At 44.2% G+C, this 141,217-nt stretch overlaps 9 protein-coding genes across 21 annotated transcripts; 4 read left to right on the top strand and 5 right to left on the bottom strand.

The window, feature by feature from the left end:
* Positions 1–44,865: 44,865 nt before the first annotated feature.
* Positions 44,866–50,541, bottom strand: mettl4 (methyltransferase 4, N6-adenosine). The gene is made up of 8 exons (XM_047024061.1): positions 50,083–50,541; positions 49,846–49,911; positions 49,388–49,748; positions 49,193–49,262; positions 48,893–49,067; positions 48,669–48,775; positions 48,472–48,563; positions 44,866–45,576 (listed from the first exon to the last, which is right to left on the bottom strand). The coding sequence occupies exons 1-8, from the start codon at positions 50,332–50,334 to the stop codon at positions 45,293–45,295; spliced, it is 1,407 nt and encodes a 468-aa protein (XP_046880017.1). The 5' UTR covers positions 50,335–50,541; the 3' UTR covers positions 44,866–45,292.
* Positions 50,542–50,595: 54 nt separating this feature from the next.
* On the top strand, positions 50,596–67,266 carry smchd1 (structural maintenance of chromosomes flexible hinge domain containing 1). The gene is made up of 47 exons (XM_047023391.1): positions 50,596–51,044; positions 51,273–51,348; positions 51,529–51,687; positions 51,798–51,880; positions 52,031–52,164; positions 52,296–52,410; positions 52,513–52,632; positions 52,709–52,875; positions 52,992–53,085; positions 53,212–53,425; positions 53,566–53,680; positions 53,785–53,968; positions 54,072–54,269; positions 54,407–54,520; positions 54,606–54,712; positions 54,853–54,935; positions 55,163–55,276; positions 55,369–55,446; positions 55,585–55,704; positions 55,829–55,973; positions 56,162–56,261; positions 56,358–56,430; positions 56,930–57,069; positions 58,455–58,589; positions 58,743–58,973; positions 59,099–59,247; positions 59,447–59,532; positions 59,757–59,875; positions 60,078–60,239; positions 60,488–60,616; positions 60,736–60,815; positions 60,956–61,113; positions 61,415–61,533; positions 61,907–61,968; positions 62,085–62,172; positions 62,378–62,509; positions 62,791–62,940; positions 63,432–63,564; positions 63,671–63,790; positions 63,885–63,970; positions 64,190–64,312; positions 64,503–64,684; positions 64,782–64,891; positions 65,743–65,813; positions 65,989–66,163; positions 66,385–66,543; positions 66,627–67,266. Exons 1-47 carry the CDS (start codon positions 50,874–50,876, stop codon positions 66,743–66,745), a joined length of 5,982 nt encoding a protein of 1,993 aa, XP_046879347.1. The 5' UTR covers positions 50,596–50,873; the 3' UTR covers positions 66,746–67,266.
* Positions 67,267–69,208: 1,942 nt separating this feature from the next.
* Positions 69,209–76,587, top strand: emilin2b (elastin microfibril interfacer 2b). Its single transcript, XM_047024184.1, has 7 exons — positions 69,209–69,308; positions 69,523–70,437; positions 70,630–71,412; positions 75,211–75,444; positions 75,581–75,634; positions 75,863–75,979; positions 76,250–76,587. The coding sequence occupies exons 1-7, from the start codon at positions 69,209–69,211 to the stop codon at positions 76,585–76,587; spliced, it is 2,541 nt and encodes an 846-aa protein (XP_046880140.1).
* Positions 76,588–76,603: 16 nt separating this feature from the next.
* Positions 76,604–90,230, bottom strand: LOC124469891 (phosphatidate phosphatase LPIN2-like). The gene is made up of 20 exons (XM_047023392.1): positions 90,148–90,230; positions 86,117–86,317; positions 85,040–85,135; positions 84,578–84,879; positions 84,178–84,279; positions 83,696–83,819; positions 82,946–83,528; positions 82,372–82,471; positions 81,989–82,176; positions 81,451–81,544; positions 81,252–81,321; positions 81,055–81,138; positions 80,521–80,594; positions 79,849–79,996; positions 79,534–79,682; positions 79,233–79,319; positions 78,930–79,082; positions 78,705–78,819; positions 78,505–78,608; positions 76,604–78,390 (listed from the first exon to the last, which is right to left on the bottom strand). Exons 2-20 carry the CDS (start codon positions 86,306–86,308, stop codon positions 78,249–78,251), a joined length of 2,907 nt encoding a protein of 968 aa, XP_046879348.1. The 5' UTR covers positions 86,309–86,317; positions 90,148–90,230; the 3' UTR covers positions 76,604–78,248.
* A 319-nt stretch (positions 90,231–90,549) lies between these two features.
* myom1b (myomesin 1b) lies at positions 90,550–115,846 on the bottom strand. 13 transcript variants are annotated; one of them, XM_047023483.1, is made up of 42 exons: positions 115,567–115,846; positions 114,896–115,108; positions 112,714–112,848; positions 112,407–112,581; positions 111,351–111,508; positions 111,033–111,125; positions 110,172–110,260; positions 109,858–109,899; positions 109,656–109,679; positions 108,393–108,554; positions 107,475–107,636; positions 105,822–105,963; positions 105,425–105,624; positions 105,153–105,206; positions 104,833–104,957; positions 104,461–104,644; positions 104,092–104,266; positions 103,655–103,776; positions 101,582–102,103; positions 100,180–100,376; positions 99,935–100,061; positions 99,600–99,784; positions 99,254–99,368; positions 98,986–99,142; positions 98,793–98,899; positions 98,580–98,624; positions 98,191–98,327; positions 97,704–97,848; positions 97,314–97,373; positions 97,120–97,187; positions 96,875–96,988; positions 96,008–96,070; positions 95,697–95,784; positions 95,572–95,610; positions 95,313–95,418; positions 95,004–95,167; positions 94,858–94,894; positions 94,703–94,725; positions 94,554–94,609; positions 94,089–94,304; positions 91,473–91,614; positions 90,550–91,247 (listed from the first exon to the last, which is right to left on the bottom strand). In XM_047023483.1, the coding sequence occupies exons 2-42, from the start codon at positions 115,036–115,038 to the stop codon at positions 90,907–90,909; spliced, it is 5,439 nt and encodes a 1,812-aa protein (XP_046879439.1). In that variant the 5' UTR covers positions 115,039–115,108; positions 115,567–115,846; the 3' UTR covers positions 90,550–90,906. The 13 variants fall into 13 exon arrangements, with proteins under 13 accessions (XP_046879439.1, XP_046879440.1, XP_046879443.1 ...); XM_047023490.1 differs by having other exon boundaries at positions 90,552–91,247; positions 102,086–102,103; positions 115,567–115,845; XM_047023484.1 differs by lacking the exon at positions 109,656–109,679.
* A 2,042-nt stretch (positions 115,847–117,888) lies between these two features.
* On the top strand, positions 117,889–120,595 carry myl12.1 (myosin, light chain 12, genome duplicate 1). Its single transcript, XM_047024065.1, has 4 exons — positions 117,889–117,985; positions 119,126–119,335; positions 119,753–119,914; positions 120,129–120,595. The coding sequence occupies exons 2-4, from the start codon at positions 119,152–119,154 to the stop codon at positions 120,299–120,301; spliced, it is 519 nt and encodes a 172-aa protein (XP_046880021.1). The 5' UTR covers positions 117,889–117,985; positions 119,126–119,151; the 3' UTR covers positions 120,302–120,595.
* A 500-nt stretch (positions 120,596–121,095) lies between these two features.
* On the top strand, positions 121,096–124,565 carry fastkd3 (FAST kinase domains 3). The gene is made up of 7 exons (XM_047024004.1): positions 121,096–121,169; positions 121,691–123,184; positions 123,307–123,392; positions 123,481–123,655; positions 123,741–123,810; positions 123,919–124,033; positions 124,345–124,565. The coding sequence occupies exons 2-7, from the start codon at positions 121,723–121,725 to the stop codon at positions 124,441–124,443; spliced, it is 2,007 nt and encodes a 668-aa protein (XP_046879960.1). The 5' UTR covers positions 121,096–121,169; positions 121,691–121,722; the 3' UTR covers positions 124,444–124,565.
* An 89-nt stretch (positions 124,566–124,654) lies between these two features.
* chmp5b (charged multivesicular body protein 5b) lies at positions 124,655–127,189 on the bottom strand. The gene is made up of 8 exons (XM_047024005.1): positions 127,018–127,189; positions 126,338–126,442; positions 126,116–126,162; positions 125,884–125,977; positions 125,691–125,762; positions 125,375–125,483; positions 125,097–125,212; positions 124,655–124,984 (listed from the first exon to the last, which is right to left on the bottom strand). The coding sequence occupies exons 1-8, from the start codon at positions 127,084–127,086 to the stop codon at positions 124,934–124,936; spliced, it is 663 nt and encodes a 220-aa protein (XP_046879961.1). The 5' UTR covers positions 127,087–127,189; the 3' UTR covers positions 124,655–124,933.
* A 3,065-nt stretch (positions 127,190–130,254) lies between these two features.
* LOC124470146 (delta-type opioid receptor-like) lies at positions 130,255–133,551 on the bottom strand. Its single transcript, XM_047023901.1, has 3 exons — positions 133,237–133,551; positions 131,652–132,004; positions 130,255–131,016 (listed from the first exon to the last, which is right to left on the bottom strand). Exons 1-3 carry the CDS (start codon positions 133,470–133,472, stop codon positions 130,493–130,495), a joined length of 1,113 nt encoding a protein of 370 aa, XP_046879857.1. The 5' UTR covers positions 133,473–133,551; the 3' UTR covers positions 130,255–130,492.
* Between the last annotated feature and the right edge of the window lie 7,666 nt (positions 133,552–141,217).

Genomic DNA, 141,217 nt, shown 5'->3' with positions numbered 1-141,217 from the left:
CAGCTTTCTGGAGGGGAATCCACATGAAGCCCTTTCATCAGTGCCTCCCTCAGGACACTGTCTGACTGCTACAACAACGCAGGGCACAGGCTTGTTGAAGCACTAAGAGGTTGCATACAGGAGGGTTTATGTTTGTGTTTGGGGATGTCTTTGTGTGTGTGTATGGGGGGGATTCAGGATGTGTGGGTGTCTACAGGGGAGTGGGATATCTGTGTGTGTGTGTGCTTATTTGTGTATGTGTGCAGGTTAGAGAGGCTACTGTTGTTTGCGTGTGTGTGTGTGCCATGGGGTAGGGGCTTAGGAAACCCCTGCACTTCAAACACACAGTGTAACAGGCTGTGGGCTGAAGTGTGTGGGATGTGTGCATCCAAACCTTGTCATGTGGTCTCGAAGGCTGGGTAGAAAAGGTGCAAGTCAGTTTTCCTCAGCAGACCATATATCTGACCAATTAGCGTCTCCCTGGCAGAGGTGCATGATGTTAGGGTCAGGGTCAAGAGTCAAGGGTCAGGGTACATGTATCTGGTTTGAAACTGAAACTCTGTACTCATTACCCAGCTGTCAGCTGACCCCTGATGTCACCTTATCCTATAATTAAAGATATGTGTCAGCTGAAACACAAACACACTCACATACACAGGTCATAGAGCTATACAGAATGAAATGGTCAAATATGGAACATTGTTACTCACATCCCATAGACCAACATCCCCAGTTGACTCTGGAAAGTTCTCAGCTTGGTTACAAAGGTGACAGAAATACACTTACATTGTAAGTAACTGTTTACTGTCTATTTGACTTTATTAAACAAGTTTACCTTTCGCAGGCAACATCGTACTTTAAAACACAGGGCTGGAAGCTGTGGGCCTGCTCAGAGGAGGCACACTTTGATAACTTAGCAATAAAAAGAAGTATGACTATTTACAAACTTGAACAAGTCAAGTCATTAATCATGGTTCGACTCACATCAATATGCATATGATAATAAATCAAGATAATTGTCAGGTTCAAACCTTTAAAAGAAGGTTGTGGGTGTACAGTGCCTGTCTACACCCTATCTGTAACAAAGAGAAGTGCAGATGAGGCACAGATAAATCACACAGCGATTGATTTATCGCCGTGCAGAATACACCCATCTTAGGAACGAGTGTCAGAGAGTGATGTAACACCCCACCCATTCTACACCGCCCCCTCACCCCTCCAGAGCAGAAGATGTTCACTCCTCATTCATTCCTATCCATATGTATTATTGTATCATGCATGTTATCTACTTTAATTAGTAACAAAGAACCAGTGTTTTTCAATAGAGCAGAAGGGGAGTCCATGGATTCAGAACCGCCCCTGTTCAATGCAGGACCCAGAGTCACATCATGAGTGCTTCACTTACCTACCCCTCCGCCCCTTTGCCCCTCACCGACCACCATCTCTTAAGGGAAGGCACTGTAAATTAAACCGAGCCCCTGCCTCTCTTGGGAGCGGTAACCGTGACAATGGACCTGTTTCGGCGGCGATGGTGTCAACCGGCCACTGTGGGTTGGATTGAACCAGATCATTCCCTGTCTAACACTACCTACCTGCACGCACTGGCCTATCTGAGGCAGCGAGAATTAGAACAGCTCAGAGATCTGTCATCATATGGGGTGGGGTGGGGGGGTGTGGGAGCCAAGGGTGTTGTTCCCTTGATGGTCCTTGTTCTCCTGTACGTCAATCTATGTCCAGACGGGACACGTGACATCACTCACGGCAAGAGAGAAACCCACATGATGGGTAGCCGGCCAGGGGCTGTCTCTGCAGAGAATACTGGCTTGCCAGTGAGAAATCCATGACCGCCTTGCCATTACTTACTTTACCGGTACAAGCAAGTTTGATTAAATATTTACGTTAAAGGAGAGATGCCAGGGGCGAGGCTGTAGCAAACATCGCCTGTTTCTCCTTCACCCGACCAGACCTAAGGGTAGAGGGTCATCTCTGAGACAGAGAGAAACCAACGACAGATATGATTCTGAATGGAGAGAACCAAGTGTGAAAAGCTCTGAAGGCTGGCTAATCACCTCACTCTAATGTGAACGTCTCCCGTCTCTCCCAATGTTCTCAATGAAGTCTGAAACAATGAAGTTTGGACAAAAACTCCTCTCCGCGAGAAGGTTCGGCAAACATGGAAAGTGAAATTTGAGACCTGAACAAATTGAGCTTCATTTTTTCATTTGAATATTGGAACATTCATTGTCCATGCTTGCCATTCCTTGGCGGAGAGCGGGCGGTAAGTAGTAGTTCCAGCGGGGAAGGGAGAATCCATCAGAGAACAAGAGTGGGTGGACAGGGACATGACTGGTCATACCAACAGGCTGGTCTCCTGTATCGGGTGTCTGCTGGGGATCAGGATATCTAGTTCATCAGCATTCAATAAATGGATGTGTGGGTGTCCTGGTTCTGGCTGATGGCATTCTTAGCCAGAGACACTGATCCATAAACATGGATGGCATCTGAGTTTAGACCTAAGAGAGGATTCCCGTGCCGCTGTTTGGATGACACACAGATAAAACAGATCCCGTTCCTAAGCTTCTTTACAGTGTTTGGTTGTTTATTCTAGGAGGGTCATCATCACTGTGCCTCACAAAGCGTGACGTTTCCTGTGGTGACCCCTTGCCTCCCCCTCCGTCCCCCCGTCTCCCAAGGTAACAGGATGCAGGGCAGTGGGAGAGCACGACGGTGGAGACGTGATTAAAGCGGATCAGAATGGCAGGGTGTGGTGTTCGGGCTCCTCCGTCAGAGACATCAAACAGCCAGGTGCCCTCGTCAGGTACATAGCCAGCCAGCAGGCAGGGGAGATGGGGAGGAAGAGAGAGAAGTGACTCAGTCTCTCCTCACACCCTCCCTCCCTCTTTTTGTCTCTCTACGGAGGTCCTTCCACAATGACCTCTGGGCTTGGGGGTAGGTTTCTCTCTTCCACTGTGTGGGTGTGTGTATGAGAGAGAGAGCGGGAGCGAGAGAGTGAGAGAGAGAGAGAGAGAGAGAGAGAGAGAGAGAGAGAGAGAGAGAGAGAGAGAGAGAGAGAGAGAGAGAGAGGGACATGGATGAATGAATGTGTAAATGAATTAAACTTGACTTCTCTCACTACGGTGAAAAACTAATTTCCACCTATTTCACACCCCGCATACCTGTTTTTTTTTTATTCATTAACTCTTGTTGAGAAGAGAGATTAAATAAACACTGTTCCATGGCGAAGAGTGAGTTTCAGACTTGCTTTTCCACCATTTAATATCCTCTCATGTTGCACTATAAGAATCAAATGAGAAATGTTTGGGTACACCAATGATTTCTTGACTGTTTTATCTAGTCTTGCCTTCCACACTTCTTAGTGGTTGACTTAATCTCCTGTGTGGTCCAGAGAGACCGATGCTCCATCAATTAGCAAATGGAACGTGCCCCAGTATACAGAAAGAACCACATAAGAAGCAGATGCACAAAAGAGAAGGGTGATAGAGAGGGATAGATACAGAAATAGAGTGAGAAAAAAACCGATGTGACAAGAAAAGCGAGGTGACGAGTGAAAGAAAGGGACAGAGTTGTGTGCGTGTGTGAGAGAGAGAGACCAACAGAGAGAGGTAGAGAGTGAAAGGGATAGAGAGAGGGAGACAGTGAGAGAAGAGTGAAAAAGAAAGAAATAAAGAAAGAAAGAGAGGGGGAGGGGGAGAAAGAGAGAGAAGGAGGGAGGGAGAGACAAAGAAGAAAGGAGATAATAAGAACACTATGGAGAAAAAGAAGGAGAGAGGTAGGGAGAGAGGAAGGGAGAGAGAGAGAGGGGGGGGGGGGATCAGGAGGCAACTCATTATTCATTCACACATTTAAACCTGAGCAGATTGTGTTCAGCGAGAGGGGTCAAGGAAACTCATTTTCAGACAGTGAGGGAGCACTGCCTCTTTGTCCGCCATCCAATAAGGTGTGTGTGTGCCTGTGTACCTGTGTGGGTGCTCGTGTGTGTGTGCCTGTCATCATATTCAAGTGGGACTGTGTGTGTGCTAGGTGTGTGTGCTATCTCGTGCAGGCGCGCATGTGTGAACTTGTGTTAGTATGAGCAACTCTCTGACCAACCAGAGAGTGCGACGGCAGACCTGTCCGTCTGCTGTGAAACATCTGCTCACGCGGCTGAGTTTTGGAGGTGACGAAGACCGCAGCGGTCATATGTGTCGACCCGGTCCAGTGACACCCCACCGCCGACGCCACTGCCTACTGGCACGGTTAAACCCAAACTCAGATCTGTAGCAAGCTGCTGTTGGATCTGCATCACAGTGTCCTACAGTTGGGTTCAGAGTGTGTGTTTGGCTGGGTGCCAGAAGAACTGATGTAGGGCGAGGTGGGTCATGTCACACTGTGAAGGCACTGAGACACAGATCGTGCAGCTTCCGTGTCACACAGCTCAGGCAGTCAGACAATGTTTACTCTCACGCCCATCTAGGCAGAAAAAAACCCACAAGATCCTAAACTGATGCTCTATTACCGGGCAGAAATGAGCTCATTTTCAGCAAAGTCAACTTGACATCATGCTCTGATTCACTCAGCCCTAGCTCTACAGGTCAGAACAAAAACCAGGCAACAAATCAAGCTGTTGAGTCAGAGATTCATGGATTCTTCAGAGACACATCTTCTCCTCCCAGTTTAGTTTGACTGACACTTTCTCCACACTGAGGCAGGGCCTTCAGACAGGGTTTGGTTGTCTGCTCTTAGACTTACTTGTCATATGTGGACACTCACTATAAATTGTTGACCTTGAAAGTAAAAGAGTAATCTCAATTCTGGATTAGGATGGTAGACAGAAAAACATTGGTTTGCGATTCCAGAGCCTCTCTTGGAGAAAGACAAGGCACCTGAGGATTACAGATTCAGAGATTCAAGTGTTTCTCTGCTTGCAGAATCATGTACCATGATTCCAGGAGGTTGAGATACACAGAGTTAGAGGGTGGCGAATCCAGATTGTGAGGACAATAGACTGGTCACAGGTGGAGTCTGGCTTATGCAGTAGGAGAAACCAGGAGAGTTGGTCAGCCCTGCGTTAAGATCAGCTTGTTTAGAGGCGCGGCCAATGGAACATGTGTCGAATGCCTCGTCTGGCTTTGAAGAATGGCCTCGGCTTGTCTCTGATCTGCCGCCCCCAGCTGAGCCCTTGAGTCATTCTGGGAGGGTTGAGGGGAGGGTGAGGGCAAGGTCTCAGACACATGCTGCCCAGTGAAGTCAGGCAGTGCCCCTATCCTTCTCCTCATTATCTTCTCTCTGGGTGTTAGAGAGGAGGTGTGTGTGTGTGTGTTTCTCTCCGTGTGTCAGTTCATGTGTGTGTCTGTGCATGCATGTGTGTTTGTGTAACCCAACACTCCCCAAGGGACAGGGAACAGATGGGACCCTATCTCTCTTCACACAAATCACTGCCACTGAAGATCCCCCCCCCCCCCCCAGTGCCTCTGACTGCCTCTAAATGACAGCACTGTTCACTGTTAAGGAGGGAGGCCTGGGAGAGGAGAGGACTGCTCTGCTGCTGCGGCCATCACATGCTCACTCACGGATACAGAGAGAGCCTGTCAGAGACGCTGAATCAGCAGCAGACACAGAACTGGCCATAGGGGAGGAAAGGAGGAGCAGAAGAGGGGAGGAAAATAAACTTGAGAGGAGAGGAAACAAGAGAGCTTATGGATGGGATTTGTCATCAACTGCTAGAGACTGGATTTATACTAAGTAACAAAGTAATTTGGCAAAAGTGTGAACATCACAATGTAAACCATTAGAGTAATTAGCAGAAAAAATACATTGTTTCTGCCGCAAATGATTCATTATGAGATTCTTTAGTATTTTATTGGCCCAGCCACCTGTTCCAGGACCAGGAATCATGGGAAATGTAGGCACACACATGGGAGGTAATTAGAGGGCTGCCACCTGCAACACCACTCCTCTCTGTTCTTCTCCTCTCCTTTCTCCACTCTTTTCCTTTCCTCACCTCCCTTCTCTTCTTTCCTTCTCTCCTTCCATATATAGACAGTCCTAGTTAGTCTTTAGAGAGCTTGCCCGTGTGAAAAAATACTCAAATTAATCTACAATGGTAATCTGACACTAATTAGTATTTTGGGCCAAAGCCCCTCAGATGTCCACAGAGACAAGACTATTGATTCCCTGACTACATAATTGTACTCGTTAGAGCCAGGAAACAAAAACAGATCAGAACACAGCAATTGCATTTTAATGAACAGCCATTAGCAGGACTCACATGCCAACTTGATAAACCATACTCCCTGGGGAGGGTGTGGGTGTGGGTGTGGGTCGCTTACCTAGGGTCATGGATTAACCTCTTGATGGGACGTCATCACGTAATTTACGACTCTCCCCCCAAAACAGAGTTCCAATCATTGCCTTGCTTGCGTCATGGAGTGAACATGAAGCTTTTTGAGAGAGCAGGGAGTCATTTAGGGGAGTTGTGTGCAATGTAGGGACACAGATGTGAGTGTGTGCGTGTTTATAAATACATTTCCAGGGGGGGGGGTGACTTCCTCTTAGAAGACTCCTTGGAGAACATTATGGTCTGTAGGGCCCAGTTGCCACCTATGCTGGACAGTCTCAATCTGACAACAATGAAATCTAACCAACTATAGTTGAGTCAAGTTAAGTCAACAAAAGTGACTATTACAGGTATACTACAAACTACAGACTACGTCAACAAACCACTATGGCGTGGGTAGTTGAGCTGGGAGAATCTTTTCCCGCAGCTTCTGAATCCATATTCAATCTAACACTGATAAGCTACAGGCTGTAGAACATCTCGGACTAATATTCTGAGACACGCATTGGATGCTGAACATTCCCATGCTGATTAAAAGCATAAATTACTAATCCCAGCGCTGGTGTTGAGACTGCTGGTGGTGACCAAACAGAACCGGTTGCCAGGTGTGTTGCTGAGACAGTGCAGCAGAGTGTCGCTGAGCGTCAGATTCGGCTTCCGCTAGTAAGCCGTCTTTGATGAAATCAGATGCTGACATGTACACTCACATAAGAAACAGATGCTGACATGTACACTCACATAAGAAACAGATGCTGCTGTATCGGCCCGCCATCCGCTGTGAGAGCGCAGGGGGATCTCTCTCTCTCTCTCTCTCTCGCTTTCGCTCTCGCTCTCGCTCTCTCTCTCTCTCTCTCTCTCTCTCTCTCTCTCTCTCTCTCTCTCTCTCTCTCTCTCTCTCTCTCTCTCTCTCTCTCTCTCTCTCTCTCTTTCTCACCCGCTCACTCTCTTACTTAAGCCTCACTCACCCACTCAGTGTACTTATTGTTGACTCGTGCTAAAATGGGAATAGGTAGCAATCATCCCACAAGGGCCTGTAGCGTGAAGATAACCCTGACGGGTCTCTGAAGGCTCCTGGGAGCAGCAAACATGTGACAAGGCAAAGACTGCATACAACCAGCGTGCAGACCCACTGTCGACTAAAACTTACTTTCACTGTTGATGAAATGGTCTAAAAGGTATCTTTGTGCATTTTATTGTTAAGGGCTGGTTGTTATATGTTATATGTATGTCAGTACACTAATGATTGTTTTTTCTTTATTTAGAAAAATCTAAGGGGGAAATGTGCGTCAAGAAAACCTGTGTCAAGAAAAATACATCAAATGCATTCAACTCAACATGCTGTACACATGAAAACGACACACGCACACCGACGCACCTGTAGAAGGTGCATCAGTTAGCAGGCTTGGGAGAGTCAGATATCTGTTTAAAGATGGCATGCTGGCGTTCCGTTCCGTCTCTATGTCTGGAGACACAGACTGGAGCTTCCTGTGGTTCTCCAGCTGGACATTTGCTGGTCTAGACGGAGAACAAAATCCTCCCTTGACTGACAAGACAACAGATGGCCATGATGCGCTGTTGCTAGGCAACCACTAATCAAACACCCCCGGCACGCCACTGTGAGAAAAAAAAAGAAGAAGAAATTAAGAAAAAATTCTTCCTTTCATATTAGTGAGTTAAATTCTGGAAATTTGGTTAAAATTCACTCAAGCTGCTAGTGGCATGGTGTGGAAGAATAATAGACGACCTCTGAAACTGAGTCATGGACAGGTGTAGAGACAGGAGTTGTGGTGATGGCAGATGGTGTTAGCACGAGCTGGCGGTTCTCCATCCGGTGTTCAGTAAATGACCCCTAGGTCACCTCTTTCATCAAGGGTGTGAGAGAAGTGACATCATCCCAAAGATGAAGGATCTTTCATATTTTGTGATATTGTAACCCTTGCCGTCAACTGTATCAGGATGCACGGATATGCCTCGGGTGTAAGGCGGACACAGACACACCAGATCCTCTGGAGGACCAATCGAATCAGAGGTGAGAGGCGGGAAACCTGGGCGACACAAACAAATCGACCTGCAGGAACCACTGCTGGAGGGGCGAGGGAGTTGTTAATTAACACTCTATATTTAGACTGCTCTCACACAAAGTCATCATGGGTAGCCTACACAGCGTATCCACAACAAAAAACGACAGATCATACCTGAGTTGAAGCTCAGGCTATTTGTGAAATGTCAATGTGTCTCGGTAAATCCAAGAGGATGCTCAGTAAAAAAGGTAAGAAAGAAAAAGAGAAAGAGAGAGAGAGAGAGAGAGAGAAAGAATAACACTGTGACACTAGTATACTAGTATATAGATATGTAGATAGTAAATATGTCTGTGGCAAGACCAGGAAGGAAGCCCTGGTAGTCACCCTCCCTCCCTACCTCCCCCTCCCCAGGTAAAGCCTCTGATTCTCTGCAGCTGCACCCCGGGGTGCTGCTGATGAATAGTAGGCTTCCCTTCTTATTCCACCCTGCTTGAATCACGCGTTCCATGGTTGATCTGGCTGAGGTCACTACCACCATCCACAGTCCACATCCACTTGGGAGCCCACACTCCACCCCCCTCTCTCTCAGCCCTCTCTCCCCATCCCTCCCCTCCCTCTCTCGACCCCCCCAGGTGTAAGAGTGTAGGAACGGCCGATCACCCGGGTGTTGTTGGCAGGGAACCAGGAGATAAAAGGCTTTATTGAGATGAATGGACCAGTGGAGAAACACATAAAGAGTGGCGCAGCAAAAGACCAGGAGACTGGAAAGACAATCCCAGAAATGCTATTCTAAAGGGAACTAATAAATCCCTGATAATCTCAATGAGGTCTGTTGTGCTTCACTATATGTGACTACAAAGGTTAACAGTGATTCATTTTCTCACTGCTTGTTTATGATTTTCATTGGTGTTAACTCTAAAGCATATGGGTCTCTGTGCACGCGTGTGCTTGCATCTGTGTGTGGGCCTGGGTACTTTCTAGTATGTGTGCTTGTATGTTTTTTTGTGTTTGTGTTTGCGTGTGTGTGCGTACCTCGAGACCAGCCCTGGCAACATCACACACCGTGGCTGACGTGCTTGTTTACACCTCCGCCCACCAGACGCTGCCACATGGGGAATAAGCAAACAGAAAGACAGAAAAAGTGCTCAAGAGTGCAGAATCTGCAATTAAACAGCATCACCCACAGTAACGAGACAGAGGGAAAGAAGTCAACATTTAAAAAGAGAAATACCGAGAAAGACTAATTATTGTAGTTTTAATTAGATTTAAACACCAAGATTACAGACAAATAGCGTTTCTCTTGAGATATGCCTCAGTTGAACTGAAGCCATCTGATGAATGATTAAAAGCAAATGTCAATATTGCAGGAGGTGAAGCATGTTTAATTCTTCATTCACCCTGCGGATGTAGATATTGTCTGTAGACAAAGCAACAATGTAATATCTCATGTAGGAGAGGAGCCCATAGTTGGCTTATTCCATCTAAATGTTTTCCCATTAAACTATGGTAGCTTGGCTCATCCCAGTATGTTGCTTTCCACAGTAATCAGTTACCCAGTCAACTAGTACCTACAAGAAGTTGTTCACTATTGTTCACATATCAAAGCAACTGATTATAATGAAACTGTTACTAACTTATCTTAACTGGGACGAGTTACAGTGTAATGATGTTAGTATTGCTGCCAGAGACAACATCTCACGCACGCCATTTCCATCAGAGGAAGTCCAACAGTCTTTTCCATTTAATGAAACCCTTCATTTCTCATTTGTTACACACCGTGCCCTCAACAAATGACCCCCTCCTCAGTATCAAAATTCCACACTCTCTTCAAAGCACATCCAACGGCAGATTGCTTTAAGCTTGTGGACAATCAATGGATTTTGGCATGCATTGATTTGCAAGCTCTCTCTCTCTCTTATTCCTGGACGTGCTCATACATGCAAACAGCAGGATTATACATTGGAGACAAGCCGTCATGAGAGAGCACCATGAGGGGATGCTGAGGGGCTTAGGGGAAATAGTCATGTCAAATGAGAAGAGCCCAGTGTTACCAACCTACTCATACTCTGTCATCCACATATTCACTGTGTTTGTATGAAAAAGTGTGGGCTAGTGTAGGTGGGTATGTGTTCGTTTGTGTGTGTGGGGGGTGGGGGGGGATTGGGGGGGGTTGGGGGGGCAGGTACTGAGGGAGTGAGAGCGTGATAGAGAAATCGGAAGAGTAGCCTTAAATCTTTGCGTTTGCGTTCCAAACCTCTGAAACATTTAAGGCATTTAGAATTCTACACAGTTAAATCCAGAACATCAAGGAGTGTGACCTGCTTCTCCTTAGCCTCCTCAAAGAGGCTACCTTCCTCATGAATGCAGCACAGGTGCAGGTTAGTTAGCTAGGCACTTCTGTATCTCAAAGCGGGTGTCCCAGAGCTGGGACATAAGTGGGTCATTTAGGATGCGTCTTTATTTATGAGTCTGAAGAGTTTCCCAGAGTTTCATTTTTATCCGCAGTAGGACGCATTACCATCTCTTTGAATCCAACACCTAGATGGTGCCGGAAATGAAGAAGCAGTACAAAGAGCTTCACACTGGAGCCATTAAAGTTTAACTGAGAGGATAAGCAAGAACAAATACAAAAACAACTCAGGGCTGAGTCACATACCCTGGTGTCCTCCCTGAAGTGGGGGGGGACGGACATAAAACAAAGCTAAATAAACAGCAACAAAGCACTCTGCATAGCCTTGTCCGAAGTTTAAAGAGGTAAGTCTAACCAGACATGATTGTTACTGGTTGAAAAAGGTTTTAGCAAATAGATGACCATAGTAATGCTATAGGATTATCGGCTATCAATGTAGAAAAGACTGAATCATGAATTTACCTGGTAGCCTGCTTTTTTAGCTGCTTTTTTAGCTCTACTACTGAGTCCAGACTGTACACTGATTCCAGGGTGCTCCTGGAGCTCCCTCCACCTTCATATTTCTAACTCTCCTACGGGGCCAGTAATCAATGGCCTGTCTGGCCGGCTTCACTGTCACTCTTCTTCTCATTAGTCCACTGCACCGTGGGAGCAAACCCACGTCTAGACTTTCTGATTGATAAACACAGCTCACTTCAGTTTGTGCAAGAGAAATTCATAGAAATGTAATTATATCTCCCACTTGCAAATATGGGGGAATTTAAAATGGATAAATAGAGGAGAAGATGACGAAGTGTTGTAAGATCGATGGTGCTGCGGCTGATTGTTTACCAGCTCAAGTCTTAAGCTAATAGTTTCTGTGAGGAACGGTCAAAACGGTCAGCGTTTTAACCCTAGCTGAGCAGTTCCCAGTGAAAAAGACTTCCGACACACAGATCAATTACACAACGATAAGGTGTTCCCTAGGTCCTACATCTCAGAGAAATCCTCTGAAACTAGTTTTCAGAAAATGATAAAGGGATCTGAAGAATTTGGTGTTTTATGGTGTGGGCCTACAGATTAATCACATAACCCACTGTTGGGAACTGTGCCCCTTGCTATTCAGACAAAAATATCAATATGCATCATGATTAGCTGGTTCAAATGATGACACAAACAACATGAAAGGAAATGAAAGGATAAAGACGTCACCAGCACCTTCTAAACAAACTCCACTAATCCTACTGTGCAGGAAAAGTAAGGATCAATACCCGACTACAGACTAGCGGGACGTCAATTCAGAGAAAAAGCAAGACAGAGAAACAGTGTTTACAAAGGGGCTTGTGTGTGTGTGTGTGGTGGTGGTGAGGGGTGGGGGTGAGGATGCTAACTATACCCACACCCTGTGGCGTTTCCACAAAAGCAAAGTTGGTAACATTATTTTGTATTATGCTAATTTGGTCCTCCATTTTAATGCTTGATTCAGTGGTCACACCAAAGAAAGGGAAACCGATAGAATATGTTAATTAAAGCGAAATGGTCTTTTAGTTATCGCTTTTCTTTTATCCCCTTTGAAATGCCAGAGGATTCAAAGGGGATAAACAATCACGCAATTTATTTTAATGGAGCTGTGTTACAGTCGGAACCAGTGAAACTTTACAGGTGAGACTCGTCAGAAATTTTGATAGCTGACTTCTTTCTGTTGTATTTCTAAATTCTAGGTATTGTCGGTTATGGTTTCTGGATATGGTAGGTCTTTGCACAATATAAACAATGCAATAAGTCTATTTGGGAGAAGAAAAAAAACATAATATGCAGATGGAGGAAAAGGCTCCAAGCTCCATTACAAGGATCTGTTCCTGTTCACTGATCCTGTGATTGGCAGAGGATTCTCCATTCCCTCTTGTCTGATATCAAGGCAGAGTAGAGCTAGTGTGCTGTCTGCCCTTTGCCCTGGTGGTCCTTTAACCATAAACACATTTGGAAGATAAATACACATGGACAAACACACACACATACACACATGCAATCTCAGGCTAATTAAAAGCTAGATCAGTACTAACGTTCATTATGTTGTATTGTATATCCACAAAATGTTTACCAAAATCATTACATTGATCAATGTGGTACAATTGTTTATGATTGTCCCCATGTTATTAGGACATTCCAATTTCCTGTTTGAAAATAAGATAAATGTGTGGTGTGTAAGTGTGTGTGTCAGTTTGTGCATCCGTGTGTTTGTGTCTTAATACAACAATGCTGCAAAATTAGTTTGCCAATAACTCATTCCTGACATTTAAACCGGCTTGCATTATTAATGTATAATAAAACTGCATTACTTTCATATGCAACTGAAAATGTAACTTTTGCAATTGTATTTATTAAAAAGAAACAATGCATACTAAATTATTTATATCTCATCGTTTCCTCATTGTCAGGCTATGTTTGGGTCACTCAAAGAAGACTGGAATCTAATCACTTCAATTCTTGAAACTCGGTACCAAAACAATCTACCATGGAAATATCTAATCGCACTTTCCTATATGGGTGCATTTTAATTGTGGATATTGAGCGGGGACAAGGGTTAGGTAACATTGTCATTATGAGAATATTCCCCTGTGACAGGGAGAGAAATGTAAATGCCGCCTCAGCCAGCCATTGCTTAACCTTTTAAGGTTCATTATACCCCAAATAAAACTCCTACTCTTCCAGCAAATGTCTCGCATAAAAATATTTAAGGCTCTACCATTCAGTGTCAAATGACCCTGTAGGCAGTCTCCCTGAGAAGCCATGTTCACAGCCACAGTGGGAGAGATAGCAGGGGAGGTTGCTGCTGTGATGTCGGACATAGCATAGCATTATAGGCAAGTGAACTTACAACCTAAAGTTTTCTTATGTCCCGGCCTGTAGGTGTACTATCACTGAGGAAAAAACACTGAACACCAAACTTCCTCTAAGAGCTAGACTGGTTAAGCCCTCAGATTGAATCCAGGCAAGGTATGAATGAGCACACAATGTTCTGAAAGGCTGCACTGATCAGCTTTTAAAGGGTAATTTAACAAATGATCTGATGTTCCACATACTGGCGCCCACCAGTGCTCACACACGTCTCAAAGGTAACATCAGTCTGACCATGACAACATTTTACCGATGCATCCCAAAACCAAAAAAATACACTTTATTGAATTACATTGTCCCTTTATAGCAATAATAATAATAAAAGTTCGGGAGATTGATTTTGCATGTCTGCCTTGTGGGAAGCACGCAAAATCTCGACCATGACATTGGAACAAGTACTTTGTACAGGCTGTAAAGTGGATACAGGGTTTAGAAAGCTGATCCGGGATGAGTATTCAGGTAGGGTAAATGGACCACTATGAGCCTCATTTGTTTCCCACTGGCTGATCAGGCCTCAGTTGACAGATGGGAGTTTCCAGTTAAGGATGAAGGAAAGCTGGACAGAAAAAGGGCTTGTGGCAGCCATGATGTGACTCTTAAACTGAAGCACCAGCTCTGAGATCCAAGAGAAGCCATATCAGTGAGGGGAGGTGGGGTATCTGAAAAATCAGTGAGGGGTGCCCCCCAACCCCTCAGCCACCATCTCCAGTAGTGTCATAGTAGAGGACGCCTTCCCACGATTGAGTCACTCCAGTCTGACGGCTGTGGGTCACGAGACAGATGTGGAAAGGCCTGATTTGAGCTTTAGTTAACATAAAAGGTTTCAACTGGCTACCATATACTCTGAATGAGAACTCATTGCTAGTGACTGAACCACTGACGTATCACAGATATTTATTCAAACAGACATTTAAATAAGCTAAATTGAAGTGCATGCTATAACCTATGCCATTATGAGATTGCATTTAGGGTTTAATGACAAAACCAGTGACAGCAGGGGTATCGGAGCCACTGTTAATAAAATCAATGTCTATCATCCAGTTAGCAGTGTAGGCGTAGGTTGTGTTCACCTATCTGTCTGTGACATTTCACCATAGTGGATGGGTGGGGGGGGGGGGGGGGGGGGCAGTGTGGGGGTAGGGGTGGGGGGGGGGGCGATCTCAGGTATACCAATGCCCGGTATACCTGAGATTTTAATAGAGTGAGCAAATTTTACAAGGCTGGAACCTGGATGGCTATAACATTCGATCAAGACACTCTGGGTCAAAACAGCCAATCATCTGAGGTGACAGGGCACTGTCTTTTGGACACTGAGTATGGAAAGTGGGGAATGCTGTTATCCTCCAGAGAGTGTTTGTTAATCAGCTCTAATGATAGGGGAGCGTGAGGATAACTGAGGAACAGCTTTAACAGAGTTAATTCTTTGCAATCGGTATTCATCAGAGGGATGCATGTCCTCTTAAAGGCTCCTTGATCTTATATTGACAGGGAGTAGAACCACACACTCGCATACTTAACGAATCAACCTTAAAAACTTGCTGAAATAACTGCTCTTATTCAAGGCGGGAGAAAACGACATTAGCATGGTGACGCAGGTTCTCTTTTTTGCTGTCATGCCACAAGGCCTTGGAATGGTTATGGAAGGACTATACCGTACAAAGCAATGTGTGTTGCACCATTGTGTGTTGCACCATGTCAGTGCAGGAGTGTGGCTGTATCTCTGAGTCCATCTCTCTCTCCCTTCAGCCTAACTAGTTCTCTGTAATATGAAATAACCTCGTTGCTTATATCCTTGAACCAAGTACCTTGTGATTCTGCTGATATTCTCTGAGATAGCTAGGATAAAGACTGCCAACTAGCCTTGGCATGCAAGAAATGTTTTCATCTTGTTGAAAAGTAATGAGTGGTTTCTATGGAAACCCATCAATACTTAGGAACAGTGCAAGGTTGGATGACACTCTAAGACCTCCCCCCTCCCAATACTAGAGACTCACTGTGTAATTGGTTGAAAGTGTGACAAGCAGTAACAAGTGTGCTGGTGATCAAAACTTACTCAAATTATTCATTGCCATCACTCTCTCTGGGATTTGGTGGTTTTCATTGCCTTGTCAACACAGAAAACACTCAGGCTGGGTAGTCAAGCAAAATAAATAACTCCACACTGAACTGAACCCACCCTATCTGGGTGGGTTTAATTAAGCAATTAATACACATTATTTTAATTCATCAATTGTTCATATTAATTTTCAACATGGCAATAACTTTTCTACTAAAATCCAATCCCCTTGATTTGTTTTATTTAGTAAGAAAAGGGATCATGTTCTTCATCAGTCCAGTGACACACAATGGCATAGGGGCAGGAGAAGAGGGGGCTGAGTTGAGGCCTGTTACCTGAGGCCAAGTAAAAGGACACCCACCTGCAGCTGTAGAGGTTTGTGAGAAGTTACTCCAGCTGACCTAAACTATGGATCCAATGCCATGCCTGTAAACAAGGCACAGGCAGGGAGTCTTATAGGCTGTTACCAGACTAAAGAGACCGTCGCTGACAAGGTCCCGACCTGTCGATATTTATCGATGGTCTCACTGTCGGTATTTTTGAAAAGGGTATTGTATGGCTTGAGCTGCCCACACTAAAATGAGTGGACATCAACTTTAGAGGGGACTGGCGATAGCCTCCGCTGCTTAAAGGGCATTCTCTATTTATCTCACCTTGGGGGAAATACCGACGGCTTTTCATTCAGTTTGTGTGAGTGAGCGGAGGCATTTCAGAAGATGATGTCTGAGCCACATCAGCAGATCATTATGCACTGATAAACACCTGATCGTTCCTCAACTTTGCAAAAGGGACAAGTTAATCAAATTACACATTTATTTTCGCAAACTAATCAAAACATGTTTTATCATCTGATGCATCATGTGCCACAATAGGCTATACCTGATGGGTTAATTAATCAAAAAATTAGGTCTCAGTTTGAACAAACGGAAGATAACGGTAGGCTACAGCTGTCTCCTTGAAAGACATTAATGATTAGGCTTCATGATGTATATCAAATAAATTTAAACCTTGATCCATTCTTGAGTTTGTAGCCTAATGTAATGAATTTGGTGTTGTTTTGTCTGTTTCTGGACCCTGAGTTTGTGAATGAAGTTTGATTTAACAGCAATCGAATTAGCCTTTTAAAAATAAATATCTCGTAGGTATACGAAACTCGACAAAGAGCGATTCTCATTAATGGTCCAGTTGCTATGGTCCTCCATCCATCCTAGCCCCGCAATTGGAAGTTTAGTGACACAAAGCCTAACGGGAGAACAGGTTGGACTATCAATGGAGAGACCGAACAGAGTCTTTGCTGATTTGTATTTTTGGCGCTTAGTCTACTTGTGAATGTCAATGAGCTCCTTATTGACGCATTCTTCACACAGCTGTTGATAAAAGTACACTTGTTAGAACGTGTGTGTAAGGGACTGCTTATATAATTCTGATTTGTTTGCTGCGTCCAGAGGCAGCAATCTAACTCCAAAGTTCAGAGAACCAAATGCATATTTAATTCCCACCATTACTATTCCTATCCTGTTTGCACCAGTGAGACCTTTATACCCAGCAAGACACAGCTGCTTGCCATTACATCTTCTTGCTTTAAAACAAACTAAAAAAGCTAGGGGGGTTTGGGGGGTTGTTCACCTGGAGGCTTGGAGGAAGAAGAACATAAATATATTCAACGATTCCCAATAACGCAGCCGTGATATGTTTTGCAGTATTACTCTTTTTAATGCTCTCAATAAATGTAGCCTCTTCGCCTTCTGGAACATTGAGATGTGAGCAATGAGTCCAGCAGTCGATTCTTTAACAACGAAATAATGGCCAGAGATGATGGCTGTGATTTTCATTACGACAAATGAAATGTAGACACAACTACCACAATACTGGCCCAGATGAGATAAAGACAGGTTCTCTCGACCCCCCCCCCCCCCCCCCCCCCCCCCCGACACACACACACACATATTCATCCATTCAGTCAAGACCCACAGGCCTGTATTGATTTTCCTAGTGAAGAATGTTCTGCATTACTGAATGCTCTTTAGGCTTCATTCATCAAATGGCGAAAGTGGGCAGACTTAGCAACTAAACCACAATGTGTATATGTCATGATGTGTGTCTCGTGTGTATGTGTGGCACCTCATATCTGTATGAGGACAGCTCCATGATTCTTTCTATGTCTTTGGAACAGAGAGCCTGTAGTCCTGTTTCTCTTTTATCGTGTATCACTAGAACAGAAAACAAGAGTGAAGGGGTTTATCTGTTAAATCTGTCTCAGTCTGGGGGCATTTAGTGCACTCAAATAATTGCTTTGTTAGTAATTGTTAATGACATAAGTGCATGAGCTCATCTATGAAGTCATTAGAATCGGCAAACAGGGACAAGGTATCATAATTCTTACAACTGTTAAAAGATGCCAGGGTGTAAAATGGTGTTTGCTGTATTGTTATCTCAATCTATCTCAATTAGCAACTGTGAAGCAGAGCCTATTCCATGATTTTCTGGAGGCTTAATTGCATTTCAGACTGATTACTTAATTACCTCATTCTTATTGTTCTTAAGGTGTCGCAGCAGCAGAGAGTATTAGCTCTGAAGCAGAAGATTGTAGGCACAGACGGAGGCCTTCTGTTTCTATACATCTCTCTTCCATGAAGATCCACTAGTGCAGTGCCCATGATGTCCGGGGCTGTGATACAGCTGATGATTAAGATGTCAATGAGGACATCTTAATCTGGAATTGTAGGTAGATGTAAATCTTAGTTCCCTGGGGTCTGCTCAAGCGATGTGTGTCAGTCAGTACAAGACTCTTAACATTAATGATTGCACGTGCCTGCTCACTCACACGTGCACACAAGTACAATCACTCATACATGCACGCAGGACCAAGGCAGACAGACGCACACACACACATACACACACTGTGCTTGAGCAACATTATAATTCCATAAGCTCGATAACAGTGACAAAGTCACGAAAACTCAAGACCCAAAATTCAAGCTGAGTCTAGTGATTGCAGTTGACTTTTACTCTGTGTCCATTTCCAAACAGACGTGACACTTGCCAGTGTTAGCGTCTGGGCTGAGGCTCCAGCAGAGCAGATGGATTGACAGTCCTGTCGACCCCTTGTGCCCGTTAATCTTGTTCAACACTCACTTGTCAGTGACACGTTTGTGGGACAAGATGTCTGCCTACATGCTAAATGAGTTCTGGGTGACCGAAGCAGGCCGCCTATAGCTCGGCCGGGGGGGGGGGGGGGGGGGGGGGGGGGGGGGGGGGGGGGGGGGGGGGGGGATCAGGTGCTGCTTTGTGACTCACACTGCTCTCCAGGAGGGAGGGGCGTTGATAATGACAAGGGCTGGATAATTAGCTCATGTTCATTCATTACCTTCATTAAATTGAAGAGCCAGACACATGCTCACTGTTTAAATAAAGGATGTCAGTCATCCTAGGGCAGTCACGGTGATTAAAGTTTGACTGGTTATGTTACAGCCCTTACAACACGGCTGAGGCTTCACTTTGATCTGAGAACTGTGTATGTGTGGGTTTGTGTGTGTCTATTTAAGAATCTTTAAAGATTCTTGCTAGGACCAGTAATTAGGAGCTAGTTAGATTTAGGATTACAGTTCAGGTTAGGTTTTTGGGTAGAGATTAAGGTTATTGTTAGGGTTAGTCTAGGCTGCGGTTAGCTACAGGGTTAGTGGGTTAGGGAAAACAGTTTTCTGATCGGGACTGAATTGTGAGTCCCCACAAGAATATAATAAAACAAACGTGTGTCTGTAATTTGGGAGGGAAGGGGGTGATGGCAAATAAAGTATTTGACATGACCCTGTATTGTCAACACAAATGCTACAATTAATAGAGATAATCTGTTTGAATGAAAAAGAACAACCGCCAGTAAAAGCACGCCAATATTTATTTAGCACACTTCCCACTATCTTAAACCTCTGCCATCAAACCCTGAGAGTCTCCTGAGTCACCCTTCTATGAGCCTTCGTGTTCCACTGCCGTTAATCAGCCAATCATTGTCAGTCATTGGCACGAGCGCGTCAGCCTGTACGATGCCCAGACAGCGTGACTCCCAGCCTCCCTGTGTATCTCCTCCACATACAGAAAATTAGAGTGCTCATTACTAGCCGGCAATTCACCACTCTACTGTCTGACACCTTTGGTTCTTTTGTGCGGCAGGGTGGATATGTGCCTTGGGCCCCTTTATCTGAAGCTTTATCTGAGGCTCGATGCTGGGAACACTGGCAGAGGTCTGTCTTCCCTGATGCAGGCTGGGATGTTCACCACAGCTGCCAGTGTGTCTGCAGGTTGCAGACGTGGTGTGAGACAAGTGAAGCTCCACTCTTTTCAGCATGTGTCAGAAGTTAACAGGCTTAACGAAACGCACACGCCTTTCCGCAAGGCTTGTTAAGGGAAGTCGATACGACAAGTAGATATCAGAGCGAGTGGGGTAATCTGCACACACTTAGGTTGGACTGTATCTCCTTACAATGTCTGTCAATACAAATGCCTCCATCACCTGTGGTGGCCAACTACAGAGCTATTTCAATACTCATTTTCATGGAACATGAAGATAGTACCTCATAAAAACGTACACTGGTGACAAAAAAAAAATCGACACTTATCCATCTATGTAGAACACAATCATTACAGTATATATTACAGTATACAGATATGTTTGGCCATTGTGAACAACACAACAGTGTCGGTGAGGGGGGGGGGGCAAAGCCCGACTGTGAGGAATGCTTGAGCATTGCCTAATGATCCAGGTCACAGCTGTGCCAGGGGCCTCAAGGCTGGGCTTGTTGTCAGCCTGAAAAGGGCCTGATTGGTGCTAGGCTTATCTAGTGGCTTGAGAAGCCAGCAGGGAGGGCCACAGGAGGCTAATTGGTCTTTGGCATTTACCACATTGTCAGTGGAGGTGGATGAACACATTTCCCTGTGTGGTTCCTCTTCTGGGCTAACGTATGAGGACAGAGCAGGCCAGAGACCTGGAGAGAGATGCTAGTGTGAGCTGAGTTTGAGCTGTGGTTTATCTAGGAAGCTTGTTTCAGTTAAAGTAAAGCTTGGTCTTACTTCTTAGTTCTGGTCTAATCAGCTTGCATCACAAGATGTAGCACTAAGAACCTAGAACAAGTGCAAAAGCATTATGCTTTCTGACCTCTTTACAAAATTGTCCTAATGCAGATAATCACTTTTTTTTTTTACAGGCAAAGAGAGCACTGTGAACCCATCATGGATGATGGAAGCTAATTCTAACAAATTGACAAAATTGAAAGCACATGCACTGACACCTCATACAGAGTTACGTAATAAAATACACCAATTGGAGCACTAATATGAAGCCATTCGAAAAGGGCCTTATGATTCACAGACCACACATTCCCCAGCCGACTCGAACCATCAGTTAAGAATCGCGTGAACACAAAACAAATTAACCAAGGAACATGGCATCCTATTTCTTACTTTGTTATGGCAGCAAGAACACAAAAAACACAGGTTATATTTAATTCATGAGATGGCATAGCACAAAGTAAAATTCTAACTAACAGCCTACATGTGTGTTGCGTTATTTCACAAAGCCTCAGATCTATGGACAGCAAGCCTAGTCTTTGAGTCAGCTTTTCACCAAGTTTAAAAGACTACAAAAACCGTCTCCTCTCGGCAACCCTGCTGTGCCTCTGGAATCTCACTGGTGACTCATTTTTTTACCCTGTAATTGCCCTCGCTGACAACATAGCTGACAGAAACGTACACATGGCAACAACTCTGTGTATAAATATAACCTTTTTTGCTTTTATTTTTGTTCAGACTAACATGATTTAAGACTCAGTCTTAAATCAGTGTGATGTAAATTAATCAGCCGTCGATTTGTAGTTGGAGTGCGTTTTTCTCCTTTGTAACTGTCTACATTGTTTTCACATCTCACACTCCAGCTCCCCAAAGCCATCTGATACACAGCTTTCCTTTGGACGATTCTCTCCTCTGTAGGAATGAGAAGAGGAAGGATGGGGTATTTTTTTGCCATAGCGGTGGGCAGAGAAAGCATCATGATTCTCATTAGTCTCTATGGATGGGTGTGATAGCATATTCCTGCCCTCTGCAGCCAGACAAAAACAGATAGGGCCCAATGGATGCATTTTAAAGCATTTACCTGATGAGTCTCCAACCTCATTTCTCAGACATTTACAGTTTCCTTTCAAACATTCACTTTCAGTTGAAGATGGCCTGTCAAAAAATATTTACCTCATCTCAACATAACCTCATTTGCCAAACAAACATTATTCAATACTCCAATGACGCATATCCACAAAATCCTATTTAGATTCAGGATATCACTCAAGGGACAATGCTCTCTCAGTGTTCTAAACAATTGGCATTTGTTGGATCTGCCAAAAGTACATTGGATTTACAACCTCTGACGTATTGCGCATCTAGTGACGCAATGTGTGTCGTAGTTATTATCAAAGGTAGCAGAAGGCCAGCTGTAACTCTGAGCACGGGTCCAGTCCCCAGGGCATGGTGTCCTAATGATCCTCTCAGGTCCCAGTCTCATATCAAACACTTCCTGCCACACAGAAACATGCACGTATGTACACTTACACACACAAACACAAATGTTTACTCATTGTTGTCAAAATGTTGTGTCCCAGGGGAAAGATGATTGTTGCAGCAATACATTCACAGAACCCGTTTACAGAATCTATAACCCCGTAGGAATGTTGCATTGAACATGTACCATTGTGAATAACTCTGCTATTGCACATACTTTCAGACTTATTCCACTTGCTCTTAACTAACTGAATCCTTTTTTCACTGCTTCTGCGTCCATCTTTTATAAGTCGATGAGAAGTGTTGGTAGCCATAGAAACAGGAGTTTTGTGTTTATCCTTGTGTCCAGGGCGCATGGCTTGAAGACCCTTGAAACATATTTGTATTTCATTCAGGCAATGCTTTAGTGTCCCACAGGACCCCTGTCTCATCTTCAGTAATATAATACTCATCCCACCCTATTGATTGAGTTTCAATTACTATGAGGACTATAGGACTTTCCAGCTACAGATAACACACCCTTACTAGAATCTACATGTATATCCTGCCATCATAAAAACTACTTTTCTTTTCTTTGTCAACAGGAATTTGTCTTGTTACATTAGCAATATTACAATGTCCACACCCCTCACTAAGAGGTAGAAAGAGAAGTGGTTGTACGTTGGACGTGAAACAGATTGTGACCCGCCAAACTCTGTGACACTGCAGAGTGCACCAAACCACCAAAGACCCCTTACAGGAAAGCTCAGTTGAACTGATATCCCTGAGTGGGACACAGTACACTAAGAATTGGATGATATTATGCTTTCAAACAGATGGGGCACTGAGAGTTCTACAGAAGGCTCCGGTCCACTGTTCCACAAGAAAAAACTGTTATAGAATCAAGCCATCAATATATAATGTGGTGCCGTTTTGTTTGTGTCGAGGTTGTGAGTAAGAATATCAGGTGTGGCCCAGATTTAGCCTGTCCCAGCAGGCGCTATTACCTGCTTTGTGCAGAAATGGTCTCCCACAGCAGATGTTAAACTGATTTCCACTGGGTGTACATGTGTGTAAAACAGCAGATTTTAAGGCGTCCTCTATAGGTTGGTCTAATGTGGCATTCAAGGGTTGTGCTGGTGCAAAGACGAGACTATGCACCGTTACCTTTAGTGTGAGTTCATGTCAATATAGTGTAAGTGTAGGGCAGGCAGGATAGTTTGGCTGCTCAAAAACTGTGATTGTCTTGTCTGAAATGGAGATGAAGGGGGAATCAACAACAAAAGATTTCAGACAAGACTCTTACCAAGGAAACAAACTCAAAGGATCTGTGCATTTGAGGTGGAATTTGAGAATTCTCCTTCCCAGATCAGGGTTGGCACCTGTGTTTTCTACAGCCTTCCTGCTGAAATAAAACCTACAGCCCTGCTGACCTGTGTCAGTTCTCAGATTCCCATCTCATAATATGAGACATCTTCATTTTATATCCTTATGTTCTTGTCTTACACATGCACCTTTGTCTCCTCGGTACTCTACAACTTTTAACCCTGCTTTTATCCTGTAGTCATAATGACCCAACATCATTTTCAAACTTAAAAAAAAGGATTGAAAACATTGATCTAAGTGAGTTTATTCCTAAATTTAGGGATTTCCTTTATACGTGTATTCTACACTTTGTGCTGTAACATTGTGTCAAATTTACCATTTGTATTCAAATGTTTAGTTGAGTTATTAGGTAAATTGGAACCCTGGTCATAGTGACCCATAGGTATTAGTTGATAGTATAACTTACTGTAACACAATACAGGAGGAGGATTAATAGGAAGATGATACTAAAATGATTTTTCAAAACCCTAACCAAGAGACAGTTAAAAAGTAATTGTGTTTATTAAGTTAATTGGACAATGCAGAAGTGTTGAGGGAGGACATTGTTATTCAGTGATTGAAGTATTCTTGTGTAGTATGTGTCTCATACTGGTAGATATACAATGTTGATAAGTTATTTGAGCATTTGTAAACAGTGGGGGAGGAAGTAGAAGAAAAATACAGAAGGGAACCACCCAGTAGACATTCGACAGCAAGGCCCTATAATGAGTTAAATTTGAAGCCTAGACAGCCTCTCTATAGGATAGATGGCTCCTCGTTTTAGGACCCAGAAATGTGACACTGGCACTCAAACAGGCTCAAATGGTGATTAATGGCAACTGCTGGGCAAAAATCAGCTGGAATGAGTCACACAGAACCGTGCCTGGGCCTGCCCAAGACTGAGACTGAGACAAATTTGGGCTCTATTGTATTAGTGATGCAAGTCAGTCCTTGTCTCTCTACACAGTTGGAACTTTTAAACTGGTCTATTTAGGACTCAGCTCACGCATGTCATTTACAGGGAAATACATGGAAGAATAGATGGGTCATGGTCTTTCCAGAGGGTTCTGGGAAAACGGATGAGATGACAAGATTGGATTAATGGACACAATGTAAAGCAGGGAGGAAAAAGTATGTGCTTTGAAACACAGTCACACATATCCCTGCCTGACATGATGCACACCAGAGCAGTTGATACCGGTTTTAGTGGTTCTAAAACTATATTGGGAGCTGGTTAGTAATTAATTAGTGTGTTCAATATTCTAAATGGACCTTCATGAATCATTATTGAGACACATGCAGCTGTGATGTTCAAAGGCAGCTCCCTCAAGCACTTTTCCCCTTTTCTATGAATTCTAACTGTTTAAAGAAACATTACAGTTGGTCAAAAGCATACTCGGAGGAATACAAATGAACAAGGATTGGACTGCTATATAGAACCATGTATAAATGTTTGGTACGGTTTAATTTACGATATGGTACAGTATGTTACTGTTCAATATGGTATCGTATAGGACATATAGGAATCTTAAATTTAAATATGTGTGTAGTGTGGTATGGGATGGTACTGTACGGTATGGTATATGGTATGGTACATTATGGTACACTTTGTTTTGTCACGTTACATTATAGTTTGGTATAGTATAGTATGATTATGGTATGTTACGTTTGATATGGTACAGTATGGCATAATAAGAATATGAATGCTTTAAAAACACCACCTTCACCGATACACAGTGACTAGTCAGTGTAGCCTAGTACCTTCCGGAAAACATTTTTTACGGAAACGTAGCAGAAGACATGACATCCCGCCAGAGAGTTAGAAGACACTCGTTCATAAATTAATATTAATCTGCTTAGGGAGGAGAAACCATGGTCAAACAGACAGTAAGTAGGGAAATCCTTTCATTATTTAAATTGTCATTAAATATTTATGTATTTCTTCACATTTGTGCTTCACAAGGTGTGGTGCAGGTTTAGCAAGGTGCTAGGTGGTGGGGGTGGTGTGTGTGTGTGTGTGGGTGGGGGGGTATATGACAGTGTCTCTGACATTCTACTGCACAGAATAATTAGTTTTATAAGTGCTTAGAATATGTGAAAGTGGTGTTACACAACATGAAACTCACAGACTAAAAGGTAAATTATTGCTGTAACAAGTAATCGTATGCAACATTTCTGGTGATAGGCCTGAATCTGCGGGCTTCTGAATTGCTAAATTGTGGTTTTACAACAAATTGAACTCTCGAGTCAAGTCAAACTCAAGACTGGAGAGACAGCAGTGGTAGTATCGATCCTAAACAGATTGAACAGCTTTTGATATCATGGTTCTCCCTTGTAGAGTCCAGGCTGTAACCCTGGGCAGCAGGGGACATTTCTCACTAGAAACCTAAGTAGCCACAGCCAACACTAAATTACAGAGAGAACCTCCACCAATTACTACGCATTGGAGAAACAAATCTCATTTGACACTATAACACCCCTGCATTAAATTAGACAATAATGAGCAAGTGCTCATTTTCAAAACATGGAGGGATGACTAGGAGAGAGAAAAAAAACTCTTGCTGTACAATGCATCAGGGCTAGTAATGGAGGCTTTTATCTCAATCACATTTGAACAAGACAAGTAAAAAGGTTCCAAGACTATCAGGCCAGAGTGTCTGCATTCCTCATTTGTGTCTTCATGCCAGGAAAGAGGGGATAAGAGAGAGGAGAGAGAGAGAGAGAGAAAGAGAGAGAGAGAGTGATAAAAAAAACAATTTAACACATTTTCCTCATAGGCCTACCTACTCATGTGTCATTGCTGATGAATTATTTATCTGGCTCCACTGACCCCCTGACCCTCTCCAAAAAGCTGAATATAATGGTGTTGAATAATAGCCATTTGTCTACAGGGTACTTACATCATCATTATAGGCCAGTTAAGCTAACACCAGGAAACAATATACAGATCATTAGTGTTTGTCGAGAAATAGCGCTAATGGACAATTATTCACCCGCATAGTCACCTATGGGGACTTAAAAGTTTATACACACAATACATACGTTATACCGGGTACATTTGTTCATCCCACATGTGTTGGTTCAGACCCCAGACACGTGGTGTGGACTGCGCTTCATCAATGACTACAAAGGGAGAACGCCCAGCTCTTCCCATCAAGTTCAACACCTTCTATGCACAGTTTGAAGCAAGCAACACCATCCCGTTGGTCAGTCTTTCTGAGGGTCTCCAGTACGCACTGTAGACCTTGTTCGCGCATGACTGTGTGGCCATGTGCAGTTCCAAGTTCACCCTCAAGTTCACTTGAGGGTGAACACCACCATACTTCTTTCATTGTTTATTGCTATTTTTCTGATATATTTTCCCTATTACTGCTTAGTTGTGCATGAATCTCTCACTGCTAGTTTTTCTATTCTTTCCCCGTTTGCTAGTTTTTACCTCTGCATTTTTGCTATTTCATGCCTTTTTCTTTTCCTGTTGCCAGTGTTTTAAAATAATATTTGCAAAAACATTTTTACATGGCATATTCTAAACTTTGTTTCTGCAACCTGAATGACAGAGAAAGCCAATAAGAGGGTATACAGCATGTCTTTGAAGCCCCTGCAGCCCATATTTAGCCATGCTGCTATACAATCTATGGTATCTCTGGCCGATGGTCACAGGCGGTCCAGCCCTACAGTTCATTTTAATTAGACTGGGTGCCTCTGAGACAAATCAAGTGAGGAAAATCTCATTCAGTTTCTCTGCCTTATGTGTCATTACCAAGACATTGTCATTGTGATAGAAGGAAAATATCTCCCCTGGCAAATCTGGGTCATAACGGATAGCATTATTAAAATATCCACCACCAGGGAAGTAAAATTGTACCTCTTGGTCACACACTTGAATTCAAATAACGATGAATCTGTGATAATGAATAGTCAGAACTGAATTAGTTAGAATAGTGAGCTGTTAACTACCCTTGGCTCATGAACTCTGGAAGACAAACTTTTTTTAGCTGTTTTAAAATGTATATTTTTTGCCATCTGGGTAACGATCACCATCTGGAAGGACTTATTCAATGAAACAAGTGAATGGTTAGGCAATTAAATATTCTCCAAATAAGAACAGCAAGTCTTCAGAGGTAGATTTATCAGGTCTTAGGTTGACAGTTCCATACGACTCCTAAATGTAAGTAAAAAGTCTGACTTGTTATTGTTATGTGTCATTTTGAAATGGAGCCCAACCAGGACGTGAATATTTCACTTGGTCCTGTGTTTGGCCTGGTAGTACCTGATGAAGGCTGCCCAAACATTTAGGCAACTGGGACCTGTAGCTACCAGCAAAGAAAACAAGGTTCATTCTGCATCCCAGCACACCAATGTACTATACTAAATAAATGTCTTCTAAACTTTAACTATGAACTTGCCAACTAATTGTGGGCTTAAAATGGAATCTGTATTCAGATGTTACTGGAGCATTTATAACATCATCCAATTTCAAACTGTCAAAATATATGCCTCTTGTGTACTTGTGCAGGATGGCTATATGGATGTGAGAATTCTCTCTCATAGAAAATGTGACATTTTTATGAGGTTCTGCTTGCACCACTGGGGCACTTGACGAAGTCGTTGGGCAAAAATATGACATCATTAGAGTAGTTCCCTCCGTGGAACAGGGGATTAGGAGATGTACAGAAAGCAGGAGATGACCCCCCAGGTCCACCTCCTCCACAGGTCTGCAAACACTTATAAAAGGCTTTGCTGAATGATTTAGAGCTGTGTTCACAAGCTGCGTGTTGAATCACTGTTGTTGAGGTACTTTGTCAGGCCAATGGTACATCAATGGCACACACTGGTTTACAGCCTGACAAGGAGAATATCAACCCTGACATTTTCTTTCTGTTAGTAGGCCGGTCTTTGTGAATGTACAGGGTTTGTTGTACCTGTCTGGCGATCATTAATTTTTGATACTAGTGTCACAAAATGTTACTTGTTTTGAACGTAGAACCTTGTATAGAATTTGTTTTAAAGTATAATGCTTTAACATAAAGCATTCTGACAAGAGTCCTGAGCTAAGTCTTCTTGAGTGACTTCCAAAAGCCAGACTAAGTCAGTTGGGAGGGGGAATATGAGGGGACGAGTCACACTGATGAAGAGAGCAGTTATTTCAGGAGCAGTCACAAAGCTGTCAGCCTAGATGAACTGTGAATAGCTAAAGATAGAGGCTCTATTTTAAATATCAAAGATATTAAAGATGCATATCAAACAGGCAGAGGTGGAGATGAGAGATGATACAAATTCCATGAGGGAACCTTGTAGAAACACATTGAAGCTTATACTGTATACTGTACAACTCATGCCAGGGTATGGAATATGAGAATACTGTGCAATGGTGGTTCAATTACTTCATTGTGATTAAAAATGGTGAATTGGTTGTTGATAGACTGTTGATAGAAGTACACCCGCCAGCTGACAAGGAATTTACTCAATTACTTTAATTATTAAAGATTCTAAAACTTGTGGACAATGATAATGGTAGACCACAAGACCCCATTTACTATGGACTGCAAAATGGAAACATGCAACCATGAGGCTAGCATTGCAGCATAAGTGTGTTTGCTAAGCCATGTAGAAATGTATAACATGTCTAGATATCTAATCAAGTAAGATATGCTTAATTTATTTCACAAACCCAATTAAATGCTGTATCTATTGAGCAAACGTGGAAGAATGTATCCGGCTGAAGTCATATCCAATTATATATACAATTCATCAGATGCTAATTATGTGTCAATATACATTCACTGGTAACAAATCCCCCCCCTCCCCCAAATTGAGAAGTAATAATATGCTGTGGGCAGTCAACGAGTTGGGACACATGACAGTTGTCTGTAGATAATGCAGTGAACCTTTCAGTAAGGTACATGGAATGATCAGAAGCAAACAGCTATTTCCATTTATGTTTTGGAGGAAACCAATATAAAATCACGTAAGATGGTGTGTTGGTGTGTATGTGGATGTGCTTGTGTGCACATGCACCCACTGATATAATGCTGCAAGAGCAGAGGAAGAGATGTAACTGCTCTAATTGCTGCCCGTCGTCCTCAGAACCATGGTTCTTGTTAGCACTAGCAATTACTGGCTGAAGCCCAGCCTACACCGCGGCTAGCTGAGCCATATCCTCAAGGAAACTGAAATAACTGTCAATGTGCTTGAGGGGCAACAATCGTCCCATCATTTAAATGATGATCAAATCATGTTCATCAGACAGCTGGCCTCAGTGGATCAACTGCATTGACATGATGATATTTGGCAACGAGGATGTGCTCTTCAATAACAAGGTCCAGCTTTTTATTCCTGTCTCAACAAACACCTGCATGGTCTGTCTTGGGAGAGTGCCTTCATCCTGTTCCCACCAGTCTGTCAAAATTCAATTAATTTGTCACAGGGTTATTGAGCTGCCAGCATTCAACGTTTTAATAAAGTTGGATCATTTGATAAAGCTTTACTTTAATTGGCAGGGAGCAAGTGATAAGTCAGCTTTATTTATTTCCTGTTCTCTCCCCCTTCTGTTCTGGCCCCAGGGCACTTACTTTGATCAATGCAATAAGACAGTTGAGATTGTCCTCTGACAGGGAAACCAGAAGTTCTGAGTGACTGGACCAGCACTCTCTTTTACTCTCTCTCTCTCTCTCTCTCTCTCTCTCTCTCTCTCTCTCTCTCTCTCTCTCTCTCTCTCGTTCTCTCTCTCTCTCTCTCTCTCTCTCTCTCTCTCCCGTTCTCTCTCTCTCTCTCTCTCTCTCTCTCTCTCTTTCTCTCTCTCTCTCTCTCTCTCCATCTCTCTTTCTGATTTGAGTTAACCGCTCAGGTTTCCGTGGGGAAGGTGCAGTTGGTGCTCTACCTCAGGCCCCCTCTTCCTCTGTGGAGGCTGTCACAACCACAGACATGGCTGACATGGCCCTGCTCCATCAAAGCAGCACACCAGGTTTTCCCAGAGAGACCCAAATGTCACCTAGCATCTCCCACTAAGCCATCTCACCTCTGTGTTATATTCTGCCACAATGTTTGCCAGATAGAGGGCTCTGCAGTGTCATTTTGTGTATTAGGCTACACAGTGGATCTCATGCATGTCCATGAGAACAGGTTTAAATATATGTAACTTTTTGAATCTGTTTGGGGTTTCAATCAAGTTGGTGGATTCAAATCAGGGGATCTAGTTTTATTGTGGTGACAAGATGCATCAATCAATTGTGTTTTGTCCTAGTTTTGTCAAACATTACTTGTCAGACTTTTCAACTTATTCGGTATTGTTGACAAGATCCTTTGGCTGGGAAAATGGTACTTTGTATTCACAGTTCATATGGCACACGTATGACAAAGCTCAGCTTGCGATGCTTATAAAAACAAGCTTCCATGGCATTCTGCAACTTTGTTGAATGGCTGAGATTGTTATTAAATGCTAATCATAGAAGCAGGTGAGTAATCACTCACCATTAAAACTAAGAGACAACAGAAGATAACACCAGTGCCTGTAGTGTGAAGTACAGATATCACCAATAAGTCTCACTTCTTGTTGTGCTGTGATGTTCTCTGCAGATGAAAAGCTATTCTTATCTAGAGGTTGACAACTTGCTGAGAAGAGGCAATATATGTTGCCTTTAAGCATTATCTAATGAATATATGTATTCATTATCGATTCGCCATGGTTCAAGAGCTTCCTCTACATTTCAGTGTGGGTAGAAAAAAACCTTCCTGACCTTTATGGGATGTTACCTTTATTGTGTGTAGCAGAGCGATAGCTCATGATGAACGACAGCAAACTTGATGTCCACAAAAATAAAATGGTAAAATCTCAAGTTGTAATTTTTACATTTAGAGTAAGCCCTAGGGGAAGGGAATTGAACTTTGCAGTCACAGCTTTTTCAGAAGTTTTTCCAAACTAATATTGTGCCCAGAGTGGTTTCTCCAAGTACATGTCAAATTATTCATTCCTGTAAAGATGTACCGTAGAAAGGTAGCATTTGTAAAAGTATTTAGTTAGTCTTAACCAATAGTCTCTGACAAAGTATTTTCACATCAAACATCCCTGCTCTATTACTCTTATTAGCTTTATGTGTCTCAGTCCTTCCTGCTCAATTCAGAATAGGAAGAAGCAATGGCTTTACAAGTTATTCTCTTCTATGTTCATATCCTGTGTGCAAAGTGATTTCTGTTTGTAGTCAATATGTTTATGCGGTTGTTATAGAGCGATTTTAGCTTTCCAAAGGGAGACCCCTCCACATGTGTTACGAAACGCCTTCCATAAATAACTGTTTGGCTGTATGCAGGCACTGGCATCACCCACAGCATCTCCCCCGGGTGCAGCTATTCTGGGAGGCTCTCTCCTTCTCATCTCTGATCATTCACAACGCGCTGTGTTTAATATCAGATCTGCCAACCACGCCATCCTTCCATCCATAGGGGGTGAGGTGGGGGGGCTGTCGTCCTGGAGAAATTGCCTGCTTTCTGGTGGGTGCGGCGGAAGAGGAATTTTTAAGCAGGACAGTGCTCCCTGTTACGCAGAAAGGCTGGTAAATGTCTTTGGGGGAAATATCCGTTGGCCCTATGATCGTTTCAATGTTTCATTCACCTCTACGCACTTTTCTTTCTCACATGGAGATTTGATTGAGTGGATCTGAAAGTCGCCCTGACAGGTTAAGCAGAGACAGGACCCAGTCCCTTGCCCTGTGCTAGTTCACATTATTAGAAACATCCATTTTTAGAATCAGCTTTAAAGGCCAATAACTCAGGATGTCAGGGGTAATTTACCTGGGCAGTTCCTAATGTAGGACTTTGGGGTGGGAACACGCCCTTGAAGATACTCCAAACCAAACCATGTGGTGCCGCAGTCTGGGACGGTGAGCGAAGCCTTGTCCCATGGCTCGGCAGTTTTAGATGTATTATGCTTTGTACGGTTTATTAAATCCCTTACACGGTTTGTGTTGCATCCTGTAGGGTCTCTCCCTCTTTTGATTTCAGACGAGTCCTGTCTTTTGCAGACAGTTTATTGGATGAATGAAAATGAGTGGTGCTAATATTCTGCAGAGGATGCAACGTGATGAGATATCTGTGTTTGTGTTTGTGTCCTTGTCTTTTTCCGACACAAATCATCAGGGAGCTTCTATCACCTGGAGCTAACGTTTTTATGAGCTTCATTCATTCTTGTCGTATTATGAGTTTGTTGTGTAAAGTTGTTTCATTTCAGAGATATCTCACCTATTATAAGCAAACTATGTGAAGCCTGACTGCATCTCCATAACTGTACAACCCACAAAGAGTAGCCAGAAGAAGACAAATGTCCTATAAATGCTTTGATATTATTATCAAATGCATTACATTACCAGTGAACCCACAGCTGTAGATGTCCTTTTCAAATGACTGGTCATTGTACTGGGGGCTTGAGTGCAATAATGTTTTATGTTATTATTGTCAATCTTGATTGTTGTTGTTATTGTAACCTTATTATGACCATGCATTCATAAAAAATTGATTCCTTGGATTGGATTGGATTCCTGTTCACGGGATATAACTAAGTACAAGCACTGGCAAAACATGAATGCTGATTGTACACCTCAGTTTGTAAGGTACACAATCAGCAGTTGTCTCGTATATTAACTTACTTGTCACTGGATTTCCCAGAATTGGTCAAAAGGTCACAAAGTAACAACCATGTGAACGTGCTAATGATCTCAGAGGCTGGATCACAAGCAAGAGGCTGGAAGCCACTAATAAATGTGTCAATAAGGTAGGTCATTAATCCAGGGCTACTAATAGATCTTGACTCCTAGGTCATTAAAATAGGGCTAGTCCTGTTGGGTCTATAGGGAGCCAAACAACACCTTCTAGTTAATGGGGGGATCACCGTGGAAACCTGGGAAGGTGTGGATGAGAGTACTTCTAACATGACATCAGTGTGAAAAGGCATCCATAGGCGAGTCTGGCATAATTCAATAGAAGGGCCTTCACAGTTATGACACATAACTTTACAGTACAGTCACATGTGTACTGTAACCATGTACAGTAGGAGCCAGTCTCTCTTTTAATGTTCTGTGACCACAGCAATGACCAGAGATGGGTAGAATGGTGGTTGGGATGGATGTTTTCTATGGAGGGCAACTGTACAGCATACCTTTAGCTGTTAGTTAGTTGAAGGGGAAAGATGGATGCCCACCTTCAGTATCGTGCACTGCAAGCTTGGGCTGGATGACTCATCAGCTAGTGAGTTTGGAATCCAGAAAGTTTAGTTGTTGATATGACTAAATGTTTCTTTTTCTCTCTCTCACACTATCTGTGCTAACCTCTCAGTGAGAGGCCGGTTCCAGAATTCACTATATCACAACACAAGTTTTTTATGGTTTTATGCTTCATCAAGGATTCAACTCATTGAGCACCACCTGACATCTCAGCAAAACTGCTGTGTTCTTTATGTATTTTACGTAATGTTGTTTTTTGTTGCCTGTAGTCATTTTCCAATTTCTGCGTGGTCTGGCTTTCCACATAAACGCATATCCGGAAGCCTCCTCCAACACAAAACATCCAATCTGGTTTATCTAACCAGTTATTCAACACTGATCAATGTAAATGAGGACACCCTAAAAAAGTACTTAAACATGTGCTGTCTGTATGTGTGTTTGTCTGACAGAAATAGATAGAGAGAGAGAGAGAGAGAGAGAGAGAGAGAGAGAGAGAGAGAGAGAGAGAGAGAGAGAAAGAGAGAAAGAGAGAGAGAGAGAGAGAGAGAGAGAGAGAGAGAGAGAGAGAGAGAGAGAGAGAGAGAGAGAGAGAGAGAGAGAGAGAGAGAGAGAGAGAGAGAGAAAGAGACTGAATGGGTTGGTGTGTCCATCTCTGTTCTTGGATAAGTGTGAGACTGAACATGTCCCGACCCCAGACACATGAAAAGATGTGATAGACAAGGCTAGGAGACTCTTCCCTTGGGTGGCAAGAGTACTTTCATCTGCTGTAGAGGCAAATGCTTTTATTCAGCTGTAGCCATGTCTTCAGTTTTTTAATGACACTTTCTGGAAGTGTTCTTACAGAGGTGATACAGAACAAGATGTTTACCAGACAAAGCTATTGGCTGGAGACATTTTTTGTTTGTGGAACAATGTGACTGACAACATCACAAGCAAAGTTCTAATGTCAAACACATATGGTTAATTGAGAGGTCAATTCTATTTCCATAAACTAAAGGGGCTGACAATTTCTGCCAAGATGACAATAAGACATGTGGCCTCCACATATGTAAAGAAGCTGTTGGGGTTTAAACAGGTAGAAATGTATTATATAATTAAGTGCCATGTCATTAATTTTCTTTCTTAATGAATTATTGATAGCTTTTTTGTTCAATTAAATTAAGACTGTTCTTTAGGGGCCCTCTGAAGCATTTCAATCAATGTGTTGCCTATTTCTCTCTCTCTGGCCCTCTCCATCTCCACTCTCCCAGTCAGTCAGTTTCCTCCTCATTGAGTTTTTTCTGAGACAGGACCAGGGAGGGGAGCCCTGGAGAGTCAAGGCTGAGGAGCTGGTGTCATCCCTCTCCTGTATTTGTGACTCATCGAGCCCTGAGTGTCCCTGCCTGTCACAGACCTGTCTCTCTCCCCGGCTAGGTTGCTCTACGGAGGCAGGAAGCTTCGACTCGCCAGCCCTGGTGTCATTAACACTGAAATAGTCTCTCACAGCCAAGGAAATCCCAGTTTTCCTCTCTGGGCCTAATTGTTCTTCTTTTATATCCAAGGTCCATCCGCCCTGTCCATTACCTTGCAGCTGCTTAGCCTAGCTATGTACTCCACATTAAGTTGTTTTCGCTCATGGGATGTACTGTAACAAAGTACTTTACACTGTCTCATAGCATAACATGACAAGATGGCAAGAGCATATGGTGTAAAAAGAACACAGTACGTCACCAGCAAGTGTAACGTGTGTGAGCAGTGCCGAATTGGTCCTAAAGCTGACATGAGGGACTGATTTAGACCTGAGGTGCACTTGGTTTATGACCCTAGTCTCTGCTAGAGGGTCGAGTAATTACACACATTCCCACAAGAAACATATTTCCCCTGGCCATGTGAAGTTTAGGGTTTTATTGAAGGGAGACTAGGCCTTTTTTGGATGGATTTGTGTGCTGAGGCAGAGGGGGCTGGAGAGTGGGGACAAGAGGGTGATCAACTTGGACTGTAAGTGTAACTCATACCAAACAAAGACCAGCTTTATTGAGCCTGACAGGGCCCACAGGGCATCCAGCTCTAAGTGATGGAGACGGAACAGTGTCATTTGTGTGTTAATGTGAGGGGCGAGTGTGGTGGTGTGGATGGATGCAATTTGTGTTGCTGATCTATGATGATGGAACACAGTGAAAAACGGAACTGACCAAGATTTCACCAAGTGCCTTTAGGCTATCGGGGGTTGGAGTGGGAGAGGGAGAACACATATATTACTATTTAACTAATGAAACCGTAATTTACTGACTTGACAGCACTACCCTATTCTAGTGTGGTGATACTTTTGTCTTGTTTCTTAGTTGTTACTTAATGGGGGTTGTGTATTACAGGTGACCTGTGTTGTAACTAATAGGGCCATTAAGACATGGAAACCATTCACTCACTCCACTCACTCACTCACACACACACACACACACACACACACACACACACACACACACACACATACACACACACATACACACATACACACACACACACAAGAAATGAACAACAAAGGAATTTGACGAGACACGAGAATTTGGTGAGGTTCTGACCTGAAGAGATCAATTAAGCCCAAGTAATGAGTTAACATTTGTGAAGAGCGCTGTGAGTGAACCCTCCACCCTCCCAAGCCCAGTATCCCTTTGCTTTGGCCCGAGACACATTTGAGATGGGCCTGTTCCATCAAGACCGCTCGCCATTAAAGGTGAAACTAATTAATCTTAGTTTCACCGACAAACCAGCTCGTCTCTTCGGGAAAGAGACAGACTCCTGAGTGATTGTTCAGGAGGTTGCAGGCCACCACAGGTCTGCCTAGTGTGCCAAGCACAGACTAGTTTACTTTTATTAATACAAAAATAAAAACGAAGAAATCATTCAAAATAATGTAGCCAGCAGTCCCTCTGATGAAAATGTATCTTCACAGAATCAACTCGTTTACTTTTCATTCAGTAGCCAGGTTTTGATGTTGCACAGTCCTGTGTTGTGTTGAAGCATCCACGAGAGAGCCATTACTTATGGAGGATCAGATTTCTGTGCAGGTGACCTCACACTGCCCCATTCTTTCTCCATGTCCTTCTCTCATCAATTACAACTGTCAGTACAACATAGACAGAGCAACTACAGAAGCAAAGAATGGGGATTTGTGGGGTCAAAGCTGACAGTGACTGATGTAGATGTTGATACTTCAAACTAGTCTTAGATGTTAGGTAGACATCGACAGATGTCGAATGTTAACATGTTAAGTGAGCATTTATAAAAAAAAAAAGATATATTAATTACAGCTAAAGGACTTGGTGGGCCTTAAAAAAATATTACGTTTGAAGACTTGCTGAATAATTTAAGATTCTGATAATGAACCAGGCCTCCCTTTGAGGTTAAAACTTTTTATTAAGGGTGGGGGGGGGGGAATCAGGGAGCTTAGACCAGGTGTTGCTGCCGTGATCAGCACTGCTGGAGCTCTCTGCTCCATCCAACTTCAAAGTAAAGATACCTCACTGTGAGCCAAAACAAACACACCCGACATGACATCATAACACCTCCAGAATACCATCCCCTTGATTTCATAGGGAATGGATACATGAGAAGAATTAATGGAGGACCAAGGAAAAAATACACAGGCTTGGAGCTATTAATATATCTCATAACTATATGTATGGTGTCTGTAATCCTCAATTCCACTGATTTATATACTTCAACCAGAAGATACTTGGACACACACATGCACGGCATAAATAATGCCGCTTGTTATCCTTTGCTATCCAGGACAGATTTGAATCGAGTGCAACATTTTCCAACCACAATCCTTTAAACACATTCTCACTCTGCCAATGTATCTGCCTCTGAAGCAAAATTTACTTTTGATTCTTTCTCTTCTTTATTTGATGTCTGAGAAGTCCTTGCACTTATAACATTCCGTTGTTACTTACGCAACTCATTCATCATAAGGCTGGAATTTTCGAAGAAAACCTTGAAATTGCGTAGCCTTATTAGCTACAGGACTATGCAGTAGGCAAGAACACAGGTAATGCAATGAATGGGACACTCGTTTGATGACAATCTTCGTTGTGTAAATTCTTCCTTGAAACTTGAATCCCTTCTACGGGATCCAATCAACAAGTCCAGTCTCCTCACTGTAGCCAAGTCTGTAGTCTGATGCAGAGACGTCGGAGCCTCGCGTCCTCTGGAAAACCTCACCAAGACTGCAGCTACAGAGGCTTCTACTCCCTATTTATCAAACATGCCACCTCCCACCCCAGCTCCTGAGCACCCACGGATGTGTGCTTTAAAGGTCACAGTATAAAATGGAGATCTCTGTTCCTGTCGGTCTAGCTTGAGGGGGGCAGGGGGGGTGACACACCGCTGGGATTGTGATTGATGGAATTTCCCCTGGCTGGGGCTCCATCTGTATTATTGGCAACAATCTGCCAGAGCCACACCCTCACACACACACACACACACGTATATAAACACATGTGCATGCACACACACACTCACAGTCCAACACATGCGTACAGTAATTGAGTGGCACACAAACCGATTTAGTTTTATTCACAGTGACACACACACTCCCGCGGTGACAGTCATGGAGAGTGTATTCATTTTCTATTCATCTTTCACTACAGTAATAGCACACTGTAATTTTCTCCTGGGAAGTTGAAATAAAACCAGGGCTCTCTCCCACTGCTACTTCTATTCTAAGGATTCACTAAGTAATGTTTGTTACGCTAAGACTGGGGAACTTGTCTTGGTCCTTGGTCCTTTCACAGACAATGTGTGTGTATGTGTGTGTGTGTGTGTGTGTGTGTGTGTGTGTGTGTGTGTGTGTGTGTTTCAGGTCAGTAGAGGTGTGATGGAGGACATTACTACTGGGATCTTTTAACTTGATCCTCCAGATCAAAACTGTTATTCCTTCTTCTTTAAAACTCACAATGCTATATTCACAACACATTGCCCATTCACGTCCCACACAGAAATGTACATGGAATCGCAAAGGTTCCAAATGTTGCCCAGCCCTGCTCATCTATTACGCAACAGATTTGTTCATGACCACCACCAGGTGTCTACTGAACAGGACAGATATTCCCCTGAAACATGCTTCAAATTTTGAAGGGCATGTATCTACATAAAACTAGAATAGCTTGTTTTACTCATTGAAAAGGACACATTGTGTATAGTCCACCTTGCTTCCCAGTGCAACAGGACAGTCTAGGAGATGTAGCATGAAATACCTCAGTCCAGAAACCTTTTATAACTGGATTAAAATGGGATCCTTGAGGATTGGACGCCGGAATGGTGCCGACCTTTGCGGGGTGAACGATTGGAGGATTGGTATTCTCCTCCTGAAAACCATTCCTGCTCCTCCGCCACGCAGAGGACCTAAACGGCTGTGGATTTTCGTTTTTTTACAAAAATTCAGTTACTTTATGCAGAGCAAGGCCATCTTGGCTGACACATTTCAAATACCCAATTTAGCCCTATTGATTGTGTTAAGGGGGGGAGTGTTGTTGGTGGGTGTGTATGTTTCCTGGGCTGATGCCACAATTGACCTCAGGTGAATACCAAGCCTGATAAGTCAACGGTGGACTTTAACTGAGAGGAGAGAAGAAGTGAACAATAATGGACAGGAAACAGGAAAAATCCAAAATTGCTCTGAGTTTCTGACCCTTTTTAGAGTGACCAAGTGTCAGTGTTCATCTCAAAGTATCAATACTGTCAATAACTGTCACCATGATGTTATTGGAGAGAAGTCGATTTTTTATGATTTGCACTTGTTTTAGTTGTGTATAAGCATATACTGTACTGTAAAAATAGGGGAGTGAGCGAGAGAGAGGGGTGGATGGAGAGATAGTTTGATGAACCTATGCACTGAATTGTGTCATTGTGGTAGAAACCATGTTAAAAAAAGAGCAAAACAGAAAAGGTATCTGTACCATTTCTAAACTAAGCTCCCACAACACAACCTAGTCTTGACAATAAAAACTGACTAACATTTTATTATAGTAGCCATGACTTCATAGGTAACATTACACAACATAATTATTGAATGTATCAGTTATTATACAGTGGTGTACGAGTGCTATGGCATAGATACATTCTCCTTCCACAGAAAATAAAGGAAAAAACCCTCATCATTCAATTTATTTTCCCCACCACAGAAAAACAATGGGTAGTGTGTGAACCTATCTTTGATATTACATCAATAATAAACACTTATGTAGATGAAATACTGTCACTGCATGTTAATGCTTGTGAACATGAACATCCGGCTGATGTGTAACAGTGTACTCCTGCTTATCCTGTGTTTCTATAGCGGTGCGAACTCTCAATGCCTGTGCTGTGCACAAAGAAGTCATGTCCCTGCCCATATCTTCAGTTGTGGAAAGAGATACCTAATGCCTCTCATATCACAAAGAGCTTTATCAAAGCCTTTCCGATGAACAACCAGCACCCTGTTCTGCCCGAAAAGAAAACAGCAGAGGAGTGCCAGCTGTTATGAAGCTCCTCTCTGTTTCAACAAAGCCAAATCTCAGTAAATTCAGCTCTAAGTGATTTGACTGCCGTCACAGACCAGGAAGCTCTGGCATCATCCTCCTGTCAGTCAGACTGACAAGCAGCCTGCTCATATCCCTCCATTTGTCTTTCTGACTTTCCATTGCTATTTTGGGGGTGTCCGCTCATTTTCAGATATTGAAGCGGCGTCTCTCTCCCACCCTGACATCCCCTCATTGACTCACTGACACGCTGCTCTGCTGACAGACAGATCTGTAAACCTAGGAGAGACACGAGTCATCCTGTGAATGAATATGGCAACCTTCTCTCTGTCTGTCCATCTGACATTAGCCTCCCACTTAGTTTGAATACTGAAGGGACCGCCTGAATGACTGATGGAGTGACAGAAAAGAATCTCAGGTTTATTTAAATCGAAATCTGAAATTCAACACAATTTCCAAAGTACATATTCGTTGTCAGCCAACGTGATGTTTGGTTATTTTATAACTTTACCGGCGCCTGATTGAGGAATTGGAATTCATTCCCATGTGCTTAAAGCCAAGTGGTGAGGTGTGCAGTTTGAATAGGGATTGATTTCCTGTAAGCTCAAAGCTCAATTGGGCTCCTGCACTACTGGTGTCTGTCCTCCTTCATTGCAGGGCAATCTGGAGAGCAAATATCAGCAGCCAGCATTCCATCATCCTGGGAGAGACAATGGTGATGGTCAACTGTGATGACCTCTGACCCACCCAGTCACACTGAACTTTGGCTTCAATTTATACTTGAGACTCCATTAGAGGTTAGATGATGTATGTGGCCAATTTGAAGCACTATAACATATTCTCTTGGTAGAGAGGTTACGACATCTGAATTGATTACAATTTCATTTAACTGGGTTCTCACTTTGGGAACTTAGGGTATTTTTTTCTCTCTCACAAAGTAGTGTTTTGGTGACTTTTACATTATTTAACAACTTTATTTATTTTATATCTTTCTTCATTGTATCATATCTGTATTCAAAATTAATTCAAGCCCACTATATGGTATCCACTATATGTAAATGAGAATTGTCCTCTGGGTGACTGGTGCATGCAGATGTGAAACAAAAAAGCATCTTTAATCTGATTAAATTATCCAATTCCCAATGTATAGAAGTAAGGTCACTGAGCATCTATTCTTTATTCACTAGATCTGACATCCATGCACACACACACAAATCAATGGTTTCCAGCCAACACAATACTACATTCTAACTTACATAAGAGATCTCCCTAATAATAAACTGTCTGGGATCCATGTTCAATCTCATTTTGTAACAACTTTCAGTAGCTGTTTTCTCACCAGATGGGCTGTGTGTGTGGTCTGGTTTCAGTGGTTTTGATGTGTCAGAGAAGAAAACAGGGCAGAGTTAGTCAGAAACATCCGACAGAGAATGACGGCTCCTGGAAAATAATTATCTCTATCTCTCAAGCTCCTTTGGGAACACCAAATGCTGCCAGTTTGCAATACTGCTGTCTCTAAAACTGTTTGTGACCAGAGAACTGTATCACTGTAGCACAAATCTTTTACCCTCTGCAACATCATTTGTCATCCATTCATGTGCAAATAATGGAGGTTGCCAGTGCAGATTCTTTCAAGAAATATCACTCACAATCTGAGTAATGTACCTAAAGGTAAAACTTTTTAGTAATGTTCATCTAACATCCATGTACAAAATACAAAAGGTGAGCTATTTTGTTCTCAAACAGTGATTTTGCATTTATATTTATCTATTCCTATGCTGAATATTCTCGTGAGTCTAATCAAATGACTGTCGTTTACACTTTAAAAGGGTGACTGTTCTGTCTCTGCTCGGAGTCTGGACTGTTGAGCTCTGAATGTGCCAGACTGGAAAAGAGAGTGAAGATGTGGAGGAGGTGAAGGGTGTGTTCAGGCTCCTGCTTCATCCTTGGCTTGACAGAACACCTTCGCTCCTCCCAGTGCTGGCATCTGGAGAAAGGGCCTTAATTACCACGGTGACACCAGTGGAAGCAGTAAATTGGGAGTTTTGGAGAGATTGTCTCTTCACAGAGGATGGGGGGGGGGGGGGGGGGGGGAAGGAGTAAAGTGTAAAGTCTGCATGTGTGGAGGGAGTGTAAAGGGGAAAGAAGGTGCGGCAGGCATGATAGTGGCACAGAAGAGAAGGAGAGGAGGTAGAAGTAAGAGGAGACAGAGCACAGACTTGATCTGTGTGGTGTCAAAGTGGAGAGTGTGAAAAGAGAAGTTACTTATTGTATTCCTCTTTGACTATCGATATAACACTAGTGATATCACAACGACAATATGATGAGTCAACAAACTTGCCTGACGCAGTAGATGATTCTGTGGGTCTGGTTTTGCTTCTACGCTACGTCAGTGTGTTAAATGGTTCGTTCGCTTGAGGCCAAGATATTTGTCAAAAAGGACAGGCTTCGTGGGTGGCATCTGGAAAAAGACGATGGAGATAGGTGTTGGACTGCAGTCAAAGTATCTGACCTTCCTTTCTCTGCTATCTCTGGAATATATGGGGGAAATGGTGATGCTGTCACGTAGGCTACTTTGTAGCTTCTTTCAATAACAAACGGCCAATTACACAAACGGAGACATGTGCATGCTTGAGTGTGTGGGGGCGAATGAGGTGGAGGCTGTATGAGAAGACAAGGTTGATAAACTGCATCATGGATGGGATCCTGCACATCAGTTTCAGGTATTATCAGCCAGGAAACATCAAGTCCATTTCCATTTTCAAAATGGAGACTTTCTAAAAAGTCAAGGCTGAGGAGTGAGCGTTTCTATGGCTAGGCCAACGTTTCCGTGGGAACGCAGACAATACATTGATCTGTTTCAGTACAGAGAGAATCCTTGGTGAACATGTTGGCTTTTGTTGAGCTGAAAGTACAATTTCCCAGTAAGGAAAAAGAAAAGCATTCTATTTGGATGCGTATATTAAATCAATACCCTGTTTCAGGGAAATATTTCAACTTTAGAAAGTGGATTACTAAAGGTTGAATAGCAGCACTGGCCTTGGAAGTGACATATATAACAGTAACCTATTATAAAAGAGCTCACTTAACAATCTGAGTAGTTTAGAAGTTTTGAGTATAGCACATTGCACATTCATTTAGCTGGCACTGGTCCTCCACAAAATGTCATGATCTTCTTGATGCCCTATTCAATCTTTTGATATGAACTGAAGCTTAAGAATAACTTGGCGTGTTCTGAGAGTAACAGCGAGGCGGGGGGAGTCGGTGAAGAAGCATGGACACTATTTACAGGCTGCAGACGTGATTACTGGTGATCACTGATCATTACCCATGACAAAACATGGGAATCGGTTCAGGAAGTGAGACACTAGGAAACAGACCATTACAGATTGGAATATAATTGGTCACCATCAACACTGATTGCTGCAATGATGTGTGCCTATGACCAAACTGGTTAACTTTGAAATGAAAGAGAACTTACGGCACGCAGGTCACTAGAGTCAACAGGGTTGATGTGATTCTACCCTACCAGAGGAGGAGGCTACAGGTGGATGAGAAACTCAAATCGAGTTCAACCATTTTTATCTTATCGAAACTCGATGTATTTTTTGATAGGTTACATAAGCTTTAAAGTATCTGTTACTAATGTTTTTTAAAAGCTTAATGTTAGATTAGCAACACCCGCAACACTTCCCATACTCAGCACTGATTCAATGTGGGATTTAATTTAATATTCATTTTGCCAGCTCCATGGGAGTTTGAAGGATACAGGGTTGTTTTGAATGTGGCTACGCCCAATAACAGAATAAATCAATTACTACACACCTGGGGAGGGAGCTAATGAGAAAACCTTACCCTCCTTTAATTAGTTGGATTTTGAAAGCCCAATACAGTTGCCTCTCCTCACCCAGACAGGAATACATTACAATAAATCCAATCTCTCTTTTCTGTTTCTCAGTCATGATCTTCTCTTGCCACAAGGAAGAGTGAAAGAAGATGGAGCGAGACAGAGAGAATAGGTGTAAAGTTGAAATGAATCTGCATCAGTCTTCCTCCGAATTTCTTCCTCCTGGGTTTCTTTCTGTAGCAGCACCACCTCTCCCTTATCTAGCACAGGTGACCCCCCCCCCGCCCCCCCCTGGACCCTAGGCCCATCACAAGAGCGCATTCCCACATGAGAAAGCTGAAGTTGCCTTCAAAAGGCGTGCATGAATGGTGAGAGACAGTTTGAGGATGAGAGACTTGCTCTCTCTCTGCTTTAGAATCAACTCTGAGCAATCTGGCAGGAATGAAGCTTGGTGATCTTGTTTGAGGAGATGAGGGAGATGCCTAGGCATCCGCTGAGGTAGCAAGGGATATGAGGCAGATGCTGAACCTCTAAGGGGTCTAGGAAGTGACTAGGGCAGATAGTGAAGCACTGAGGTAGATCCTGACGGCACTGATGTAGATGATGAGGCACTTAAGTGCTGTGGATTCTGAGGTACAACAAAATGGTTTCAGAACCATGATCTTATGGCCACTGTCTTTCTGGACATAGTGAGTGTCACGTTGTTAGAATCTGACTTAAACAATTATCAGGCGGATGCATAATTGTTGGCATTTTTATTTATTGAAAACTATTGTTTAAAAAAAAAAAATCACAACGATAATATAAAGTATGTAAAAAGATTAATCTTGATTATTATCTAAACATTCAGTAGTTTTTCCTTCCATCCCATTCTTACTGCAGCAGCAAAGTCAAAACTGTTCTGTTGAGGGCAATATGACAGCTGAGATTCTGAACTCAAGGATTTTGCTCCTTACATAAAGTTGATTTGCGCACAGGAGAGATTTCACTTTCATCTCAGCTCTATATCACACCATCGGTTCTGTGATCCAGCACCAAGCAAACAAACTACGACCCAGAAAACAGAAATCACAGATCAAAAGAGGAAACAGAGATAAAGATGTTCGAGCGCTCACAGAAACTTTACAAAAACAAATTGGGACTTGGGTACAAAAAGCCCTGACAGCACAATAGTTAGTTTCTTAGACCAGTGTGGGAGGAATACGAGGAGGGGGTTTCCGTGTCTGCAGGCTGCTCTATGGATTCATCTGTGGAAGCCTCTGGAGGCTTCTCTACCGGGTATTCTGTGGAAGTCTCTGCATGCTGCTCTATGGGTTCTTCAGTCGCCTCAATGTTGAAGTAATTGACGTGCTGAAACTTGAGCACCTCGTTACCCCAGCAGGCCCAGCCCGGCAGCAAGCTGCGGGCAAACAGCTCCAGGCAGCTAGCGTCCGCTCCAACAAACGGCTTCAGCACCTCTGTTGAGGGAGAGAGAGACCAACAAGAGGAGAAGAAAGGACGGCTCAGTCAGTGAAAAGACAGATTCAGCTGGAGAATGCCTGCCTGTCTCCGAAGCTCTGATGCTTACTTTGCAATGGAAATATATATATATTTTTTTACAATACAATAATTCAAAAATGTTCTATTGTGTTCTATTGATATTTGGATTTTATCTAGAGTAGGACTGTATGTTTAAGTAGAGGAATTGGTGACTGACCTTGCATCTATAGGAACAATGGCATTCCGGGAAGCACACACCTGACAGATATGTTTCATTTCACCTCCCCCGCCACCTCTCACAGCTTTGTCTGCGCACATGCATGCTCACACGCGCCACCCCGATACTCAGCACAGCCTACGCTCCGCTGGGAGTTAATGAACACCAACCCCCCCCCCCCCCCCTCCCCCACCACCACCACCCACTCCCCCAAGACATCTATCCAAACTACACAATTCAGCACCCCACCTCCCTTCCCTCCCTTCCTCCCTCCCTCCCCCTACCTCAGCTCCCTCGTTCTACACGTCACACAGGAACTAACTGCAGGCGAAGTAAAGGCCGAACATGCCCCACTCAGCCGAACACAGACCTCTCCGGTTGCCCTCGACTGTCAAAGTTGGAGGAGTAAAAGGTCTAATTACGCTTTTTACTCACCGAGCAGGAAAGGAAAAGGTGCAAGACAAGCAGTTGGAGAGAAAATGAGAAGGCACTCAACTTGGGCACAATTAAAAGGAAGTTTTCATGGTCTTTTTCTCTGCGTGTGCTGTGCTTTCACACTCATGAGGGAGGGAGGTGACGTGCCTCTCTGTGGCTGACAATGAAAGAGCATACACCTCCGATTGGTTAACTTCACTTCTGACAACACCCCTGTACCCAATCATCTACCACCACGTTTATTGTCAGCATGGTTTTGAATGAATTGTGTCAGCATTGGTGAGTCAACGAGAAAACACACATTACTGAGTGACTGTACTGTCTGCACCTAACTTTTACATTGTGGGGTATTTTAACAAATGTAATGACGTTTCTTTTTTCAAATCACAGATCCTAGTGAATCAAGCGGGCACTGCCAATTAGCAGCTGATTATATTGTGATGCTGAAAGCATCCTTCCCTATTTCAGTCATTATGAAAGTTTTTTAGGATACCAATTAAAAAGCAAACAATGGATTTTACAGACACACATGAAAGCTCTTTTTCCAACAGTCAGGCCATCTGGCAGGAACATGTACACCGTCACGTGTGAGAAGGCTTCCCTGTTTGCTTCCTGCCCCTACCCCTTGCCCCCACACAAAAGTTGGATGTCACTGTCAGGATCACCAGTTAAGAAGGGGACCAAAAGCGATAGGGTCACAGGGTTGTGTAACCCCTCCCTGGGTGTTTGAGACAACTGTGCCAGGAGGTCAAGACTGAGGGATAGGCAGTGGAGGGGGGGAGCGGGCACCAAATCGAGATGAGCTGGCACATTTGGAATTCTAACACTGGGACTGTACAATGCAACAATCCTCTTAGAGAGAATTGATGGTTGAGATTGGAAATAACTTCACCCGCTTTGAAGACAACTTTCAAGATGTTGCATAATCCCCTCCAAAGCCAGGGAAAGGACAGCCAAATATATTTTTCATGCCTCTGGGTATACAGTTAATATCTTACATTAAAAACACATCATCCTCATGGTCATTTAGGCCTGCCAGCTCAGTGGAACTTTTCACGATCAATAAAGTTAATTCAATGCCTCTCAGTTGGAACTTCTCTTAATGTGAGGTGGCGTCTCTGGGGACTTCTCTCCGCAGGAGACGAGGACCAGCCCAGCTGACATTTTCTTTCAGCCGCCCACAACAAAGCCACACCCACCCCCACCATGGTGCCCATGGAACCTGGGGAGGAGAGAGGGGCGTGGAGGACTGCAGTGCAAGGACAGAGAAAGGGAGCACATCACCAGCAGGTTAGTTCACAGCTACCACCCCCCCACAAAAAAAAGGACTCAAAGTTCTTTGAGCTATTGCGTTTCACTCAAAGGGCATTTCGAATTAGCCAAGCCGCCCAAAAGTAAAAAGGTGTGTTTGATATCCAGGCGCCAAAGAAAAGAACTGACCTACTCGGTTGAATCCTGAGCTAAACTAGATGAAAATCAAACCCTCAGAGAGGATCTACACAACACAAAGCATCACTCTTTCACAGGGCCGCCATAATGACTTTAATTTGACAATATCCTGCCATTTTCACAGAGTGGCATCTTTTATATTTAGCTGAAAGGGCACGGACAGACCTTCTTCCTGCTCTGGCTTGCTCTCCAAGTAAATCTACGGCATAATAAAGCGCTTTCCCTTGAGAAGGAGTGTGCTGACGTCAAACCCTGCTCGTTCAAAGGCTCTCTGCATATTCATTGTTGAAGTCTTGTCACCTTTCCAACACCACTGCTGCTTACTTTTGGTTTGAGCTAAAAGTTTTCACTTGCTTCTAATCACTATAAATATCACAATGTAATGACAGAAGCCACAAAGGTGGTCAATTCCCAATTAGGCATTAGTTACCTGTCGCAGCTTCGGTAAAACGGCCATGAGGGTGTGGCAACCTGCATGACTAAATGACATGCTCTTGTAACAACGTAGTGGCTTTCTCAAACACGACTGTGAGAGAGCTGCAAAGCAGAGGTCATCTGCAACTCTCCTTCCCTCACTCCTAGTTCAATACTAAGACATTCTTCTGTCTTTATGAAGAAGTGAGACATATTTAGACAATGCTGGTTGGAGCTGGTCAACGAACCCCTTCAGGTAGTGTTATTAGTGTTGCTGTACTGCCCTCTAATGGCAGGATTTAGTTAACCCACACATTTTTTAATACTTATACAAGTTATTTGTTTTAGGGCTGTTTACCAGAGAGTGATGGCTTCTGGGAATGCAGGACGGATGGGACACTGACAATAACACGCTGGTCCTCCACGGGGATTTTGGATGTCTTTGAAGGACTGAGACACAGGGGCTCATGTGAATAATCAATGACCAATGAGAATATAAAAACACACTGATACAATGGAAGTAAAGGTATAGAGCTAAAGGATAAATGGTCTCACCTGGGGGATTCTGTGCTGTTTCCATGATATCGACCCAGAACTAGCACTTCGTAAGGCCTCTTATGCTGAGAGTCCAGGGGGAACACAAACTCACCGGACCTTGTGACCTGAAGGGCACAACACGACAAAACGATGAAAAAACACTACGACTATCGCTAATATTCACAGACACACTCGCTGACGTCATCTCCATGTTTACCATTGTCTTCCTAATATGCTTTTACCTTGACCCATAGCCATTCTGCTAGGACTTTCACTCCCCAATGTGGGTAGAGCTCTTCCCTGACGAAGCGCAGGTGGCTGGGCCTGTTGGTGACCCAGGTGACCACTAGACAGCCTGGGGAGGCTAGCGAGGGCACGGGGAGGCGTTTGAGCTGGGTGGAAGGCAGAAAGCTGTACCTATGAGCAGAGGTGGTAAATCGTAAAGATAGGGGAAATAAAAGGACATGCATCCTAAGAGAGTCACACACTCTGGATTTGCTGTTCATCCCTTCTGCGTTTTAGTGTTTGATTCTTCCGCTAACCTGCGACTTCTTTTCACAGACTTGTTTTCCCATGGCGGATCCAGAACAATTAGCTCATATGTCTGTTCACCTGCAGGAGACACGCAAGCCACACAGTCATACACAAGCCAGATGCTCTTCACCGTCTCCAGACCATTTGTAACTGCGCTGCAGTGATTTCAGCGGTGTAATCTCGACCACGTGTCATGCACTTACGGTCAACCAACGGCTGCATTCTGGTGAAATCGGAGAGTAGGAAGGAACATTGTGGGGGTATGATGTATTTCTCCCTCATAAGTGTCACCTCCATGGCACAGTCCATACGGTTCTCTGTGACCCGTGTGAACAGGTCCACCTGTGCTGCACTGTCATCCTCAGAGTCAACAAACTGTACCTGTTGAGTATCCTTGTCAGGGTCAGACACAAGAGGGAGCACTTTAGCCAAGTCACACAGTGCCGCCAGGTTGCACTCCTGAAAGGGATGGGGCCCCTGTGGGCCCATCTCTCCATTTAGGTATCCACAGGACAGACCAGCATCCACCAGGGATTTGGTTCCCTCAGCTATGAACGGTCTAACCTGTAACAATCACATACACACATTATCATGTTGGGAGTTTAAAGATGGCAGGCAACATGGGGGGGGCGTAAACATGACTGACATGAGTGTACATCACCTTGACGTGGTAAGACAGTGAGTCAATTTCCCCTTGGTTTAGATCACTGCGTTTCCGTTTTCTTTTCTGTGGGATATGCAAACCATGGCCATTAACATGTGTTGAGGACAAGACACAATATACACGAGTAGTCTACTCACATTTACACACTCCCATAGGAGGAAGTAACAGAGTATGGCAATTAATTAGTAAACTCTCTGCCTCGCTCAAAGGCACGACCGACGATGGTATCTTTACCTTTGATGGTACTCTACTCGTAGTCTCATTTTCTGCCTTGGACACATTGTCTAAGGTTTTTTGCAGATCAGTATTACCGGGGTTCATATTAAAATGACACTTTAAAATCTGAAAACATTGCTGTTTGAAACGACATTTAAAATAACGCTGTCGATCTGCTTTAGACTGCGAAATGCATCGTGCGTGTCCCTGGTCTATGAGTGAACATGCGTCCAAAAGCCACCCTTTATCATTTTCAAATACAATCGACATGTCCGCAAAAGAGCAGCAAAACCCGTACTTTTGGAGGAGTAGGCTAAACAAACTGCATGCTCGCTTAAGTTAGCTATGGCTAGGTGTGTGGCAAATCATCACAAAGCTTAATACCAGAGCCAAAATGATGCATTTTTTTAAAAATCGCTCCACTTCCTACAAGTTTAGCACGCTGTTTCTACCTTTCGTTTGAAGATTGGCCAAAATAATTCCACTGCGCATGTGCAGTAGTGAGGCCAGAATGCTTTTCCGCAGCGCGTGCGGGCTAGCGATCCACCAATCAAATTCGAAGAAGAAGAAGAAGAAAGCGCTTTGCATAAAAATTCTTAGGCTACCACAAATTGGACGCACATGGAATTTGAAGTGTTTGGTGTAGACGTCTAGTGTACAGACGCAGATATAAGAGCTCATTTCAAAATATGCTAGCTAGTTGTATTGGCATTCGTCTGCTAACATTAACTTAAGACTAGCATTGGTCATCCAGCACGACATAGCTTAACTAATACAGTACGTGGCTAGCGCCTCAAGAAGTTCAGAGAATGTCGGAGTTGGGCGTTGAGCAAAACTCAACTGATGAAAGCTTCAAGGCGGATATACCATCTAAAAGATTAGTTGTGTATGACTGTCGCATAGAGAGCAAGACATCGACAAAGAGAGTTGTAAACACAAATGGCTTGGACTTTAATGCTTTTCTACAGCATATCTCGAAGGTAAACAAACTGTCCGTTTCAAAACGACAATAATTAACCAGGCCCCAGTAGGGCTTGTGTTTTTGGAGGTAGAGATAACGCTTGACTTGCTCACGTGCATTCAGGATATCGTAGACAACAATACCTATGCCTTTACCCCGTAATGCACAGCTGACATTAATGAAAAGTAATTAACCATGTGACATATCTAGGCATCAACTAGAGCATCATATCCTAATGTTTTCACAGGAATTCGCCATCCCCACAAACGAAACATTTGTCTTGACGACAACTGATAGAGCAGGAATTAATGTTGAGAGATATGGTAAGTGTGCATACTGCCTACTGTAATTGTACAATGTGTAGATTTTTTTATTTCTGGTTCAGTCATCCAAACATACTAGATGTCATGCAATTTACACCACAGAAAGACTCAATGTAATGTGTAAATTTAGCAGATATTTTATTTTTCTTGTCAGTGTGGTTATTTTGACATCTCTTTCAGAGGAACTTCAAGATGGCAGTACACTCCACCTTTTGCAGAGAAATGATCAGGTTCTATATGTTGCAACTAAGGAACGCATCAATTTCCTGCCTCATTATGACACAATTGTCCAGAGTGGAATGTATGAGTATTATGCCAGTGAAGGTCAAAAGTCACTACGTAAGTTTCTCAAAGCAAACATGTATTCATAATCCTGTTTGTGAAAAGCTGGTGTAGTGTCTCATACACACTAGGATGTCATAAATGTTTGACTTTGTTTATTTCCTTAGCATATGCTTTTGCAGAGCTAATCGACAATTCACTGGCAGCAACATCTAGGATCACCGGAGTTAGGTCTATAGACATCCGTTTGGTTAGTCATGACTTCAGTTTTTCTCAACTTTCGATGGTCGTTCTGTGGTTTGCCTAACTCAAATATAGATGTGTTTTCAGTGTTGTATTGCTATCATTAAAAGTGATAGGTTATTATATCTCCGTAACAACAGCCTTCATTTTCCTCCAGATGTTTGATGATTCCCTAGGGAGACCAGCAGTGGTTGTTCTAGACAACGGCTGTGGTATGTCTTCCAAGCAGCTCAATAACTGGGCAGTGTACAGGCTGTCTAAGTTCACCAGGGAACACAGCAGCCTCTCCAGGTTGGTTCACTGCAAGATATATTTCATAAACCACAGCCCCAATGTATCATGGAACCACAAGGTTGTGTACCAATTGTTTGGATTACAAATTTGCATTGATCAAAATCCCCCCCCCCCCCCCCCCCCCCCAGTGATCATTCCCAGTATATCCGTCCTGAGGCTGTCCCTCGCAGTCTCAACAGTGATATATCCTACTTTGGAGTGGGAGGGAAACAAGCTGTGTTCTACATCGGACAGTCAACCAGGGTAGGTGGTAAACATGCCAGTGTAAAAATCCTGTCCCTGTTGCTTCGGATACGCGATCCATGGGGAAGTCTGTGTTGCAACTATATCTGATGTGTCTGGCAGATGATCACTAAGCCAGTGGGATGTCAAGATGTTCACGAGTTGGTCCTTTCCAAGGAGGAATTTGAAAGAAAGGAGAGAAACAAGGAAGAAATATACAGTGGTTTCATCCGAAACAGAAAGGTAAGGGAGACATCTTCATCCCACCAACAGGTCTGTTTTCATCGTTGTGGTCTAATGTCACCTGTCGGTCATTCAGGTGGGGGATTCCTCCCATGTGAAGGACGAGGAGGAGCGCTTCCTCCACGGCCTCATCGCAGAGGAGGTGGGAAAGGAGAGCTTCACAGCCGTGGTGGTGACTGGGGTCCAGCCTGAGCATATCACCCTTCTCAAGCAAGACTTCCACCTGTGGACCAGAGAGCTGGCGTGAGTTCACCCTCCCTCTGCCAGTCCTCCTTCCCTCACACAGCACCCCTATCAACCTGACAGGCTCCCATCCCTGTTACAGCTCCTGATGTATTTGTCATAAATCCCTGTTTCAGCCATCTATATCACTACTACATTCATGGCATCAATGGAAACGACATGAAATCCACCTATCGGAACTCTGATTGTGTCTCCAACATTGACATTCAGGTCAGATGGTTAACTGTTATTACTATTGCTGTTTCTTTCTTTTTTATTTCTTTCAATAATATGCTTTTTCTGTTCTTCTGACAGATGCTCGCATTTATCATTCTATATTTGTTTCCGTCCAATCAGATCTCCTTACTGGAGAAGATCCCCAAGATTCCCCGGGTGGTGAACCTCAGAGAGATCGATAACGACATGCAGACCCTCTACATCAACTCCACAGCAGACACGTTTGAGTTCAAGGCTTATGTCGAAAGCGACGGCACCGTGGAGGGCATTCTGAGATACCATCCCTTCCTTTATGATAAAGAGACCTACCCCGAAGATCCCTACGCCCTACCAGGTGAGGTCAAGGTCAAGAGGTCAAGGTCAAGAAGACTCACTGCTGATGTGTTTTGTGGAGATATTACTGTCTATGACACGGATATCAGTGAACACTAGCATGCTGAAGTCTGTTCCACTGTATCCTTCTCTTGTCATCAGCACCCATGGAGGAAGATGATGAGGACTGTGTCATCCTGAACCAGGCCCGGGGCAAAAGGCCCATATTTGAGTGCTTCTGGAATGGAAGACTTATACCATACACTACAGTATCAGAGTACGAACTGTTATGAGAAATATATTCAGGTTTTTTTGCACCCGTTTGTTTTCATTGATCAACCAATTGATAGGGTTGTCTGTGTGGCTCTGTGTGTTTTCTAGGTTTGACTGGTGTGCCCAGCCCAAGAAGGCATCGCCGGTGCCAGTGGAGTGTTACAGCCGGTTCTCCGGGGTTCTGTTCACCAACGACAGGTTCCAGGTCAGCACCAACAAGCTCACCTTCATGGACTTGGAACTGCAGCTCAAAGACAAGGAGACCTTCTTCACGCGTGTCGTCAACGGACAGGTAAACGCCTTCCTCCTACATCCTCCCAAAACAGACGCATAGAATTTTGACTTGAAATGTGTTTAATTCTTCCATGTTGTATTGATATTGATGCATGTATCAGGAGCAAAGAGTGAAGATCCAGAGAGAGTTCTCCCAGTGGCTGAAGACCTGCCACGAGAAGCTGGACAAGCAGGTGAAATTCTCCGGCTTCACGGGGATGACTGCACGCACTGACGTGGCCACTAAGAAGATGCAATATCCCTGGGCAACCTTCTCCTCCATCGAGTGGGAAGGCAAAACATACAAAGCCGGCCAATATGTGAGTACAAAACATGCGTCTTGTGTAGACAAGCTTGCACTCGAATAACAAATGTTAAGTGCACACTAGTTCATGTGGAGACCCAAAGTGTGGTGAAGTCTCATTGCTGTTTCCTCATGGCTTCTCTCCTGTTTCAGGTAAAGTCCCTGAGAACAATGCCCATCTTCTGCGGCTCTGTGGCTCAGTTCTTGCTGTTCGGAGATCACGACGGAGATGTCTACGCCACGGGGGGGCAGGTGCAGGTTATCATGGTGAGAGAGGAACATTCACATTGAGACTCTAAAGATTCTAAGAGTTACATAGTAGACTGTGAATGACTTTTATCTGTCTCCATAGGAACCTTCCAGCCTGTACGATGAGATCAAGATTATACCCATCTCCAAGCTGGACAGGAACGTGACAACTGCAGCGATTAAGAAAAGCATCGACGATGAACTGGCCAGGTGAGCTATCTTGGTGTCGATCCACATTAACCTAAGGACTTGCTGTCTCTTATTTGGTTCTTAAATCCAATGTCATCATGAAAGCTTTCTTGTTTATGCCCTGTTGTTTATGCCCCATTTCCTTGGTTACCCCTCCCCAGACTCCCAGACAAGGTGAAGGTCACGTGGCCTGAGAATAACCCCTGGGCCCAGAACGATGTGCGCCCTGCAGGGACCTTTTTAGGTACACTGGACTGCACTTTGCTCATGCTTCATACAGCTAGTTTCATTGTACAAAGCCACCATCGATATTCATATAACACTCTTGTAACCAGGCTAGACTCTTGAGGTTGAAAAGCACCCGATGAAGAGGTTGGCCCGCCCCAGCGCATTTTTGTAAAAGTGTTCCTTTTCCCCTCATTGAGTATCATCAATGTCAAACAGTGCTCACTGCATACTGTGTCATTAAAGGGCCCCTGCATGTGGATGTGCTGAACAAGAAGGGGGAGTCCATGTCACGGATGCCCTCGTCCTCTCAGAGCACCGCCAAGAAGCTTCTGATGGAGCTGAAGGTGGTCTGGCATGGTGAGTGCTCACTGCTGGACTGGGCCCAGTGTGGCACGCTGCTGAAGAGATGAAGCTTTCTGAAATGTCTCATTCCTCTTCTTCACCTGCAGGTCCTAAAGGAGATGTAGAAACCAACTCTCACATCGCCCAGCATTCTGGAAAGTGGGCATTCTGGTTCAAAACTATGGGTACTTTGTTTTGATAACTCACTCACAAGCAGAGCAATGAACATGCGGTAAAAAAAAGTAATCCCAATGTATTTTCAATATTTATTCCCGAGGCTTATTTGCAGCCATGTTTGACTCTGTCTTGTTCAAACTTTACAGAGAACCTAAACAAGCGAGGGAAGTACACGTTATACCTCAACACTGTTCTCAATGAGAGCAATGCCACGGTCTTTGGTGGGAAGCAGCTGCCAAGCCACAAACTGCATTTCTCCATCACAGGTAACACTAACTGTGATATCACAAAGTAGTGGTGAGGAACTCCTTATAAATACACCTAAGTGTATCAACGACTAATCAAGTCTCTCCCCCCTCACCTCCCTGAACGTCATCTGTTCCACCCCAGAGGGCAGTGCAGAGAGGTTTCTGCTTGGTGCAGTGACCACTCCTGTCCACATAGGGGAGCCCTTTGACCTTCCTGTGGAGGTGGTGGATGGATACGGACACCCAACTCGGCCCCCTGCAGACAGCAAACCCGTCTTGGAATGTCGGTAGGTTGTTCACTAAATGACAAGGATTATCAACAATGTCCCATTAAAGTGCTTAATTACAGCTGTTGTACTTAACCATATTGTGTATGATTAAATGATTATAGTCCTCGGCTCTACTGGTGGTGGTGAATATCCTGTGGTGCCAGATGTGTTTAGCATCTTTTCAGCTGCTAGTTGCTGTCTTTCAGTGGTCTAGTAGTGAGTTATGAAGGTACAGCTATGATCGGGACCAAATTCACCATCAAAGGTGTCACAGCCTGTGGGAAAGTGCAGAACTTTCAACGCAAGGTCAGAGATGCCTCACACTGTGTGTAGCCATATTAACCCCCTAAAGTGAATGCTCTTGAAATAATGCCTGTTTCATGTGGTGTTTTTCTCCCTCAGACATTTGATATAAAAGTGGTCTTGCCTGGGCTCCAACAGGATTCCCAGACTTTCAAAATCAGTCTTCTCCCAGGTAAGACCTGCTTTTGATCTCTCTACACTGAATGTTCAGGTTCTCTCACCCACACTCCCCAATTCCACTTGTTTATTTGGTAAACATTAAACAGGCTGTTGGCATTCTGAGTTATTGTACCCTTCAGACATAATAAACACTTGGGTGCTCCCAGCTGATATATGACAGTCACCTCAGCCTGGGGGGTCTACGAGAGGAGAAACATCCCGTCTTCCTGTCTCAGGGGGAGGGGGAGGGGGAGGGGGGGCTTACAAAAGCCTTTAGTGAAGTGTTAGTGACAGACTAGCAGATGCTGTACAGCTGGGGCTTGAACTGGCAGCTAAAAGACAACATAGGATAGGGGAAAAACTGACCGCTCAACGTGACCTAAACAGCGTTTAATCAACCGCATCTCTGAAATGTTGTTCTGCCCCGTGTACACAGGAAGTACTAACGGCTACATAATAGTGGTACTTTTGTCAGGTTTCTGCTGAACTGCGTGATTTTTACATGTCCCCAGGTATCCCACATTCCATCAGGGTTACACCAAAGGATCAGCCTATCACAGTTGAGAACGGGACACCTGTTGTCTTTGACATTGAAGTCTATGACAAATCAGGGAACGTCACTACCCACCCAAAGCTGATCGTTCGCTGCCAGGTAAAGTAGACCAGACATGTCACAGCTAGTCCAGCGCTTCCTGCACATCGCATCCATTCTGACCTACTGATTTCTCCATTTTAAACAAACAAATTAGCTTTTATTATAGAATTCCTCTATTAAAATAAAGGTTACCACCAATGTTCCCTCTAAGCTGCAGACCAGTTGAAAGACCCGCGCACTAGATTTCAGACCGCGCACAAAATAAAATCTATTTTATTATTATTTTATAAAACCAATAAATGTTAAGTTGATCGGCCAAATGCCGAAGCCCACTTCATACATTTCAATGTCACTCTAGACTACACGCAAGCTTTTAACATGACGGCCTGGTGCTCTGCTCAAGCTTTGACTGTAAGGAAAATCAGGAAATCAGTTACCTTTTACAGGTGCCCCAAAAAAGGGGCAGTTTACATTTAAACACGAATGGCTTGATGAAATCGTTCAAACGGACACAAGCGATGGTCCAGGTAGGCTGGTGAAGCTTTCTGATATATTTAGCTACGAAGAAGCTAGCGGAGTTCTCTGCAAACTTTGCTCATAGTACTGAGGTTAGCTCAGACAGATTTGGTCAGTGCAGAATTTTTTTTGAGGGAACATTGGTTACCACTTCTGAAAGCATCAGGTTCTTGTTAAGCCATTTATCATGTTGTCATACTTGGAACTTGCAGTTTAAGGGGTGTACTTCTGTCTGTGTACTTCTGTGTTACAGTCATTGGCAAACAGAAAAACATGGGACACTCAGAACATACATATTTTTCTGAGGGAAGTCATATACTAGGGAGAGGCTGTGTGACCCTCTGCCAAAGGCAGCAGTGTTTCAGACCGTGAGGATTGAGTAACTGTTGAAGTTGAGGGCTTGGCCTTGTGTCAGCTAACTTAAGGTTTTGTGGCCCCTCAGGGCCTCTGTCCATTCACCCCCCACATCAGTCAGTTCATTTTCTCATCTCATGGAATAATTAGGGCGCAGAGTCGATAAAACCAATTGGAGCATTTCTCACCAGAGGCAAGATCACACATCTGTGGACGATTGTTTTAACTTTAATCCAGGATTCATAAAACCGAGGCTTAAAACAGATGCTTACCAAACAAGATCCTGATTTATCATAAACAATTTTTTGGGTCAGACGTTTGAAACTGTTTCTGTAAAGGATTTGATGTCATTTATTATGGACAGCAGCTTCTCCAGATGCTCCTTTAAGACTGTTTCCCACCAGGCAGCCATACTGTTAGTCCAAGACTACGATCTTCTGTCACCTTTCTTTCTTCTATAATGACATAATTCAACATTCTGTTCTCAGCTGTGGATCCTCTCTACTGCCTAGTGAGATGAATACATTGCTGCATTGTCATCTGAATGGATGCCTGTGCTGTTTTTTGCCCAGTTACAAGGGGTTCCTGGCTCCACATTGGTGGCCGTAGACTGCAGTAACACTGGAGCCGGCCAGATAGTGACCAAGCCCATCACCCTGAAGGACATCAAGAAAGAGCAGATGGTCAAAGTGAAATTTGACGTGCCTGTAAGTCCCCAATGACGTCTCCTTGGTTAATCAGCCTTTTATGACACTAAAAAGTTCTGAGGTTTTTGGAAAACTTTCTTAAGCGCTCTTTGTTCATTTGGAGGGTAAAGTCAGTGTGTGTCTGTGTCTCTCCACCCGTGTCTGTCCTGTCAGAGTCAGAAGGGCGTGGTGGCCTTGCTGCGGGAGCTGAAGGTGGTCCCCAGCAAGCGTGTGTCCAGGCTGGAGGTGTACCGCCAGGAGGACGGGGAGGACACCACGGTGCTGAAGGACAAAGAGAAGGTGGACTGGGCCGTTGGGGACACCCTGGACAACCTGTGCTACAGGCTGTCTGACGAGGGGGGCAGGACAGTCACTCTGTCAGAGGAACTGGCCCTCAAGGTCAAGGTAGGGATACCGGTCCGCCTCACTAACTTCTACTGATGCAGAGTGGGTTTGGAGGAAACTGGAGTGGTTTAGGGTAGTGCCCTTTGGGCTTGGTGTTTACTCAGTTTTCTCTGCCTGTGTGACAGGTGAACTGGACGGCAGACTTGAATGTTGAGGAGCTGGTTCAGGGGAAGCTGCCCCACATCCAGGTTCCCACCCTGGTACAGGACGAGCACTACTACCAGGTCTCTTACCAGGACCTCAACTCCACTGTCGACACCTCCTTCATCATAGTGTAAGCTGATTGGTTGATTGCATGCCCGCTTGACTGACTCAATTCACTGTGAATGTATATATGCTGCTTGAAATCATGACTACATAGTTTGAAAAGGAAGCCTTGGGGAGAACAGTCTCTCAAAAATTCTTCTCACTTGAACATGCGTACACATGCCTCGGGATCAGCTGTTAGTGGATGTGTCTGCGTTGTGTTGTAGGCCCCACCCTGATGAGCCCAGGACCATGAAGGTTACCATGAGAGACAGCTCTGTGAGGATGGGCGAGGCTCTACCTGGAAATATCTGTGAGCCTGAACCCACATGCTCAGCAGCAAATCACAGAGCAGTTTACTGTCCCCTCCTCAACTGTTATATCACTAGAACTAATGTTACTTATTGTTGTCGTTGTTATTATCGTCAACTGTTGTATAACGGTGCAATTTCAGCTCAAGGATCAATAATATGTGTATTATTTTAAGTGAAGACTTGGTTAGTTGCCAGAATTGAAAGCGGTTGATTCCTCTCCCAGACTTGGAGCTGACGGACCAGTACGGGAACAAAACTCTGTCTCTGCCCCCGAACGGCCTGGACGAGGTCAGCGCAAAGGGAGAGGGTCTGGACGAGGCGTCGCTGGTGTTCACCTGGCAGGTGACAACCTTGAATCGAACACTCTTTAGACTCTCAGTATATACAGGATCGGGGTTACAGAAACCTCAGCAAAATAGACAATCTAGACTCGACCTCAGCTGTATATGATGTGTCACAAGCTTTCCAGCAATGTGGCCTGGAGTTTATACTTAGACCAGTCAAGTTGCCCCTCTTAACACTTGTTCTGCTGCACTGCGTCCAGGAGAGCCGACACGCCATGGTGGTGACGGGCTTGCGCTTCTCCCCAGGGATGCCCGGCCCCCGGGAGGTCAGCTTCAGCTGGGGGGGCTTCACGGAGCTCGTGAGGGTCAACTTGGCCGCCGGCCAGCCTGCCCAGTTCAGACTGGTGGACGGCCCTAAGGAGGTGAGTATGGAGACTCCATGAAGTGCAAAGCCTTTGGCATAACAAGGTTTAAACCAATAACCTCTAACCCACTGGTTTATACTCCTATCTGGAGCCATTTCTGAAGATGAAAATTGTAACAAACAAATGATGTCCTACTGAAATACAGTTTAAATGTACATATTTGAAAGAAGAAGAAGAAGTTGTGAGTTTCCAGTACTGCACCCCAGTCTTAACTGTCAGCCCTCTGCTGTGCTTGTTGTGCTCAGCCCCTGCAGGTGTTTAATGAGCAGAGCATCGCAAAGTCCTTCATCCTGCAAATGTGTGATGAGTGGGGGAATCCCTCCCCAGGACAGAAGGTGGTTGTAATGATGAAGTCCCCCAACAGCTCCCTGAAGGTCAGCTCCACCAACCAGACTACATGTAGACAGACTGGAAATGCTGCTGTTGCTAGGAGATATGAACCCACAACGATGACCATTTTGACCAAGGTTTATTATTTATTTATTTTTTTCAGCTAAGATTGTCTGCTGCCTCCCAGCCAGTTGACTTGGAGGGCAGAGCCACTTTCATAGTGGACAACCTGAGCGGCCCTAAGTGAGTGAACCCTCATCTTGATCCAGAGCCTCAACTATTCTACAGATTGTTCACAATTGGCAACAGAACAACTTTTCCGGACACTAACTTGCCGTTGCCCTGCTGTAGAGAAGTGTTCCATCCCCTGTGTGTTCCTCCAGGGGGGAGTACCAGCTGGAGTTCCGGGGTTCCTTCAACAGGAAGCCCATCCCTGGCCCGTCAGTCACCATCGTCATCGTCCCAAGCCCCAACAAGCCTGTCAGACTGGCCGTGGAGTACGACAGCAAGGCTGTGTTTGCTGCTGGAGGCACGCTTCCAGGTCTGCACCTCTCTCTGGGTCGCTCTCACTGTTGGAGCCTGTCCATGTCTGTGCTGCTAGCTGTTTTCATCTGTCTGTCTGTGGATCCACATGCATGTCCCTTTCCCTCTGCTGTCTCTCTTACAGGCTCTTTGTCTGTCTTCTTTTGTTTCTGCCTTTCTCTCTGTTGGTCTGCTTATCTTTGTCTGTCGGTTTCTGCTCGCGTGTGTGTGGCTCCACCTCTCCTGCGTCTGGATGCAGGCCTGTGTGTTTGTGTGACCCGTGTGTGTCAGCTGACTGACCGCCGGCTGCCCCTCTCCAGTGTTCACCGTGTCGGTGATGGCGGAGGATGACAGCCCCATGAGGAAGCTGAACCCTGCGTCTCTGTCCATGCTGATGTGGAGGGGCGGGGCTTCCGCCTCCAAACTCCCGCCTAAAGCGGTGAGTCCCACATTCATTTACATTTAGTCATTTAGCAGACGCTCTTATCCAAAGCGGCTTACAGTAAGTACGGGGACATTCTCCCCGAGGCAAGTAGGGTGAAGTGCCTTGCCCAAGGACACAACGTCATTTGGCACGGCCGGGAATTGAACCAACAACTTTCTGATTAATAGCCCGACTCCCTAACCGCTCAGCCACCTGACCCCCCTCACATGCACCACCTCACATTCAGCCCTGCATCACCTGCTGACCACAGAGACCATACTAAACTCAAAGCTTGTTTGAAGGATCAACATCAGTATGATGCAGAGTGATGGCTCTGCAAGGTCGATGTGATGTGTGTTAAAGGGATGCTTTTCTCCTCCCTCTGAAGGCCTCTCAGCTCAAGTGCAGCAAACCCATGGGGGATGAGAAGGATGACTGTTTTTACTTCAGGTACACCGAGCAATCACGTTTTTGCATTTCTATTAAAAGTGGATGTCTTTCCAAACTGATTTGTCTCTTGATTTGATTGTTGGTTGGAAATGTGTTTGTTACTTTCCACCCATTAGAGACAAAGTCATCCCGGACCATGTGGGAGATTACACGGTGCAGTTTGCCCTGTGTGTGGACATGTCCAAAGGCCTGTGGAGCCAGCAGGTGGGTCAAACCAAACCAAGCCTGGCTTGGCTGGGACCTCCACACACCCCTTAACAAGACTTGTAATGAAACACAAAAGCTTGGATGTGGTTGTCTAACGGGTCTCTCCAGCATCTTACTCAGAGGCTGTCGGCTTTGAAGGGTCATGATTTTGGTTTCAGTCCTAGAACCACACATCATTCATTGTTGTTGTTTTTTCACTTAGTATGTCATAAACGTGGTGGCTAACGAACCTTTCAAGCTGGCCCCAGACTCACAGCCACCAACCCCAGTCATCTCCAACAATGACATCATCGCCAGCCGGACCCTGGTGGAGGATATGACTCTGAGGATAATGGTGAGATGGCTTCCTCTTGGAGGGGTGGCCATGAATCACTCAATACGACCATCTAGCTAGCCCACGCCAGACAGTACATTAGACACGATGTAGACCCATGGAGTTTAAATCTGGCACTTTCAATTGTAAACATTCATCATAGAGATTGAATATCAATAGCATTGTCTCTTACCATCTTTTAGTACCGCTACTTTTGATATTACATCCATATAGGGTGTTTATAATAACAATTCAGTAAGACAATATTTAGTTAAGTGTGTGTGCGCCGCTCATCCCTGCAGGACATGTATAACAACCCGGCAGGCGCGGGGCTGCAGGGGAAGGTGGTGGTCACCATGAGGAGCTCCAGCAGCTCAGCCACTCTGCCCGTGTTTGACAGCAACAAGAAGAGCCTGCAAGTGCCCCTGTCTGAGGGCCAGGCCCGCATCACTGTGAGTCTAGCACTGTCTGAGGGCCAGGCCCGCATCACTGTGAGTCTAGCACTGTCTGAGGGTCAGGCCCGCATCACTGTGAGTCTAGCACTGTCTGAGGGCCAGGCCCGCATCACTGTGAGTCTTAGCACTGTCTGAGGGCCAGGCCCGCATCACTGAGGCTTAGCACTGTCTGAGGGCCAGGCCCGCATCACTGAGTCTTAGCACTGTCTGAGGGCCAGGCCCGTATCACTGTGAGTCTTAGCACTGTCTGAGGGCCAGGCCCGCATCACTGTGAGTCTAGCACTGTCTGAGGGCCAGGCCCGCATCACTGAGTCTTAACACTGTCTGAGGCTTCCTTCTACAGCCTTAGTCCGTACTAGGGTATAATAGGCGTATCATTTGTAATTGTTTGACCATGCTGCTGGTTTGCTTCTTGTTTTGTTAGCATAGACAACACACATTTCAATCTGTCTGAAAGTGTGCATGAAAGGATTTTCTCGTCTCGGTAGAACCTGGCGATCATGATAAACAGCCCTGGTGATGACGGACAGGAGTACACCCTGTTATTCAAACCCTCCATCTCGGGGTTCAGCTCCAAGAAGCAGCTGGCTGCCTTCGAACTGCCCTTCCGCTTCTACAACGGTGAGGAGGGGGGGCACACAGGGGGTTCTCACAGGGCTGCATCTTCACACTTCCCTTTTGACAGTTGAAGATAGCTCTGATGATCGTTTTGGCCTTCTTCCTGCAGACGTCGAGAACCAGAAGCAGATGTCGGAGCTGACCAAAAAGAAAGACCAGCTCTCCCAGACCATCGACATCTACAAGAGCTTGTTTGACACCAACAGACAGCTCGTCACTGAGCTTAACAGTAAGGCTGTTGTTCTGGTTACCTCCTGAGTTCCAATGAAAACATCATCCATCCACATGAGTTTCGAATGTGGTTGTCTCGTTTCGATTTTCAGACCAGGTCAAAGACGTCACCAACAAAGAGACCCTTCTGAAATCCCAGTTACGGAGACAAAGTCTAAACGTAGCCAAGTTATCATCTGTGAGTACATTTCATACATTGCTATTAATTTACACTTTAATCCAAAGTAACTTGCTATTAATTTACACTTTAATCCAAAGTAACTTGCATGAAGTGCATATAATAAGTGCAGCAGATCATTTAAGACTAGAAGTGCACTGTAATACAGTGTTGGCAAGCATGAACAAGGCGTAAAAAGAGGATTGGATGATGGGTCTGAATTAGCTTCCATGCACGTAGATTTCAGAGATTGACGCAGCCATCCGTGAGAGCTCGGCGGAGGCAGAGCGGGTCAGCCGGCAGCCCAGGAGAACATGCTCCATGCCTGATCCCTACAAGGGCAGCCAGGACGTCCTGGGAAAAGTAGGCTCACCAAAACCACCCCTGCTGACTACCTGCTGCTCTGCTGAATAAGGAGCCTCAGGGACTGCCTGTTAGACTACACCATTGTGCATTAGTTATCAAACCAAGATGCAGAAACTTGTTTTCTCATTTAAGAGTGAGGGGTTTGTCTGCTGGTTTCTGTGAGTGTTCATGGCAGTGATTCCTGCAGATCGCCCACCTGGCGCTGGTGGTGGATGACGATGCCGCCACGGTCATATCCTGGCATCTCCTAGGAGACATGGACTGCGTGGTCACCAAGACGACAGTTGCGGCGCGGAAGATCTACGATGACACCCAGGGGAGGCAGCAGGTCTTGCCTTTGGACACAGTTTTCTGGAGAAGCATCCAGAAGTAAATACGCATATGTGTCTCAGCAGTCCTGTGCAATGTAGTGTGGTAAATGCTGCTGAATGGGTTTGATGGGTGTGTGTGATTTCTTTCACTACAGACCCTTACCCCACCTGCGAAACGGTAAAACCAGCTTTCAACCCACTGGAAACCCTGTGTTTGCCAAAGATCTTCTCATCTTCCAAGAGAATTCTGAAAGCTGCCAGATGGGTGAGTCTCTAAGGGTCTGAAGCACACACAAGCCCCCCCTCTCCGCTCATTAACCGGGACTACTCAGACACTACATAAGTGTGGTAGGCCATGGCTCCTGAGCAGTTCCAGAGGCTTCGCTGTGTCTTGGAAGAGGGGGGGGGGGGGGGGGGGGGGGGGGGTGGACGAGACTCCACGTCAGTGTTGTAAGGTCTGTGTGTGTTTGTTGTTGTTAGAGTAGTCCCCCGCCCCTCCCCCTCTGTCCAGCTCTTTCCTGGTCCCAGTGGTGGTGAGAGAATGGGGGCTTGAGGGGAAACATTTCCAGAAGGAACCCCAGCCTCTGGGGGGGGGGGGGGTAAAAACCGTACTTTCGCTATGAAAACCAATTAGATATAATGCATCAGGGGGTAGATTTTCGCAATGTGTTCCATTTCCACTTTGTAGTTATTTTATTTGAGTTCTGACAAATGGAAGTAGAGTGATTATTTTATATATTTTTTACAATTTCGAGATTTAAGGCTGATGTCACAAAGGGATTCCTGTAAATAGACCCACACCCTGTCATCAGCAGTTGTTCTACTAACTACGAATACAACACAAAGAATATATGGCTTGGAGCTTCCACACAAAACACCCAAGAGTTCGAATGAGTTTATTTTTTGTCTGTAGAAGTAACTGTGATGTCATTTTCCTCTGGGCTGCCTTATCAGGATTGGAGTTTGATATAAAGATGAGTCACGAATAGTAAACGCTGGAAAGTGAACAAGGGCTTTTTACGTCTGGCATTGATTTAGTGAGGAAGTACACAAAACCCCTTTGTACCAGCATCCCCCCCTGCTCTTTCTCTGACGTCCCCCAACCCTCTCTCGCAGTGTTTGGCAGCCTCCTGGGAGATACCATTTTGGTGGACGACCTTGACTCTGCTAACCACTACAGGAAAGGGGTGAGTCAGGCTGGGAGTTGCATGGCCTCTATCAAACATTCTGCAGCACTACAGACTAAGTTGTGTTTCTAGTTTAAAACCGCCGTATGCCACTGTTGTTGGGGATCAGAGGATTAAATTAATCAAAACGTTCTGCGGGAGAACAGTGTTCTAAGTGTGTGTGTGTTCTGTGTAGGTGGTCCAGAGCCAGGTCCCTTGCCCCACTCTCCTGACCAGAAAGGGAGAGAGGATCCGTGCAAACGGCAAGTTTGGGGGTTTGCAGAACAAAGCCCCCCCCCTTGAACGGATGCGCTCCCAGGTGTTTGGTGCACCCCTGCCCCAGCAGTACCACACCCTCATGGGGCAGATAGGTGAGCCAGGCTGGTGAACTGGATGGTAGATTGCAGAGAGGTGACATCACACATAGCATATCTGTAATATAGAGATGATGATGAAGAAACCCTTTATTAATGTGACATCACATCCTGGAATCTACCTGGGTTGTGATTTGACGTGACTGTTTCAATGTTGCTTTACATTGATTCTCTGTTCATGGGATTGTTGTTCATGGGATTGTTTTTGTTGTCAATAGATTTGCTCCAACAGAGCAAGATGACCATGCAGAAGAGCATGCAGGTGAAGATGGAGTTTGAGAACCACTTGCAGTACCTGAAATCTCCTGAGATGGTGAAGAAGGAGGAGGAGATGGCAGAACAGGAGAAGCAGCTCAGAGACATTGAAAAGACTCTCGGTGCGTTCACAGTGTCAATCATTACATATAATTATAAACCCCATCATGGAAACTTTTTGATGTGTTTTTCTTTCTCTTCACAGCCAGCACCCCAGTGCGACCACCGCCAACTTCTGCTGTGAAGAGGAGGATAGAGGAGGTTGATGAACTGTCTGATATCATTATCAAAAGAACAAGGTCATCAAAAAGGGATTTATATTAGTAATGTTTTGTTTTTTGTTTTTTTTTGGCAGCATTGTGAGATATACACTTTTATTACACAATTATTTTTATTAAAATTCATGTAAATAGTTTGTATAGATAAAAACACAGTAAGTGTGCACAAGTCAACATTGAAACATTGTGCATTTTATTTCTTTTTTGTTATTTAAAACTGCTTCCTTACCTGTGTGTGTCACAAAATAGAGCAGCAGTCAAAATGTCCATCTGTTTGTATAAAAGTAAGAAAAAACGATATTGCTCTTTTTTCAAAATTACATGAATACTATGTTCTATATATTTTATAACCTACATTACTTATCAATGCAACCAAACTGTTTTTTATAAACTATAAAAAAAATCTGCTTTGTTAACACCTGTACATAACATGAGATGACGCAGTGATGTTCACTTTTGCAACGCCCAGCATTTTCATATGCTTTTAAGTTGATAGTAGGTTGAAAGAAAATCTCAATAAAGTACAGCGACATCTTTGTCCAGTAGACAGGCAATCCTGTTTCGTTTTTCGGAGAGCTATATCACCGGTCATCTGCGTGAATGTCTACCTGTTTATTAGCAGTTAAAGATACTGCCAGCGTGAGGAGTGATTTTTGTTTACCCCAGATGTTTTATATTAGTCACCAAATGCATTTGCCTACTTCGTACTGAAGTTTGTAACGTCCTCTGGATAGTGCTGAAGCAAATGAGTACATCTGTATAGTTGTTCTTCTTGCTACGCTGCTTGTAAGGGAGCGCATTTCTCTTTCGGAGGGTTCAAAAACTTCAACGTCACATTGCGTGGGGCGCAGGCAACCCCCTGGATAACATTTAACAGACATCTGCCGTGCGCGCTCCAAGACAGCTACTACAACTCTGAACTTCATTTCCACAATTTGGGGACCGTTTCTTAATTTTGAAGTTTTTTATTTTATACACAATGGAGAGCAAAACCTTGACACTGAAAAGAGTGATATTTTATATCACACTCACTTTGCCATTGATAAACGGAACACCATCTAGATACATGTTTCACGGCAGCGTGCATTCTGGCTCCGAACATAGGCAGAGACATAAGTAAGTACACTTTTAATCAATAAAAGTTAATTAATCTGTTTTCTGGCTAAATCAAAGTAATCCTGTAAAGTAGGCTATATGTTTTGTTCTAACATTTGGATTGCATGATAAATTATAACCCAAATAGTCCAGAATATGCCTCTTCAATGAAAACTGTTTAAATATACAATATTATTTCCTTTGTATGATCATGAAATGTCCCTTTCTCTAGAAATTGGTGTGCGTATGTTGTGCATAAGAACGTGAGCTGTTCAGTAGTCGGAGGCACTGCAAGTTACGTGCAACCAGAGTTCTCTCCGTGCCCAATGCATCAGCAGAACTGTGCGCAACAAGTGATGTAAGTTTCCCAAGAACCAGCTGTGGGTGGAGGGTGACAATTTAATAGGTATTTAGAGCAGTGGTCGGGTTTTAGCTCTATATCGTTTCGACATTTGGCTGTTCTTCCATCATGATTCACTGGGACAAAACTGAAAGGAAAATGAGCTGTAAACCACACAGATCGACGGGGAGAGGAAGTGAGCAGGAATAGTGCTTTGATAGGTGCCAAGGGCTCACCACTATCTCTCTCCTTTGATTTACGTTCACATTTGTTGATCATCTGATTATTTTGTATGCCTATTTACAACCTGTTATCTCTTGGTGATTAGATGTCTATGATGGACAACAAGTGAATGTGATTATGAGGTTTTTTGATGTTCTCAGCAGAATGAAGACTGTTGAAGTCATGAAAAGTAGGCTCATTCTACAAATACACAATTATCAGTCAAAACTTGACTGAGTCATTTAGTAATGACAACGTTACTCCATACCCTGTGTCAGACATCTCACTATTTTCCAGTGTTCCTCTTGGTCCCACATTTGGAGGCAACTGTGAGATGTGTCTTGAAGTTATTTAGAAACAATGTGTAACTGGTTGTGAATGGTGGAAAATCTAAAACTGCTTGTCTTTGAATCAAAGTTTGACTAGCTTGCCCGTCTAGGGTTTTGTTGTCATAAACATATCTTTATTGTTGGGATACCAATGTTTACACAGCTCTGCTTAGAGAACTCACTGCCCAAGCATAGTTGCGGCACAGCAAAACAATGATCACATTGAGCCAAGAACGACCATTAAAAGTAGAAGCTTGCTGGACAATAATATTGTTTATTGTGGTGTTGTGATCATTTTTGCATAAAGGCTTGATTGTCTAGTTGTTGCCTACTGTCTAATCTTTATAGACATGTGATTCAATGACAGTAATAATCTGTCTTTCTGATGCCAGTGACTTTTGCATCTATGATAAAAAAAAATTATGAGAACAGGGACATATAAAAGAGACTGGACAAACAGAGTGCCCTCTCGTCGAACATTATATTGCTTGTTCACTCTAGGTATAGGACCCTCTTCCGGCCCATGTACAAGATCGCCTATAAACTGGTGACAGAGCTTGAGTGGAGGTGCTGTCCGGGTTTCCAAGGACACGACTGCAGAGACCTAAAGGGCGTGCCATCCCGTCAGACAGAGCAGAGCCAATGGCCCCACCCCCCTCCCTCTCCTGGGAGCATCCCAGCAAAACATGGTGGGATGGACATGGTTGGCTGTTTGTTTTTGACTTCAAGTCATTTCACTGCTAATCGTGTAATGAAATGTTATCATGCAAACAAAGTGATTGACATACAGATTCCATACAGCCAACCAAACCATACCATTTGATTCCCCCCATGTAGGTCAAGAGCAATCATCAGGGGGGCAGACGGGCCAAGTGGGTGTGGGGCAGCCCGGGGGTCAGACCACTGAGGGGGGAGTTGGGGGCCAGTGGACAAGGGGACCGACCAATCAGCAGTTAGAAGAGGAGGTCCAGCGTCTTGCCCAGACGGTCCTGGATATGCAGGCTGCCATGACAACAATGTCCTCCAACCTGCGCGTGGACGTCCAAGAGGACACCAGTAAGATGCTGGTCACTCTGCTGAACAACCTGCGGCAGCCTGACAGCGCGAGGGCCGGGGAGACCCAGAGCATTAGCCTACAGGGCCTCTCACTGGAGCATGACTACACGGGCATGGACGAGGTCATGAGCAAGATCAATCAGGTCACCGACACCCTCACTGTGAAGAGCAACGCTCTGGAAGACCTCTTGGGCAGAGTCAATCAGCATGATGGACAGCTCCAGTTGCTTATGGAGGCCACCCAGGGTCATCAGGCCACACCCGCTCCTGCTCCACAAGCCAAGGATGCGTCCCTGCTGGCATACGTGGACGAGAAGTTTCGCGTCTTGAGGGATGAGTTGATGGAGGGCATGGAGATCAAGATGGCCGACCTAAAGAGCTCGTGTGACTACAAGATCATGTCTGTGCAGGAGCAGTGTGAGGGCCAAGAGACTAACTACCTCAGCCTGACTGAGCTCCTAGACTCCAAGGAGGGCGACCTTCGCAAGGAGATCCAGGACCTCAAGCTCCAGTTGCCCAGCTCAGAAATGGGAGTCGGAGTCGGATCTCCTGGGATGGAGGAGTTGAGAAGGGAGGTGGAGAAGCTCTCTGTGAACCAGATGACTCTCCGGGCCAGTGTAGAGAGAATGGAAGGGATCAGCTCTCCCCCCCGGACACCCCACCCCCTGTTGACCCGTGTAGAGGTCCTGGAGAACCGTCTGAACACGTCTGAGAGGAGCCCGGGGGGGTGCTGTCTCTCCCTCCAGCAGAAGTTGAAAAGAGAGGGGGAGGAGAGGTCTGCCGGCCTGAGGAAGAGCCTGGAGGACAGGCTAAGCTCCATGGAGGGCAGGGTCACCAACCTCTTGACGAACCAAGATAACAGCCCCTTAAATGGGGCCCGGGGGCTAGAGAATCTCGAACTGGAGGTCAGCTCTTACAAGACAAGTGTTCAGGGCCTGGAGGACAGACTCCAAGCCCTGGACCAGTTGTTTTCTAAGGAAAATCCTGCTGTCATGCTGAACATTCAGGAGGACCTCCACACCTGCAGGACAAGCCTGGATGCCATGCAGAGCAGTGTGAATGGCCAATCAGATAGCTTCAGAGCCATGGAGGAGATTGTGCAGGGCCGTCTCCTGAACCACAGTGCAGGCATCTCAGACATACAGGGTGAGCTTCATGTTCTGAGGGGACTTGTGGGGACTCTGGAGGGCTCTCTTTTGGACCTGGGATCCTCTCTCAGCCAGCAAGCCAGGGAGATCCATCGGATCAACTCCACCTGCAGCCAGGCCAGCACAAGATCACCCCAGGATTCAAGAGACCTGCTGGGGTGTGAGGAGCTGAGGGGTAGGCTGGAGGAGATGGCCAGGGAGATGAGGGCTGAGGCCGACCGCTGCAGGCAGAGCGCTGAAGGAGTAGAGAAAGAGGTGGCTGGTGTGGACAGCAGAGTGGCCAACGTTGAGAACATGTGCAGTAAGCTGGATCCCATCTCAGGAAGCCTGCAGAGGATCAAGGAGGGGTTGAACAAGCACGTGACCGGACTGTGGACCTGCATCGGCCAGCTGAACCGTACTGTGAGAGCTCAGGCCCTGGATGTAGGAGGACTGAAGGGAACCTGCCAGCACCTGCAGAACCACATCTCTGACATGGCAAGGGACCTTCACGACCTGACCAGCAGTCCTCCAGGTAACTCAGGTAAGGGTTAAACTTGAAGCTTCAATGTAAAACAACTGGTGACCAGCTTCCCTGAACTTTCCTTCAAAGTAAATGATTATTCCATAGCCAATAGTTGTAATCTATCCTCCATATGTTCCTAAAGAGTCCCCTACCATCCCTCTCTCCGCCACATCATATCACACATAAACATGATTTATCATCCACAGGAGCTCCAGTAGCAGAGTCTTGTGATCAAATAGTGTTAATAAGATTACCATCCTGGAAGCATCTGGAGACCATTTGTGGCTACAGGTTGCTTTTGTGTGTAAATTGCCCTTACTGGAATGTGTTAAATGGAGGATATGTTGCTGTGTAAGATTGAGGGGAGAGAGAAAGAGGGTTGTAGGGGGTGGGATATTTAAACTCCCTCTACTTTCTGACTCAGAGGAGGCAGGGATGATTGAACACACATGCCTGTTTTAATGGGCCCGGCGTGTGTTGAGCAATGCTTTTGCTTTCAGGGATTACTATGTTTGTGTGTGTGTGTACATAACATTTATTTGAGTATGCACAAGGGTAATATGCATTTCCACGCTCTGCAATTAATTTGGGTCTCTGTGAAAATGGGCCTTGTTGGTCTGTGCACTTCTGTCAGTGCAGAACTACACATCCTTGTTCACGGTACATCACAATTGTGGACAGCTCAGTTCTGGTGCCCAGGCAACCCAATCTGACTCAGTAAGAGTTCCACAACAGAGGATAGAAGGAAGGTTTACAGGGCCTGTCTTCATCTTGTAGGACTGGCTTGTTATGAGTCAAATAAAAAATCTGCATGGTTTGGTCGATGTGTTCTGGTTCCAGCAGAGAAGTAAACCTCAGATTCAGGTGGCTAAACTGCTCACTTCTGGGCTTAGTGCCCAGATCTGTTCTGAATGTGTGTCAAAAACAACATGTGATCAGGCTCCACATCTGGCTTTGAAGACAGATGTCACAGCCCAGAGCACGCCTATGGAGAAACTGACACATGTCACCACCCCACCCTTCACTTAGCTAGTAGAGTAATAATCTGAGTCTAAATCATTACTGTCAATTTAAATGTTTGGGTAGCAGGCTTGGAGGGAGGGGCGTTATTCATATGTTCCAGAATAGGATGCTACGTCACCGTGGCTGCGTGTTGTGAGATCACTTTGGCTCCCTGCTCCTCTCCTGCCCTGATGTCTGCCTGCCACACTTCTCTATCTCCACATCTGCCTTGTCTGGGAAGTGTTGCATGTTGAGAGTCCATTACTGGCCGATGTGTCATCGGCTTATCAATGAGCCACTTACCAGAATCAATTGGGCTGTTTCAGTGGGTTCAGATTAGGAGCTAGTGAGAGACTTAATCTCCTCACCACTTCCTTGTACTCTCGTTAGCTCCTCAAATCCCTCCCCACCTCTGTTACTGCTATGTAGACTCAGTCCAACACAGCCCAGCTCAGTCTTCTCTCTCTAAATAAACAGACAGCAGTCAGACATGTCCAGATGCTCAGCGCGTCGTCACGGCACATACCCTCTGATCGATGAAGCCAAACTGGAACATTCACTGAGGCTCAGATTTACCACCAAAAGTTTGTTTTGTTTGGTCTGTGGGTTGTTCATAGATGTTTCGGCTTCCAATAGACAACGTTAATATTATCCTATCTGGCGTAATACAGAACTATTGTCAAATAGGTGCAGTTTTAGCTTGGCTAAACGGGTGTCGGTCTTCAGTGTAAAACATCTAGAATATGTAGTGTGAACACAAACACAAGAGTTTGTGACCGTGTGAATTCCAAAGGAAATGCACATTCAACAATTCCATCCTATTCACCCTACTTAAAAGAAAGGCCCTTTGTTCGGTTATCAAATGTGTGGTTTAAGTAGGGCAATTTCCCAAACCATTAGTCATTATTAAGCATCCAATGAGCTCACACTGTGTCCGAGAATCCCTCTGGAGGACAGCTCCCTGTGTGTGTGTTTTAAATGTTTGTGTGTAAACAGCACTATAGTTGTAAGAATCTTCTACTTAGTTGTGTGTGTGTTTGTACACTGTCTGTACTGTGTGTGTGTGTGTACGTCTTCAAAACTACCCTCCTCCAGCTGACACGTTTCCTGTAGATGCTATCTGTACCAAAGCAGAGATCTGCAGCTTTAAGAGGCACTTCCTCTGTTTGTGAGAGAGACATGTCCATGTGTGTGTCTAGGGGCCTCCGCTTGGTCACAGCCCATCCTCTTCATTGTGTTTGACAAGGTGGTCTCGGGTCACTAAAAGCCTATTTTAGACAGCACTTCAGAACCCCATTATAGGGACCAGCGAGATAAGTCAGCATGCTTTCCTGGCTCCTTGTCTGCTTAGGTCAGTGACGTGGGAGAGATAAGGTTGGCTGGAGGGTGGCAAGGCAGACCTACTGGACAAGCATCATAACCACAACAGAACAACGCTGCTATTCAGAGAAAGTCTCAGAGTAGGAAAGCAGACTTTTAAGTTAGTTTAGTCCTGAAGGTCCTAATGAACTAGGTCGTTGAATGGACAGATTGGATGTGATCCAGGATCAATTCTGCAGGTCATGGCATCACAGGGCCTGGCCCACAGCTAGGACCAGACGTACTTTAACTTCCAATTGCTTTAAAATATGTCTCCCTCTTTTTATGTTGGAACCTCCATGTGCCTGCTCACTGTTATTCCATCCTGTCCTGCTGAGCAAGGCAGTATGGTCCCTCAAAAGATTTAAGGTATTTAAGACGAGTGGTTTGGCTCTCTCCGAATTCAACTTTGGTTCTAAAGTTTGGTAGTAAATGCATTCATTCTCAAGACACAGACTCAGAAGAGTGTCCTTTTTGGCTGGGAGTGATTTATAAATTCTGTATGTGGTACTACATGACTGACTGCACTGCGCCTATAATATGGTATGTAACTGGGAGAAGAGCTAGGTGTTTTTTTCTGACCCACTGGGACTCGCATGTCGTCTGAATGGGGGGGGGTTATAGGGGTGTGTGTATGTAGACTTGAGGCTTTCCTGGGATTGCTACATTTTCTATAAAATGCTTCTAGACACAGAGGCCCCCAGCTGCAATTGTTTACTATTGACGTATTTAGTCATGGGCTGTACACACACACATGTGCAGATCATTTTCCCTGGTATTAAGGTAGGCATCACTTTTCTAAATGAGCCAGCACACGTGGGCAGACACAGACTCCCCCCCCCCCCCCCCCCCCCCCCCCCCTGGAGGTTTAACGGTGCCCCACCGGCCTGCCTACTCAGCTCTATAACACTACCCAGAGATTTCTGGCTTTTATAGAGCCTGACCTCCGGTGCCTGGGGTGGGGGTGAGGCCGCCTGGTAGCTGGACATGTGGCTAGGCCTCGTTATGCTGGTATGTCTTTCATGTAGCTCTGACATCAGACCTCTGTGAAAGACCAGGTTATAGTTAGCACTAGCATAACATAGTAGCTGATAGGCTTTAGTGCAGCAGTAACGTGTTTGTGAGTACAAAATTGGCAACAAACTTCAACGACGAGAAAGACACATGGACTGAAAACCAAAAAGTAATTAAAATGGGGAGAGTTCCTACAGCACTGAAAGTTAACCCCACCTTCGTGTCAAAAGGGAATTCCCCCTTTGACTTGGGAGTTATTTAGTCATTTGTGCACATTCAGTCACGTGAAAGTCAAAAACTGTCCAAGAACCAGCTGGTTTGTTAACACTTCTGACTTCCAGACACCTGCTTTTTCATTTTTACCTTCACTCTTTCTCATGACCTCTTTCTTGTCTTTACCCGACTCGACCCTTTAATCTCTCATTCTTCCTCTTTTTAAAGGTGTTCGGGTAGGTGTGAAAAACTCTGGCCCCTTCACATCGTCCAAGCCCCGGGTACCACCCAAGGAGCCCCGCCTAGAACTGGGCCCTGTGGGCCCCTTAGATTCCCCCCTCCCTGGGCCACATGTAATGGAGACTGGGCAGGCAGGCCCCCCTGGAACCAAGGCCTCCTCCAGGCTGCCCAAGGGGACTGATGGTAGCATGACCCCCCTCAAGGGCTTCGCAGGAGCCCCGGGTAGGAGCTCCGATCCGGGAGAGGATGAGTGGGATATAGAGCTCTTAGCAGCACTATGCATATTCATTTATGTAATTGTGTTCAGTGTTTCTGTTTGCATGTCGGCAAAGCCTCATGAGATTCCCCCTTTCTGCAGCTCCTCCACCCATCTCAACGGTGTCTGTAAAGCCCAGTTTGCCTATGCTGTCAGGTGTGTTCCTCTCATCAGTCTGGTACTGTGCCATCACACACCAGTCCATCTCCTCATGCTGACACGGCAAAATAACTCTGCCTCTTTCTCTCAACAGCTCACATTCCACTGAGACCACAAACCCATAAACCATTCATGGCCTCAGGTAAGTGAAGCCGATGCTATCTGTAGGACAGGGTCATCCACAGCATGGGTCAATTATTGTAACCCTGTGTGTGTATGTGCCAGGTGAGGGGGTATCGTTCTCCGCTGGTCTGAACATCCAGTCTTTCCCTGGCGAGGTTGGAATCATACGCTTCAACAAGGTGCTTGTCAATGATGGGAGACACTACGACCCTCAGACAGGTAACTGGTACTGCACTGGGATCGCTCTCTAACCCACACAGGTAGACACACATGGGTGAACCACAAACAATTCACACTCTTCTTTCTCATCGAATTCAGCTACTATCAGAGCCTGATAGTGGTAGAACGATAATAGTACTGAGGTGTCATGTTCTGGTTTGACTATTTGCAAGACTAATGTATCTTTTACTGCCCCCCTCTGGCATACATTGGTCAGCTTGAAAATATCTAACCCTCCCCACCCACCCCATCTTACCGTCTTCTTTTCAGGGATCTTCACTGCTCCTGTGGAGGGCTGCTACCTGATCAGTGCCGTGCTGACAGCCCAAAGAGGAGAACACGTGGATGCCGTCCTCTCGGTGTCCAATCGCAGCATCCAGAGGCTGGACACGGCAGGTTACCGGGCAGATTTGGCCAGACCTAGACCAATCAAAGAGGGGAGATGTGACTGTGGAGGCTCTGCCTCTTTGAGCCTCGTGCTCACCCTGAAGAGAGGGGACAAGCTGGGGCTTGTCATGACCGCTGGGAAACTAGCCATCACTGAGTCCACAGAGGTTCTGTCCACTTTCAGTGGCGTCTTCCTCTACCCTCCTCCCTCCCACAGATAACAGGAGCCACAGGACCTCCCTGCCATGATGACAAGACTAACTGTTGTTCAGATTGGCATTATCCTTTTGAGTTCTGGGAATATATATACAGTAGTGAATCATAAATTTACATATTGTTTTGTATGTTGTGCTTAAAGCTACCTGTTAAAAGTTGTGTTATCTTTTATAATATCTTTTATAGAAGGAAAAGACCAACACATCCAGCCTTTATATTGAAGTATTAATATATTCAGTAACTTTGAAAAATGTTTTTGAAATGTACTGTACTTATTGTGTGTAGTTTTGTCATTGTTTTACCTTTGTGTTTTTACGTAACTTGATTCCTTAATTATCTTATAAGATCTGCTGTGTTGAAAATAAGTTGTTCTTTGAATACCTTTGCTAAAGATATCCATATGCAACATTTGATAAAGGATGTGAAAACTCAGCAGAGTTAAAAACATTTTTGTTGCAATAACCATGAATGATCTTAGAATAATGTTTTAGGAATAATTTGTTTCATTGTATTTATTTTATACAAACGTTCATCCCAAACATACACTTCATTAATTATTGACAAACCAAACGTACATGTTTATCTAAAACATTGCAACCAGAATTATCCAACTTTAATACTTGAAGCAGCAGTAAAGGCATTTCAGATAGAAGACAACAATTGATTAATTCTGTGTGATCAGACGAAAATACATCACTCCTTAAGCAGTTGCTTCTTTACCTAAAGCACAGATCTGATGTCTTCTCAACACACGAAATGTCACTTTCATAGAAAGAACGGCAAAATATTTTACAGTACAGAGGCAACAACATTGAACACCATCAAATACAAAAGCAAAAGGATGCTCAATCAGGGGTCAAAAAATATTCCTTCATATTATCTTTACAACTTCAGTTATTGTGAACCTACAACAAAAGAAAATCAGACCAAGAACTTCAAAATCAAACCTGAAATTGTCAAAACCAACAATTGTGCTTTAAGTGCATATGAACACATCTCTATCAGAAAGGTCAGTTCTGTCTGTGTGCCTGCTCGTGTGTGTAACAACAGCAACATCTACAGTTTACATCAGAAAGTGCCTCCGAGACACAACTTCAAAGTGCCATATTGTATGATACTGAGTCAGCCCACATGTTATTTATCCATGCATATTATCTACAGTGTCTGTATTTAAAACATGTGGCAGTTCTACTGGCATCTCAGTGCTAAATCTTACTGTAGTTAAAGCTATAATTTACTTATACAGCAAGGCCTTTAAAAGCAGACTTTCTACATACTGTAAGCAGCACATCATCAATCAAGTGCATCAAGTCATTTAGGCTGTCCTGGGGATGTAAACCTACTGTAAATAGAGGTACTGTTAAACAGCTTCTACTGGTGTCTAATCAGTAAATATTCTCAAACCTATTGGGCCTTTGGAATGCTATGCATTGCACAAAGCATATGCAACATTTTGTCATTACATATACTGTTCATACAGGTAGTAAGGCAGTACAATCAATGATGGAAAACACCATTAAAAAACATCACAAAAATATATTGGTACATATCAATGTTGATTTCAAGTGCTGTTTTCAAAAATATACACTACAATGGCTTTCCCACAGCATAGCTAGCTATCACTTCATTTTAAATAACACTAGAGGTATAAATGTGCCATTCTGGATCACAGCTCCTCAAGACCGACCTCTGCGATTGGCTGTCTCCAGAAGCAGAAGGAACTGAATTCTGGGAAGAGGAAGTTGGCGTTCTGTTCCTTGCTTCGAAGAGGGAAAACATGCTCCACAAGCTCACTCAGTCGGCTGTACCTGGAGACACAATAAGGGGGTAGGTCAGTGGTTGTGGTAGCCATGGAATGGCAGCCCATTGACTGCATATAGAGTACCAAGATAGAAAAGTAGTGATGGGTGTGGTTGTCTTACGAGGTTTTGTTGCCCTTGGTTTGCTCCAAGATGAGCTCTCCTTTAGGGTTGACGGTGAAGATCCTACATACAGGGACCCCCACTTGCTTGTAAGCAAACACGTCCTGAGACAACCAGCAAAGAATTATCATTGGGTTATTTTTTTTCAAAATCAAATTCATATGTTTTAGGTTACCATAAGAGTTTGGAATCGAACTTACATTGGTTCTGTTCCCAAAAGCAGCGTAGAAGGGATGTGTGTTGGGTTGGAAGAGGTTCTTAATATCCGTGAGGCACTCAATCTTAAATTTCTCCGGCTTCTTCTCTATAACCTCTCTGAGAGAGACAGAAGCAGAGATGGAGGATTAGAAATGTCCGCTGAGCGATTAGCTGGGTGCTCATTAAATCAAGTGTGTCTGGAGTCTGGGTGTGCGTGTTGGAGGGACCTGTGGAAGGCTGAGAAGAGGCTGCTGGGACACAGCATGAGAGGGCCCCTGGGGAGGATGGTGCCCCTGTCATTCACCCAGTGCAGGTACCCTCTGGTCATGTCTGCCATGCCAATGGCCCGGGCCGAACAGTATAGGAACTTATAGCCATTCCTGAGAAGGAGAGAAGAGAGAGACAGAGAGAGGAAAAGAGAGACACAGGCAGAGTGAATGAGATAGAGATAAATAGACATGAGTTGGACTGAATCTCTACTGAGATGACTGATGTTGTGTGACCACTGACTATAGAGTATAGAGACATACTCGTGCACTAGGTGGTAGAGTCTGGCAATGCCAGGGTGGGTCCAGTCTTTACCCAGCTGAGGGAGAATCTGACCAAAAACATCAGACCTGGAGAGAAACGGGATTCATTTAATGAGTTTTCAATTAAATAAGATTTGACTGACATGCATGCAATGTTATTAAGGGTTTTTATATAGCACAAATGCATTAATTCCTAACAAATCCTCTATAAAAAAATTTATAGTTTTAAACAAAGGGTTCAAATCTAAACGCTTTGCCAGCAGGTGTTTAAAAGGAGAGACAGGATGAGAGTGCTCATTACTTGGTGATGGTCCCGTCGATGTCGGAGATGATGACCTTGTCGTCCCAGCTCCACAGGTAGATGGTGCCCTCACAGCGGCAGGTGCCCTGGTACTGGGTGGTGATGCTGAAGGTCACGTCATTCGGACCCTCCCTCAGCTTCAGACTGGTCTATCAGAGAGAGAGAGAGGGAGAGACAGAGATGGAAAGGGAGAGAAAGAGAGATGTATGTCTATCAAGCAGTAATACATTCTGAAGATCTGGTCTTGTAGAGCTCAATGGAATGGAACTGACTGACTGCACTGTGACTTGTTAGACGTGTGAGCGTGTGACTTACTATCTGGTTGGAGGAGAGGCGGAGGGACTTCCTGTAGGAGTGTGTAGCGGCTGCAGCTGGAGGCTCGGTCGAGGGCGGAGCAGGAACAGGAGCCACAGCGCTGAGCTCTTTGGACTCGTCATCGCTGGAAGAGTCGGCTGCTTTCTGCCTACATCACACAGACGCCACACCAGTACGAACATTAACCTCTCTCAGAGATGTCAAGTCATGGAACTGTACTGTTTCCCACTAGACATTGTGCTGAAAAGCTACATTTATGACACAAATGGTGCTTGAATAACAGCTATAGACCTGCATGTGGATGTATGACCACTAGAGGGCATTGTCCCAATACGCCTACTTTCTTCTCTAGTGCGTGTGAGAAAGGGAAACTGAATGCAGACTTGTGGTAAAAAATAAATTAAAAAACACTTCTCCAAAACACTGTGATTTAGATGAATTGGTTAGCCAGGATTGGAGCCAGTTTGTTCTTGAGGGGAAAAAAAGACTATAAACTATAGTTTAAAGTCTACAAAAACAGATTAGTATGTCTTGATCATGAAGCAGTGAGGTTGAAAGAGCTGGGAGGCTGTGGGTAATGGGCTCTGAGGGTAGCACTCTGCCACAGCTGTTTGTAGTGAAAAAAACGACTTCTTGTAAACCCTGGTTGTGTTGAATTGGTTGTTGACTCACTGTGTAGCAGGGGCCTGGTGAGGAATAGGGCTCTCTCTGCTAAGGGACTCCTGTCTCTCCATCTTAGTCTCTGACTGAGGAGAGGAACCAAAGACAAATCAACTATTATTTTAAAACACCATACATCGCAACATTGACCACATATGAAAGAATATTGTGAACTAAACTAATACAGATAGTAGCAGATAGGAATAATTTCCATTCAAACGAGGATAGTCTGATTTCCCTATGGTAAAGGAAATGGAAATGTAAACAAATGTAGTTCCATGGGAACATAAATGAAAAATATACAGTATACTGTACTGTTTAGTATACTGCAATGTACACCTCGAGATGCTAGAAACCACTAGATTACCTACAATATATACTATATTATATAGTTTCAGAAAAATCTAATGTTTATTTCATGTAACTTGCACAATAGTCCAACTGCTTGTGAAATTGCTTAAAAGTCGTTTTCAAAAAGTCCGATGTGTGACTCCCCATCCCATGATAGAACCCTGTAAGGTAGCCCTGACCCTCCCCTGTAGTCACCTGCTTCACACTGCTCTTTCTCCAGAACCACCAGCGACCAGACTTCTTTGGCATCTTCTCCTTCACCCACGCCTCCTCAGTCGCCTGGGAAACCACACATTCACCATGGATGAGTATTCACACACAGAGAGACGGCATTAACAATACATAAGCAGGAGAGCACACAGAAGGGGAGACATGTTCTAGGTCTACAGTACCTTGGGCAGGTTCTTCTGGAAGGCCTGCATGCTTAGTATCAAGGGAGCTGCCAAGGTCCAGTTGTAATATCTGTTCAAATGTGTAAAATTATAGTATACAAAGCAGGCTTACCAGAATGAATAGTTGTACTGTGTGTATACATGTGTGATGTAGTGATGTGAGTCAATATCATTCAATATGTTATTCAATTTGACTTACCGGTTGGCGATTCTAACTACTAAATTGGGATTGTCGATAATCGCTGGATTTTCAGCAAATTCCTGATATGTAATGATGTGCTCCATGAATCTCTCTGCAACAGAGAAGCATCTTTATCTCCAACAGTATGTATCACCACACCCTCACTTGATATACAGCATTATTAAACATTCTATGCATATTAAGGAGTCAGATGGCTGAGCGGTTAGGAAATCGGGCTAGTAACAGTTCGATTCTTGGCCGTGCCAATATGACGTTGTCCTTGGGCAAGGCACTTCACTCTACTTGCCTCGGGGGGAATGTCCCTGTACTTACTGTAAGTCGCTCTGGATAAGAGCGTCTGCTAAATGACTACATGTAAATAAAGTCTATGGAAGCTCACTGACTGGTAGACAATCAGGGTCAACTTGTCACCATGCAGTCCTTTCTTCATCTATTTCCCCAATTTGTCATGCTGATATTCAGCAGATGAGCAGTTTAACCAGTTCTAACTGGTTCAGCAGCCTGATATATGTTAGAATGGATGTGTCCTGGTCACCTTTGGAGATCTCAGAGTTCTCTCCCACACCCCCGCAGAGAGATACGGTGACGTCGGGCAGGTCACCGGCGGAGTCCGACAGACACTCTGTCCCACTGTCGGCCGCAGCGCTCCCCACAGAATGAGGTGACTGGGACCCCGAACGCCTCTCCACCTCCACCCAGTCCTGAGGAACCTGCTCGGACTCGCTGGAACACAAACACAACCATGGATTTGATGAAATCCAACTAACGATAATGAAATAGAATTGGTCCTCTCTTCTCCCAGACAACACAATGGTGAGGTTTATGTTAGTGTGTGAATGATGAATATAAAAAGGTTCACGGTTTGGTTCCATTCTACCAGTGAAGGGTCAGGGCTCAGGTATAGTCATGGGTCATTACCTCTTTGGGAAGTAGCGTGCCACAACATCAGGCTCAAGTGCGCTCAGGTCGTCCAGGTAGATGTCCTCAGGTCCCTGGTGCTGGCTCCTCTTCCTCACTCCTTGGTCACACAGAGAAAGTGATCACACCTGCCCTGACCACAACCAGGTCAGCACTATCACACAAAGCTTTTTTCACTTCCTCCTCTTCATGAGAACCTTCAACGTTCACTGGTTCGGGTGAGAACTTCCCTGAGCTGACTGAGAAAACCACTTCCTTCCTGTCAGCTCTCCCAGACGCACAGCACTAAAACCACCCTGTCTGGGCGTAGCGCTTCACAGCGCTACTAAGTACATACTCATTAGAAAGATGCTTCCTCTAAACAAATACTACCCTTGCTATTTAGGGAGCCATCCCAAATCACTCAGTGCTATACTTTACTTCGAGAAAAGCACATCCCAAAACTATTCAACTAATTTATACTCACAACAAGTGAGATGGACACTAAGCTACATAAACACCATACATTATGAATACATGAAAAACGATCCTCCCATCATTGCTAGACAGAGAGCTGGTGTGGAGACTTTAGTACCTCTTCTCTTGGAGGGTGAGTCTGCCCTGGAGCAGGGTCTGGTGTCTGGGTGTCTGGTCCCCTTGTGACTGGCCGCAGCAGCCCCAGCCCCACTGGCACTGTCTCTCCGGCTGGACGCAGACACACTGGGTGGGGAGGACGTCCAACGGGTCCTGCGCTCCAGTTTGGGGGGACAGACATCAGACTTGGGGACACTGAGGTCAGGTTTGGGGGGAGAGGGCTCTGCTTTGGGGGGGTACACGTCCGGCTTGGGGGGATAGGGATCTGTTTTGGAGGAGCATGGCTCCGTCGTGAGAGGTGTAGTGTTGGGTTCAGGTTTTGTGAGGTCCGGCTCACAGGGGTTGATGAGGGCCCGGTTGGGTTCAGATACAGGGCTGGGAAAGCTGTTGTTGGGGTTGTGCCGGTCCGCTTTAGGGGTGCGGGGTTCTGGTTTGACGATGGTGCAGACCGGATCCACGGAGGTCTGCATGTCCTTCAACCCAGCTTCCATGGCCTCCGAGCTAAGAATGACACGGAAGTGGGTGCTCTCGGATGGGGTGATGGTCACTGTCTTCGGAAGATCTGATCTCTCTTTCTTGCTGACCTAGAAACATGGGTAAAAAGAATTATGTCATTAGACTAATGAAATTATTCAATTACAACTCTGGAATTTCCATAGTTAAATAATAATTTGATTATCTGCAAACAATGACTGTCTGAAGGGGTCTGTTTGTGGTGGCGGGAGTGGGGGGGGGGGGGGTTAGGCCTTACCCTGGTGGATTCTGGGAATTCTCCCCAGGACCATTGCATGTGGGACTCAGATCTGAGCATGCTCTCTGTCGACTTCACCATGAGCTCTGAGTCACTTTTAGGAGACTGGAGTTCTGAGAGGGCTCTGCAGCAGTCAAAACACACAAACACAGTCAGTCTAGAGTCAAGTTCCCACCATCCTTTTAGTGCAGACCACAAGAAGACTAGCTAACAGGAATCGAAACAACCAATAAACAAGAAAAACAGAGAGAAAGAACAGCTACCATGAGGTCAAGCTGAGCATGTTCAAAAAACACTTTTCTTCCTACGCTTCACTTGGTATAATCACTGCATTTGTTTAGTAAAGGACACATTTGCATTTTTCATGACGGTTATCTCACGATCCAATCTGTTTTGTGAATGTTAATGCTAGTGAGTTTACTGTTGCTCCCTTATACTGACTGTGTTTGCATAACTTGCGTTGACACTGAGTCGATGGCTACCTGTCAGAGTGAGCCCAGTCTCCGTCAGAGAAGGGGTAGCTGTCCAGGGGGTGGAGGGAGGTCTGCTGCCGGAGCTCTGCCGGGTCCTTCACTGTGGAACTCCTGAGGGCAGACAGGTTTATATATTAGACAGGTTGTTTAGATAGGGGGTCAGATGGCTGAGTGGTTAGGGAGTTGGGCTATTAATCAGAAAGTTGTTAGTTTGATTCCCGGCCGTGCCAAATTACGTTGTGTCCTTGGGCAAGGCACTTCACCCTACTTGCCTCAGGGAAAATGTCCCTGTACTTACTGTAAGTCGCTCTGGATAAGAGCGTTGACTAAATGTCATTATTTTTATTTTGTTGATGAACTTAGGTCCCACTTAAGTCCCATGGAGTGTCTGAGTGAAGCCCACACACACCTGCCGTTGTGTGTGGCGTGCTCCTCGTCGGAGCTGAGCTCACAGGCCTCCTCCCATGCGGCGGCAGCTCCGGGGGCGTGCTCCTCCTTGCGGGCGTCGGCTTTGTGCTTCCTCCGGCGCCTCTTCTTCTTCTTCCCGGCACCGGCGGTGTTGCTGGGCTGGGTCAGGGCTGAGACGGGGTCCTCGGGAACGTGAGGCGTCCCGTTCTCCAGACCCGACCCCCCGGCTTTGGACTCTCGGCTCCAGGACAGAACCTCTTCTGTGGGGATAGGCGAGGTGGCGAGGTGGGCCGGGACGATCTCCTGGGTAAAGGAGCAACAACAGAATAACTGTCAACAAACAGTAACTACAGCTCTAAATAGTGGGCAGATTTGTGTAGTTCCCCCCTCAAAACATTTATCTTTTATTTGTCTTTGTTTTTATACATTTATCAAACTGTTGTATGAAGTTCAAAACACTCACGTTGTGCTGCTCTGTTTCCTGGACAAAGAAGGCCTCTCCATTGTCTCCTAGCTTCATGTGTAACTCCACCGGTTCCCCATTGATCTCAATGTCAATCTGCAGGTACCAGAGAACAAGTGCTCATGTGGCCTCACTTTGACCTCAGTCTGCACAATCACAGGGCACAATGATGCTTCATTACAAGTGAGCTACAGTTAACCACATGTGAAGAAGGTAGTAAAAGGAGATGGGCCAGACACCAACTGTAGGTCAAGACACAGGATTAGCTAGAGCTTTAGCGTTAGCCTTACAGGACAGCATACGCCGTGAAGTGTTGTTTTGCTTTTGTGATTGCTATACAGGACAGGTCACGGATCCCTTTAACCTCCGAGAGATACACACCGGTGTGGGACTCTTAGTAAGGTCTCAAATTTGGCCTAAAAAAAAAATTGGTTTACCAGTCCCAAAAAAACACATACAGCAATAAACAAAAACACTGCCACGTGTACAGTAGATTAATATACAGTAAACGAGCAGAGAGCATCATCAGTCATGTGAAACTCTTTATTTAGAGTTCAGAATGTATCTGGGTTTATACTGGCAGTATAGAACGTGTGTGTTTTTGATGTGAGTTGAGGTCATCTAAACAGAGGCTGTGTCAGAGTTAGTCTACCCAGCTATAAATAGAGAGAGCACTGTAAGCCTGGAAAACAAGCAGGGAGACAACAGGGAAGTTGCTGTCCTGTCATCCAGCATGGAATATATGGAGTAGAGCAGGACTGGCATGAGGACAGGGATGAGTGGAGAATGCATTGTGTCCTTGATTGTAAACTCTGGATCAGATTTAGAAGAATCTAATGGTGTCCAGAACCAAACCCATCTGACAGATGTCATACTTCCAGTGTTGCACCCTTCATTATCTCAAGGTCACAATCGTTTTTTGCCGGGGTAGGGTAAATGTGTTGCCATGGTGACCAGTTCCATTCCCCTCTCCCCCTCTCCCCCTCTCCCCCTCTCCCCCTCCCCCCCTTTCCCACTCTTACTCCATCTCCTGCCTCTCCTTCCTCCCTCTCCTCCCTCTCCACCTGCCCCACTCACCACTTTCTCCTTGGAGCGGAGCACGCCCAGTTTCCCGAAGCGCACGTGGAAGGGGGAGCACTGGAAGCTTCCATCCTGCTGCCGGACCACCACCACGTCGATGCAGCCGGAGAGCGTGGCCTGGTTGATCCCCTTGTACAGCTCCTTCACTGTCACCAGCACCTGGCCAGCCAGCTGGCCCATGTAGTTCATGGTGTCTACCTGCCGACCACACCCAAAGCAAACACAGTGCAATTAAGCGTCTAGTTTAGAGTCTAGTTTGAGAATCAAAAAGTTTAAACATATGTTGAATCCCTCCTGTAAACACTTGTTTGTACACAACACAGCTATCTTCACCATGCCTTTAAGATCTTTGCGCAGGCAAACATAAATCATCAGGACAACAGCGTAAAGGTGGGGGTGGGGGGATCAAAGCTAGTGGAATCTGATGTGAAGTCTGAGGTTAGAATAGAAAGCAGGTATAGCGTTGAAATTACAGGAACACGGAGCGACCCTGTTCCTGGAGGAATGCGGTACTAGTGCAGAGCTGCACAGCTCCCTAAACCCAGTGGTTCTGTCCTATATTTTCCTCTACAGGGTCTGGAACCAGCATCAGGCTAATCAGGCCCGGCCTCTCAGCTCTGAAGACCCCAGCAGACTGTCCTGCGGGTGGGCTGGAGACCACGAGCCCTGGGCCTCCTGGAACTTGCTGACTTCCCACAGGGCCCCACTGGGGCTTTGTCTGGTGGCCTGGTTCATCCACGGTATGCTGTCACATACATGGGAATCATGGGGGAGGTAGAGGACACCCATAGGATGGGGTACTCTGTGGTACTACTGTACAGGGATCAGACATACAGTGTGATATTATGACCTAGATTCTTCTGTTTATTACAGACCGCAGAAACAGCTTCATCAACTCGTAACCTAAACAAAGCGGGCTGTGAATGTGGGTTTTAGAGGGAAGTGAAACGGTCTCTTTCTCCAGGTCTGTGTGTTCTGATTTATGTCACTCTAAGAAAGTTAGTGAATAGTCCATGAAGGGCTTCCACGAAACAAACGTATTGTTGAAAGTTTTTGCAAGTGACTAATTTGACTGAGGACTGGGTTGTCCTGAAGGGACAGAGCTCAATTAAGATATTTTGTACGTAATAAAACGTTTATATGATATTTAGTAGGCCCCTTACCATTGTCATAGTACTTGCCTATTAACAACCTATATGTGATAACTGTTATAGCCTGCACACTGTAATAACCTGATGCCACTGTGTACAGTTGATAACAACACCTTCAGCAAATATGTAGTTGTACTGTATCAGCTGTCCTGCACAGTGCAGAGACAAAGGACTTAACAGCAGACCAGTGGTCATGGGCCAGGGCCACAGATTACAGCTCTGCTCCAGCTGGGAGGCCTGCTTCTAAACAGAGACACAGGTCCACTGGGTTCACTTATTAAAAAGGCTAAAGGTAACAGGGCCACTTAAAAAGATCTATTGTTTACCAGGGTTTTGCTGTTGCTGATGCTTTTGGGGCTATTCACCGTATCACACTGTAGCTGGGTGACCTGCTAAGCCAATAGACGAGGAGCACAATAATGTGGGACCGTGTCAGGTCTAATGCAGGGCCTGGTATGACTCCCATATACACACACGTGCATGTTTTCACACACACTCACAAACATCCAATCGCACACAAACGCTCACAAACACCCCAAGTACACATAGATGCACACAAATACCATTCATTTCTACCATTGGAGCTGTCCTATCCTGTATAATACAATAGGCCTATATTACAGTAAAACTAGGACAAGAAGTACAAGAAGCGTAACTCCACAACAAGATCAAGAATGCTTGAGAACCTTAGACAATTGTTCTGTTTGTGCTGCATACCAGCGAGCTTTAAATCTTAATCTCAAAAGCTAGTGTTGACAATTTCTGCCAAATAATAATTAGGAGAAAGCAGTCATTTATATGACATTACCAGTACACATTACGTCCTACTGCAAAGACCACAAGTAAATAACAACAACCGCATAAATAAGGCAGGTCATAACCATAATACTGTAACTAAATTCCAAAATGTGAATATCAGAAGAAAGACTCAAAGCAGACTCATCCCAATGAAGGGTGTCAGAAAGGTCCACTCACCAGAGTCCAGGAGGACTTGAGGTCCTCCCGCTGTTCATCCATAGAGCTGTGGAGGCCACGAGGCTCCCCTGAGAGCTCCATGTCTCCTCTGGCCCTGACCTGCTCACCAGAGGGGCTAGGACTGTCCTCTGGGTCTCTCTCAGCTCTCTTCCTCCTCTCACCCTCCCTCTCCTTCCCTCCCCTCTGTCCCTCCCTCACACTCCGTGTCTCTCACACTCTCCTCATCTGCCACCCCTTCAACAAATAGGTGCCATGCACCGCTGATTCTGATCCCAGAACCCCTAACCCCCGTCCACCCAACTGAACACAAACACTGTGAGGTCAAATCACCCCTGATCCTTAACAACTTTTACATAACCACCAACAGGACCTGCACCCTAACGCCTCTGCCATCAACCTCCTGTTTTGGCATGGAAACATTCTGTGTGAGTCTGAGGAGTTATGCATTAGCCTGATGAAGAATCACCTTGAGACAGACCTATCTCCTCTGGCATTTCTCCATTAAGATTATTTTTCAGAAAACAATTTCCAGATAAAGAGAGATTTGAATGATACTTACAACATTGTTTCCCTTGTGTTAAGACATTATTTGGTAACAAAAGAGCATTGTCCAAGTGGATTAGTGCTCACTACAAACGAAATGTACTGTACATGCTTCTGTAACTACAAAGTGTTTCTGATGCTTAACAGTAACTGCAGTCTTTTAAAGAAGAAAGCAAAAGGTTGTTAAGTCATGTGAGATGACCATCACCCATGGAAAGCTCAGTGGCTACCAGAGTTAAGATTCAGCTGACTGTATGTCTATCTGTGCTGGGTCAGAGACTTATCTAAACACATGCAGAACCTAATTTAGGCAGGAAAAATCCTGATCCAGACCTGCACTGCACAATATCTCAATATAGAGAGATATAACAATGTCACCCTTTTTATTGGTTGGACAATAATTACATACTATCTGGTAAACATTTCATTCGAAGTACTGATTAAGACCAAAACATGCAACGGCAACTTTAATAACAGTGAGCTATTTGCACCGTTAATAAACTACAGTGGCCCTACGACTCGAACATAACTGTATTATCTGTCGGCCTACCATTCGATTTGATTTCAAAATAAGCTTATTAAACATGCGTTGTTTATTGTAAAGTGAAACGACTGACAACAAAAACAGAACTCTATCATCCTCCCTCTGAGAAGGTTAGGTGCACCTTGAGAGGCGTTAATCTCTTTTTCAAGCTTAGAGTAAATCTAGCTTTCTCTGTCTCGTCACGTTTCTCCGGGTCTCCAAATGCAGTTAGCCAACGTGAAGAATAGTCACGCGTCTACTCACAGGACAGCCACTGGCAGGCTCTGGTCAACTCAAGGAACAAAATCTCCATCATGTCACTCGTTCATCGGTCACTTTGAAAGTTACCCATAGAGACGAACGCTTGTGTAATATTAGGCTACAAAAATGGTTTTATGTAGGCTACAACATGTTTACACAAAATGATAGTAACATTATATAAAATGGTTGTGGGTTACATTAATCTATAGAGCGTTCTCATCCACTTGCCGGTCATTTGTAGGTAGGCTATAATTCAAGTGAATTAAATAGCCTCTGGTAGAATGTTCTGTTAACTTTAATGTAAAAATAGGCAGTTGACCGTTCAGGAACTACATTATATTTTTATACTTGGTGACACTTAATAGGAAAACAAATACATCCACATAGGCTACGTACGTGTACGCGTTCACAACGAAACCAAACCCCTTTCCTCAATAACGTTTCATTGGTATGGGTTTGATCGGGATTCGCATTTTCAAACATGTATTCAGTTTCAATCTCAATTGCCCCCTTATATGTTACAAGTTTACTGTTCATAATGTCTCCAGCACCGAAGGTGAATGCAGCCAACATACCTTTCAAAGACACATTCGCCGGTGCGGGAAAGTATGAGCTCTCACTTCACTTCTCTTCAATAGGAGACTCAGTTGCAGCGTTATAATCTGAAATCATGTGACCTCCGGGAGCGTTTACGTCATTACTTTATAACACTGTGGTTCGCTACAATGTGAGCGCACTCTCCAGCCACATTCTCTCTCAATGGATGTGTGTTGACGATCAAAAGTCATTTGATATTTTTCTGACGCTTTTATTTGAGTTATGTATGCTACCCCAGCCCCTGTTCCAGTCGAACAGCTACTAATACAGTGCCCCATAGTCTATATAAAATCAGAGAATTACACAAGTTTATATTGTGCATAAATATATCTAACGTCTCTTAAATTCATAGTTGACTTAAGGGAATTTGACAGCTGCCACTGCTGATTTATGTTTACCGTATGCCTTTATTGAAGTTTATGAATCAAATATTGAAGAATATAAAATACAAATTTCTAGAAAAAAAAGCAATACCTACTGTGCAATATTGTAACTTCAGGCAAATTAAATGGATATGACCAAAATGATGTTCTTCTTTGGATATCAATAAGTCATCATTTAAAGGTTATTATGTATTTGTCAAGAAGAGGAAAGAAAATTACAAGTGGCCATTAAACAACCACTCATATTTCCAAGTTCTGCTACACACCAATCATGCCCCGAACAAACTACAGCAGAACCATTTCACACTGTGATGAATCTATTCTCTCCTTTTCTAACACTCATGTTTGTCCTTTTCAGTCTGTATTATGTGCTTGCGTTTCAGGTGTGAGCTCTGTGATTGGCTTGTCTTCATCCGTGCCTGTGGCCTCAGGCAGGTTCTCCTGTTCTGCAGCAGGGGGGGTCAGATTCTCCTGTTCTGCAGCAGCGGGGGTAAGGTTCTCCTGTTCTCCAGCAGCGGGGGTCAGGTCCTCCTGTTCTGCAGCAGCAGAGACAGCAGCCCTTTTCTCTTCTGCAACATTAACCTTTCCACCCACTTTCTCCACTTTCATTTCTTTTTTCTTTTCAGACTTTTCCTCTGCCTTGCTCTCCTTTTTTTCTTCTGCGATATGCATTGGTTGTTTCAGAATTACAGAGTCTGAAATATTATACAAAAAGCGGATTAATTCACTCGTTTACATCTACTCATTCATTTATTCATAAAACCACTTCAAGTTTCAAGTTCTTCAAGTTTTTCCATAGTGTATAGTGTTTACGGTAGGCCTACAAAGAAAGGAATATAGTCCATTTCTGTCCATGCAGTAACATGGGCATACACAGATGCAGGTACACAGGTCTACCTGGGGGTTCGTCTTCGTCTTACCTTTCCTTTTCTGCATTTTCTTTCCAGTAACTGTCGTCTTTTTCTTCTCCTGAGGGGTGTTTGGCCCAAACACTACGTTCCCATCAGCATCAGTCAGATATGCAGTCCCTCCCAGGTCTCCTGTGCCCTCTGTCACTTTTATCTGGCAGGAGAGGTTATCCACTTAGACACATACAAACCCACAATAGATTATAATAACAGATTGATACTTATCTTAGTAAAATTAGATAAGGCGGCGTTACTTACCAAGGACATATTAGGATTACTTGAATATTTAGGTATTTTCCAGACTAATAAAGGTGGCATGTGATTTGAATTTCTACAATGAAGTCATAATGTTTAAATGAACATATCTGAGAGAAAACGCCTGTCCATATTTTAGACATTGTGGTTCACAAAACCAGAAAGGTAAACAATCAGTGTTTGTTTCCTATCATCAATTACGTGGCCAGTAACTGCACATCCATAGAGACTGCAAGATTGTAAATGAAGATTGTAGGTAAATCTTGTGGACAGGTATTGACCATGCCCTGGGCAATCGGGACTGATGAGTTGCTGCGGAGCCCACACCCTGGCCTCAGTGTGAGAAAGGTGGCTGCTTTCATTATACTGCTGTGACTTAACCCTTTGTTCAGTTAGATGTCATTACAGCCACATTCCCTGGTTCAACCATCCACGTTTTCCGGTCAATGACCTCAAATGGAGACTCAAGCACACACACGCTCACCCACACCCCCCCCCCCCCCCCCCCCCCCCCCCCCTCACCCCCCCCCCCCCCCCCACACACACACACACACAGACACACTTTCACACACACACACACACCCACACACAGGTATGACTAAGAGTTTTTTCCACACGCCCTAGCATTTCCTTGTTGTGTTCTTCATAAGAAACACTTTCTTTTTCTCGGTCACATTGTTACATATCGCTCCCAGTCAAAGATCATAGGTCCATGTAGTAAATAATTGATGAGTAGATATAAAAACATGTGCCTAGGGTTTATGTTTGAATTGAAATGTGTATTACGTGCGCAAAAAGGCAACTCTATGGACTGAGGAAGGAGAAGGAATGTGATGAGTAGGGAGGCTTTACTAGATGTGTGTGGAGGACATGAAGGGCAGTTGGTTTGGGTGTGTTGAGAGCCCAACAGGATGTGACATGTGACATGAAAGACGAGTGCTTACGTGTGTTCTGATCAGACCTGGACCAAAATGTTCTTTTAATTATTTAGGTGCACTTTATTCAGTTTGCTGGGCAGGGGGATGGGTGGACTGATAGCAAGAACTCGCTTCAGTTACTGTTACCATGGTTTACTCCATTGTTCCCAGTAAATTAAATCAAATGCACCTCAAATAATGAAATAATGGAAAGATTTCATTTGGACTGTGGTCTGGCTGAAAAAAGGGGAGTGTCTTCATGCGTTGATGGTTGACTCCATGCTCTTGGCAATCTACTGTAGCAAACAGAATCAGACAAGTGACTGGAGTGAAGGGTGAAGAGAATACTGAACTGAAAGGAAGGGAATGTGAGGAGTTTGTGATAGGGGAGACCACACAGTGAAACCAAACAGGAGGAGGTGGGGGAATACATGCTACCTTTATTAGTGCTTCTGAAGAGACAGGGAGTGGAGGAAGTGGTGCAATAATTATCATTCATAAACAGATAGAGAGAGAAAGTGACATCATGATCACTACAGGATGCCTGTGAAGGTGACATCATAATCACTACAGGATGACAGGGGAGGTGACATCATAACCACTACAGCATGACAGGGGAGGTGGCATCATAATCACTACAGCATGACAGGGGAGGTGACATCATAATCACTACAGCATGACAGGGGAGGTGACATCATAATCACTACAGCATGACAGGGGAGGTGACATCATAATCACTACAGCATGACAGGGGAGGTGACATCATAATCACTACAGGATGACAGGGGAGGTGACATCATAATCACTACAGGATGACAGAGGAGGTCAAATCACCACATAGTGATTGTGAAAGTAATGGAACTTACATTTAACACAGAAGCTGTTCTTACACAGATTCTCAACCCGTCATTGTTAGTTTTTCTTCCTCATCGTCACATATTTACTTTGGACGGTCAGCCTTTCATTTCTTAAGTCAGTTGCAGCAAATCAATTTAAACTTACACTCACATTTGACTCTACATCCCTCTTTGGTACTGAACACAAAGAACAAAGGAAATAACAGAACATAATATTTGGGCAGTGAGGGGGTGCGTAAAGTTATAATCATGTAATTACTTTAGGCCTACAGTGATTTCAAGATAAAGAATGTTTGGACCTACTAGTGTGGTTTACGGGTTTTGCTTCAATAAATTATATTTTCCTTGATCCACTTTGGATTTCACAATGAAACTTCAGACATGTTGCGCTCAGACTATAACAGTTAACCACCTCCTTGTATGAGACTATATTGTTTACACTTCTCAAACCACAATCCAACGCACAGGCTAAAGACGGTATGACATTTCTCTTTTTTGCTGTTCATTTTTCTACCCTTTTTTATACATATTTACGTCAAGACCGGGAAACCTTCTTATTTTTTCTTGCCGCCGACATCGTCGGGCATGAAGACACTTACGGTGAAGTCTCCGCTCTCTGTGCCGTACTTGTTCTTCACCAGGATGCTGTACTTGCCAGAGTCCGCCGTGTTCACCGTGCTGATGGTGAAGCTAGCAAACTTGCCCGACTCAAACTTCAGGATGTAGTGGTCGTCTGACACCATCTCCCTGTCGTTTTTCAGCCAGGTGACCTCAGGCAGAGGGTCGCCCGAGATGTTGCAGGTCAGGTTCAGGGCCTGAGGAGGTAGATAAACACAAACAAACAAGGTAAAACACACACATAGCATCTACAGATCAACAACCATGGTTACTAATCGCAAGTACCAGAAGTACCAGTGTTCAAGGCCAAAATGGAACCATGAACATCAACTTATATACCCAATACAGTATATACAGACCCATCCCACCACACTCCTATGTGATGACTATAACTGTGGTGTCAAATTCTACTGCTCCACATGGTGGACTCAGCAGCAGCCGTTTACCTTGCCCTCCTGTATGGTGACCACATCAGGCAGGCCTCCTGCCACACGAGCACGGTCTAGAACAAAGAGCATCAGAATTAAGCGCTGACCTAAAAAAGACACCTGTATCTATGGCCAAACTGGATTTGACTGGAAAACATTTAACTTACTTCTTTCTGCAATAGCAGCCGCTCTGAAGATTTACGGGATGGGATGTTGAATAAAGAGGTTGCAGATAATGAGACCAGGAAACAGGGGAAACCCTAATCCTAACTTTGTATTTTTGCATAGAGCTCAAACCCCAACCCAACTCTGAGTTACTCACTTGAGTCTCTGGAACTCTGCATAGGCATCATCAAATGCTGCAAGGTCAAAAAAACAAACAAACAAGTAAGTGCCAACACATTTGGTACAGCAGAGTCAGAGCAAAAAGACTAGTTCATTCCTTCCAACACCTGTGAATGGACTCACCCTGTCCGGACAGCTCCACGGTTCTCCGTAGACCACCCTTCCCATCGAAGAACTCAATGGCGTACTTTCCCTTGTCCTTGTCGGTGGGCTCGGAAATCTGCAGCCACAGCTGCTCCCCCACCACACCACTCTTGATCCGGTCTGTGAAGGCTATCGCTGCATCCCTACCAGAGAGGGAGAAAGAGTGGTTTTGACACGCTGAAAACACACACACACAGTCGCACACACATAGACACTTATACACACACAGATACAAGAACAAAGTCATACAGACAGTCACTAAGACATGGCAATGGTAGCAGTACACACTTGTGATGCCAGGTGACATGCAGCTCGTCGTTGTAATAACTGACGAAGCTGTACAGTCTAATGCCCTCCTCAGTGCTCTGGATCTTCAGAGCTGTGGATGAGTTGGCTGGGTAACACAAACAGAAGAAAAAGGTTTTATGTACAGATAAAATACATAATGTAAAAAGGTTGGTTTTTGGTTTAGACCATGTAAGATTAGGAATTAAACGGTGCAAAAAAAGGGAACAGCTGTATTGGAAATACCTATAGACATTCTTACCAATAACACTGAACACTTCGTTCATCATGTTCTTGAAACCTGAAAGATGGAAATTCAAGAGTTTTGTTAGTTCCAGTCAAGTACCGATCGGAGGTCTGGTTCAGCAGCCAGTTCTGAGGGTGTACCTTGGTCCGTCAGGTTCAATGTGGAGGAGTCCTTTCCTCTGTCATCCTTCAGAATCACCTCATAGATACCGGCATCCTTCTTTGAGATCTGGAGGGAGAAGCTGAGGTGAGAAGCATATACCCACAACCCGTTGCAACACCATTTTGTAACAGAATAAAACGTAAATAGAAGCTCTACGGAAAAGCCAAGCTTTTCTCCCCTGCTAAGGATGCTGCAGGACACACATATTTGACGCAAAAGCAAGAAAGCACTCTCAAAGGCAATACAAGAGAGAGGCGTCTTATGGTGACAACACAACACGGATCCCAACTTTGAGTCTTCTCCAGTAAACGTCGTCGGGCGGAATGTCTGCCACGGCTGCAGGAGTGTCACGCTGCAACAGGGACAAATGTTTACGTTCACAGCCGACCAGGGCTCAAGGCTATCATGTGACTTGCTACAGTTTGCCCAGTGAGACGCATATGGGACAACACACTGGGATGGAGGTGGCTCTGCCCATACATATAAACTGAAGGATGGAAAAAGGACAGGACAGGCTGGATACAAACAGATATAAGAGTTAAGACAGAAAACAAATTGAGATTTTCTGACAGAGATATTAAACGTGGTGTTTAAAGTCCAGTAGGTGTGATGTATTAGGTTCATTAGTTGAAGAGAAGGTGGTAATATCATGTCAAATGTTCAGAAGATCAGGTCACAATGTTAACACATAAAATAAAGGTATAATAAGGTATATGATGTCAAATAAAAATCATAAATATATAACTATAATGTACAATATAACGTCGGAAATAATACATAGAAGTTGTGGTAAGATTGTCATGTTCACTACTATCGGGCTGGACTGTGCACATAGAAAACCACTTCAGACCCCCTTTAAACCACCTTGAATATGTTGCTCCACAATGCATCTTGTGTATTGAAGATACACAGGGAAGTGATGCCTGTGATGTGTGAAGAGACTGTATATTTACAATATATGAACAAAGAGAGATTTGATGAACATTCATATATGCAGACAATGAGCACGTCGACAGGAATAATACTGCACAAAAACAAAAGTGTTAAACATGTTTACATAATAGACAATTTGTATAAATATCTCTCTATATATATACATATATATATATATATATATATATATATATGTATATATATACATCTTTCTTTCTCCCACCTGAGCAATCTCCAGGGTCAGCACTCCCTCTGTGAAAGTGAGATGCTCATCTGCCTTAATCTCACGCCCGTCTTTGTACCACAATGCAACTGTCTCCTTCTTGATGTTTCCAACCTGCAAGGGAGCAATAGAGGGATGGAGAGACAAATAAATAGTTACAGATACAAACTGTAAGTTTGAAAGAGATTTAACATCCTTCTCATTTTTGTTTCCTTTATCTATTCGACCCCTTCCTTCAGCCTCACCTTGCACTTCAGAACAACACAACATTCCGGGGTCACCTCGTAGCTCAGGTACTCCACAAAGTGAGGACCTACACAAAGCAAACATGCCAGCCATTAGAAACATTAAACTTGAAACAAACGTGTTCACAGCACTAACATAAGCTTCCCAAGCAGGTATGTGTGCTTGCTTGTGTGCTACAGTTTGGTTCTAGTACCTTGCTTTCTGAACCACTCTTTCCTCTGGAACTCAGACTCCTTCTGCAGTTGCTTGAACACTGGAGAAATAAGCAAAGGATCACGGATGAGGCAACACATCTTCAGTAGAACAACTACATGTAAATGATCAATGTATTCACTGTCTTAGTGTGGATACAGTTACAGTGTATTAAGTTGACTTCTGGTTTAGTTAGACAGAAAAGGGACCAAAAGGACCAAAGATTCCTTCCTTTCCTTCTCAAAATGATCTCCTATCGAACATGATTTGATCATGGATGGCATGAACTCCTCTGTATCACAGTGACCTATCCAGCCTCGGAAGGAAGGAGGGAAGGAAGGAAGACAGGAAAGAAGAAAGAAGGTTGGACAGGACCTAATCTAAGGGTTACCATCTCCAATGAGCACCAGGCTGGACTGGTTGGTGGCCTTGCCGTCCTGCAGCTGGAAGGTGAAGGTCCCCTCGTCTGCAGGTGTCAGGGACTCCATGGTCATCTCAATAACACCTGTGTTCTTGTCAAAGTTCGTCTTGTACTTCTGCAAGGCAACAACCCGAAGACAAAACATTTTCAGTCTTATCCCATATACGCCATCAACAACAACACATGTTGTGACTGTGTTTAGGCTGTTAGCGATTACAAAGCCCTATGGTGTAAATCTGCTTTAACTCTTATTAAACCAGATACATTTATATGTATTAAAACATGTATTAGTCTGTACTTACACATATAGTTTGAATACATAGTAGATTAGAAGTGTGATGTATAGGGCGACCATTATTTATTTTAGTTCTTTCTTTTTCAGACTACTTGGTATGAGTGCCTGGCCGTTTAGCCCAGTGGGTTTGCCATCATGAGTTCCCTGTCGGCGCTCTCTCACCTCGCCCTGAGAGACAACGTTATCGTTGAACACGTATTCCACTTTGCCGTTGGCTGAGATCTTCTCAGCCTGCAGCCAGAAGCGAACCTTGCCCTTCTCCAGCAGCTCCACTGCCAGCTCTGTCTTCAGGGGAATAACTGAAGGGAGAGAGTAAGAGGAAGAGAGAGAGAGAGAGCAAGGGAGGGAGGAAGGGAGAGAGAGAGAGAGAGAGAGAGAGAGAGCAAGGGAGGGAGGGAGAGAGACAGACAAAGGAGACGTAAAGAGAGACGTAAAAGGATGTAAGTTATAGATGAGGAGATAGTGAGTGAGAATGATAGATTCTAATTCGAGAGTCATTCTAATACGCCACTAAATTCTATGAAGAGGGTGGATGAAAGTAAGACACTCACTTGGGAACTTGTGGTCGTGACTGATCTCAAGCAGCTTCTTCAACTCTGCCAAAAAAGTAGACATGTCGGCATGACCCCGGCATGACCCCAGAATAACAATATATTGAAACAGCCAAAAAACAGCCGTCCCAGGATGGGGAGTGACTGTTACAGAGAGGACTGTGCCCACTAAGAAGGGTCCTCAGGTCAGGAGCAAAACAGAGTGTGACTCACCCTCTGCGGAGAGAGTGTAGCTGGATGAAGCCCCATCAGTGTGGGTGACCAAACAAGAGTAAATGCCCAGATCGTCTTCAGCAGGAGTTTTAAAGGTGGCTTTTGACCTAAGCGGACACATAGCAGCGTTACAGGAATAAGAACACTGAAGAACGACTCAGACCAGAAACACACACTGTTTTCTGGAAATTACTTGTTTCCTTTGGTTTCCATGGTAATGCGGGTCTCATCTGTGATTTCTTCGTAGTTTTTGGACCACACAAATTTAGAGTCTGGGGTCAGGTTTGCGCACTCGAAGTTCATCGAGATCACACCATCATCATCAACGTCCACGACTATCTCTGTGGTACCTGAGTGAGACAGGAGGAAGATTCAGGTTGACATATCCTAACCAGGACACGATGACAAAGCATTGTGCTCCCTAGCCTTTTCCATATACCCTAGGTTCTGGGTTTGTGTACCTGGTTTGGTCTGGGCCAGGATTGGTTCTGTAGGTTCGGAGGCCTTTCCAACACCAGCCTTGTTCTGTGCACGTACACGGAACACATAGGTCTCTCCCTCCTTCGGGATTTGAATCTGTCAAAAAGAGAGAAAAGACTAATAGTGGACACCGTGAAGAGATGTGTCTCTTGAAAAGGTCTCAAAGGGAAAATCTTGAGAGGTTTTTCTATTTATTCAAAACTGAAAGAGATGGTTCTCCAATCAAATTCCTCTGCTTTCTCTTTAAAAAAAAAAATGTTTTCTATGTAGTTTAGTCTTTTTAGTACTTTCAATGAGTTCCTAATAAGAAGACAGGAAGGTGCCGACCTTCATGTACTTCTTGTTTGTGGCTTTCTCGTTGACTCCTCTCCACGCCTCCAACGGTGCCTCAGCCTCCTTTATGTCAATGTAGAATCCGTTGACCTCATCACGACCCTGGTACACGGGTGGTTTCCACAGCAACATCAGGGAGGTGCTGCGTACCTCCGTGGCCTGCAGGTCATGGGGGGGTCCTGTAACCCAGCAACCAGAGAAAACCAGATGGTCAAGATGTTTTGTGTATGCAGCAGTGCCAGCAGATGAGTTTTCAGAAAACTGCCCAATCGGCTTTTAGACAAAAGTTATTCTGTTATTCTGATAATGTTGAGACGTGTGAAACTCACCTGGCACAGCAATGGTCCACTCCGCACATGTAAACGTTTCACTGGACAAAGAGGGGATGCCCACACCTGCCATGTTGGCAGCCCGTACCTGGAACTGGTACTTCATGTTCTCCTTCAGATCTGACACCTGGGCAGACAAGGCACACACAGTCCCCAACAGTCACATTTTAGGAACATTAATAGACATGAATGATTAGAGGCCAGAGAGAGGACATCATCCCACATAAACCCAATGCCCTCCTCACCCTGTAGGCTCTGTCAGTGACAGACTTGATGTTGGCCTCGTGCCACTTCCCCACCACTCCCTCGACGACCTCGCGGTAATCCACAAAGTACCCGGTGATGTCTGCCCCACCGATGAACGTCGGCTGCTTCCAGGACAGCACCATTGCGTCACGCACGCACTCCAGAACGCTGATGCCATAGGGCGGGGCAGGGGTCGCTGTGGCAACGCAGGAGACCAGTTAACATCAGGCTGAGTCAAGTGTGAGGCTAGGGTGTACTGGGACACTGAACACCTGTTATCTGAAGTCTGCTATTATTCTTAATCCTTTTGACTATTTCCTACAGAAAGAGTTGGACACCCTTGACAACATTTCATATTGATGTTCATTGTTAATAAAGATTTATATGAAAAGTAAAAGTACTTTGATTTGAAGATAGTAGGAGATAGAGGATGGTGGACTGAAGCCAATATAGTCCTTGCTGTAGACTTGCAGTAGAAAACTCTTGTTAGCGACACACAGCTGAACATTCAACCTTTTGACTCATGCTGTGTTTTCACAACACAGTGAGTGACAAGGTGGAAAAACAGACTCTCAGGATTTGAAAATGAGAGAGTTGCATGTGGGCAGAATGTCTGTAAATTCACCAGGTTTCAGGGACTGCACTGCAGAATAAAACTCTGGAGAATAAAAGCTCCCAAAGCAGGTTGGATCCTATTACGATAAATTGAGCTGCCATGTCCAACACAAATAGTCACATGGACATAATGTTTTCCCTAATTTATAGCAGAGGGGGTTGAGCTCTTGAAAATCAAAAAGGGGTGGGTTTTAAAGAGGCAGAGAGTACACTACTGTAAAGGTCTCAGTGATGGTGGTCATGTGTTCATTGCGATTTGCTGACCTACTTTGGAGGCGAGCTGTGATTGGTTGGCAGGGGCTATGTCACAGTGTGACTGCGTGTGTTAATGTGCACTGAGCTCACAAGGTGAAAGTGGGGTCCTAAAGAGCCAACCTACATTTAGAGGTAGCCAACACATTGCCTGAACCCTAATGTGGGTTTAGGACCCCGATAAGCACCCCAGGGTGTGTAAAACAGCCTTGTGGTAAAGGTGGCCAGCAGAATGCCTTAACGGCGTGACTTGAGTTGAGTTAACTGTAAGGAGTGGTATTAAACTTACCTGAAAACCTTAATCTACAATCTACTTGTTTTGTGAATTTCCTGTGGATGGGACAATAGAACCTCACCATTCAGATGTTTACACTGTCATTATTATTACTGAGAAACTATGGATCCAAAAATAACGTATTTCCACGAATAAAACATAATTAAATAGAACCATTCCTGTTGGTGAAAGATGAGTGTTTTTTTAGGGGGGGGGGGGTTGGATGAGGAAGAGATGGTTGTCCCTGACTGAGTGCTCACCTGCTGGGTCTGTCCTGGGGTTCTCTCTCCCATGTGTAGATGCTTTGGCAGAAGCATCTACAGAAGACTTACGTGCCTGCCCGACCACTGGCACCTGTTCTTGGGCTACAGCCTGACTCTGAACCTCATCTGTAGCCAAGACAGAGTCTACGGCTGGGTCTACCACTGAGTCTGGGCCTGAGTTTATGTTTGAGTTTGGGACTGGGACTGGGTCGGAGTCATAGAAAGAATCTTGGACCAGGTCAGGTGCCCAGGTCACACTGCCTCTCTTGCCTCCCTTGTCTTTACTCAGTACGGGCTCTGAGGACTCTGAGGGGTCTGAGCTGGTGGTCCCAGCTCTAGCCCCCGGCCCGGCCCCGGCCCCAGACACACTGTCAGTCTGAGCATTGAGCTTTAGCATTGTGTCAGCGGGAGGCTGGACGGCTGCATGCGTGCCCGCCCAGCGTGGCCTGTGCTCGGTTAGTCCGCCCGCGTTACCCCCCGGCCCAATCTCCGGCAACACACCATATGGAATACCGCCCCCTATAGGAGTTAGCAGAGAAAAGCAAAAGAGGCCATTTTACACACACAAAAGAGGAACGATTATCACAAACAACTCAAATCTCAGTTACAACACTCAAACACAGAAGAAAATCTGACACTATTAAAGCAGAACAATAAATTCACATATCAGATACAGTTACACTGTCTTCATCTGACAGAAAAATGAAGACAAGATGACAAACGGGTGACATCTGGGTGAGGAGACCAAAGGCCATTCGTGTTTATGAGGAAGCGCAGGCCTGTGAGGAGGAAGGAGAGCCAGTGTGTGCAGGCTTTGCACCAACCGTTATGAAAAAGCCACACTGTACTTTAGAAATGATGCTTGTGGATTTCATCCGCTGACCTTGGTTCATATTTTGATTGGATACAGTATGCTAATGTTGTACAGTCAATACAAATCAGTGCAATCGTTGCATTGAGCATGAGGGACACTTTTTCCAGCTACTAGTAATGGACATCAGGAGAGGAGAAATCCATTAGCATTGTTCCTAAGTGCGTTTCATAACGGCAAACCGAGCAAGCTGCTTGGCGCAAAGCTAGCCAGTGGATGAGTGATGTTGCCCAGCAGAAAGCACTGGAACTTAGGGTGCAGACAGACATTATGGAGCAGCTGGAGGTGAGCAGGCAGGACCTACTAACAGCAGTGGTAGTGGTGGTAGCATGGCAGGGTTTTCACCTGCGTAGCGTATGTGTATTGTGCCTACTCACTGTAGAATGCATACAGAGTATGTGCTACTTTTACATGTTTGAAATGTTGGTAATGTAATGCATTGATTGTGTTACTGCTGTCCAGACCCATGCCACTGTCAGGTTAGTCATCTCAGATGAGTCAGAGACAGACAAGATGCAGATCTGGAGGGGTTCTGGTGGGAGTGGGATGGGGAGGATACCTTAAACACCAGGATGGGGGGCCGACACTCGTGCCCAGGACAGGTGAGGGGATTCGGGGTGGTGGAGAGGGGTGCGCGTGGCGGAGGACCGCGAGGTGGGCTGGTTTTGTAACCACCGCTGAGTTGGATCGCGTCCGACCCAATTTAGAGGAAGTCTACAAGTCCTGACCCTGACCCCAACTCAGGGAGAGTGCAGGGGTGGGGTTGGTGGGGGTGGGGGGAGGAGGGGTAGCAGGGTCTCAACGGGATGGTGGGTGTGGCTTACACGGTTACTACGGTGCGGTACAACGTGACGGCGGAGGAGAAGGAGGAAGTGGTGGAGTGACAGAGTAAAACCATAGAACCAATGGAGAGAACAACGTGTAGATGCGGATGGGGACACAGAGCTGAAGGAACACGTCTTAATGGACAGAGATAATCCACATGGTACTTGAGATACATGACATCCCTTCATGGTGTCGAGACAAAACCTTACTAACATCAACTTCTAGATTAATCCTGTTCGTTAAAAATATGAAGGCCTACTTTTAATCCACATGAATGTCAATATAACAAAAATAAGTCATTATAATAAGAAATCTTTGACTATTCTGCCCTCTTTTGTAAGTCTCAGGTGACCCCCTTAGTGGGTCTCACTCACCAATAGCAGCCTTCACCTCAATAGGCTCAGACTCCTGAGAGCTCTCGCTGAGCCCTGCAGCGTTCACAGCCTTCACCTTGAACACGTAGGTCTCTCCTGTGACCAGACCGTGGCAGATGAACCTGAACACGTCATGAATGCAATGTCACCATTTACTTGTAATGCACCTGTTGACCATACAGAGGGCAGGCTACATTGGAGGGAAAGGAGTGCGGTTTACATAAATGGAAAAAGGTTTCGAAACACACAATTGACCTTGTGAAACAACCCTCAAGGAGATGTTGTGGTTACTTGTGTAGCTTTTCATTGTTGAGATGGTTCTAGCTGGAGCCTATATCTAAGAAGAAGGTTCCACGTGGAAAGTGAAAGGTCAAAGTGTTTTCCTGAGAGGTGTTCCTTCCAGAGAGCACTGCATGGCAAATGTGACCCTGCCGTACCTGGTTGCTTTGACAGGCTTGTTGTTGCAGGGCTCCCAGACGTTGCTGCCCACAATGCTGGCCTCAATGTAGTATCCCACCAGCTCCTTGGCCTCACGGGACGCCTCCCAAGACACCACCACGGATGTGTCCGTGTTCCTGATGGGCACCACACGACCAGGGGGAGCTGGGATATCTGGGGACAGAAATGACATATTGGATTAGATATAGCTGAATGTAATAGAGTGAACTTTTAATTTAGATTTGAGTTTAAGGACTGACACCAAACTCCAAGGGCAAGCCAAGGGCAGATTGGAGGCCTTACGATTTTGATCTTGTGATTGTGTATGCGCCAGCCCTAGGGTTGATGTGCAACCTTTGACCCCTCACCCAGCTGGTCTCCCACAGTGGTGGGCTCGGTGGGGCTGGAGGGCTCGCCCACGCCAGCAGAGTTGCAGCAGCGCACACGGAAGCTGTATGACTTCCCCTCGGCCAGGTCGAACAGAGCGAAGCGGGGAGACTTAACCGGGATCTCTGTGTTCACCCTCTGCCAGCTGTCGGTGCCAGACACACACTGGAAAACAACATTTACAATTGGGTTATCGCTGATTCTAGAACTCTCGAGTAGTAATATAGAAATACAGAAAAAAGGTAATAATGTAAAACATGACATTTATTATAAATATGTCCTTGGGTGAACGTGGTGTTTGTAGTACTGAACAGCTTAAGGCTGTGTTCTGAAGACCAGGCGTCAGATCTTACCTTCTCCACGTAGTACATGACGCCCTCATGGCCTCTCTCACCAGGAGGCTTCCAGCTCAGAACCACGTAGTTCTTGGTGGCCTCAGTCACCTCCAGCCCAACTGGAACACCGGGAACCACGCCCTCTGCAAGGACACGCTCAAACGTTCAAGGTACACCCACTCACCCATTAAGGTAAGTTACTGACCACGTTACTGCCAAAACGGTTGCCCGTTAAACGGTTGCTAACACTTACAGGCTCACATCAGCTTCAATATGATAATTTTACTGTAAATATTCATTCTAAAAATGGAGGCCTTCATGCAGTAAGTATTTCTTACCAGCAGGCTCCTCCTCAGTCACGATGATCTGACCGGTCCAGGGGGCAGAGGTTCCTTAGAGGATACAGGTGTAAAAGGGACTATAGACACATGCGTCTAATACTGTTTTCCATCTACACAGGAGAGGATGTCAGGGCCATAGTTTCATTCATTTTCATTTTAACCTTCATCTAACCAGACTCTGCAAAGCCTGCTGTATCCTGGTATGACTGATGTAAGATTAGCGGTTCCAATCAGTTTGCCTGACATGGGGTTTACGGTGTTGGGCATACCTCTCATGCGGGCGCGGTCACCAGGGTCCATGGCGGCCACGGGCTCGGAGGCGCGGGATGGGCGGCTCATGCCGGACTTGTTTACAGCGCGGACGCGGAACATGTAGGAACGCCCCTCGACCAGACCGGTCACGGGGAAGCGGGCAAACTTGATGGGGGTGTCATTACACTGGCTCCAGTGGGTAGTGCCAACCTCACATCTGAAAAGGAGGAACAAAAGCTGAGAGGGTGGATGTGCCAACCGAGTGCCAACCGAGTGCCAACCTCTGGTTGATATCTACAAACCGATTCATAGCCTCTAGTTCATGTAAAAGAGCAAATTGGGGGTAATAAAGGCTAGCAAATCAATGTTAGAGCACACCCAAAACTCTGACCTATGACATGTCCTAAGACTGACCTGTCCACAAAATATCCCATGATTGAGCTTCCTCTGTCCACCGCTGGCTGCTTCCAGGTGACGATGACGTAGTCCTTGTTGGCGTCCTGACAGCGCACGTCCAGAGGAGCACCAGGGGCCCCCTCCATCTCCGCATCAGCATCTGACCGCAGGAAGACACACTCACTTGTGAGGAATGTTAGGGTTGTGAGTTACACTGTACTGTGTGAGTTACACTGTACTGTGTGAGTTAAACTGTACTGTGTGAGTTACACTGCACTGTGTGAGTTAAACTGTACTGTGTGAGTTACACTCTACTGTGTGAGTTAAACTGTACTGTTTGTACAGTAGAGTACATAAATGACTAAACATGTAAATGTTTATTAGTCCTTTACAATGTGTGTGTTAGTCTGTAGGAACAACGATCTTTGTCGTCCCCCCCCCCCCCCCCCCCCCCCCCCCCCCCCCCCCCCTCCCACACACACACTAACAGAAACACAAATATAACCACAGACAGACACACACACATCCAGTCTAAAACACAAGAATAAATCCCTAATATGTTTCTGTGTGGTACACAGTGGTAGGACTCTGTGTCTGGTGTCTGGTTTCCAGTGTACAGTGCAATGGACTGAGGTGCGCCAAGGCTGAGGTCCAGAAATGCTACTGGTCTTGATCCCCCCCTCTGAGGCATCCCACAGAAGGGGTGTGGGGGGGGGGACGGATTTAGCAACAGCCATCTCCATAGACGTAAGAGGATCGGAGTGGAGACTTTTAAAGAGACATAACATGGCAGATCCTTCATTAAGTCAGTGGTCACTTAGGTGGTGATTCAAGGAGTATTTAAAATCACTGGCTATCATGTGCATTGAGTGTTAATGTACGTGTTGAGCGTGTGTATATTGACGGCAAGGCGGGTGGTCTATGTGTGCTTGTTGCATGTTTTAGTCAGGGGAAGTACTGGGAAAGATTGGGAAATGTGAGAACATGTGCGTCTCGTTTTTAAAATACTTTAATCTGGAAACATGCATTTGCTGTAAACTCTGTTCAGTCCTATCCACACTCCGTGAGTTGACTGAGAATTGCTTAGCTAGCTTGGTCTAGTATAGCTAGCTACCAGACACACTGTACCTGGCCTCTGAAAGGTTAGAGAGTGAATAGGACCTATTTTCATCACGCTTACACTCACTGTCTCCCCTAACAGCAGGCGTATGGACACCATGAAACAGAGAAGGTCAGTCCCGTTGTACAGGCTAACATTCACAGATAAATATTTTGGCCAGACGTACAGTATCACTTTTTCCGTAGTTAGAAAGACAGATGCCTGTTGAGAGGATGACAGTTCAGAGGGTTTGACCTCTAGGGTCGTAAATTGACAGATTTCCATTGTGTGGGAAAGTGGGATTTAAAAGCTGACGCCAGTATGGCTCAGCTACAAACTCCATGTGGGATCACTCTCACACACACACACACGCACACACACAGGCCGTGACTCCACTGTTATCTGCTGTGACTTTGACCGTGGTCGTGTTAATCACACATGACACATGGCAACAGAGAGAGGGGCCAACAAGAAGCAGGAACACTACTTTCTGTGATGTATGTCCATGAACAAGTACATCCATGAACATCACAGGACATGAAGGGCCTGTTCTTTTCTACTCAGGTCCACACCTCTGACGAAGACGTAGGCAGAGTGGGTCTCATAGCCACTCTTGGTGGTGATGCGCAGCGTGTACAGCCCCTCATCCTCCTTGTTCAGGTGTGTCAGGGTAATGGTGGCCCGGTCGCCACTCCAGTGCATGTGGGTCCACTTGGAGGGAGACAGGAGAACGTCTGGTAGACACAGAAGAAAATTGTAGAAAACAGTATTTGATGGCAGATACAGGACTGTGTAAAAAAACGTTCTAAATGTTGTAGATATGTTCTACTGGCACACTAATGCAGAAGGCACGCAGATTCATCTAAGACTACGTTTATGTATTTATTTTGATATTTTCGCAAGAAAAGGGAACTTTTTAAGCACTCCTTCACTGTCTTCCTTTGGATATGAATTGTGCAAGCCCACTGTATCAGTAGACAAGGTTAGTGTGTACATTAGCACTTCAAATAGGCATGAATCAGCGCACACACAAGTCATCAAGTACAGTGCATGTCGGAGTATAGGGTTGTATTTCTATGAGTTTGCGCCTGTCAGCACTGAGTGGGTCTCAGACATGGAGAGGAGTGTATCAGTGGACTGATGCATCACACAGATGACAACTCTGGGACACGTCCCAGCCAAGACGTGTGCACCAGCGTACACCACCAGTCCCATTCTCAAGACGCTAGCTGCATTAGAAGATTATGGATCAAATGCCATAATCACTAGAACCATTCAAATAACTATAAATACCTGAATACTCAGTTGTGAAATTGTAACTCTTGATACAAACGGTTTATGATAACAATAAAGAAGGAGCTGGGCTTGCTATTGATGTTAGTTTCATTGATGAACTTTGGCCAATTATTCAAGGGTGTTCAAGGGGCATTTAAGACTGTTCAGTACTTTGCACCGCAAAAGAAACCCTTGGCTGGGAACCTTCTACCTACCGTCTCTGTACCACTGCACCTCAGGCTGGTAGCGCTGGAGGTTGGGGTAGATGATGACAGTGCAGCCCAGGCTCAGGGTCTCCCCCTCCCGGCCGAACGACACGTCAAACTTCTCCACAATATGGGTCTGGAAGGTGATGCCATATTCAGACACGATGCCGTCTGAAGGACGAAAAGACGCAAGGTTATTAAGGGTTCAGGTGAGGAGACACGTCCGCCATGCAGCTGTGTGTGTGTGTGTGACACAGACACACACACACACACATCTCAGATGGCTAAACTGAAATATAAACATTCATATCGCATAAAGGGACGAATGAACATTGGTCAGGTGACCTGTCATGGTAAGATATACTGGCTACAAAGTCAAACGTCTTCATTAAGTTCAGCCAAACCACTCTTCAATAACCAATAACCACTCTTCCATTCCATCAAAAGAGAAAAAGACTCAAAGAATGCCACACAGGCACAACTTCTCAACAGACAACTGTTTAAGGGGCTTCTTCAGTCACCCCCAGGCCTACACAGAGACAACACGACAACAGTGTTCGGGGACAGAGACTTGACAAGGTGTCCACAAACAAAACGGAGGTGAACAGGGAGCACACAGTCATGCAGCACAGAGAGCAATGCACGTGGTACACATGGACCAAATCCTAGTTGGAGTTAAAGACTTTCCACATCCGACCATCCACTGCATGTAGTTAGGGTTGTCGTTATTCAATTTGAAAGGTGTGATAGGTAGGTGTGTCCCTCATATAAACCTGCCATGGAAGAGATTCTTCATTACTTTCTGAACTGGATGGATTCATATCTATGTATTTGATTTGCAGGAATAGCTGATTCACACATTGTGTGATATTATATTCAGAGATTAAAGAGCATTTATTTTTAAGTAGGCTTTAGTTCATGTACAGTTTAACTGTATCATTATGCAGTAAATTCTCATTCCAAAAACATCACATTTTGTGTATATTCATATTGCGTGTAAACAACATACAGTATATTTAGCATATCCATATATATATTCAAACTTCATATATATATTTAAAGTATCATATTTTACAAACAAAAAAGAGAAGGGGGAACTGGCTGTGGACTGATCCCAGGCAAATTATGATTTGATTATACTATCAAAGTCACAAAAAAGAATACTTTCAAACAGATGCACAACAAAGTGACCATGCAGATACACGTTGAGACAGTCTGTGAATACACCAACAGTTGATCAAAACGTAATCAAACCAGAGGTGGCCCTGTTACCTTCAGAACCGCTTGCTGCACTTGCTGCGCCCACCAGTGTCAGAAGAACAAAGAAGCGGTTAGGTTAGTAGCACCCAAGGCATCCCCCCTGTCCCCACCCTCCCCTGACCTCCACAACCATACAACAGCATACAGCCTACTGTACATGAATGATGTTATGTTGATGAGTCATGTTTGGCAGTTACAGAACATCCTGACTTACATCTGGGTGAAGGGAGAGCTTCATCCACTTCTCCCTTGAATCCTGAGGACACGCAGAAGAACAGTGTTTATGCTTCTTTTTGAGGAACTTTGGTAACTAACAATCTAGTTTCAACAATGGGAGACTGGGCGAATCTACAGTAGGAATAGGGCCAACGAGTTCATATAATCGAAGGCATGGGTCTAAAGGAGAGGAATGACGTAAACATTTTTATGATAAGAGATTTGATTTACTATATCTACTGTATCTATCTAGTATCTACTGTATATGATATCCTGAAAATAGTAAGAGTTGGGAATTTTGTTCAAACATACTCTTAACAACGACAGAAGCGAAGGCGGAGAGCTCTCCTTTGGAATTCATGGCAGACGCACGATACTGTGCCGTGTCATCAAAGTCACATCTGAAAGATCAGCGGGAAACAGGTGATGTTCAGGATACACACGTTCTGTCTCTTTATGCACTGGCTCACGTGTAGCCCACAAATAACCCCTTGGGCCCCCTCCCATCCGACTCACTTAAATCACACACAACTATGTGAGCCAGGACTGTAATGTGTACCAGGACTCCAGGCCGCAAATACTCTGGAAATAAATAACCTCTGCTAATGATGTCATACGCATCAGTCGCTAGGTGTTATTTGTACGAGGTGGTTACAGTGTGTCCTCTAATGCACCGTGGTTTCAGCTATAATGTTACTTTCCATTAACTAATGACTTGCCACCTAATATCTTTGTGGACCTTAAACATGCATCTATACCCAAGGGCGCTTTCTCAAGTGTTCAGTCCAGTGTGAAGTGATCTAAAACAGGCCACATATCTCCAGAGACCTCCGCAGTCTATGTTTAGACGACCTCTTTGTTATCGAAAGGTGAGACGAGAAAAGGCTCCAAAGATCCCGTCTCGTCAAACCCTTCGAACGGACGGACAGACAACAGACAGACATCTCTCTGTACCTATGGTGTGACATATGACACGACTGTCCCTTAGCCATCAGTCTGACCTGCCCGCTCACACACAAAGCTACCAAAACCTACTCCTACGGAGGTCTGGTTGCACCATTAATGGATGCTAGGATGATGTGGTGACATCACAGGAATGATATACCCCACTCAGAGATGGCTGTGGCTTGTTTCAGAGTACGTGTTAATGCACAACAACAGCCGCTGGCCTACCTGTTGATCTCCAGTGAGTGCACATTATAGCTGCTGACGAGCTTGTACTTGCCCGGTTGGGCAAGGGGGTCAATTGTCACATTGTTTTTGTACCTTGTTGTCGAAAGTAGACAGAAGGAAAGAAGAAGAAGGAACGAAACCAGACATGTAAAAAAGGAGGGAAACAAATGTAAATAGTCAAAGCTGAAAAGTTAGAGTGTGAGGACAGAGAGAGGGAGAAAGAGAGAATGTGTGTGGGTGTGCATGTGTGTGTACTGTATGTGTGTGTGTGTGTGGTGTGGTGTGTGTGTTGGAGGGGGGGGGGGGTTGTACACTCACCAAACTACTCTTGGGTCGGGCCACCCGGAGACAGTGCAGTGCAGACGTACGCACTGCTTCTCCCACACGGTGTGGGAGCGAGGCTTAATCACAAACTCTGGGGTATGCATCAGGCTGTCCTCGTTCATGCGCTTGTGATACTCCTCGTTTTCATGAATCTGAAGACACCGTGGTGATTAGGTCAATTTAGTTACTACATAGAAAACACTCACATTTCCTTGACCCCAACCAAACACCAAAACCCAAGAACATGTTAAAACCAATTCTTGAACACTGACAAGGAATTCACAATGCATACTCAAAGCAAAGACAAAGCATTTTTAAGGCTCCTTCTTGGAAATGGGCCTCAAGAAATATTTTTGCGACATGCCAACTACGTGCATCTGTCTCTGTGTGGCACTGTTCCCAGGCAACATCTATAACCACAGAATAGCTATGGGCTTGGGGACACCTCCTCTTGCCTCCAATAACCCTTAACACATCATCTGACAACACTCCCTGGACACAACTTCCTGTGTCTTAAGAAACCTGATCAGGCAAGGAATGTCTCACCCAGTAACAGGGCTCGTTGGCAAGGGAAGGACAGGCTAAATGCAGGGTGTCCCACTCTGGGGGTCACAGTGGCTCTTTTGATTCGTATGACTGGGGCAGGATCTTTGACACAATCATTTTAATGAGAAACACAAATAACCCCTGAGGGGGAAACCTGAGCAGAGTAAAATGATAACAAACAAAGTCACACTAGACTGTCGTTTGTGCCATGTACATGGAGCGTTGCTTTGCTCATTCTTGTCTTCAAGGAATAATCCCATAATTATAACATATTCATAACAGTCCTTTACCACTATCATACTATTTTATGACCTCACTTGGAAGTCAGAACAAAATGTTTCTAAGAAGAAACTCTTCCCTCTATGATGTCACAAAAGGAGAATTCCATCTACCATGATGTCACAAAGCCATTGTCTTGTTAGATGTCACAAAGATCTCTCTCTATGACGTCACAAGAAAAATCCTTCTCTTTATGATGAAACAAAGCAGTACTCCTGCACTAACCCTTTTGCTCAGAGAGATGCGCTCGGCTGACTCGCGCATGGCCGTCTTCCTGGAGCTCTGTTCAGTCCTCTCCATCTCCAACCCACTGGTGAACAGGTTCCTCCGGGCCATGTGCCCAGCGCTCTCCTTCATCCTGGCCTCCTCTGTGTCAGAGAGCCCACTTGCAAACTCCTGACTATGGGGGCAGATCCGAGTAGGACGGAGGAGGTGGGTTTGTCAAGTCATGTTCACAAAACTCTCGCAGATCAAGCCATTACTGTAACTGTGTATCCCACTCCACCCCCACCTAGGTTCAGAGGTCATTTACCTGCCCCTGAAGATGGGCACTACATAGCCAATAATTTGATTGTCTCTGTCCACAGCCAGGTAGGTGGGCTTGGATCTCTTGGGTATTGGGCTCAGTCTGCTTTCCTCCAGCCCAGAGTAGGAAGACACTCTAAGACTAAGACACGTTACAGGACACTGTTAACCACTACAACATAAGAGAACTGGGGGTTAAATGAAGTCTTTGAAATATTATGGGATGTATTAATGGGAAGAAGGGAAGCGGGTTTAGCCAATAAGATGAGAACATGATCGAACATGGCCACCAAGGAAGATAAAACTATGTAATTCAGTACTAATAGTAGAGATATGCATTTGTAAAATAACTGCATGCTTCTCCACTATAATTCACAACGCTACAATCAAAGTCTGCAAAAGTCATACAATATTTCCATTAGTGTACAGTATACAAAGCACACTTATAAAAGCCCTTCATGGCCCTGACATACCAGCCACAACAATGTCCCTCTATGTGCACTCTCTTTTAAATAGATCCAGGAGAATGGAGGAAGGGATAAAGACAGGAATAACAAGCTATCTCCTCTGTGTTGGATTGTGGACATGATGACAGAACTTCTCGTAAACATGAGGATCAGAGGTCAAGCTTGCTTTTTCTCACCTCTCCAGAGGTCTTCCTGTTAAGACAGACTCCACATTGGGAAATGTCCACATTACTATCTCTCTTTACAATCTCTCCTTTCTTCATCTGGCTCTGTGTATGTCCAGCCTGATTCTGACCCTTACTCCAGAGAACACCATACGTCAGTCTGATCTCTGGCCTGGACAAGCAGTCATCTAGACAGATTATGTCGAGCAGAGCTCGACATAACCGACATGTTGAGCAGAGCTCGACATAACCACATATGGCAATGGAGTACAGGTTAATCCTGCACCAAGCCTGTGAAAGGAAGGAACCCAAAACTATCTCAATTCTGAACTCAACTGAAATATACATTTTCAACAATTCAATTTTCAAGTTTGTTATGACATTGCTGTCCCCATGGGATGTCTGTTAGTTACACAAATGCCCCATGACCTCCTAAGAAAATTGACATGGCCAGTGTATTTAAAGAGTGGCCAGGTGCTCCCATGAGAAAGGCCCAACACTCTCAACACTCTAAACCATTCATCTTTATCTCAGCCACCGTAGACGTAGCAAAGCAAGATTCTCATTGTCTTTGCATGAAGGTGTCTGAATATAAATTAGTATTTTTTACTCAGCAGGTCTAGACAAATCACATTCAGAGAGCAGCACTGACACAAAATCAAGAGCTGAAGCGCTGACACAAAACCAAGTCTTCAAGATTGGTTTCAAGAATTCCATGTGACCCTATCATCTTGCATCTGCATGTCAGTCTTAAACTCTGATCCTGTATGGTGATCTAGCATTACTGTGTACAGTACTCCCAGTAAACTCATCGATGACTGGCTTCAAGCACCATGTTTCAGTTAGATGATCTCTCACTTAGTTCTGTGAATACTAAGAGAAGGAACTTAAAAACTAGTTTAGCATTCCGATGACCAACTAAACTGCAACACAGCCTGCATTCCCTGTGGCATGGTATTCACTGGTCAAGACTCTATTTCAGTCTATACCATATACCATAACACGCCATTATATAACCTTGCGTTGCTGTAAAGCTCATCCAATACGCCAGCCCGCTAGAGATCAGCAAAAACAGGCTAACAACCAAATAAATGGGGCAAAATGTCTCATAAACTGGCCAGCCATGGAAGATGCATTCTCACACTCACATGCAATCATACATCTTGGAACTTCAGAGAACATGCAGGATTCACAGAACCAAGGTATTTTGGCATGGGTGTTTAGATGTAGGTGGATAAGGTGTTAAAGGCGGCAGAAAGGTTTTAGCTTCAGCCAAAGGAGACGGTGGAGGGAAGGTTGGGATTTCAGCGATGGCAGGAAGGAACTGACATAATGGGTGGAGCCGTCCAACAGGAGGAGAGAGAGGTAAGTTGATTCCAAGTAGTGAAATGAGACATGGGGGGGACATGGATAGATGAGATAGCTGACTGAAGTAAGAGGTGGGTAATGAGGGTTAGGGGCAGCAGGGCTATCCTCGGTTCAGACACAGGGTTGGGTAGGTGGGTGGGTGGGGAGGAATGGACCCTTCAGCCTCCAGGGCATCTCCCCTCCTCCTTACCCCCTGCTGGTGCTGCTGCTACGGGCAGCGTAGCTGCTGCTGCTGGCCTGGTATTGGCTGACGGCCGACTCCATCTCCTTGCTGCGGTAGCCACGATCATAGTGGCGATGGTTCTTCTGGTAGAAAGGTATGGATCCCGACATCCTCCACAATGCTGTGCCTGTCTCAAGCCCTGAATCTCCCAAGTCTCCGATTACCTGTCTGTCTGCTTAGCTATTGTAGGGAAGTGGTGGTATTGAGTGCAGTTGGAATACTATTGTTAATTTGGAAAAACATTGTAACAATCTGTCTGTGGGATTATAGTAAATTAATCCAGTTGATATGATTACAAATCAATCCGATTGCATGATATAATATGTGTAATCAGTATAAATCACTAAACACGGATCATTTATAGGTGAATTATAAATTGTACCACTAAATAATGTATCATGCCATGTCATTGATTTCTTTAATCACTAGGTGTGAATTACAAACCAGTGTTTATACTGGACCTAGCCAAGCACAACATAACTTAAACAGCAAACAGACAAACATCCCATCAACATGCACATACTCCACACAGTGTATAAATGCATTAACAAGGTTATATTCTCAAATTGCATCTTTACAAACAGCGTTACTGTCTGATATGTTGTTGAGAATGTCTGGTATTAATAAATATCACTTACCTAGGCCAAAAAAGCCTCCAACTAAATTTGATAGAACAGGTGATTAAACTCCAAAAGTTCCCAATAAAGTTTGCAATCCAGGCAAAGCAACAGGTAGGTGCGGTAGCAGAAGACAAGGCAGCCTTCTAAACAACAAAAATAATATTGGCACTCGACGGAATGTCGAAGCCACAGTCGCGTCCTTTTATGGTGAGGGGTACCGATAAATATAGCCGAGCATAGGGAACGAAGGGAACTCAACTTTCAAATGCAAGCAGCACACCCGACCCAATGGGATGCACAACTAGAGCGACTCAAGTTAGCATGACAGAAGTTTCAGCGAGTGCCCCAATGTAGGCATGCGCTTTACGGATGAGCAAGCTATTGGCAACTAAAACAAATCACAAATGTTCATAGGGTTAAGAGTTGGTTATTTTGAGTTTTTGTTTCATGAAAAGAAGTTCCAAGGTCATTACATAATATGGCTATAGATTTATGGGCTAAAAGTTAATATTTTATTGTTGATTATGTTACCCATCACACCATCAAAAGACTCGAACATTTTTAAAACTGCACACGTCTCCTGACAGTACTGGCTCCATATCTAAAGTGGCTTCAGCTATGTCTGTGGCTAATTTTAGCCATGCCATTGTTACTTGCGTCACACAACGAATGTCAGTTAGAATAATGTGTGTGTGTGTGTGTGTGTGTGTGTGTGTGTGTGTGTGTGTGTGTGTGTGTGTGTGTGTGTGAGTGTGTGTGTGTGTGTGAGAGAGAGAGAGAGAGAGAGAGAGAGAGAGAGAGAGAGAGAAAGAGAGAGAGAGAGAGAGAGAGAGAGAGAGAGCACCTCCCGGAAATGAGTCTCTGCGGGTTGGGATGTCTGAAATTGTAATCTGTAGGCCGCTTTTTTGTTGAAAATGTGCTACGGGGTTAGCGGACTCTAGTGGTTAAAGACAGTGGTGCATTACAAGGACATAACATCTAGGAGCCCCTCATCAAGTCCCCTGTAAACACAGAGGATGTATCAACCTAACATCTTGATATCCTGTGAGACCCACTGGATCTCAAGAGCTCATCGTCAAACAATGTGAGAAACCAGCAGTCAATCTGGTTAAGCAAGTTCTCTCTCTAGGTTGTACTCGGGTGTTTTCAAATGAAAACCCCACCGTTCTTTGGAGAAAAAAGGGTCTTCTGTAAATAGTCTCACCAGCACTTAATAAGGACATAGGTACAGTGATCTGTGTTGAGATCACAGGGGGAATTCATTACTACCCTTGGGTAAACTGTTGGGTTCTATGTTTCCGTCTCCGTCTGTGAAATGCCTTGTTTTGCAGCTGAGACCTGGGTCCTGTCATCTGAACTTGTTATGATAAATGTTGGTTAACATCTCCCAGGAAATGTATTAAATACTGGCATCATGTCTAGAAGAACTGTAAACAATTGCTGTAACACCAAGGATTTATTATACATTTCAAAGGCCTCTGTGAATGTTTGAATGCCAGTGCCTCACATTTGCAGAATACACTGTAAGCTTTTTACCCTTTAATGAGAATGTTCATGTGGCTTAGATGAATTGTTTCATGAGGGGTCTGTGATCAAGAACAAACCAGGTTACTGAAGTTTCCCATTTTAACCAGTGACTCATATATTCCACTGGGCTCTCTTGCTTGGGATCATCGCCATTAAGCTTTCTCCCAAGTGGCACTGGGGTACCAACTGTTCTCTGACCCGGTTGCCATGTCATGTACCCCACATGCATCTATTATTATCCACACAGTCAACTTTTGTCCTTCATGTATTGTACTATATGCATATGTACACTGTGTTAGAATGTGAAGTTGTCACCTTTTAAAGAGTTTCAATTTCATATCTAATTTTGAAAAGTTAATCTTTCAATGTCACTTTGTTCATTATTTGTTTAAGTTGCTTGCGGAAGAACTATGTCGAATGGGGTACTTAAATACTGCCGCAATACCACAATTACATCGTAGTTACACCTGAGATAAACCCTATCTTACTAATGATTACACATCCCAAACACATTCAGGAAGACACATTCCTTCTCTCCTTAAAAGGACATACCCAAGAATGTAGACGCAGGCAAGCTTGTGAGGGAATGGTTGTTTTCGGAAAGCGACATTGACTCTTTGGGGGTGTATGAACAGACAGTTTTAATGTATAAGGTCGTAATTGTACACTGTTAAGCACATATGCCTGTCAATCTTTTATAAAAAGGAATATAATACTATAAAATACACTATGACATACGTTTAATAATGATACAGTATTTACTACGTTTTATGTTGGAAGTGGTCCCTATTTGAAACAGTTGGTATGATCTAGATTTCCTGTCCGGAACCAACTTAATCGTCAGGAAGTTAGGGCGGTGGTTGAGACGGAGCACAGCACAGGCTAGTAGGCTATTCTTTCTTTTCGTCAGGTAAGGCTACGTATTTACAATATTATAAATGTATGTTTGGAAAGAAGAAAATCTTGCAAATTCCCTGTTTAATCAGTATGGCATTGCAGATTGATTGAGCAAATTCATATAAATTCATGTTGCTACTTTGTATCACTAACGGACTAATTTGACTGTAGTCTAACTAGCCGCCAGCTAAATAGCAAATTGACTAACGCTTGCTATTGTAGCTCCCCGCTGTCTTGGTATATACAGTAGCGTTGATTGTTTTAAATGGTTGATAGCTGTTAGTTTAGACAACATTAACGTGGTTTATTTAGTTAACATTCTAGATAAATATATACAGCTAACGGCTATTTAGTAAGCTAGCCCTGGCACACTGACAAATGTTAGCTAGCTAGTACCAGCACGGCAATATACAATTTTTATTTCCAGTAAGCTAGCTTGCTAGCACTAAAATAGGCCTCAAAACGGGGAAACGTCACCATTATTTGGTGCCTTTCTGACCACGAATACAGACAAACATGATTAAAACTACATATCAACGAGTCAACCATTTAAGACTTGGCAACTAATGTTTGACCGTATGACTACGACGGGACCAAACGGAACACGTCTGTTGTTGCCAAAAGAGTGGATCAACGGTCCAAAATATTGAAGATGGCTATTCAAGTTAGTCTAGGTCTACATCTGTTCTGTCAGTCGGTACATGCCAGAGGGTAGAAGGCAGAGCGACCAGTCTGTGTACAGGAGGTCTTGGGTGGTCTTGCCTGAAAAGGCAATATGTCCTCACATCACTAGTTTTTCCCCCGCAGTATTAAAGGAACAACTAGAACAATCTTAGAAGCTGCAGAACTTTTCCATTTATAGCACAGTGAGGGACACCCCACTTGGGGAATCATTGCTTCAGAATTAGATTAACTTGCCAAAGCCAGAGAGCTGGGCATTACTGGTTGGATCTTATTTGGGGTAATTGCATGATCTATTTTGTGTGGTAATGTTGTGTTTCAGAAGCCCATGAGTTACAATATGCCTTATGAATTGGTTTTCGATTTTATGATGAACAATTTAATATACTTTATTGGTGTGGATGTGTTTTATATGAAGAAATGAATTTTTAAATGTTAAGTATGTTACATTGTACATGTTTTACCCTGACAGATAAAAAAAATACAAAAGCCGCCAACATGTCGAGCAAAAGGGCAAAGGGAAAGACCACCAAGAAGCGCCCCCAGCGTGCTACCTCCAATGTGTTCGCCATGTTTGACCAGTCTCAGATCCAGGAGTTCAAGGAGGCGTTCAACATGATTGATCAGAACCGTGATGGGTTTGTTGACAAAGAGGATCTGCACGACATGCTGGCCTCACTGGGTAAGCATCATTTAAAGCTCCTTACTTGGTCAGATACTGGCCATCTCTCTTTCTGGTTGAGATTTTGTACTACTGTTGTGATCCTGTGTAAAATGACCAGTGGTTGACATCTTGTTTATTTGACCCATTTGATCTGGAGAAGCCAGAGACTCTCATCTGTGTTGTAGACAGGGATTGGGCTTTTAAGTAAGGTATTTCCTCAGGCTGGAAGGTGTGGCCCCCAGCTGGTATTTAGGAGGAGTCAGAAGGGATTCAAGGGAGGAATATTCACACAATAGATATTGCATTTAACCCAACCTGTTCTGTTGTTTATAAATTAAAATGTCTTTCTAATGTTAATTGTGAACCCATGTTTTGCGTACATTTTTGAATCCAGACTGATCAATTGTTAAAATAACCGTGATTGTTTTTTTTCAGGGAAAAACCCAACTGAAGATTACCTGGAGGCCATGATGACTGAAGCCCCAGGGCCCATCAACTTCACCATGTTCCTCACCATGTTTGGAGAGAAACTCAACGGCACAGACCCAGAGGATGTAATCAGAAATGCTTTCGCCTGCTTTGATGAGGAAGGCACTGGTAAGGAAGGATATCTGTCTTTGTCTCTCTGCACTTTTGGAATACAATTGATGTGCAGAATCTTAGATCTTAACATATGAAGGCTAAAAGTAATTATCAAGAAGTGTCAAATGTTTTTACAAATTATTTTAAATTAGAAGTATACTGCATCGTTAGGGGGATGATTGATTGGAGGAGCTGAAGTCATCTGAGGTGGCCTTGTCTCTCCCCTCAGGTTTCATCCAGGAGGATTACCTCAGAGAGCTGTTGACCACGATGGGAGACCGCTTCACAGACGAGGAGGTGGACGAGCTCTTCAGAGAGGCACCCATTGACAAGAAGAGCAACTTCAACTATGTGGAGTTCACACGCATCCTGAAACATGGTGCCAAGGATAAGGACGATTAAGACGGCCACATCATATAGTTTCCACGCTCTCTCCACTTCCTTCACCTCGGCTAAATCATCGTGCTGCATGTCTCGGTCTCTAAGCCCCCTACCCCCACCCAATGTTAAACAAGGCAAATGTGACTGTTAAGTTACTGTTAAGACAGACGTAATAATATGCTGGTCCATGATTCAAAGATTTTGAAAGTGGACATGCAACTATGGAACACCAACTATTCAAATGGCCTGGTTTAGCAGAATTTTTACATTTTATAATAAATATAAACTTTTTAAATAAAGTACTATATCAACTTGTATTCATTGCTCTGTATAAAACAGTTAAAATAAACCCTCTTCTGTCTGAAGGCTTCTTTATGGTCAGAAAGCATCTTGTTTTTTCCTGCAACTGACTAGTTTTGAGTTATGCTCCAACATGTAGGGGCTTGATTTGAAGAGGGAACTACTGTAAAAGTGAACCATTCCAATGCCTACCACGTTTAAGATGAGTAATTCCTATCACAGCCGTCGTTTCTTTTAGATCCTTTGGAATGGCAAGATGTGTTCCTTTGCTGCATTGTAGGTGCTCTACAGGAAATGGTGTGGAATAAAATATGTATTATAGATGTTTTAGGACTGGAGTATTTACTCAAGCAAATATATGATGTCCGATAGAACAAGGCAACATCGAACTTGAACATGAATTTACGATAGATTCAACCTTGGTACGATGTTGTCACCTAGTGGACATACGAAGCTTTATGAAACACAATACGTCACTAAGTACGTATTTTTAGTACAGCCAATCATGATAGGGCACCTGACCTACGGAACCACGTTGAGTTGGTTTCGGGCTTTCGGCATCGTTTCAACGGGACTTATGTCTTGAACGGTAAGCCATTTCCACATCTGAACTAGAGATTTTTTTAAATTAAAGTTTAACAATTGATGGCAAACGTAACACGTATTGCGTTAAAGCAAAATTGACCAACGATTTAACTGCTGCTCTTTTATAAGTTGAAAGATAGCTAGCTAACCTCAAACTGCTAGCAAACCCGCTAGCCACACAAGGGCAAATTACATGTGTTTTGCATGTTCTGCACTTGTTCTTTATCAGCAAGTCGGTTCCACCGAATTTCTTCAGTAAACGGTTTCTCAGGCGGTTTCAATTACTTATCCACATGGTGTTTAGCTAATTTTAATTATGTAACTCTTGCGCTGTCATTTGATAACCACTCTGAAGGTTAAATAACTTCATGTTGGGAACTTGATTAGTTCTTACGTCATTTTTGATGATTGCAGATTTCTTCTGAACAGTTTGTTAAGTAGGATAATTATTTGTGGCGATAGTATGAAATTGTTTAAAGTCTACATGTTTGGAACATTAATGTACTCAGTTAGTTGCTACTACAGGTCCGTTGAGTTGGAAGTTCTGGGCCCATGCCATGGCTTTAAAGGTGATCCAGAGGCTTCAGCTGCTTGGACAGACGGGGAAAGACCTCTGCTCTGATCTGGGACAGATCTCCAGATTCCTGAGTGCCCCGTGCCGGGCCCGGGAGCGCCTCTGTGTGGCCTGCCTTTGGACCTCAGCTGGTCGCTGCATCCAGAGACATGGCTGTAAGAAGCTCCAGCCAAACTTGGGGAGGATGAGCCTGTCCACAATCATCAGGGACCCGTCCTTCTTCAACACTGGGTCTGTGGGCCTCCACAAAGACTCAGCCCTCCGGTTTTGTCTGAGCCAGCTCCACGGGCTCGCTCCTGCCGACGAGCAGGCCTTCCAGGTGCGGCTGGACAGCTGCTCTTCATCCCGGCAGGTCTTCCGTCTGCTTGGTGCCATGGAGATCATGTCTGACAACATGGCAGCTGCAGTGCTGCACAGAGTAGCTGACCTGGAGAAGGACACCCACTGCCTGAAGGACCCCTCGGTTCTGGAGCAGGACACTCTCAGGGCCCTGTGCTACCAGTTGGAGCAGGACTCATGCCATCTGACGGACGCTGGGCTGGTGTCAGCCCTGCTTGGCTGCACCCGCCTCTACCTGGACCCCTGGAGCACACTGGTGGTGCGGCTGGTGTCTGAGAGCCAGGAGAGGCTGGACAAAGGACAGATGAGTGTTGGCCAGCTGTGCACCCTAGGGCAGGCCATGCTGGCCCTGGAGGGCCCTAGCTGTGGGATGCTGGAGCAAGTGATGGAGCAGGTCAAGAAGCAGGAGCCTGGCCAGTGGAGCCTAGCAGAGCTCACTGCTGTCTATGGACTTCTGCAGGGCGGGGTTGGTAAGGAAGGACAGTATCAGGGTCTCCTCCATGCAATGCATCTGCATGCCATGTCAATCGCCTACCTTATGGACCCACCTGCAGTCAGCAGGGTGATGGGTGCTCTGGTGGTACTGAACCAGACCCAGGCCATGCCCCTGGTGATCAGCCTGTGCAAGCAGGCCGTAAGGCATGTACCCAATTTCAGGGATGAGGAGTTGACCGTAGTCCTTGGGGCTCTTATGCACTTTGGTCACAGCGATCACCACTTTGTGGAAGCCATGGAGAGGTACGTGCCCAGCATGGCCTTCACCTCACACCCAGAGACGGTCTCCAAGGTGATGCAGTATTTTGGGCGACGGAACATCTTGTCCCTCCCTGTGTTTGATGCCGTGGCTGAGAGCTTTGTGTACCGAGCAGATGACTACACCACCAGCCAGGTGGCCCATCAGATCATGCCATTCGGCAAGCTGGGCTACCTACCACCAAACGCTGGCCAGTTGTTCAGGAAAGTGGAGGCCATCCTGCACAGGCGCTTTTCCCACTTTCAGCCCAAGACCCTCCTCAACCTGCTCCACACCTGCATCCTGGTGGAGAGATACCCTGTCAACTTTGTCTCCAAGGTCTTCAACAAGTACTTCCTCCAGCAACTACATGGTAAATGAGCTTACAGTACATCTAGAACTTCAAAGGAATTTAATGGACATTCCCTCTTGAGTCTTGACACTGTACAGATGTCGCTATGTGTGAAATACCTCTGCTTCCTCCACGTTTTCCAGTCAAAGACGAAGGTATGGACCGCATTGTTTTGGCACAACTTACTCAGCTCTACATGTCCCTGAAGCTCGAGTGTCCCTTCTATGAGGTAGGTAACATGAGTTAAACACCCGTCAGCAATATTGTTTTGGAACTGTTGAGTTTGACTCCCTCCATACCTTTTTTAATCTCCTCAGGGTCCTAGGCTCCCTCCCAAGTACCGGGTCAAGTCGTTTCTCACCCCTGGGCGGTCCCTGGAGACTCAGGTGGACAGTCAACTCTATAACTATGTCAAGAATGGCCTTGTGGACCTACTCGGGTCTCGTGCATACTTTGCATCTAAAGTCCTCACTCCTTACCGTTACACCATAGGTAGTACAGACAATATGCCTGTCATTCAATATGGTTTAATGTTACTTGCTAGACATGTTGCCTGATGTTTGCCATCTTGTTATAGATGTGGAATTAAAGCTTGATGAGGAAGGATATGTTTTACCTGCTAGTCACACAGAAGACGTATACAAGAGGTACAGACATATTCATTCTTCTAGAATATAAAGCCATAACATTTTTTGTGTTTGTGTGCGGCAGTGTTAATGCTTGAATGTTTCTTTATGTTTTATCTATGCTTCCAGGATTGCGATTTGTATTGATGGGCACAAACGGTTCGCTTCAAATGCAAGGCAGCTTCTTGGAAAAGAGGCCATTAAACAGAGGCATCTAAGACTCCTGGGATATGAAGTTGTTCAGGTTAGCAACCTATGATGCAGTCCCGGTATCCATAACTGAAGCATGTATAGTCTAGTGAAAACGAGTGCTTTGACTACAGATGTGCTTGCCTGAGTGTTGCATCTGGCACCTTGTGATTGCCAATGTTCCGTTTCAGTGTCCTAGCTGTTCATTGTCACCAGTTTTCTGTTTGCCAGTTGCTGTTAGTATTCCTTTTGATTTCTTCTGTCTGGTATGACAGCTTTGTCTGTTCTTTGTTGACAAATGTGCAAGTGTTCTGGATAGTCAGGTTTGTTCTGCCATGACATGATTCTCATCTCCTTCTTTTCCAGATTCCTTACTATGAATTTGAGAAGTTGCGAAACCATACTGAGATAGTTCAGTATCTCCACAAAAAGATATTCCCTCACAGTTACAGGCTAAGTTGGTGATACTGTTATATATTCCTTGTTTGAGTGTATCAGCAATATATTTACGAAAGCAAAATAAACTTATCGTGCTAAAGTGTGTTGGTGGAAAGATGTGTCCAAATACAATAACAATATTGGATAGTTAGTATATTGTAATATTCATAATGGTTTGAACTTGCAGTTAATTAAAATGAGATCACTGACAACAATTTATATCATTACTGACACAATGTGAAATATATATTACATTTATTGGTTCTTGGACACACAATGCTGCAGTATAAAGTTGAGAGAAACCACATTTCCCAAGAATCACCATAGAGAGAAATATCCATAACAAGATCAAGATAGGCTGTCAACATTAACCAAATGTTTTGGATTTGTTTTTCCACTGATAACCAATGGTTGATATTATTCTGGTCACCACCATGACCTGGGAGTGTCAGTTGGATAAATATAAAAATGTTATACATAAAAAAAAAAAACTAATGACGGGTCTTGGTGTGGGCTCCTATGTGGCTGGAATCTGGGGCAGGCCAAACTCATCCACCAAAACTCCATCCTGAAACACAGTTACAATCACAGTCAGGTTCACAGGAAACACTGCGATCTTCAACATACACACACACACACACACACATATGGTCCATCAGGGGAAAGAAGATGAGTAGTACCCGGTTGATGCTCTTCTCCCCGGGCACTCCTTCAGGGATGGAGGGGTGACTGGTGGCCTCATCCAGATAAGAGCTGTCCTCATCCAAAAGGAGCTCATCTCCCAAGGCGTCCAGCTCTGTGTACACAAACACTGATATATCACAGCCTATACATTTTGTATATAGTAAAACCTTCTAATGGTCATCACACAAATGTTCCAAAGTGAGCAACCCTCCTAACTGTAAAAAGATACAAAAGTAGAGAGCTGAATCTAACAGTGCCATGGTGCTGCACTCACCTGCTTCGAGGTCATCATCATCGATCTCTGGCGTCCCGTAGCTTCTGCTCATGGCTTCCTGGACCTCGTTGGCATCCTCCATCATGTCCTCCAGCTGATCCTGGAGATCCTGCAACACAAGCAATATTCTATTTACTTCCCAGCACCAGCCAAGCTAAAGTAGGCAACAAGGTTGAAGGTTTTTAAGTATCTTAACGTTGCCAAAACAACTTTGTGACCTTAAGAAGTCAGATCTACAGTATCACCAGCACATACCTCAATCTGATCGATCTTTGTGACATTAAGAAGTCAGATCTACAGTATCAATAGCACATACCTCAATCTGATCGATCTTTACATTCTTGTATGCCTTCTTCATCTCTTTGGCTCCAACCTTCATGGCGTCCACCTATGGCATACATTAATAACAAGCCAGTGTTTTTTGATGTCGGATCAATAGACCGGAAGCCCAGTGTAATAATGGCATGGTGAGAGCTGTGCAGGAGCGAATAGTATCACATGTTTCATACGGTAGTTTTGGTGTCTTTGAGGGTCTGGATTGTGTAGTTGGCCTGTTCCATGTTGAAAGACTGTTGCATTAGATTGTCTCTCTGGCCCTCATACCTGAACATGACAAAAATCTCATGCTTGGAGTACAGTTGGTGCATTTCTGAATATTGTACTACTGCTCATAAGTTACGAAAGCAAGTCATACTAATTAACATGCTATTGATAAGGAGGTGAATGTGTCCCATAACTTACATTCTCTTTTGCTTCAGCACTCTCATGGCCTTTTGCTTAACCATGTTCTGATATAAACAAAATACAGATGTGAGATAAACAATGGTCCCACAGAACAGTAGTTCATGTGATATGTATGTATCATGTAACCAAACCGGTTCCATGTTGAGTATAATGAGTTTCCATAATGGACCATTAAATTCCAAGTATAGAGATGATATCACATTGTAAAACCAATGTTACCTTTGACGGCCCATCTCTCATCTTCTTCATCTGATCTTTGTACTTGACAAGCTCAACGTCTAACCTTGCAATTTTCTTGTCAATAGACTCAGCCCGAGAGTCCACCTATGGTAATAAGTTAAAACAAAAATAGAAGTAGCAAAAGGTTTACTTTTAATAAAATAGCAGTTGAATACATATTTCTGATGTTGTGAAACAAATAATATCTTTAGGCCAAAACCAGTTAAACGGGTTGATTTAAGTCAATGCCTTGCATAACAGGAATAAGAACCTTGTCTTAATTTGCCCAGTCACTATGCATCTAATAAAATAAAACAAAACTCAATTGTAAGCCAGAAATGGTAAAAAAAAAACAGGTATTTCAGTTGTACACATATCGTTCTGATAGACTAGCTGTGCCCTCATTGTATTGTTTTGAGTTTAAATTAGCTGGCTAATGTTAGCCAACTCGTACGTCTTTTGCCAGACAACTCACTACAGATGGTTATTTAAAGCTGCTATTAACTTTGATTTGAACATATATCTAATTCACCCCAAAAGTATGGATAGATACTATATCTACGTTAAATAGCAAGGCAGAAGTCAGCCTATACTTGACACTGAAGTGCTTGTTCCCACGAAGTTCTTTGTTTATTTATTAAGAAGGAGCAGCTCTGCAAGTTGTGACAATCGATACTTACACCTCCAATACAGTCTGTTAGATTGGGTGGGGGTCCCTTGGGCTTTCCTCGACCAAAAATACGATTCATTTTGTCCCAAATAGATATTTGTTAGCATAAAATAATCAGCTAGCCAAATGTCACTTCAGCTGGGACACCCGGAAATAACTCTCGTGACGTCAAACCAGTCACATGGTTAGCTAACTTTGCTACCAACGCCCTACCATCATTAGCTGGAGGATACATTCAAAGGATTGCTCTTCTGAATGAACGGAATGATCATTTGTATCCCTTTAACGTCGGTGTATTTATTTGAACGAAGAAAGATGATTGAAAAGCATAATATGTCCATTAGGGGGCGCCTCAGTCATGTTTTCAAACACAAACACACGTTATATTATATTACATCAGCCCCTTCCATATAGGCAGTCATTTGGAATACTCTTGCGCATAGCACATGTGTTAATGTATGCAGTTGTGTTCATCCATCTCTTGAGAATCAATCAAGCCAAAGGTGATGCTGATGCATTGTCGAAGTTTATCCGGAATGATGGGTCACTAATGCATTTGCAAAACAGTAAATTAAATCCATTAACAGTACAATTTCAGTTCTACAGTAAATGAGTGTGACATTTCCGTGGATTCCATCATACACACACCTTCTCCAGACACATTAATCTAATTGAAAGCGACGGACCAGTCTATAAACTATAGCTGTTTAAGACTATAATTAAAATGAAAAATATTTTTATTTAGAGGTCCAATGACTTCGGTTAACTTCAGAACCATCTACAGGGATTAAGTCATTGTGCTTGATTACACTGTACTCGATGATCCATAAGAACTATGGATTGAACATTCATCAAGAGCTTCACACACACACACACACAAACACACACACACGCACACACACACACACACACACAAATACATAAATTAATACATTCATTTTATATCAATAGGTCAATATACCATATTGATGTACATATCCGTAAAATAATATTGATCAATGATGCATGACATCTTTATATGTTGTAGACTGTTGCCTACAGGCCTCTTCTGAAATGACATAGAGACTTGAATTTGACAATGGAAACAAGGGCAATGTATATGGCACTGTAATTTTCACATTGCAGATGCACTTGGGTTAGGCCTAGATCATTTGAGTCTTCTTTTCCAATCCGAGAGATTGAAGACAGTTCCATGGTTAGTCATGCTGGTTTATTCCCGTCTGGTTCTCCATTGGGAGGGGAGCTTCTCTCACAGTGCTCCTGGCCTTACTGCTCCCCGGGCCCCTCTCCCCCTTCTTTGCTGGGAGACAGAAATCCCTGAAGCATCGCTTAAAGTTCTCATCCAGGAAGGCGTAGAGGATGGGGTTGAGGCTGCTGTTAGTGTAGCCCAGCGCCATGCAGAAGAAGTAAGCAGCCATGACGGCCGTGGTCTCGGAAACACTTACCAGGGCCTTGATCATATTCATTTCAAATCCATAAATTAACATAGTATATTGATGCAAGACAGTATGTTGTTTTCATTCACTTTAATACCGAGCACTGCACAGCATGTTTTGGTCTTAGTAGGCTATCATCTCTGCATGTAACAGAAAACTAAAACAGCAATAATTGATGAAACACAGATACTTACAAATAATGATAATCGATTTGTGCTTGATGTTGATCACGGAGAGGTGATACTAACTTGAAGTCTATTGAATCACCTCCAAAAGCTTCAATGATTACCTTAAACTAATCTTTCTACAAACACTCACATTTAGGTTACATCAAAAATGACATGTTAACACTGTAATATTGGTCAAGAGCAGAGACCAATAAAACCTAAATACGTAATGTTTGTTGGGTTAGAACCTGTATATTTGTTTTACTAGTCAACATCCCTGTAAGGCTATCAACTCTAATCTTACGAAACTAAAATGACCTGCAGAATAGGTGCGAATAGCTGTCTTATGCTTGGACTTTGCCTCTGAGAAGAAATCACGTTACCACAGTACTATCAAGCTCTAAGTCAATAGAGTTTTAGTTACACGTTTACAAGTCTTTAAATATACATTCAAAATCCGGTGGGAGTCACTGTACAACATTAACAAAAAGCACAGACCACCAAGCATTTACTTTGTGTATGATCAAAGAACACTTAAAATATTTGATATTCATATCTGTACATGTGTTCCGATAATTGGCCATGCTACAAATACTGATACATTTCATATAATGTCTGTGCAAAGCAACTTTAAGCCTATACAATTTCTGAATAAGTATATTACTTATCGATGTATTTGACATAAATCTGAATACTCAACCATGTGCACAATATGTCCATAAAGAAAATATCATCATTTTTTGGATTGCCTTGATCTACTCATGTTTTTCTAAGGTAAGAACATTCATAAAATAATATGAATGTGTAACTAGGCGCAAGTCAAATTAACAGCACAAAAGTGATTTATATTGTAAGATTAACAACTTGACACAAGATCAAAGTTGCCAAAAAAGCCCTCTGTCAAATTAGAAAATAACAATTAAATCCAGGATTTCTCACAATAACAGTGATTGTGTCAACAACAGCATTTTTATTCGGTCTATCTCAAAGGTCCCACTCATCATCTAACCCTGACACACTGGAGCCAATCAACACAATATTCAGAAATATTTTGGATTGTTGCATTATGACTTAATTATAGTGTTTCATTGACTCCTTTTGGCTGCTATTTTTTTTTTTTTACTGAATGTACTTCATAACGTTCCCTAATTGTAATGTTTCTTTACACCAGGCACACAATGTAACAAGCGTTATATTGTAGTGCTTTGATGTCAGCTTGGATAAACCATATCTGGACTGCATAAGGCACTTCTGGCCTAAGGAACTATATAGACAGTCCATAACATATTTAAATCTATTAAAAATGTATATTAATAAAAGAAAAAGAAAATGCAATTTAAATTACTGACATAATACTGTCTTTTTTAGCATTATATTCTCTATTATTTATGATGAAAAGGCAAATTATCGCGAATCGCCATCCCTGAGAATTTCAATTTAAAACACCTTAAGAGTTCTGTCATCTCACTGCTGTATTCTAACACACAATATGGCAATAGCTCATAATGACACAGTGCATGTAAAAATAAAAATCTATTGTATTATTTTTATAATTCCCTTAAGTGAGAATGTTATCTGCAAATCAATTGTATGTCCAAATGACTCAATGTATACAAATGTGCACATAAATGTATTTGCGTTCATTCAATATCCCACTTATCCGTTTAAAAATAATGATTAGTGATGCATGATATCTTCATATGTCGTGGACATAGCCCACAGGCCTATTCTGAAATGACATAATGACTTGAATTTGATTGTAGTAACAAGGGCAATGTATATAGCACTCTAGTTTTCACATTGCAGATGTCACTTGGGTTAGGGCTAGATCATTTGAGTCTTCTTTTCCAATCCGAGAGATTGAAGACAGTTCCATGGCTAGTCATGCTGGTTTAGTCCCGTCTGGGTTCTCCATTGGGAGGGGAGCTTCTCTCACAGTGCTCCTGGCCTTACTGCTCCCCGGGCCCCTTTCCCCCTTCTTTGCTGGGAGACAGAAATCCCTGAAGCATCGCTTAAAGTTCTCATCCAGGAAGGCATAGAGGATGGGGTTGAGGCTGCTGTTAGTGTAGCCCAGCGCCACGCAGAAGAAGTAGGCAGCCATGACGGCCGTGGTCTCGGGAACGCTTACCAGGGCCTTGATCAGGATGAAGATGTGGATGGGTGTCCAGCACACCACGAACGCGGCCACCACCACCATGACCAGGCGGGTGATGCGTCGTAGAGTGCGGTCCTTTTCACGCGAGCCGGACAACAGCCTGACGCTCTTCAGCCTCAGGACCATCAGAGAATAACAGACGGTGATGATGAGCACAGGCACCACGAAGGCAAACACAAACACACAGATCTTCATCAGAGTGTCCCAGTAGATGTAGGGCTCAGGGAATTGTAAGGCACACTCTGTAGTGCCTAGAGGTGGAGGGATGAGAGAAGAGAGAAAAACAAAAGGGGGGAGAAGAAAGAGAGAAAGGACAGGTACGAGAGAACAGAGAGAACAGAGAGAACAGGGAGAGAGGAGTTATGACAGGGAGACTGTTAAATGTACCCACGCTTTGGTGTAACATAAATACCATTTCACAGTGACTCTTTCCACTCATGCTGTCTGGCTGTTATGGAACAGCTAATGTGCTCTTAAATGGGAACATCTTGCGCAACATTGGCTCTTTTACTTTTCACAACATCCTCTGTATATGGCTGGGATACAGTGTGAAGATAATGGAAAGCTCATTACCATCAGATAGATAGGCTTATGTTCCTCTCCGACTATGATAATGAGACAAAAGATTCCGCATTGCTAGAAAAACACAGATTGCCAGAGAAAATGTGACTGGCATTTCTCATTTTACTGGGTTCCTCCACAGACCTCTGAGGGCAAATAAAGCATGATAATGGACCAGACCACTCGGTGATGAGACAATTCCTCGACACCTCTTGGGAAATTTGCCTTTGAAGACATTTGCGAGTGGCTGTGTTGAGTGTGTGTGTATGCGTGTAGTTGTGTGTGTCTGTGCAATCGTGTGTGTGTGTGTTTGTGTATTTCTCACCATTGTTTGTTTGTGTACCCCCAAGTAGAAGAGCAGGTATCCCTGCAGCCGATGACAGGATCCAGATACACACGTTGATCATCTTGGCTTTTATGGGCGTCCGGAAGTCCAGTGCCTTGACTGGGTGGCAGACAGCCACGTAGCGGTCCACACTCATCATGGTCAATGTGAAGATGCTGGTGAACATGTTGTAGTAGTCTATGGAGATGAAGACCTTACACACCACCTCACCAAACGGCCACGAGTTTAACAGGTAGTCTGTGCTCTGGAAAGGCATTGTTGTGGTTACCAGGGCGTCAGCAAGGGCCAAGTTAAATATGTAAATGTTGGTGGCGGTCTTCATTTTTGTGTACCTGTACATAAAATACATTTGAAATGAATATGAAAAACATCCATTAATTAAATGACTGGAAGACTAAAATGAAAACACAATTGATATGAGAGAATATTTTTGCATGATTTAAGACTAAATTGAGGATGAATTTGACTTAAATTAATTTTGAACTTATATTAGTCATGAAAGGCTAAATAGTCTTTGTTCTTCTCACAACTGGATCACATGACGCTGCTTCAACCATTTAGAGGCTGAAGCCTCCATGTTTCCATCTTTGCTTCTGTCACTGGTGGTTTATAGACACACACTAGTACAATGCATCAATTACAATGGCCACAAACCTCTGTCCTATCAATCACCACATTGTGGGTCATGCAAGTGAAAGACTCACAGGTGGCTCTTAACGGAACTGATCTATTGGTTTTATTGCACTGGGTGAGATACAATTTATGTATTTGAATCATCATCCTATTCCTATATACTTATATTTAGCATGTTTTGACATCAACAAACAGAAAATATAGAGAAATATAGAGAATATATCAGTCCCATAATTGAGACATTTGGCTGAAGAACAAAATCGACATGACATGAATTGTAATAAGCAAACACTAATACTAACTGACAAGTTTAAAATGCACGAGTGTGTCAGACAGAGAACGACTGAGGAAATGCTTTCCAAATGCACTACAAGGTAGACCTTGTTGACACAGAATATGGAAAATGTGCCATTTTGTGTTTTTTGTGCATACATTTGACAACAAATACACGTTGTGTATGTGACATACAAGCAACGCAACTGGTCAACTGGGAGATGCTGAACAATACTTTTATGATGATGCCTTAATGCATAATCTGAAATATCTACCATCCCTCACATCCATGTCCAGATTTTCATGAATCACTCCCTATGTTTTGATTTCCATTTCACCAAATATACCCTTTTCCCCAAGTTTAAATGCATTTAGGGCCTGTTTATTTCCATGATACATACTGTATGTATTCAATTACTCTTCATGCGTGCATGCAAAAAAGCAATTGCCTCTGGGTGTCTAAAGTTTTGGGAATGCAAAAGAACTTGGTCAGGAACGTTTATCTAAATATGGATCTACATACATATTTAAGAATGACGTAAATACATATTGATACATTAATTTGGGTTTCTTTGTGCATTAATAGTCACTTTTCATTTACCAAACGGTGGACAAACAACCCGAGCACTGACGGTCCATGAACAAAGTTGCGCCTTACCTGATTATAACATACATGACGAGGCAGTTTCCCACTAAGCCCACCACAAACACCACGGAATAGACAGCGGTGATGATGGGGATGATTGGGGACATGGGCTCCTCGTCCCACTCGTCGCTATGGGTGCGATTGGGAGTTTGTGATTCAGACAGCCAAGTAGAATTAATGAAACAGTCTTCGGCGAGCGCAGAAAGACACTTGTCTCCTTTGAAGATTTCCACCGGAGTGCTTTCCATTTTGGAAACGCTTGACCACCTCACAATACGAATGAAATGGGCTAAGAGAACACTTCTTGCGGTCCGTTCCGATAGGAGAGAAAAAGGAAAGTTAACGTGATTATGATACCTGAATAGACTTTATGGCATTCTTTAAGTGAATGGTTTTCTATGGTCTTTCTAGGCTCTATCAAATATTTTAACATGCTATTAGTCAACTGTGAATAGGTGATTCACAAAGCATTTCTGTAAAACAATTTTCAGACCGCATAACCTTATCCAACCCACCCGCATCCATGAACTCACCCATTTGTTTTTTAGGCTGTAGGCTATTCGATCCTTTTTGCTCTATGGAGATCAAATCTGAGGCATGGAGGACGTAGCCTAGTGTGTTTTCTTTTCCCTTGCTGGAGGATACGGGTAGCCAAAGTTTGTAGAGAGAGGTAAGATGAGGCAAGTGAATCGGCTATGCAACGGCTGGCAGACACTCGTGGGCACGCACAGTGTGGGCTGCTGCGAGCATCCGAGCGGTAGCGCGCTCTCTTGCTCATTTCTCCATACCCCCTCCCCCTACCCCAAATATGACATCAGGGAAGTGACAATAACCTTAAGGCAAACACTGCAAACTCTGTGTCCATGTAACAAAAAAGGTCCATGTAACAAAATGGGTCGACGCAATTCTAAAACCAAGCGATGAGACTTTCTTTCGGATTAAGTTACAATGTTGTCTGTCTAACAAATGTTGATCATGATAGGCCTATCATATTTTAGCTTTCCTATCACTTCAAACTTTGAGTATCTAAATGTATTGTTAAACTCCTCAAAATATTAATGATTATTTGGATGAATAGTTGTGGTAAACTAAACGAGGAAGTATGCAGCAAGTAGATAGCCTACCACACAATACCACAGATACCAGACAATAACAAGCTAAGTAGGCTAAATTGAATATTCTCTTTATTAGGCTACATACATATTCTAATGCTATAGATAGATTAAGATCATAAATAATCAGTTTTATCCATAATGCATCATTCACAACTTTAAACACAAAGTGTGTGTTTGTGTGGAGATAACATCCACTGTGAACAACCCTGGATGTGCAGGGGCATTGGCCTCATCCTTCCGCCGCCAGTCCATGCGTTCCTGCCTCTAATTACAGCTAACAGGACAAGAGAGCCAAATCAGAAGCCAAACGTCATTATGACGAGGGAAAAAACAACCTTCCCGATTTTATTTTTACTTTCTGCAGTGTATGATGCATGCATACCTCTGTTCAGATGAGCGGGCTGGAGATAACGGGTTGGAGCTCTAATAAATCATGTAACCATACGTCACCTTAGCCATTCTTGGATGGAAGGATATCTGTCGCTAGGAGCAAGCAGGCGTTTTATTTTTAACGTTTTTGCTTCTAGGCTGCTTAAAGAGCCAGGCTGTTCCCTCAAAGGAATCATATCATAAGTGGTGCTGTGGTCTGGTGGGATTGACTTTGATATAAGGTTTGATAAAAAGACTCAGCCCCCCCCCCCCCCCCCCCCCCCCCCCCCTTTATCTGCATAGGCAAAGCACATTTCTTTGGTAGAACTGAAACTTGGGCAGTCATATACACTGATATTGCGTGGAATGACTGATTCCTTGATAGGAATAGAGGTGGAAAAAGTTAATTGGCTGCTAAAATTGATTGAGTGCATCTGATTACGAGGTTTCAGCTGAGAGGCCGATGAGATATGTTCTAATTTCAATTTCAGGGAAGACCAGGATCAACCATCTTCAAAAATGCATTCCCTCCATCTATGATAAATGAAAACAATAATTTATACACAGTATATAAAGCTTTCTTGGAAAAGTGATTTAGATAATAAAAAAATAAAGTAAAAGATGCCTTTGGAAATAGCTTTATCTGCACACGCTAATGATTAATGTGTTTATCGGTACAGCTATGTTAATACAAATGTAAAAAAGCAGGCCCTTGCTTGTAGTCATAACACAGAATTGAAATCAAATTTATAAAATAAACATTTTAGCACTTCAATTCATTTTATTATAAAAATGTTGCCTCAGTTGTCAGTGTAGCCCGGTGTTCTTCCTGGGGCTCACAGTCAACGCTTGTGTGGTGACAAAGTGATGCAGGCTTCCCACAGGTGGTAAACATTTTGCTAGCCACTGTGTTACTCATAAGGTAGTCATTTACTTTAATTTAAACGTCAACAAGAAACAGCCGACAATTTTATTGCATGTGCATCATGTACTGAAATCCTTTCTTGCTCTGGAGGACCCCCCCCCCACACACACACACACGCACACACGCACACACACACACACACACACACACACACTATAGCAACGGCTCTGGAAAACAAGTAACATGCTTTGGGAGGATTAGGGAGGATTGACAAAGATATGTGAAACAATCATGTTTTCTCAGATCGCTGTATGGATTAAATAAATACAAAACTGACAAGAGAGAAGTTAAAAGAAAAACAGGAGAGATTACAACATACGTCACCGTACTGCCGTAAACGGTTTCAAGAGGATTTATAAAGGCATGCATGATTTTTATCAAGTATTTGTTCACAGACTGTTGTTTGTTGTTAGTGTTGATGGACAGGATGACTGTTGAGCTGTATTTAGCCTTACAATTTTACGTCACAGTGTGCCAGAGGCCTAAACACTACCTGAGTTACCACTCAACTACATACTGTATCACCATGAGCAGGTGCTTGACGGAAGCACTATGAAGTGTGAAATTAAAACAGTCTGATGATTTCCATCAGCTCCTACCTGAAAATATGATGTAAATGTTAACTCGCTGGTGTCTCAGTTTAAATCCATAAACTGTTCTGAAATTGAAATTTCAGTACATTATCTTGGTTGATTTCCTTTTTATTTGAAACTTGTGGATTTTTTTAAACGTTTATTTATGCGTTCATGTCTTTTTACTTTGTAACTTACATTCCAGACTATCATTGTCTGTACAGTACTCTAAAACACACATGGTGAGATCTAGTAAACATAAATAATGTTGATTAAGATAATAGACCTATTTGTAGATTAGTAATGTACATGAGACTGCTGGCTTGTTCTTGTTTTTGCAAGCCTAACCATAACCCTTTCATTTGAGTTAATTGCTGAAAGAAGCCAAAAACACAAACAAATTGTGCTAAAGCTGTTTATCAGCAGCAGGATCAAATTGAACTTGATTAAAAAAGGAGAAAATCCAAGAAGGGGAAATCCACTCATTCACTGCGACTTTCAAAGTTCATTGAAAGTCAATAAGGTACTCAATTTCATTCATAAGATTTTTTTTTATTCTACTGTGTTACTCTTGAATACATACTTAATGTGCTCAACCCAGTCTCTTCCACCAAGAAACCTTTCTAATTTGGGGTTATTAATCGGAAAAAACGAGATTCAAATGAAAGAAAATAATGGATGCCTTATACCAAAGTCAGCTTCCTCTCTCTCCAGTGTCTATTACTTTGATGCTCCAAGATCATGAAGAGACATAATCTACCTTTCCAACTCTCCAAGGTCATACCTACACTCCAAGAGTAAATGTAAAATGTAAAATGTAAATGTAGGAGGACCACAATTGAATATGAAAAACGGGGAACAAATCAGATTGTGGTTTGGGCACAAATGAAAAAATGTGGATTTTTTTACAACATGTAAATGACAGTTGAAAATGTGATAAACTGCAAATGACTCTTCGCTTTAAGGAGAGGGGTGAGGGGGAACGATGACATAGCAACACAGGGATACAGACAACCTCACAATACCTGGCATACATGGTTTGTTTCTGTTTTGATCCACTGGAGGCGGTTTAAGGAGAAGAAAGGGTGTGTTTGGTAACTGTGTCAAGTTAAATATGGGTGTGATTACACTGCTGTTGCTCAGATTGACTTGCCAATGATGATAGTTTGCGTTGATTTCCAGCATTACGGCAAAAGTGTGACATCTCATATAACCTGAATCAAGATTACTCTTAAGGTGAGTGGACAGTCCTTTCCCACAAGCTCCCTGTTTATCTGAAACACATCTGTTGAGACACATTTCCATAATAGAAGTAGAGGAGGCAATTCCCCCAAGCACAACGGGAGAATTGCAAAATACCTTGAGGGAATAATACACCTAAACGTTCAAGAGATATGCCTACAACAGGCCCACTTACTGACTCCCCAGAGCCATTTCAAAGATCATGTCATATTCGCAAAGCCAAGTATAGTAGCTAACAAATGTCGCAATAATATGTCCAGTAAACAACCAGTGTAGGATTGGGAAGGCAGAGACCAATGAAGCAGAAATTCAGGTTGCCTTGCCCTTGGGCTGTGGAGGCTATGGCCAGGCCAGGGGCAGTGGGATGCCATCACCAGGGGGGCACTGTTTGATGTATAGCCCTGAGGTACAGGCGATCATCTGAAAGCGCTGACAGTGCACTAGGGGAGGCCGGGTCGTTTACGATCACTGCCAGAGGAGCAGGACCACTCGCTCATGAAACAGTACATCAAAGAGAAGAGGGAAAAGGTGGAAAGGGAGGGAAAGAGATGGAAGACAGACAGACAGACAGACAGACAGACAGACAGGAAGACAGACAAATAGACAGACAGGAAGACAGAAAGACATGCAGACAGGAAGGCAAACAGACAGAAACAAAGAAAAATGAAAGACAGACAGACAAACAGGGAAGCTGGTTCACCCCCCCCCCCCCCCCCCCCACCACCACCACCACCCCCTAAAAAATCTGTATTTCTCTAAGGGAGCATTATCTGTTTTCATCCCATCCATTTCCAAAATTGGTTTACTATCTCTCTGGACAGGGATGTATTACAGGTGGCTTTTACCGCCGACAGACAAAAATAAGTTATCCATGATCTATATATGCCCTCAACCATCCCTTTACATTATTTAGACTAAGGTATCCATTTTGACAACAGGCTTGTTGACCAAAAAGATTAGTAATGCATGATTGATTGATGATCAGTATGCATAAAATGAGTTATGTGACACCATAATACAAATGCCAGAATATGTTCCACACTGGTCGAAATGCATCCATCCCTTTCCAAATCCAAATATTAGCTCAGCCTAAATGGCATAGTATAAATGTATTTTGTTTAAAGATATTACAGCCTCCCTTAAAAAAGATGTTTAGGCCGAGTTCCACAGAGAGCCACTCATGCATGGGTCCGTGCAGAGAAGCCCTCTCTGGGGCTCTGCTACCAGCCCCCAGATGTGACCCTGTTGGGCTCAATGGCCCCGGGCCCACTGTAGCACCACTCGCCTGTCAGAGCCACACATGACCACATCCTCGCTCGGGCCAAAATGAATTAATAGACATTTGTTTGGAAAGCACCACATACACACATATACTGTTGGATACAGATGAAGAGAAAGATATACCGGACTTACATATCACACACACACACACACACAGACACACACATACACACACACACTGTAGCAAACCAGGGGAGTCAGACCAGCCAATTCGGCCCCGAAGGCGGGTCCATCGACTTCAATTGGGGGAGGTGATAGAGGGAGTCTACCTGCCTGTCGAGGTGCTGCAGCCACTGGGCACATGGCACTGGTCACACCTGGAGCCCATCAGACAATCAGGCGAGGGCTTAAAGGGAGCCAGCCCAAGGCCGCAGGGGAGAACCTGAGAGACAACGCTGGAGGAGCGTTGTCCAACCAACTAACCTTTCCCTCTGCTTTGACCCCCCCCCAGAACCACACTCCTTAAAGGACAACAGACCCCTAATTTAAAGTTTGTCCCACTACCCTTACCCTGAAATCCTATAGTAAAGACCAATTTATGTCAACCCCCCCCTGTCTGAGTCCTATTTTATTGTGTATCGGGCCTTCAAGTCCCCTGGGTTTCTACAACACATAGATGCACACACTGGCACCTTTCTCTGGCATGTGTAGTTCTTGCTATTTTTGCAGGGCTGAGCTGAATGAAACTGTATGCTGCTCCCTCTGCCTCTCAGTAATGGTGTGGTGAAGACTCTCCCTCAGTAATGGTGTGGTGAAGACTCTCCCTCAGTAATGGTGTGGTGAAGACTCTCCCAGCTATGCATTGATGTGTGGGACTTAATGAGAGTTGAGAGTTGTCAATACACAGACATCGAAGAACGTGTTGTCAGCAATTTCATCCGATGCACAGCACATACTGTAAAAAGCCACACAGGAGCCTACTCAGCCATAGGTGATCAAAGGTGAGTGACAGCAAAGGCTGTGGGTGTGGCCATCTCTTAAAATAGAAGTGATTTTTAGATTTGTGTGGTGAACCAAACGATGACAGGCTGGGCTACAGCGTGTAACAGATGGATGGGAGGCGTGTGAACACTGGTGTGATCAGATCTATCCCACAACATTCACATGCCCACGTTCCAGACAGTGAAAGGTTACCTTTGTCTGCAATTGTGTTGTTTAGTCAAAGAATGTGATTCCATCCTAAAGACAGGAGACAGAATACCAGGAATTTGCTAAATGAATTCAACTATCATGAATGACGGAAATGTAATCGACGGTTCTTTCATAAAAACAAAAAGTCAACACAGTTTAGTCTGCATATTATCTTCATCATCCTTTTATTTTGTATTTTGATATGTTCCCCATTATTGTAGTCAAGTACACATACCTTTTTAAGAAAGTTGTACTTTGTTGCAATGTACATATTGTACATTATTACTGAACTTCATTACCAGCCGGCGCACAAAGCCAGACCCAGGGAGTAGAGATACACCCATGCAGTAACCTCTTCCATCTCTAGTCATCGGTCCAGTCATGGCCCTCTTCCATCTCCAGTCACCGCGTCCAGTCATGGCAGTCACAGATGGTGCTGTGGTGGGTTGCTTTGTGGAGTCCTGCGGAGTGTGAATTATGCCACTCTTACGTAAAGTGCCTCCATGTCTCCTTCGCTAGATCGACACATCCCAACCCACTGTTCTTAACAGGAAATGGTGGGCCTACTTTTTATGAGTCAACATAAACACTTGATGTGGTTAACTAGCAAACAACTTATGAATCAGTTAGTAACACTGATTTAATTTGTCACAGTACACTTGGATGTGTGTAGCCTGCGCGTGCAAGCATGTTTTCTTGCACAAATGTGCAGTTGTTTTTATTTTTGCATCAGAGACAAGCTTGCTACGTGATTGAGTTACTGTAAGTGTTTAGCCACTGAGCTAATCTTCTCTGTTAAAGTATTTAATCAGGAAGCACAGTGAGAGAGACAGAGAAACAGAAAGAGAGAGAGAGTGGGAGAGAGAGAGAGAGAGAGAGAGGGGGGAGAGAGAGAGAGAGAGAGAGAGAGAGAGAGAGAGAGAGAGAGAGAGAGAGAGAGAGAGAGAGAGCCCTTGAGTCCAGCCGGCAGTGCTGCAGGGTGTTAGCTCCAGTTAACTGCACACAGTACGGACTGATGAGGACGACTTTGACTTGATCACTGCCCACCCAGTGGGGGGTAGACAAAGGCTGTACATTATCACCACATGGACCATCAGAATACACGAGTGATCCATAGATGAATGTCTTCAGTGCGAGTTGCCTACAGCCTACATCAAAACACCCAATGTAAACGTTATCCATTTATGAATAAACTTGCAACACAATAAAGTGTGCTTGAAGAGAGGGGATGTGAGTACTTACTGATGCCACTGTATGTCTCAATATAGTTCACACAGCAAATGATCTATACAGATGGAACACATTAATTATAAAGCAATTGTAAATTAGGGGCTCTGTAATAATACACACAGCAGGAA

Source organism: Hypomesus transpacificus, chromosome 8, assembly GCF_021917145.1.
Source record: "Hypomesus transpacificus isolate Combined female chromosome 8, fHypTra1, whole genome shotgun sequence".
NCBI lineage: Eukaryota > Metazoa > Chordata > Actinopteri > Osmeriformes > Osmeridae > Hypomesus > Hypomesus transpacificus.
This window is presented reverse-complemented; position numbering and strand designations above follow the sequence as displayed.

Excerpts from the sequence above, each read along its gene's own strand:
- myl12.1 (XM_047024065.1), top strand. The coding sequence starts at position 119,152 with ATGTCGAGCAAAAGGGCAAAGGGAAAGACCACCAAGAAGCGCCCCCAG. Across the intron at positions 119,336-119,752 it reads CGACATGCTGGCCTCACTGG|GGAAAAACCCAACTGAAGAT; the intron begins GTAAGCATCATT and ends GTTTTTTTTCAG. Across the intron at positions 119,915-120,128 it reads CTTTGATGAGGAAGGCACTG|GTTTCATCCAGGAGGATTAC; the intron begins GTAAGGAAGGAT and ends CTCTCCCCTCAG.
- smchd1 (XM_047023391.1), top strand. The coding sequence starts at position 50,874 with ATGTCGGAGTTGGGCGTTGAGCAAAACTCAACTGATGAAAGCTTCAAG. Across the intron at positions 52,165-52,295 it reads GAACACAGCAGCCTCTCCAG|TGATCATTCCCAGTATATCC; the intron begins GTTGGTTCACTG and ends CCCCCCCCCCAG. Across the intron at positions 53,681-53,784 it reads CCATACACTACAGTATCAGA|GTTTGACTGGTGTGCCCAGC; the intron begins GTACGAACTGTT and ends TGTGTTTTCTAG.
- emilin2b (XM_047024184.1), top strand. The coding sequence starts at position 69,209 with ATGTACAAGATCGCCTATAAACTGGTGACAGAGCTTGAGTGGAGGTGC. Across the intron at positions 75,445-75,580 it reads GGGCTTCGCAGGAGCCCCGG|CTCCTCCACCCATCTCAACG; the intron begins GTAGGAGCTCCG and ends CCCTTTCTGCAG. Across the intron at positions 75,980-76,249 it reads ACACTACGACCCTCAGACAG|GGATCTTCACTGCTCCTGTG; the intron begins GTAACTGGTACT and ends TCTTCTTTTCAG.
- mettl4 (XM_047024061.1), bottom strand. The coding sequence starts at position 50,334 with ATGTCGATTGTATTTGAAAATGATAAAGGGTGGCTTTTGGACGCATGT. Across the intron at positions 49,749-49,845 it reads CACTGTCTTACCACGTCAAG|GTTAGACCGTTCATAGCTGA; the intron begins GTGATGTACACT and ends TGATTGTTACAG. Across the intron at positions 49,263-49,387 it reads AATGCAGCCGTTGGTTGACC|GTGAACAGACATATGAGCTA; the intron begins GTAAGTGCATGA and ends TGTCTCCTGCAG.
- chmp5b (XM_047024005.1), bottom strand. The coding sequence starts at position 127,086 with ATGAATCGTATTTTTGGTCGAGGAAAGCCCAAGGGACCCCCACCCAAT. Across the intron at positions 125,978-126,115 it reads GTGCTGAAGCAAAAGAGAAT|GTATGAGGGCCAGAGAGACA; the intron begins GTAAGTTATGGG and ends TGTCATGTTCAG. Across the intron at positions 125,763-125,883 it reads TCAAAGACACCAAAACTACC|GTGGACGCCATGAAGGTTGG; the intron begins GTATGAAACATG and ends TGTATGCCATAG.
- fastkd3 (XM_047024004.1), top strand. The coding sequence starts at position 121,723 with ATGGCTTTAAAGGTGATCCAGAGGCTTCAGCTGCTTGGACAGACGGGG. Across the intron at positions 123,811-123,918 it reads ACAGAAGACGTATACAAGAG|GATTGCGATTTGTATTGATG; the intron begins GTACAGACATAT and ends CTATGCTTCCAG. Across the intron at positions 124,034-124,344 it reads TGGGATATGAAGTTGTTCAG|ATTCCTTACTATGAATTTGA; the intron begins GTTAGCAACCTA and ends CTTCTTTTCCAG.
- myom1b (XM_047023483.1), bottom strand. The coding sequence starts at position 115,038 with ATGTCGGGATCCATACCTTTCTACCAGAAGAACCATCGCCACTATGAT. Across the intron at positions 96,989-97,119 it reads GTGTTGTTCTGAAGTGCAAG|GTTGGAAACATCAAGAAGGA; the intron begins GTGAGGCTGAAG and ends GCTCCCTTGCAG. Across the intron at positions 95,419-95,571 it reads CGAAGTGTTCAGTGTTATTG|CCAACTCATCCACAGCTCTG; the intron begins GTAAGAATGTCT and ends TGTGTTACCCAG.
- LOC124470146 (XM_047023901.1), bottom strand. The coding sequence starts at position 133,472 with ATGGAAAGCACTCCGGTGGAAATCTTCAAAGGAGACAAGTGTCTTTCT. Across the intron at positions 132,005-133,236 it reads GTCATGTATGTTATAATCAG|GTACACAAAAATGAAGACCG; the intron begins GTAAGGCGCAAC and ends TTTTATGTACAG. Across the intron at positions 131,017-131,651 it reads GGGTACACAAACAAACAATG|GCACTACAGAGTGTGCCTTA; the intron begins GTGAGAAATACA and ends CTCCACCTCTAG.
- LOC124469891 (XM_047023392.1), bottom strand. The coding sequence starts at position 86,308 with ATGAACTACATGGGCCAGCTGGCTGGCCAGGTGCTGGTGACAGTGAAG. Across the intron at positions 79,997-80,520 it reads CACCAGGCCCCTGCTACACA|GCAGAAAGCAGCCGACTCTT; the intron begins GTGAGTCAACAA and ends TGTGTGATGTAG. Across the intron at positions 78,820-78,929 it reads CTCTTCTCAGCCTTCCACAG|AGAGGTTATAGAGAAGAAGC; the intron begins GTCCCTCCAACA and ends TGTCTCTCTCAG.